The sequence below is a fragment of the Mus musculus genome, chromosome 2 (genome assembly GCF_000001635.26).
Source record: "Mus musculus strain C57BL/6J chromosome 2, GRCm38.p6 C57BL/6J".
NCBI classification, from domain to species: domain Eukaryota; kingdom Metazoa; phylum Chordata; class Mammalia; order Rodentia; family Muridae; genus Mus; species Mus musculus.
The window spans coordinates 3,698,545-3,842,723 of record NC_000068.7 but is presented as its reverse complement, the minus strand read 5'-3'; the positions used below and the strand labels follow the sequence as shown (position 1 = coordinate 3,842,723).

Sequence of the window (144,179 nt, the reverse complement as noted above, 5' to 3'; positions counted from 1 at the left end):
AATTCCTAAGTTCCAGGGAGTCCCGGAACCAGGATGGCGACCGCTGCTCCTGAGGCTGAGGCTGCCTCCCAGGCCAGGCGGACACCTGTTCTCTGGTCTGGACAGTGGCCGGCTGTCTGCAGCCTGCAAAGGGTACTGCCTCAGCGGCTCTGTGCTTCCGCCTGTCCCAGAAGCTGTCCAGTTCTCTGGCGCACCCTCTCACCTGTTCAGACTAATTTCCTAAGTTCTGCTGAGTCCCGGAACCAAGATGGCGACCGCTGCTGCTGAGGCTGAGGCCGCCTCCCAAGCCAGGCGGAGACCTGTCCTCTGGTCCGGACGGTGGCCGGCTGTCTGCGGCCCGCCAAGGGTGCTGCCTCAGCGGCTCTGTGCTTCTGCCTATCCCAGAAGCTGTCCGGTTCTCTGGCGCACCCTCTCACCTGTTCAGACTAATTTCCTAAGTTCTGCTGAGTCCCGCGAACTATTGATTCTTAATAAGCTGTAGGAAACACACAGTTAAGATAGAACTTTTTCAAAAAATTATATTAGGAAAACTGGTGAGAGACCAACCCTCTGTTGAAGATTCTGCAGATTGGAAAAAAAAACTTAATTGTAGAAAGTTAGAATATTGTAGCTGGAGAGCCAAAATTATCTTTAGTCCTTTGGACATCAGACATTATTACCCACTAAACAATCTTATAACCATCAGGTAAAACCTTCAGTACACTTTAACTTGCAGACCACAGCTTTCACCAACCTAAAAGCTGAAATTGTCAGGAGAAAGCACGAGACCTACAGCAAAGAGCACACTGCCTTGCTATAACCTGCCTACCTGATGATGCCCATGCCAATGTATTTGGTCAACAAGTTGACTTATGATTGTCCTTTTTTGTGTAACTAACTCGATGATGGAATGTGCATTTAGGGAGTCTGAATACATGTTCCTATAATCAAGTGGTCATTGTGTTTGGCTTAGGATAAACAATTATTTATTCCCTGTGGGACAAGAGTTATATTTGATGTCAACAGCAACTTGCATGGAGACAGAATTGGAACCTTATTTTATGACATATTGAGTGAAAACGGATTCACAGCTTGAATATGAGATCCTAAAGGTATTGGAAAACCCAGGAAAATGGTTCTTGGCTTTGGTCTTGGCTATGGTTCTTTTGATGTGTCACCAGAGCTCAGAAAACAGAGTACATCAAACTTAGAAGCCTGTGCACAGCAAAGAAAACCACAGCGAGAAAAGGAGAAAAACATGTACAAACTATGCTCTGCTAAAGGGCTGCAGTCCAAGATCCCTGGCTGGGCTTCACACAGCCTCACAGCACAACCCAGATATAGTGTCCTCAGATGGAGACAGATAAGCAAGCCAGAGCTTCACTTCTATAAGAGTTCATCTTACTTACTAACAGATAAGGGAGTAACGCTTCTACTTCACGACCATGGCAGAATTGTGCAATGGAAGTTCAGAAAAAGTAGTGGCTGATACACAGCCTTGCCGAGCAGAGAGTATGAGGTCCCCAAACCAATACGCAGAAGGAATGCTAATGTCACCCTGGGTTAGGAGTTGGGGCACAGATAACATCACTGGGCTCCTACCAGTGAGGAGTCTGGGTGGCTGAGAAGGGAAAGATCCCACCTCTACAACACTCTAACCCCCTCCATTCTCTAGGCTTCTTCATGCTTATGTGATAGTCAAACACACTTTCCCCATAAAAATACTTCTCTAGGCATAGGCTGGTCAGGGTACTTATGAACTCGATTCAGCTATGGCTGCCTGTATTAGGCTGGGTCTGTCAACACATCATCAGGGGTTGGGTGGGTCTCATGAGATCACACCCTCTCTAAGAGATGCTTGGCAGTTAATGGTTGCTGAGGGAGAGGCTGTCATTTTCTTCAATGGTGAAGCCACTAAATAGAAGCTCATGTCCAATAAATAACTTGCTCATAAAAGCAACCCTAGCCAACCTCAGAGACATACACAGGAGGTCATGAGAGGAAGGGGATTTATTGGGGGATGTAAGAGAGGGTAATTGGAGTGAAACTACTAAGATTAGCTATACATGTATGTGAAACTGTCAAAGGATAAATTTTTAAAGATGCCTCGTGTGAGAGACAGTTTCAGTGCTGGTACCCTCCCTAAAGAGACATCCCTGCCATCTGAGACCCAGGATTCTTCCTTCATGGCCCTTTAATAAATCTCAAAAACAAACAGCAGCCTTTGGTTTTAAATCCACAGGTGTTTAACAAAGTGTTCGTTTTAAGCATGTTTTGCACCCACAGTCTCCACACATGGCACAACATGGTCATGTGACAAGTGTTAAATAAAGGCAATTTTTAAAAAGTGGGGGATGGGCATTTAATCAGTCTTCCTGGAATACAGTAGCTAGGGGACTCATGAGCCTTTGATACAGAGCTGGACCCCAAAGGATGGGAATGTATCAGCACAGGCAGTCACTGCTGTTTGGAAAACTGCCGCTCTGGGTCCTAATTTAACCCTGCCTTAGGATTCTGGAAATGTTCCTGTGCTCATATGAAGCACCTGGGCAGTGAAGGGCCTAAGGCTGAGGCCGCCTGGGCCTAAAAGGTGAGCCACCTGATGGAGCCCTGCTGTGAAAAGTCCACTTGAGTCCTCATTGCATAGTTAACTGAGAACCAATTATTTCTCTGTCCAGAGGAGGAAATGTATCCCCCTGAACCAGAGTGTGTTAAAGTGTCCGTGATGTGCCCTTCCATCTCCAGCAAAAGGCCACTGCAAATGCTTAGCCACAACAACTGCCATTTAGATGAAAGTTTACAGAAAGAGGGGGAGGGGCAGAAGGAAGGAAGGGAGGAAAGAAAGAAGGAAATATTTCCATCTCTCTGCTCTTCACCATTAAATATTGAAGGTAATGAATCAAGATAATTCAAAACTGAACCTTGAAGCCAGCTAGTTCAAACCTGTGACCTTAGTACCAGGCATGGGGAAGCCAACTTGCAAATGGGGTTGGGCTGGGCTGCACAGTGAGCTTTTGTCTCAAGAACTCAAAAGAACACAGCTAGCTTAATTTTAATTAAATATCATATTTTAACCAGTTACAAGATAGAAAGCCCTCATCAGACAGACACAGTACTGAGTTTTGGAGGAGATGCTGCCGGCTGAAGGGAGCAGGCTCCTCTGGCTGTGTCACACAGCTCTCTAATGGGGAATCATTGCCTTGATGTGGTTGCAGCCAGCTTGCCTCTGACTGAATTCACATGTATTTAGCCTGCACAGCCTGACCAAGAAGGAGATTCACCCAGGTATTTCCTTCAGTGCCAATATCCCACTGTTAAAGGAAAATAGAGACTTGTGAGTATAGAGTGAGTGGGCTTGTTTTGAAAACAGATTTGAGATATCAAAATTCAGCTTTGACAAAATCATAATACTGAAAGGCAAAAGTAAATGTGAAAACCAGCAAATTGGGATCCCAGTAGAAAGAAATATGGTAAAATAGCGCCGATGCCACTGCCTGCTAGGCAACCCTAATTTACACTTGCCTAGTGTTCTCCAGTTCCAATTGCAACTGCCTCGTACAGCATCCCTTCCACCTGGGCAGCTATAACAGATGGACAGATAGACACACACACACACACACACACACACACACTGGGGGGCAGTGTGAGGGGCGTTTCTGGTTTTGCTGGAGACTCGATTGTGTATGTGAACCTGACTTATGAGAGGATGATTTACTGAGGCAGATACATGAGAGAATGTTTTACTGAGAACAGACACAGTGTTTTTCTGGAAGCTGCTTGGAAAAAGGGCATGTGGTGTTTTGCTGGACTGGGCGCTTGAGAGGACACGTGATATTTGGAAAGAGTATGAGTAGAACCCAACAGACAGTGGGCAATTCTCTTGGATTGGTTCCCCCTTACAACTCTTTGCTGGTCACCGCTGGGCTTCGCTGATACTGGTCTTTGCCGATGACCCTCTTGTACTGGTTGCTTTCTTGGCTGATCTTCAGTTGCTGTGACTTCATAGACAGAAATGCACCAAAGCACTTCTGGTAGTATTTTGGCTGCTTCATTACTTCCTCAGACTCATGCCAATTGGCAGAGCCTTGTGCTTTCTTCTGAATTCAGCTGCTGCTGATTTGTGTTTGGTGTTTTGCTAGTGGACTGGACTGCTAACAACAAAGATTAGAATCGCCCCAAAAACCAATTTCTAAACAGGACCACAACTCCCATTTCCTAATAACCTTTCTTTTCCCCTACCTCTGGTAGGTGGTGGGCTAGAAGGGAGGTTGAAGCATTAAAGAACCATAATTAAAGTAGATTTTTGAAAAATCTAAGCCTATGACAGAGAGAGACAGAGAGAGACAGAGAGAGAGAGAGAGAGAGAGAGAGAGAGAGAGAGAGAGAGATAGTTTCCTGCAGCTCTGGGCTAATATTAGGCACTCATTTTGAATGCCTAAATACATGTAAACAGGTTTCAGAAATTTAAAAATTATTAATCAAGACCAACATTTTAAAGCAGTGATTCTTGTTTTGTTTCGTTTTTATTTTTAATCTAAATAAACTTACTTCTGCTCAGCCTTCTGGGTAAGACTGAAGACAAAACTCAAGTTAACACAAACAGTTCCCTAATGAATGTGTGTATCTTAGATAAAGATGGAACACAAAACAGTCACACTGATGTAAAGTTGAAGAGAAATAAGAGCCTTTGAGAATTTTATGACCATGCTTGACAGGAACTTTTCCAGACCATAAAAGTAATTTCAGAAACCTAAAAAGTTGAGAAACCAATGGATTAAAACTCACAATGGAACTTCACATGGAAATGTTTTACTTATACTTCAAATGAAGTATAACTTATTCTCATTTCTCTTTCTTAAAGCAAACACAACATTTTCCCCCCTGGGGTCTGCATCTTTGGTGATCTTCATTTTCTTGAGAATTGTAAGTTTTTCTGAATGGAAGAAAGTAACTAGAAAGTGGGCTTGGAGAATGTTAGAGGAGTCAAGAATAAATATTCTGAGAATCTCAAGTTTAAATGGTCACAAGGCTGGGGGTGTGGTTTAGTGGAACGAATACATGTTCAAGATCCTGGTTCCATTCCTAACATTACAAAAGAAAAGATAGTCACATGACTTTTAATATGCCTAGTTCCCCACTTCTAAATGCTACTTCAAATATCTGGGGGGGAAACACTAAAAATGCATAAATTAGTGTAACAGGAACATTTTAAAACTTTCACCTCAGGTTTTAGTATGGCTCAGTATGACATTATTGAGTCCTGATTTTATTTAAAATCTGGGTATTTTGCTCATTGGAAATGTTTGCATTCAGACTTTTCAAATATTACATGAAACTATTATTTCTCTTATAAATACACCTGAGGTATTTATGCATCCTTAGCCTGGATCAGAGGCAAATAAGTGCCTCACTCATTGGCACCCTGACTGAGGGCCCTGTCCATGGAACCCACCCACTTAAGTACCAAAAGATGGGGCCAGGCGTGGTGGCACCCGCCTTTAATCCCTGCACTCGGGAGGCAGAGGCAGGCGGATTTCTGAGTTCGAGGCCAGCCTGGTCTACAAAGTGAGTTCCAGGACAGCCAGGGCTATACAGAGAAACCCTGTCTCGAAAAACAAAAAACAAAACAACAACAACAACAACAAAAACACCAAAAGATGGACTCAGACTCAGGTGAGCTCATCTGTAATACCCAAAATGAATTCAAGACCACCCAGTACCTTCCTCCTTAAAAAAGGACTTTCCAAACTATACTATCAGGCAAAGTGCAGATAAGGAAGCTGGCTGACTAAACAAATGTAAAAACATAGTTTTAGCGGTCAAAATGATTAAGCCTGCAGCTAGCAAAATAATATTAGCTGTTCTCAAAGAGACAGCCATAACAAGATTAGCAATTCTCCTGTTTCCCGCCCTTCTGACATGGGTTAAATGTTAACCTGATGCTCTGCTGACATAGATAAGCACCCGCCCTTCAGAATTGCTGTTACCCCTAACTTTTGAGCCTCAGGGTTGACTCCTCTGTCTCCTGCATGAGATACATGTCCGGAGCTCCGTCATTAAACTACCTCGTGTGTATTTGCATCAAGCTGGTCTCTCATGATTCCTTGGGTGTGCGTGCCTTCTCAGGACTTGAGTGGGGGTCTCCCCATTGCGGTCTTTCACATCCACTCTCGCACCTCGGGCATCCCAATAGCTCTACTCTGCAGCCAGATGGAATCCAACTGCCCCCCCTCCCCCCACACCTCAGACATAGAAGGTCTTGGTGAGGAAGACCATAGGTGGGCTGGCTCCAGGTTCTCTCCAGTGACATAAAGCCTCTTTCTGAGAGTATATCAACAATACCCAGTGCTCAGAACTCTACAAGTTCTCCTCTCCCTCATTTCCTTGGGACCTCCCCCCTTCCTTTCATGGATGCCCCCCCCCTCTCCTTTTCAAGTCCTCCCTCTTTTTTTTTCTTTATAGAAATATTTATTAAATAAAATAAAATTTCTATGACAATTACACAATCAAAATTTATAAGTGTAAAAAGCAATTATAAATGTTATCTATTTCTTTTTTTTCCATTTTTTATTAGGTATTTAGCTCATTTACATTTCCAATGCTATACCAAAAGTCCCCCCTACCCACCCACCCCCACTCCCCTACCCACCCACTCCCGCTTTTTGGCCCTGGCGTTACCCTGTACTGGGGCATATAAAGTTTGCGTGTCCAATGGGCCTTTCTTTCCAGTGATGGCCAACTAGGCCATCTTTTGATACATATGCAGCTAGAGTCAAGAGCTCCGGGATACTGGTTAGTTCATTATGTTGTTCCGCCTATAGGGTTGCAGATCCCTTTAGCTCCTTGGGTACTTTCTCTAGCTCCTCCATTGGGAGCCCTGTGATCCATCCATTAGCTGACTGTGAGCATCCACTTCTGTGTTTGCTAGGCCCCGGCATAGTCTCACAAGAGACAGCTACATCTGGGTCCTTTCGATAAAATCTTGCTAGTGTATGCAATGGTGTCAGCATTTGGATGCTGATTATGGGGTGGATCCCTGGATATGGCAGTCTCTACATGGACCATCCTTTCATCTCAGCTCCAAACTTTGTCTCTGTAACTCCTTCCCAGGGTGTTTTGTTCCCACTTCTAAGGAGGGGCATAGTGTCCACACTTCAGTCTTCATTTTTCTTGAGTTTCATGTGTTTAGGAAATTGTATCTTATATCTTGGGTATCCTAGGTTTTGGGCTAATATCCACTTATCAGTGAGTACATATTATGTGAGTTCCTTTGTGAATGTGTTACCTCACTCAGGATGATGCCCTCCAGGTCCATCCATTTGGCTAGGAATTTCATAAATTCATTCTTTTTAATAGCTGAGTAGTACTCCATTGTGTAGATGTACCACATTTTCTGTATCCATTCCTCTGTTGAGGGGCATCTGGGTTCTTTCCAGCTTCTGGCTATTATAAATAAGGCTGCTATGAACATAGTGGAGCATGTGTCCTTCTTACCAGTTGGGGCATCTTCTGGATATATGCCCAGGGTTATTCTTATGGAACACTGTGCTCCCAACAGATCAGCTTTTGCATCTCAATCAGAGTGGCTGTGCCTACTCCAAGAGACCCTCAAGAACTGGTTTATTGTCCTTGCTGTAGGCCTGTGTACTGGAGGCTTTCCATGATGATCTCTGGTCCGGCTGGGTCTGAGGGTTCCAGCAAAGGTGAGAAAGTGTAAGCAGGTATGGCGAGTCGATTCCACCACTTCCGCTGCTCCACCTCTGTCTCTACCGTGCTGTCTCAGTTGTTCTATGTTACCCCGTGCTGAGTCGGGCTGGGCTGGGCCGACAAGAGTCTGACTAGCCAGGGAGAAGTGTGGGGGAGCTTCAGGTGGCATTTCGGGAGAACAGACCTTTTTGCAAGTGTTTTAGCTCTTAGGACAGAAGCTCTCAGAGGATGGAGTAGTTCTCTCAGACCTTCTGGATAGGATTCTTATATACAGTTTTGGGGGTGGGTCAGGGTCTGGCAGCAGGTACTTCTCATTGGCTTAGTCTGAGAGCTAGGGGAAACTTTATTTGCATGTGGGAGGGCTTGGTGCTGCTCCTACGTGACTGATGGCCACAGACCAATCAGCTGTGGGAGGGCTGTAGTTTTGACAGGAGCTAGGGGCCCAAGGGGCGTGGCCAAACACCTGCGGTTTCCCAGGTTTTAAGCCTGAGCTGGATCAGGGACCAGGCTGCATAGGCTCCACACTTGCGTCTTATAAGAGGGGCCAGGGAGGGTCATTTGGAGCCTAGAGGACTACGCGTGTGCTACAAGGGGCATGGCTGGAGAAGTGACCCAAGCCCTTGGAGGAGCCCAGAAGATCGTGAGTTGGATCCCAGACATTGGACGGTTGGAGATTGATTTTTGCTTTGATTATGACTGTGCCCTGATATTTTCCCTCTTGAAGGAAGAAACTGTTTTAGTGGAGCCCACAGTTAAGAGACTTTTAATTGTAAAAAGAGTTTGGATTTTAAAAGAGATGGATATTTTAAAGAGATTGAAAATTTAAGAATATGTAAAGACTGTGGGACTTTTAAAGTTGTTTAGATCTTGGGGATGAATAACCCTACCTGAGGTTCCAGCCACTCTTCTCTGTACCACCAGCCTAGCTACACGGGGTTCTGAACAGCAGGTTCTCGTAGAATCTGGACATCAGTGTTTATAGTGTGTGTGGCAAACTGATGGTGGGGAAGTGCCATGATCTATGTACCCATGAGCTTGTTGACATCCGTGCTACGTGACATTTTTGTCACTGTTAACTAACAGTTTGGGATAACTGTTTGGGGCATTATCCATACCAATAAACTCAGTGGCTTGCCAGTTTGCATCCTGGTGGAAGTAGAAGTTGGCTCTGTCTACTCTAAATCTATTGGCAGTTCTGTCTTCTCAGGCCCTAACAATTGTGACATTTGTGAAACTGTGGCAAAGACATCACCAGTGTGGTTTTCTGGGAAATGTTGTGTGCTGTGCCCGAGGAGGAAAAGCAACCCAGAGACTTGGAGCTCATTATCAGCTCTTTCAGAGAACTTTCTCTTTCCTGTCTGTCTAAGGTCAGACATGGCTGTAGGCATGGGGGATGGAAAACATAGCATATTGCGTGTTATGGGCCTGGAAGCCTCAAACTGGTAAGTCCTGTGCTTTGATAATTCAAGCTGCTGTGTTGCCCTCAGACTTTATGTGGTTGTCCTGGGATGTGACCTGGTATTTATTACTGTTAGAAACCAGGCTAGATAGAGCCCAATCCTACTAGAAACTTCCCTGTCACTTAGACCAGAGCTGACCAAGATGTCCTCATCAAGATGCTATCTCAAGGGGTTATGGAGATGGCTCAGCCAGTGAAGTACCTACCGCAGAGCATGGGAACATGTGTTCCATTCCTGGCAGCCACATCACAAGCCAGACCTTGCAGTACATCTGTAATCCCAGCTCTAAGAAGGAAGAAATAGGAGGATCCTTGGAGTTAGCTGGCCTATAGCCTAACCAAATTCAGTGGAGATCCCATCTCAAAAAATAAGGTAGAAATGTGGGGCATGGTGGTGCACGCCTTAATTCCATCAATGAGAGACAGAGGCAGGTGGGCAGGTGGATCTCTGCAAGTGTGAGGCCAACCTGTTATACATAGTGATAGCCAGGGCTATGTAGAGAGACCCTGTCTCAGATAGATAGATAGATAGATAGATAGATAGATAGATAGATAGATAGATAGATAGATAGATGTAGGTAGGTAGGTAGGTAGGTAGGTAATGTAGAGGGGCTAGCACTTGCCTCTAAGCCTGAAGACCTGAGTTCAATCCCCAGAACCCCCATGGTAGAAGGGGAGAACTGGCTCTGAGTGTTCACTGACCTCCACACAAGTACTGAAACATACCATGCCCCTTTCCAACACACACACACAAATGAGAGAGAGAGAGAGAGAGAGAGAGAGAGAGAGAGAGAGAGAGAGAGAAAGAGAGATTTAAAACCATGTGGCTCTGGTTTTAAATTCAAAAATAGAAGAAGGGACTGGTGGGACAATTGATGCTGGTTAGCTGGAGCTAAGAAATTAGTGGTGATTAAGGAGAGACCAGCATCACTGAGGTAAAATCTTCTGAGAAGTGTTTTCTGAGAATATAAAGAAGTTGTCTTCCAGAGATTGCCAAGGATGTATCTCAGGCTGCAGCTGGACTTGGTAATGTGTAAGAGAGAGAGAGAGAGAGAGAGATTTTGAGGTCTGCCCCCACCCTCCAGAATAGGTATAGTCATTTTGTTCCATGCCTGCCAGCTATTTCATTTTGTTGCTGTAATATGCCTGCCAGTCATTGAATTGACACAGAGAAATGACTTGACTCAAAACAAGATCATGCTGATCATATATCCTGATATGTTCTATATGTTCTGAGGTTTGTTGATCTTGGGAAATTCAACAACTGTAAGCTTCACTTAGGATCAATCAGAATAAAGGTCAGTTGGAACTGTTCTGTCTAGCTAGCCAAAGTAGCTTGAGACAGAGCTGACCACCAGGCAGCACTTCCTGCATCTGTGTATGAGATCATTGTAGTTTTTGCAGTTTTAGCATTTATAAGCTGACAGAAATAGATGTTCAGTGGCACTGTAGCTCATTCTGAGTCTGTCTTAGGGTGTGCATTCAATAAACCATCCCTGTCTGGCTGAGACCCCAACAGAGATGGTATTTCATCAAGTTTGAATTTTAGGGTAGGAAAAAAACCCTTCAAATCCAATATTTAAGTAAATAAACAGTTATTTGAAGAAAAACAGTGAGGTGGATTTTCTCTTAGTGTTGGGCTAATGATGGTGCTTGCCTGTGGTATTATGGTGGTTTGAATATGCTTGGTCCAGGGAATGGCACTATTAGCAAGTATGGCCTTGTTGAAGGAAGTGTGTCACTATGGGGGTAGGCTTTGAGACCCTTCACCTAGCTTCCCATGAAGTAGTCTTCTCCTGTCTGCCTTTGGATTAAGATGTAGAACTTTTGGCTCTTCCAGTCCCACACCTGCCTGGACGCTGCCATTCTTCCCACCTTGATGATAATGAACTAAACCTCTGAACCTGTAAGCCAGTCCCAATTAAATGCTGTCCTTTATAAGAGTTACCATGGTCATGGTGTCTCTTCACAAGAATGGAAACCCTAACTAAGACCAAAGTTGGTACCAGGAACTGGGGTATTGCTCTGATAGGCCTGACTATGTTTTTGTTTGGAGAAATGTGGATTTTGGAACTATGGATTAGGAAAGCAGTAGAATGGTTTAAGTGGAGTTTAAGGGGCCATCCTAGTAGAAGCCATGAAGATAGTGGTGCTGAGGGTAATTTGAACTCTGGAGGCCTGGCTCAAGAGGTTTCAGAAGAGAAGAATTTTCATGTGATCATTCTTGTTACACTTTGGTGAAGACTGTAGTAGCTCCTTTTTGCCCTTGTACTAAAAGTTTGCTTGAGGCTAAGATGAACAGTTTCAAATTACATGCATTGACAAAAGAAGTCTCAAATCAACCAAGTTTAGATTTTATCCTGTGGTTCACTCTTATGAGGAGCATTTTGATAAAATGTAACAAGCTTAGAAAGGAAAACTCCAAAATGTATGGTGCGAGCATTAAAGGGCACCAAAAAATGGAATGGAACTAAATCCTGTGTTCAAGGAGATAAACAGATTAAGGGAGTGGTGCCTTTGGGGCAAGATCCCACCCAGTTAAGCTTATTGCTTATATGTTTGCCCTTGAACAAGGAATAGTTACACCATGTCAGACGTTATTATTACTGGGCTACTGTTTTCACTTGGACTTTTAATCTGGAATGAATGCAATCCAGAAATGGGACACACAAGCTTCTGATCCAAATCTTGAGGAATAGTGGCTATGAAAATCTTAAGTCCTGGTGAGGTGGGACATGCCTATAGTCCCAGCACTCAGAAGACAGAACCATGCAGATCTCTGATTTCAAGGTAACAGAGCAAGTTACAGGGCAGCCAAGTTGAGGCTGTGAAGGAGTTGGAAAACAGAAAGCTTGTGATAATGTAATAAAACAAGGGGCCATGTCCCAGCCCTACCAAGCAGCAGAACTTGGCAGCTTCGGCCATGTGGCTCTGGTTTTAAATTCAAAAATAGAAGGGACTGGTAGGACAATTGATGCTGGTTAGCTGGAGCTAAGAAATTAGTGGTGATTAAGGAGAGACCAGCATCACTGAGGTAAAATCTTCTGAGAAGTGTTTTCTGAGAATACAAAGAAATTGTCTTCCAGAGATTGCCAAGGATGTACCTCAGGCTGCAGCTGGACTTGGTAATATATAAGAATCACACGTGTGGCACTGGTTTTGAAGGCATAAAGGGGTCATGGAGAGCAGCTTAGGCTTGGCACTGTGAGAGGCCAGGGAAGGCCATTGATGAAGGTATAGCCTCAGTTGCAGTTGATGGCCCAGGACTAAAGGGGTCATGCAAAGAAGCTGAGGCTTGGTACCATGAAGAAAGCCTGTAAGAGGCTATTGGTGAAGCTTAGTTGCAATGGAAGACTAGAGCAAATTAGAGATGCCAGTATCATAAAATAATCACCAAGAACAGCAGAAAACATGGAATGGAGTCAACCAGAGTTTAGAGTGCTACAGAGGGCAGAACTGGAGAAGTGACCCAAGCCCTTAGGAGGAGCCCAGAAGGTTATGTGTGGATCCCAGACACTGGAACAAGAATCTGTAAAACTGAAGTTACTTTGGAGACCCCAAGTTGTTAGAGATATCAGAACCATGGGCAATCTGCCAAGGAAAGCTGCTAACAAGGAGGGAATGAAGCTTGTTGCTCCTGAGTGCCAGAACTGCCAACAATAGTCAACAGGATGAAAGGAGTTAGAGATCTGAAGAGTGCTTTGACATCAGACATGGAGACTTGGTGTTTGAAGTTTGCCCAGCTGATTTTTGGTCTTGCTTTGGTCCAGTATTTCCTTGTTATGATGTTTTGAGATGGTAATACATATCCTGTGATGTTGGAGATATGTGACCTGCTTTTTTACTGTTAAGTGATTGGATGAAGAGACTTTGAACTTTGGACTTCTAACATTGTTAAGACTGATATAGACTTTGGGAACTTTTTATGTTGGACTAAATGTACTTTGCATTATGCTATAGATAGGGATGACCCCCATAGACTCATGTGTTTGTATAAGCTGATGGAGGCCAGGGAGTGGAATGTGGTGATTTGAATATGCTTGACCCAGGGAGTGGCACTATTAAAAAATGTGGCCTTCTTGGAGGAAGTGTGTCACCATGGGGAGTGGGCTTTGAGACCCTCTTCCTCATGCCCACGAAACAGTCTTCTCCTGACTGCCTTTGGATCAAGATGTAGAACTTTTGGCTCATCTAGCCCCATGTTTGCCTGGAAGCTCCCATGCTTCCTATTTTGATGATAATGGACTGAACCTCTAAACCTGTAAGCCAGCCTCAGTTAAATGTTGTCCTTTATAAGAGTTACCTTGGTCATGGTGTCTGTTCACAGCAATGGAAACCCTAAGACAGTTATCTTTAGTATATGAGGATTACTAGGGGACTGTGGGCAACTTGTGTACTTGTAACAGGGATGGGGTTTGGACACTCCCTTATCTGTTCCTCACCCTGGGAAGGAAAGAACTCACTGCTCCCAGCTGATAGTTTACCAGGCATGTCTAATCAATGACCCTTGGGCCACATGGATAGCTATTAATGCAGCCCAACACAAAACCATAAATTTACTTAAAACACTGGTGTGTGTGTGTGTGTGTGTGTGTGTGTGTGTGTGTGTGTGTGTGTGTGTTTTACCATGATTGTGTAGTTCTAAAGCATGAAAATTATAACTGTAGATGGATCACAATATCAAAAGGTAGGACGCACCTGTAACTTTGCATTGGTCCATTTTTAATGCTACAATGAGATACATGAAATAGCTAACTTATAAAAAGAAAAGGATCATCACTCATCTTGTGTTGGAAGTCCAGGAAATGTTACACAGACTCAGGCAAGGGCCCCTTGGCAGCTGTATATCAACAGCAGAAGCACATGCCTTCTGTGTGACTTCTGTTCCTTCTCTTCTAAACCTACCAGGACTGAACCATGGGGACTCCACAATTGAAGCAAATATCTTTCCAAAGGCCATACCACCATATACCAGAATTGATTAACACATTTCTTTTTAAATGACAGCTGTGTAAGTCTGGGATAAGATGGAAGACAAATCATATTCTAACCATAGCCCTAGGAGGACTTTTAAGACAACTCTGAGCCCTTTTGAAATCACGTGCAAAATTCTGTGTTTCCAGGGAGAAAAATCCACAGCTCTTATTAAATGATTTGAGAATTTTTTAACCCACTTTCCATGAAAGGTTTTTTAAAAGATTTATAAGCAAGAAGTTGAAAAAGTAAAGAACTGGACCTCAGTAAAACATGAACACTGAAGATGCAAACAAAACTTTAAGGGCTATGAGTGACTAGAGAGTAGGAAGACAACACAGCCAAGACTTGTTCTTAGAGCAAAGATAGTAAAGAAGAAATGAAGTGAATGTAAGAGACACATCCCTGGGGGAGACACTGGGACAATTAGATAAATTTATGGAATGCAGTCTCAAAGAGGCTAAATTGGAAGCAAACTGTTGTTTCAACTATTTCTGTGGTATACCGAGCTGACAGAGTGCTATGGGACATATGGACATGTGTGTCCCAGAGTGAGGGGAGGAATCACTGGCTTCTTGCCTATGAATAGGAAGGGAGAGGTCTCATCATACCAGCACACTACTCAAGAAGCCAAATGCTATGATAAGCTAAAATACTGATTATTTTTAAAACTCTGGATTTATAAGGATACAAAGAGTTTGAAGAAGATTGAGCACTTCCTAGGTGAATGCCAGTGGCCATGTACCTCCCTGGTCAGCTGCTAAGTCTAGAAATAAGCAAACAAGAACCTGGCTGGCCATGGTTAGACACTGTGTGTATATGGAGAAACTCCTGGGGCTTGGGATTGTCACAGAGATTAGACTGGAGTCTATAGAACTTGGGGAAGGCTGGAGCTAACCTCTCTTCTCACTATTCTCTCCCATGATGTGTATATGTGCATTCTCACGTGTATGTGTGCCTGTGTGTGCACATGTATATTACAGCAGCAACATCTACGTATCAGTCTTGGAATCTGACTCATAAACAAACATAGTAACTTCCCAGTGCCTGGGCTCAGAATCTTGCTGCAAGGAGGGGGTCTATAAACCACACAGGTTTTCCTACCATCTCCGATGAGCAAGACTTAAAGTCTCAACTCAGTCCTGGACCCAGCTCAGTTCCTGGGTGGGTTCAAGTGAAGGCTGGAAGTGTAGGGGAAAAGGTAGGCAAACTTGAAGACTGGTGAACAAAAGCAATTAAACGGAAACACAGAGAGAAAATAAAATGGAATGGGAGAGATAGCAGTTTGAGAGACAGATGGGATACCATCCAAGAGTCTGAAGGTATGTGTAGTTCGAATTCCATAAGAGACAGAGCTTGTGGGAACCCCTGGGTTCCATCATAAGCACTACCAAAAAAAAATCTTTTAAATGAAGAAAAAGAAAATTTAAAATTGATGAAAGGCAAGAGCTGCCAGACTCATGATCATATCTAAATAACTCTGAATAAGATAAACACAAAGAAAATTATTCCAAGCCTTTTATATTGCACCTCAGTGGCAAAGTGAAGGAAACATCAAGGGATTGTGTTTGGACTGCTCATTTGAAAGGGATTCAAACAGGAAATGTAGAGCTTATCTTTTTGTTGTTGTTTTTTGTTGATGTTGTTTTGTTTTTTGAGATGGGGTTTCTCTGTATAGCCCTGGCTGTCCTGGAACTCACTCTGTAGACCAGGCTAGCCTCGAACTCAGAAATCCCCCTGCCTCTGCCTCTCGAGTGCTGGGATTAAAGGCATGCACCACCACGCCCGGCTGGGAGCTTATCTTTTTTAAAACATATAGTTAAAGATAATCTTTTTTTTTAAATCTAGTTAAGGCCAGGGGAGACGTTGGGTGTATTTGCAAGCAGCTGGCAAGAAGAGAATGGGAGAAGGGAGAGGGGTGAAGGGTGTGTGTGTGTGTGTATATATATATATATATATATATATATATATATATATATATATGGTTAGGACCTATGGCCAGCGTGTGGAAGACACAGCTGTATGTTCTTCTGGTTCCCAGAGCAGAAGCATGAACTCTGGCCACCTCCCAACCCAACCCTCAGTACTGGGGATTGAACCTATGGCCTCAACCTTGCTAGATAAGTACTCTACCGCTGTGCTAAATACTCTGCCCTTCTATGTTTTTCATTTTGAGGCAACATCTTCTTCATTAAGTTATCCAGGTTGGGGTTTGTAGCCCAGAGGTTCTGGAACCTGGCTATCCCTACACCTCAACCTCCCAAGTACCTAAGATTTACAGGCCTGTACCACCAGCTCTGTCTCTTAACTTTATCAGAGTAAATCAGGAGTTACATGAAGGTATAATGTTTGCCCTTGTATGATTCAGATGTTGATATCTCTATCCCACTACCTGGTTTCAATCCAGACACTGCATTGTAATGCTTATGTTAAAAAATCTTCTGTCTCAACGCCAGGGCCAAGAAGTGGGAGTGGGTGGGTAGGGGAGTCACGGGGAGGGTATAGGGGACTTTTGGGATAGCGTTGGAAATGTAAATGAAGAAAATACCTAATTAAAAAAATCTTCTGTCTCAAGTTTATGTGAACAATACCCACTGTTTGTTTTCTGTCTTGTTAATAAAAGATGGAAAAGCCAATGACTGGCAATAGAGAGAATAGGGTGAGACTTCTGCAAGGCAGAGGAGGAGGCTGAGAAAGAGTGGAAGACATGGGTCACCACAAGAAAGGAGTCCAGAGAGACATCTGGAGAAAATATACCCGAAGCCCAGAGAGCCAAGCCAATACAAAAATGCAAGTATCTTGAGGATTTTGACTGGGAGGTAACCAGATTAGATTAGAGGATTAGATTAGTTATTGTGTTTTTAAATTGTAAATAAACGTTGCTCTCTCTGTGGTGCTATTGGGGAACTAATTAGGGTAAAGAAAAACAGCCACTATATTAATATGCTGCATACATTTATAATAAAATTCATTTTTACAGTTGTAGGGCTGTGGAGATGGCTCAGACGAATAAGCATCAGGGTCCAAATTTAGCTCTTCAGCATCATACAGAAGCCGGTACAGTGTCACATGTCTGTAACCTTAACACTGGGTGAAAGCAGATGCAGAAGGATCCCAGGGCCTTGCTGGATAGCCAGTCCAGTCCAAATGACAGCTCCGGGTTCACTAAAGAGACCTGACTCTCAAAGTTAAGGTGGTAGACACAAGAATGCCTCAGTCCCCAGAATCAATTAACCAGGGTTCACAGGGGCTCATGGAGACTGAAGGGACAATCAGGGAGCCTGGATGAATCTGACCTAGGTCCTCTGCATATATGTGATGGCTGTGCTCTTAAGAGACTCCTAACAGTGGGAATGGGGACTGTCTCTGACTCTTTTGCCTGCTTTTGGGACCCTTTTCCTCCTCCTGGGTTGCCTCATTCAGCCTTGATAGGAGATATGTGCCGTCTTATTGTATCTTGTTATGCTCTGTTTGGTTGATATCCCTGGGAGGCCTGCTCTTTTCTAAGGGGAAAAGGAGAAGTAGATCTAGAGTGGGGAGATGGAGGAGGGAGGGAATGGGAAGAGAGGGGCAGAAACTGCAGTCAGGATGCAATAAAGGAGAGAAGAATAAATAAATAAATTTTTAATAAAATTAAGATAGAAAGCAAAAATTGAAGACACCCACCATCAAAATGTGACCCCTATATACATACAAGGGTTAGTACATTCATATACATGCACATACCCAGATACTTCATCATTCACACACAGAAATAATAAAACTGTTAGAGAGAGAGAGAGAGAACAAATGTAACAGTCATGGGTGGTAGACAAATTCTTCTCTTCCATTTTACTGATTTTCTCCAATAGGTGTTTAATTCTTTACAGTCAGAAAAGGTCCTTAGAAAGCAATATTCACATCATTTTCACAAAAACATAAAATGACAGGAAGTACCTTTTACCTTCCACGAAAGGGAAGTAAATCAGGAAATGGGAAAATACTTTTTCTCTCAAGTCAGTTTTTCCCTTTTAATAAACTGAGTGCATTCAATATAAACTCCCCTCAAGCTCCCCTGCTTGCCTTTCTGTTTTGCTACTTAATGTCATACATTTACACTCAAATTCCCAAGTCCCGCACCCGCTTTTCTTCTCATGTCCTAAGAGAACACAGAAAAGAATTAGTTGTAATATTGGGAATCAGGTCTTTTATTTCCAAATTGCTGTTACTTGTTATAGCTTGATTTGGGGTGGGGGTGGGAGGGGGCTTGGGCTATCTGTCTGTCTGCTTGGGGGTGGGGGTGGGAGGGGGCTTGGGCTATCTGTCTGTCTGCTTGGTAACCTCTGGGAAGGTTAAGAACATTCCTCCCAACCATCTATCAGTCATTCTTGCAGAGGGAGAGCTCAGGGCTTGAAAACATTACTCACTGTAAGCAGTCTCCTGTGTCCTGGATCTGCGTCGTTCAGGAACACCAGCGGTGTGGCGTAAGTCATCCCAGAAGAAGACAAACATCTGTCTGTCCTAAAGCCCTAGAACACTGTCCAGACTTAAATGGAAACAGCCTTCAGTTTCCTTCCATGACAATGTCTCTTCCATCTTTAAAAAGATTTTCCTGATTTATCTCCAGAGAAGACAACTGAAGACCCGGAACACTTTTGCAGGGCTCAGAGTGTTTAAAGTTCCTTGTTTTGTGTTTTAGTTAGTTAGTTTGTTTCAACCTCAACTTCCCTAATCACGTCTTTCAAAGGATGATTCTCTGATGTTAGATATACAAAGCTGATCAAAAAGCAATAGAAATCAAATTATGCCACGTGAGGGTTCTTTCCTCAGAACTCAGTGCCTTTTTTACCTATGCTGCTGCTCCCAACAGACACAGTTGGAAATGAAGACACCAACAGCATCATGTATCTAGATGATGTCTACCAAGCAGAAATCCAGGACCATGGTCCAACATGAACAGTAAAGTATACTCCAAGAACCAGCTCAGGGGAGACGCCGCAGTGCCCTGGTTTCAACACGACTCACTTCTCTGCCTTCCTAGAAGTCATGGGTAACAATGAAGCCCTTTGCAAACAGGCTGCAAATATTTCATTGGGAAGAAAATGCAGGTCCCAGCTTGAGCTTCTCTGGCATTTGCTCAGCTCTTCTGATGAATGGGGGAGAAAGATGCTCTTTGCACTGAGAACTTACTGGTTTTTCAAGAAGGAAACAGACTAAGGGCAGAAGCAGCCAAGTCTGGAAAGCAAAGACTATAGAAAAGGCACATGGGCTCCTTTTTGGGTTAGAGACTGTAAATAGAAGAAGTAGGAAAGCCATTGAATTAAAATAGTCATGTAGGGTACAAGGATCACAAGTTACATGCATGAATGCACACATACATATTCATACATGCACACACAGCATAAGGTTCCACAGACGTAAACTTAGTTTTCCCAGCTTGCCACAGACTGCCAGTCACATTTGAATTAGAGGCAGTTGCCCTGAAAACATATATATTTGGATTGATGGGCAATGATAAGGCCCAAAGATGGCAAGATGTCAAATGTGACCAGGACACTGCATGCTCACAGCAAGACAGTACTGCAAGCAGCAGACTTACACACAAGGACATGTGAGGCATCCCAGAGGCAGAGAACTCTGCACTCAATTGGAGGTCACTTCGGGGGAGGAGCCAGGGGACTGGGGAGCATTAGTAAGACGATAAGGTTTGAGTTATGATTCATATTGTGACCCCATTAGACACAGGGGCCAGTGAAGCTCAGGGAGATGCAGGCTACAAGAGTCTATCTGAGGCTATAATTATTAGCCCATTTGTTTTCCACTGGTGACAGGAATAGAAGCAACAGTAATTGGAAGAGAACTGTGCAAGGACTCAGACAAATCGTGGCCCAGTATATTCCATATTTTATAGGGAACACGCATGGCCAGATGAACTCTGGAACACACTATGGCTCTTTACTTTTGACAGCTTGTGCCAGAAAGCATGTATCACCAAGTTATTCATCACCATTTATACGCAGATCATAAATCTTCCTTCTGCGAAAGGCATGCTTTGGATTTGAAGTGTTTACTCTTCTTGGTTGATGTGCTGAAGAATGGCCTCTTGATGGCACTCCTCGGGGACTCTCTCATTCCCAAGGAACCATTTTACCCACCGCCCTGAGACTTGCTTTCCAAACTGTTGAAAGGACCCAGTTGCAGCTGACCGTGAAAAAGATTGCCACAAGCCCATTTCAGGCACTCCTGAGGCAACTGTGTTGGCTGACCCCCTGCTCAGCTACTTCACCGGCTCACTTATTATATAGAGTTATAAACTGTGCCTAACCCTAAAACAAACATTCTGAAATCACTAGGGGAGTAAAATGACTATTTGTTAAACATTGCTGGAATTTAAGAAATTAGTTTAAGACTTTCAAGCAAAAGCGTGGCTAGCTGCAGAGACAGCCAGCAGTTAAAAGCACTTTCTGCTCTTACAGAGGAACTGAGTCCAATTCCCAGCATCCATCCATATGATGGCTCACCACCACCTATAATGCCAGTTCCAGAGGATTTGATACCCTCTTTTGGCCTCCGTGGGCACCAGGTACTCAGGGGGTGCACAGGTATGCATGCTAAAACATCCATATACATAAGTTTTAAAAACCACAAAGGAGGCTGAAAAGGCAGCCCAGCAGTTAAAAGCACTTTCTGCTCCCAGTGAGGACCAGAAGTTGGTTCCCTCCTGTCCGGAAGCTTACATCGGCCTGGAACTACAGTTCCAGTTTCAATGCCTTCTCCATGCTTCCATAAGCACTTATACATGTGCACACACACACATGTGGGCACACACATACATACACAAAGGAAAATATTCTTTTAAACAAAGGGAGAAAAAACTTAGGTTTCTCGTGTACCAGGTATAAAACCCTTCATGAAAAATGTATCGAGTCTCATTGAATCCACTCCTAAACCCTGCCAAGTGGGCATAGCTACAGTGCCAAGACTTGTTCCTCTGTAGCTAGAAACATCTGGGGTCCTGAGGTAATTTATGGATTGAGGTTTATCAGGCTCTAAGACTTCTCAGGTGACATTGTTGATGAGATGTCAAGTGGACTTCATGGAAATCAGACCATTAACCGCGATAACCATACGGAGATTCTAACCAGGACTTCTCGGGGAAAGAAGCAAATCCCCTCTTACTTCACAATGCCCAGCCACTTGCTCCACTTACTTGGGCCAAAGTTGTCCTTTGCCACATCGCCATGGCTGCTGGTCTGGGCCAGGCAGAGTTAGGATCCATCTCAGGATTCTGCTAAAGTATCCCAACACAGCCCCCACCTCTCAGGCTCCTCCTTCAAACCAACTCTCATCCCCAAAGTAGAGAAAATAACCATTTTCTGTTCCTTCTACAACCTTTCCCATGGTCCCTGTTCTCCGTTCCTATGTCTGTCTGTCTCTCTTTCTCTGTGTGTCTCTCTCTGTCTCTCCCTGTCTCTGTCTCTCTCTGTCTGTCTCTCTCTGTCTGCCTCTCTCTGTCTGTCTCTCTCTGTCTGTCTCTCTGTTTCTCTGTCTCTCTCTGTCTCTGTCTGTCTCTCTGTCTCTGTCTCTGTGTCTCTCTCTCCCTCTCTCTTTCTCTGTCACTCTCTCTCTGTCTGTCTGTCTCTCTCTATCTCTCTGTCTCTGTCTGTCTCTCTCTCTGTCTCTCTGTCTCTCTCTCTTCCTCTCCCTTCTTTGGATTCTCTGAGGCCTCCAGGTTTGCCACAGAATTGCAAATGCTTTCACCTGGTAGACACACCCCTCCATTCCTGGCTCCGCCCATCAAGCTCTTGCCAGGTTTGTACCTGGAACTCCCCACAGCTGTGAAGATCTCCTCATGGAACTTTCACGGAATCTCTTCCTCACATCTTCACTAATTTCCTTGGACTTTTTATTATTATTATTACACGCATCATATTGAGTCCAGGTCCTTGACCCTCCCAAAAGTGGAAGAGCATCCTCACATCCCACTGCCAGGTCCCAGGCCTAGCCTGTAAGGGGCTGTCTAGAAATATCGCCAAACTGACTGAAAAAAAATACAGTAGCTCTGAGCAAGGAAGGGTGTACATGAGTAAAACTTAATATGCATGGCAAGAATTCCAGTGATGGCAGCAAAGTCCAAAACCAGTGAAGAAGGTGGCAGTGAGGCCCTGCCAGAGACCACTCGGTAATCCTAGCAAGTGGAGCAAACACTGGATTCTATGAAATCCATTTACATCAACTGTAACCCAGGGCAATTTTACAAGGCTTCCCTGTGCGTGTGTGTGCACGCACCTGTGCATGTGTGTGCATGTGTGTGTGTGAATGCGCGTGTGCGTGCACGTGTGTGTGTGCACATGTGCGTGTATGTGTGTGTGCATGTGTACAGAAAGTGACACATTGTTTTGCCCTCTGCAGGGTACCATTGAGACAAGTTCCCTCTATTTAGCTTTGGCTGGCCTGGAACAAGCTGAGATGTCAGTTTAGGAGCCCTCTGAGGAGGGCTGGGCACTAGCGCCACGCCCACACACGTCTCCTCCCAGCTTTGTGAGCCAGGTCCATGCTCTCTCCTGCAAGTTGGATGTTGACACTCCCCGATCCCATGTCCACCCCTGCACATGCTCCTTCACACACACATACACGTCTTATATTTCATCTGTGTCAAATCAAACTGATTCTATATCGGCCCCAGAGGAAAGGGTGATTCACAATTACTTCTAAGGCTGAGTTGCAAAAAGTCCTGCTGTAGACTCTCTACCCTGAAAGAAACAACACTCCATACACATGGAGAAAATGTGGAGATGCTAAGACGTGAGGGGGGTGGGGGAGAGAGAGAGAGAGAGAGAGAGAGAGAGAGAGAGAGAAAGTATGCCTGGGAGGCCACAGCTCCCCCACGTCTCTCCTCCTCATGACTAAGGTCCCACATTTTGTGCCCTCTGACCTCAGTCTGTATTGTAAATACATGGTTGTCAGGGTTATATCCGCCCAAAACCTCATTTATTAAACCCCAATCCTCTTGGCCTGGGAATGGTATTATATTTGGAGATTGAATCTTGAGTTCAGTTAAAATAAGGTCAGTAGTCCTAATCCAAACTGGCTGCTGTCTCCACGAGAAGAGATTAAGACTCAGACACACATGCAGCGTGATCATTCACTACAGAGGGAGAAGGGCTGCAGAGAAGCCAAGCCTCAGCCTTCCTACCCATAGGAAGGTAAGAAGATACATTTTGTAATGTATGGCCCCGCCCCATTTGTGATCAAATTGATCACAAAGAAACTTGATCTGTGATGCTTAGGCTACTAAAAGCTGGAAGTAATTTGGTACATAACGGTTTGTAAACAGAGTCCTATCGTCTCCCAAAAATGAAGAAGTAGCAGTAATGTAAAGCCCCCATTCTTCCTGGGCTGCTGGTATTTCATCAGAATCCCATAGAAGGGAGACTGTGGGGGGTGTTGTGACTACCTGCATAAACTCAGAAGCGAGGGAAGCCATGATGAACACCCATTACCTTCAACACCCCGGCCTTCCAGGCTGCTATAAAAATGAAGAAGTTAATTGCCAAGCTATAAAAACGCAATGACTATTAGGTCCCCCCATGTACTATCATCTCTTGGTGTCATGACAACTGAAGAATTGGGAAAAAAACGAATGTGCTTCGCCAGTGCCCAGCTTGCTCACTGCTAAAGGTTAATTGGATTTCATTTTAGAGTCTGTTCATCTCATAGGAGAGTGAATGTGTTCAAGACAAAACAAGGTGTGAGACCACCAGAAAATCCCATTTCCCCTGGGGCCTGAGGCTGCACCCTGCCAGTCCCTGAATTAACAAGAATACTGCTGTCAGGTCATGAATCCTGTCTCCCAAAGCTTCAAGCCATCAGCAATGAGCAGGTGTCCCTGCTCAATCATTTGAAACTGAGATGTGTTTCCTTATAGAGAAAGTTAAGGAAGCATAGAATCAAAGGTGTTTCCTGGGACATCTCACTACTGTGGGTGAGCCCAGAGATGCCAAACCACATGGGAAACCTATTGTGGCTCTGCCACAGACAGCTGTTTTGTTTTTGTTTTGTTTTGTTTTGTTTGTTTGTTTGTTTGTTTTTGTTTTTGTTTTTGTTTTTGTTTTTGTTTTACTAAACCTGGAATGGAGTTCTGGGGTAACAATGTATCCCCATCTGTAAACTATTCCACAACTGCTAGCACTCAGGTGACAAGAAACTTAAGTAGAGCTTTCCCAACATGAGGACCAGTGTTCTCCAACTTCTCTGTACTCTCCCGGCAAAAGGAAGGTAGCTATGACCACCGTTAGTCATGTAGATGGAAAACCCATTTAAGGGCTGTCGAGACAGCTCAGTCAGTAGAGGGCTTGGCACACAAGTACAAGAGCCAAGAGCCTAAGTTGGATTCAAGAGCAGATGTTTAACAAACAAACAAACAAGCAAACAAAAAGCTGTAGTAGCACGTTTAATTATAAACAGTTGAAAAAAGGAGACAGGAGGATACCTGGGGTTCACTGGGTAACCAAGTCTAGCCTACTTGGTGAGCTCCAAGCCTGAGAGCCTAATGCATAAAACAAGATGGATATCCAAGGTTGTTCTCTGCCCACCTCATATAACAAGTACCTGAACACAGTACACAAAGATTTCCAGCCCAGGCATCCAGCTACATGTAGCCTTCCTTCTTTATACAATCAACTCTGGACTGAGTCAGTTAAATGGTGAATGTCAGATTGCACTGATAATTTGCATAATTTTCTGCCTCTCCTAAACTGGGTCCAGCCTCTCCACAGGCAGATGGCTCTCACTGCCAAAGCGTTTTTCGGGCTCAGATTGCCTTTGCAGAATGCAATGGATGCCAAATTCAAAGCCACTGGATTTGGTAGAAATCATTAAGGACGTATCTGGCTGTGTGTGAGAACAGCCATTTTAGTCAGGAGATTCTCAGGAAATTCCTAGGTTTGGAAACACTAGAACCCAAGGAACACTAGACATGGTAACAGACAACAAAGGGACTGGGGACTGAGACCTAAGAAACACTAGGCATAGCTCTTGCACATAGGCCATGAGCCCTGAACTGGTTTTTCTCAGGCTGAACTTAGCACAATGGAGAAAGGAGCTTCCAAGGCCAAGGACTTATCCTCTAGTCCCCAGAGTTTATGATCCCATTTCTAGACTGTAACGTTGTTTTGACTAAATTTTCTGGACCTCCTTCCAGAGTCACCATGAGCCTTGCACAAGTGCTTGCATGCACAGACACACCACACACACACACACACACACACACACACACACACACCACATAAAGCACACATACACACACATGTACCACACACAAGCAGACACACACCACACACACACATACCACACAAGCACACACACACACCACACACACATACACACACCACACACACATACACACACCACACAAGCATACACACCACACCCCCACACACACACACACCACACAAACACATACCACACACACCACACAAATACCACACACACACACACTACTTCTGGTCACTACAGAGTGTCCAATGCTGCTTCCAGCTCCACCACCAGGCCACAAAGGATGCTGAGGTATGTGTGTCTGTAGAAGAAAACAGAAGCCTCTGGGAGACAGACACAGAGAAAGGACCAGGCTCTGTCTAGACTTCACAATGAAGCTAAAATTTCACACAACATTAAAAAGAAAAACATGAGCATCATGGAGACCTCCAAAGAGACTGTCACCCTCGGTGTCCCCTTCTTCACCGGAGGTGACACTACTAAGACGAAGAAGAGAGCTTTCCTTTCCTATGTGATCTTTCCATTTCCTTCCCAGTATTGGTCGCCATTGTCTTCCCGGTTTTAAAAGCAAGCTCTGGCCTTCTCACGAGACTGTCTCCTTAGTTCTTTGCCTGCCAGACACTGGCCCTTGCTGGAAAACAACAGCCCTCATCTAAGCCCTCATTTCTCTGACTTGCTAGCTGCGTGTGAATAATGTCAGCTTCTTCCTGTCTGCCATGAGCCCTTGCCACCTGATCTGTGAAATCCCTCAGTTCACCTCGGCATCGCAGTGACCCTCGGAGGAGCAGTGGGGACTCTGTCACTCTCTTCTATTCCACAGGAATAAAAATTCAGGACCAACCCAGATTGCCTTCCAGATGGGGACGAGATAAAAGGGTTTGAATGCAGTCACATGGCTAAATTAAGAAGCAGATAGAAATAGAACAAAATGAAGCTGGGGCTGAGAGTTGGGGAGCAAATACTTTGTGGGCGAGCCAGAACTCAGTGATGCAGGCCTCTGCTGCCTGAGATCTAATTTGCAATGCCACAAAGAATTCTCTGGTTCAGATTTCCTTTGCTCCTCACTTTCTGTTCCCAGTCAGAAGCCACTGAAGCTGGCTAAGATCCCAGACAGGGCAGGCCTTTAGATCTTAAGAAGAGAGGGACCTCTAGTGTTGAGTTACTTGTCTACTGCTCGCTGTTGCTGTTCACCCCCATATTTACCTCTTACCTTGTGATTATTAGAGTTTCTTTGAAGGCTAGTATTCATTTAAATGTTAAAATTTAAATTTAAATTTAAATTTAAAATGTTAAAAGTGGGTTTTTCTCCCTTCCTGGAAAACTAAGAAAATTGAGAATGGGTAAATATAAGCCAACATACTAGTTTAAAGAAGACTTGAGCAAAATGTCACGTGATTAAAAAGTATTATTAGACACCTATAAGGTGCTCAGTAGTTAAGAGCACTTGCTGCTCTTCCAGAGGACCTGGGTTCAGTTCTCAGCACTCACATCAGGAGGCTCACAACCATCTGTGACTCCAGCTGCAGGGGATCCAACACCCTCTTCTGGACTCTGCCATCATCAGCGATACACGTGGTACACATACACATGTGCAGGCAAATACTCAAATGTAGGAAATAAAAATAATAGATTTTTTAAGCATCCATTAAACCTTTGACCTTAGCATAGGGACTAAAAGCCATTTCAATAAGTCTGGAACATGAAAATATAATCATAATACCAGTTTTTCAGTAGGTTCCGGAAAGCACCGATCCCGCTCTCTGTCAGGCTGAATGTGGGTTTGTGTAGGCCACAGCTAGGAAACATAAACAAAGGAAGGTGTGGCAGTTCCTCCTTCCTGGCGGTGATTCTCGGTTGTTGATTCATCCGAATACTTCGCAAAGTATCTTCTGTGACCAGATCCAATCAGATGCACCTGGTCCAAGGATTCACAGAAGGGGATGGTATCATTGTGGCTCAGAGGTCACTGTTAGCTTTCTGCCACTAGCATAAATATCTGAGATGATCTACTTACAAAGAGGAAAGAAAAGCTCCATTTACAAAGATATATTTAGGTTTGGGGGTCTGCATTGGTTACTATTGCTCTAGGGTCTGTTGCATCTAGTCCTCTCATGGCGGGGAGCGTGTGGTAGGGCAGAGCTATCCACTTATGGTGCAAAGGCAGAAGAAAGGGGAAGGGGCTGAGGTGCCATCTACTGTCCTCTTTGAAGAGGCCTGAGCACCGCCACTGGAGGCAGCTTCTGGTGCACACCTGCAGTCCCAGCACTCAAAGAGAACAGAGACCTGCTGTGTGTTCAAGACCAGCCTGGGCTACCTAGCAAGTATTAAGTGGCTTGAGCTGCACACCAAGACCTCGCCTTAAAAACAGCAAAATCGCTTCCATTAGGCCCTTCCCCCACCCCTAAAAGGTTCTACTTCCACCCCATAGTGCCACACAGGGAGCAACGCCTTCATCATATGGACCCATTATATTCCAGTATAACTGTAAATTATACTAGCTACCAAGAGTAGCAAGAGATAGTTCAAATCCATGAGACCGCCTATGTTTGGAAAATGAAATAATTAATATTCATTGTCAATTAGATCAAATTTAGAATCACCCAGGAGATACACCTCTAGGTATGACTGTGAAGGTTTCCAGAGAGATTCAACTGGTAAACAAGACTTGGGTTGAATATGGGCATCATTATCAAATGGGTATGCATCCTAGATTGTATAAAAAGGAAGAACAGAAGAAAAAAACTAGTAAACAGACCAACAGATTCATCTCCTCTGCTTCCTGGCCATGGGCACAATATAACCACCTGCCTGAAGCCCTTGCCACTACAGCTAAAGTCATTGTCACCTTCGTGCCACCTCACCACGAAGGACTATATCCTTTGTCACACCCTTCCTTAAGTTGCTTTCATCAGATATTTTATCAGAGTAACACAAAATAACTGATGCATGGAAGTAAACCAGCAACACCCATCATGCCTTAAGATGGGGGCAGCCAGAGGACTAGGCTCAGGTTTTAACCACAATGGCCGATCAGATGCATCCGGTTCAAGGATTCACAGAGAGGGGTGTTCTTGGGTTTAATCTTCAGAGGTGAATACTAGTTCTTGGGCTTGAGGGGAAGGGGGGAGAGGAAGATAAAGACTCAGGGCTCAGTGGGAGAGGGAATCCTCTGTTTGCCTCCAACCAGACTCCAGCCTAGTGTTTACCCTGACGAGACCCTGATGAGAACGGGGGGGGGGGGGGGAGCTGAAAACACTGTCCTTGGAAAATGCATGGGGAGATCTGAAGGCCTCTTGTCAGGACCCTAGGGACGGGATCCGAAAGAACCATAGCAAATGCAGTCCTTTACCTACTGATAGTTGGCCATCAGATGTTCTGCTGATGCACGCTGGTCTCATTCACAATGATTTGAAGTCACAATTTGTGGAGGAGTTCTTGTCTTGGATTTTGGAGAATTCCCTCAACTGGAAAAAGATCCGGTATGAATTTTGTTGGTATTACAAACTCTCCTCATTATCACTAGAACCAATGATAATAGTAACACCCAGGAAATTGTAGCTAGCTACTGTTCACTGGGCATTTAGACATTTCATGAGCACATCTATGAGACAGGCTTCTGGGCTTTTATTCTTATTTCTTTCTAATTTTTTAAATCTTTTGACTATATATATATGCACATATATACATATATAATAAAAATATAATGAACTATATTAGCATATATAAAATATACTATATAGTATGCTATTAATATATGTATAATATATAGTATTAGTAGTTTCACACCTCCCATTCCTCCCTCCCTCCCTCCCCCCCTCTCTCTCTCTCTTCATATATATATATATATATATATATATATATATATATATATATATATATATATATAATCAGATGGCATTCATTTCCTCCTACAGAACAGACCTCAAATCCCATCAGGAAACAACTGGCTACTCCCATAACATTTATGCTCCTTTTGCACCAAAGACCACATTTTGCCTGACAGGTTTTATTGTAGTTTCCAGAATTCACTTGAAGCAGTTGTTAGTGACTTTTCTCTCCCTGCACACACAGCACCTTCTGGCTCCCTGAAAGCTAGGCATTAGGAGAAAACTTCCAATCCCAGCTTGATTTTGATCTCCTGTGACCCAAGTAATGTGATGTCTTCACCAATATGGGCTTCCTTTCAAGTTCTGGTGAGCAGTGTCAATAGCCTGGATTTATTTTGGCTTCTCGAGACTTTTTGACTAATAATTCATAGGGCATATTCCACACTTAGCACTGGCACTGAGATTTTTATTTAATAGCTCATGGCTTCTGGGAGCAGCATCCTCCTGCTATGGAGAGTACCTCTATTCAACCTATTTCTTTTAGTTTTTTTATTTTTTACAAGCTTATAAAATAATAGGTTTCTATGGCTTTTACATATACCCTCAGTTACCATTTCTGTCCTTGCTCCTCATCTTCCATACCCTCCCTCTGCTCCCTGCTTAGCTTTATTTACCCCAGAAGCCCTCCACCTTCATGTCTAATGAGTTCTGTAATCCTACTTCCCTCAGAACAATTATTCCCCAATGGTCCCTTTCTGTCTTTACTTGTACTCAAAGTTAAACATACTGCTCTAAAATTTCAAAGCTAGGATTCCCACAAGAGGGAGAACATGTATAATTGTGTTTCTGGGCCTGGTTATCTCACTTGCTGAGTAAAATTCTATTCTCTCTCTCTCTCTCTCTCTCTCTCTCTCTCTGCTTGTGTATGGGGGGGCAGGGGAGTCATTATCCACTAATGGACCTCTAGACCATTTCCGAACTATTGTAAATTGATAGACTACTATGAACCCAGTTCTAGGGAATGAGCTAAAGTTCATGTAGGAGAGCAGCTTGGCTTTTTCCAGAAATGTAAGCCATATTTTTCAGCCTATGCAATCTCCTGTTCCTCTAACCCAAGACTTTTGCTAAAATGATGCCAGTATTAGATACGCAGCCAGAGAAAGATCCGCTGTGTTGACAATACAGTAAATGAAACTTGGAAAGCATCAGTACTAACAGGACGACTCGGTCTGCCTAGAACATCAGGCACAAACCAGAGGATAACAAGAAGGCTGGGCTGAAAATAAAACCGAAGTGTAAAATTCCTGCCATCTTCTTTCATATGGATCACCAGTTATCAACACGTGGGGTTCTGGAGCCAGTGAGATATACTAAAGCTAGGGGAATGTAGACTGCTCCCACAAGAGAAGGGAGTATCGCTTTATATCATTCCCATCATTCCCCTTTGAGCAAACCTTAATCTATACCCATGTTCTACTCCAGCATGGCAGCTGGCATTAGGAAAACCTTAAAATATTCTAACAGGCATTCTGGAATCCAGGACAGACCATGGATCCTTGTCAGTGATAAGGTTCTATATTCTCATGGAAAAAGAAACATGGCAGACGCAAGCAAGATATTTGCTAATCTTCGTCTTGCAAACACCTTCTTTTCATAGCTGGGAGGTCTGCAGAAGGCCATATCTACTCACCTGGTTGCTACTCCTCAGAACAATTTCAGCAGCATTACCAGACATTGCAGCTGGTCTCTACTGGCCCCCGATCAATGGGCTCCCAAAGTCAATGAGAAATGTGATCAGACCCTTGCTCTGCTTCCATATCCTGTTGCAGAAAGAAAACTGGGGCTGAGGTCAGGAAACTGGGTTATTTGATACAGTCCCAAAAAAAAAAAAAAAAAAAAAAAACAACTTCCTTTTCCTTCTTCTATCCCAGTTCTGTGCCCTTCCTTCCTGGCTTTGCGCTTCTGTAGCTAACTCACATCTCCCAGAAGACTTTCTGGACACCTGACACTGGACACCCAAAGGCTAATGCAATAACTCATCCTTGCAGTCACCCAAACTCTGCTTCAGAAAGGTCAGCCTTCAGCACTCAGGTCCTCCTCAATGCCTTCTTTTAAATATTAAACTCTAATATTTATTGGTGGCTAAATTCTATAGCAGAAACTGCTCTCCACACTGGACAGCTCCGTTTTTACTCGAACAGGCAGCAGGAAGCAGTCAACACCTAACTTAAATGATCATTTACTATTGTAAAGCTCTCTGCATCCCTGAGCTTGCTATTAATCACACTGGGAAATAATAGAAAGGCAAAGGAGGATTGCTATTATTAATAAAACATGTCAGCTGAAGGCTGAACCAACCAAACACAGCCACTAGGAACTGCTGTGTTGCCTTATTATCTCTGAATGATTGTCCAGCTGGTAGGTTGGAGCACTGTACTCACAAACAAAAGGTTATCCACAGAGGGACACCCCAGATGCCACAAAAACTGATGGTGTGGTTCATACAGCTGGCTTAGTGACATCTTCTAGATTTGGAATTCACTATTATAAAAGAATGATAAGCTAAACCAAAGATCAATTTATTGCTCTGCAATAAAATAAAAGATATTTTTATTTAGTAATTAAAAACCCACTAAAATATATTCATATAAGGAAGTTATTTTGTGAATTTAGTACCCTGTGAAGTGAAATGGAACTGGTTAAAACTACCCACTTGGCTGGCCCTGATGCTCCGCTACCGAAGGTAAGAAATATAAAGTAAATCAGAACTGCACATTTGGCAAACATTCATAAAGTGCTGTGTGTGCCAGTTCTCTGCTCTAGCTGATGAGGGGAGAGGAGGGAATATACAGAGAAGCTTCCATGACTGCAAAGGTGTCCACTCCACTCACGTAGGTGGACAGCTTGCAAGGTAAGGGTAGCAGTTCTTCACACAGATGTGGGTCAGAGATCCAGGATGCGGTAACCCACGTGGTTATATGTGTGACACAGGAAGTGAAAGTAGAATGGAATTTATAATAACCGCATCCTATCTCTAGCTGCAGCTGGAAGATCACACAAGCCAAGTGGGTAGGATGGAAATGAAGAAGATTCTGTCAATTCCCTGAGTGGCAGCAAACAGATGCCTTGTCCAAGAGGCTGCCCTGGATAAAGAGGGGTGAAGCCATCAAAAGACCCTTTGTTAAGAACCCCTCCACTCGAAGAGATGCACTGCATTTGTGAGGCTGTTCACAGACCAGAGTCCTGAAGAAAACTCCAGCAGCGTTCTCCTGATGCCTCACTGGACCCAGGACCAGCCTGTGTCTCAAGAGCAAGCCGCTATTTGCCACGATACCTTTTATGTAACCAATTCTGTTAAGTTTTCTATTTACATTTCCTGTGCGTTTCCTTTCCTGACGCACACTGGGCTCATTAAATTTTTTTGTTCCTTTCCTATCTGCTTTTTGAAGTCCTATATCCAATTTCTAGTCTACGAAAACTTACGACCTTAAATTTAATTAAACAATAATTGTTTCCAACAACTGTTGCATAATATAACCTCCCTTCTCTAAATCAAATGAAGTAACACGTTAGTGACCACCTAATCTTTATCTTAATCTTAATCTCCCTTGCTTTGGAGATTTGTTAAAACAATATGGCATAGTGCCAAAATTATAATCATTACCGTGAAGGAAGAATTATTTTTACATCATTGAGGGTTTTTCCCCTTAAATAAGCTATATGTTTTACGTAAGTATAGCTTCACAATAAGAATAAATAAAATAGAGTTCACCTTATGCCTCCAGGCCCTGTATTCACACTGACTCCTCCAACATCAACATCCCTACACTTAGTATAACCAACCAATCTATATTAGCTTATCTGTTATTATCTGCAAAGTCTAGACTCTTTTATCCTTTTTGATTTTTGGAGACAAGTCATAATATGTATCTATATTATACCACCGTACCCATTGCAATGCCAAAAAATAAGAACCTTGTGAGAGCAGGTTGAGAATGGAGGAGGTTATCTTGGCTCATCATCTGAGGGGTCCATCATGGCAGTGAAGATGAGGCAGTGGAGGGAAGGTGGCTGCCCACATTGCATCCTCAGTTCGGAGGCAGAGAGAGAAGAATTCTAGAGCTCTATTTGCTTTCTTCAGTCTGTGTCCCCAGTCCCTAGGATGGTGCTACTCACCTTCAGGATGGGTCTTGCCTCCTTGGTTAAACCTCTCTAGAAATGCCTTTACAGATACAAAGATGTGTCTTCTAGGTGATTCCAAACCCAGTCGAGTTGGCAATAAAGAGCTTGATGTTTTCTTAAAATGGATTATCATCTAGCCTAGCCTGTCCTTAAACATCTGACCTTTTGCCATTCCCTCTCCAATGCTGGGATTATAGACACACATCTTCATACCTGACTCATGTGCACCCAAGCATCAGACATTCTACAGGTCTAGGCAAGTGCACACATCCATCATTGTACAGTATAGAGAATAGTTCCACTGCCTGTAAATCCTCTGTGCCCTTCTTGTTCATGCCTTCTTCTCTCCTAGCCCCACCAACAACCTGGCCTTCCAACTATCTCCACTGCTTGGCCTTCTCCAGGGAGTCACATTGGTTCCTCTCATCTGATAACACACATTCAAAACTCCTCTCTGTCTTCTAACATTTGTAACTCATGTAAGTGGTCAATCACATCCCATTGTCTGGAAAAAAGTGTGTCCTATATTCTCACCAAGTGAGAAATGTTGCCAATTGAATTATGACCTCACTTAGTGCATACCTCACAAGATTCTTTTATCAATCTGAAAAAATTTTAGGGATGTCTCTTGCCCTTGTGGGCATCCTAGGCACGTGTTAGCAATCTTTAGCAACTGTAACATAGTAAGAATATAGGACATATTGTTTTCCATTTGAGAGTGTTTCTTTTTTGTGGCATCTAAGAATAGAAGGTTGTTACAGGAAAATAGATATTATGTTCAGTTTGCCAGTGATGAATATTTTTTACTTCTTCATTTCCATTTCAACAATGGATCATTATAGAACCTTCTAGAAGATATTTTAATGACAAATGGAATCCTATAATATAGATGCCAATGTCAATGTTAACCATATTGAGGCCAGGTAGCAATAATATACACAGAGTGTGCCAGGTTAGTGCAGTCTTATACAACAACAATGACCTAAAGACTAGCTGGCCAATATTAACTGTAAGATGCTGGTGACCATAGACTGCATCCCAGCTTTGGAGGTACTAATGTAAAGCATTTTGCTCTCCAGAATCAACATAGCACAATAATTCACTCACTGTCCATTTTTTAGCTCAATAAAGATGCTGGATTTTGTCTGTCTACTGATAAATCAGCAGTAACATTTGTTAAATGGAGGCATCCATGATATAAGATCTGATTTGTTGGAAAGACTGTGACTCACCATTACCTCCATAATATATAGATAGCTTTTCTCTCAACATTCCATGCTATGACATAGTCAAACTCACCTTGGTTTTCTCCTTGACCCTTTAGTTGTCTGGAAGCCTGTTTCCAAGAAGAGGGTAATAGATCATTGGTTATATGTTATCCAAAAATGACTGATGACTTTCTAGGCTTCTGAGGGGTTTTGTATCAAAGTCTGGTAGAATCAAGTATGAATGACCCCAAAGATTCCACCATGGCATTTTCTATCAATCAAGACAATGGAGGATGGATGAGGAAGGAGAGGAGTAGAAAGGGAAGGAAAGAGGGATGGGAGGGCAAGGGGAAAAGAGAGAGATTGGGAAAGAGGAAAGGGAGAAGAATAGGAGAAGGGAGAAATAGGCGAGAAGGGCAGGGGAAGAGAGAAGAGGACAGGAGAAGGACATGGGAAGTTTCATATATGAAAGGAAATTCACTTGCTAATGTAATTGGGTAGCTCGCTGATTGGGGGTGTGGAGCAGCAAAGGTGTGGATTCTAGACATCTGAACATCTCAGAAGACAGGGAAGTTCTCCAGGAACCCAGGAAGAGCTAACTCCGGCAGGAGAAAAACCCCAGGCCTAACCTTCTGTGCTTCTGAGCAGGCATCCTCTGCTGTGTACACTTAATTTTATGGAGACCAATGGTAGGAAAGTCCTATGACTTCCTCTGTCGAGAGATGCCTGTTCTCTCTCATACTCAAGACCCATCATGCAAGGAGCATTTGGTGCCAGGAAGATCTAATGCAGACTCCTGAACCATGTTGGTAGAAAGCATCTCTCTTAGCCACCCACCAAAACTCATCTGTTACCTGCACATTTCATTAAAAGGAAACCCCTAGGGGACAAGATATACATGATAAACTCTTTGACCAGAAGCAGAACAATTCAACTTTTCATTTCAGATACCAACAGCATCTCAGATCTTTAGGATCTTAGCATCATACAGTCAAGTCCGGGGTATTTAGTGCTTGGAATTTTCTTCCCCTTTCAAAATTCTCATAAGAGTATCTGAGTCCATAGATCCTGCGTAAAGTGTGACTGAGACAGATCAGTCGTCAAAGCCTGGACACTAGCCCCAACATTCCTTACATTTAACATGACCTGGTGAGCCACTACTGGGGACTATGCCAGGCGCTGGGGTTACAAAATACACCAGATACCAACAGTGTCTTGGGAGAAACTTAAACAATAAAATAGGTTTCAGAATTAATTTAAATTTACTTAATGTTTTCTTCCTCGTGTGGTATTATTTTTCAAATAAATTTATCCTTTCAACTAAAGAAATGGCAAAAACATTTATGGAGGGGGAGATGGTGGAAATAAGATATCACTGCACAAGCTCTTTCTCCTTCAATTCAATGTCTCATTCTCTCTCCCTCTCCCTCCCTCCCCTCCTCTCCCTCTCCTCTCTCTCTCTCTCTCTCTCTCTCTCTCTCTCTCTCTCTCTCTCTCTCTCTCTCTCTCTCTTGTGTGTGTGTGTGTGTGTGTGTGTGTGTGTGTGTGTGTGAGAGAGAGAGAGAGAGAGAGAGAGAGATTTTTTTACTGGGAGCATCTCAAAGTCCATCCTCAAAGGACAAAGGAGATTTCATGTATCCCTGCTTACATACACATCCCTGGATTTTCTGGGTCCTCAAAGGCAGAAAGATCTTGCAAACATGTAAATTGAACATGAAAGAAGAACTTGAGACTAAATAAATAAATAAATAATAAATCAGAGTAAATAAAACAGGGTGAAGAGGGATGTGTTAAGCCATGGCAAAGAAAAAAAGGCTTGGTTGCTATTCTCTCTTTCCCTTGTGTGTATTTAATAGAAACCTGTTTCTTTCTTTTTTAATTTATTCATGTATGTATGTATGTATGTGTTTGTTTATTTATTTATTACAGTCCATACATTGCCCCCTCCCACAGTTTTTCATCCCATTCCCCCTTTCCTTTGCCTCTGAGAGGGTGCTCCTCCCTTCCCCGCTCCCCTTTCCCCACCCCACCCCGACTGCCAATCCCCTCAAGGGGCCTCAAGCATTCTCTCCAACTGAGGCCAAACAAGGCAGTCCTCTGCTACATGCGTGCTGGGGGGCCTCGGACCAGCCCATATATGTGAAACCTTGATGAACTGTTACACTAGGGGATGGTTCCCTGGGCCACATCCTTAGGGGCCACAGGGAAATCATGATGCAATGCTAAATGTCACAGACTGCACATTTACTGCCAGTATTGCTAGTCATAGTGACTTAAAAATAAGCAAGTTGTAAAGTGAATGTAATCTAAATCCAGCTGCTGCAAGATGCAAGCATCCTGTCTCTCCGTTGTCCCCGGGACAGTATACATGCATTTCCTTCAGTATGCAGGGATGACAGTTGGGTCCCACTAGAAATGTTGGCAGACGAGCAGTGGGAAAGGGAGCTCCATTAGCGAGTGAGGAGAGCGTTCTTTCCAGACTATTCCATTGAGAATACACCTGGCTTACTTCCTTCTTGTGTCTGTATATTAGTGTCTGCTTCGTGGATGACCAAGATTTATAATCGAGATCATGAATCACAGGGTTTCACTGAGAATTCATCACTTGAAATTTATAATATGAAGTATTTCCTTTTACAGAAGAGTGCACAGGTCTTTTGCTATATCATAAATAATAAGCAAAAGCTTAGGAACGCATGACCAAAGCTGAGAAACAGAGCATTGAAGTTACTAAGAAGGTTCCTTATCTCTCCCCATGGTGAATGCTGCATCCAACCCCAAGGACCTGAGCGAGATGACTGCCTCCTAGTTCAAATCACATTATCCTTTGCCAAACTTAAGAGATGATACTTTTATAGCTGTGTATATATCCTCCTGAAAATTGTTTTGTATATAAAATGAAATAGGTTCTTCTATGTTTCTCACTTAGATAAGTGTTTAAATGTTCTTAATACGTCAGTCTTTCTTCATTGACTTGCAATATCACCTAAGTTATATATTCAAGTACAGTATCTAAGAAATATGCCTTTAACAATTTCATATGCATGACTGTTTGGCTCCCGGAGACCAGAAGGGGGCATCAGATCCCCTGGACCTGGAATTACAGACAGTTATGAGCTGTCATGTGGGTGCTGGAAATAGAACCTGGGTCCTGTAGCCATGGTCCTAATCACTGAGCTTTCCCTCCATCCCCTATAAATATCAACTCATTGTTCTATTTTTAAAATTTCTGCATTGATATGGGACAAATATCAATTGTAGTTTATACTGGATACCAATGGCATCTGGTAGGCCTTACTTCCCCCTTAGCTGTCCTTGACCCTACCTGCTGCAATTAAATTAAATTTAGAGTCTGCCTATCGAGCTGTGCAAACTCACAAACCACACTGAGCTTTCTTTGAATACAATGCTGATTTGGAGAGAATAGCTTCTGGCCCACAGTATAGAATATTTCTTCATCTTATTTGAGACTTCTTATTTTCAATAAAATTTTAAAAGCATAAAAATCTCTAGAAGGCTAATGACACTACTTTTTAGTTTTCATTTTTTAAAGTAAATTTTTATAGTAAAATTTTTATAAACATGGAAAAGTAACAACAGAATGCAGGAATCTTCAAGCACTTAGGAAACCTTTTCCTCTTCATAAGGCAAACATATATACTTATCACCACATATTTAATAACGTTCGAATTTATTTGCATTGTAAATATGTAATGTATGTAGCATGATGTTTTGACATGCAAATACACAGTGAAATAATCACTGCCATTCAGTAAATGAACATATGTCACCGTCTGTAGTGACATTTTGTATACATAACTAATAAAAATATCTCAAAATACCCCGCAAATTTCTGTTTATAAAGAAGACTTATTAATTACTGTCTCTACTACGCACATAGATTTTGTTAATTCTACCCAGCGTATTTGTGTACTTTGACTTATTTATCCCAACTTCCCCTCCCAAACATGTCTAGAAACCACCATATTACTCTCTCCAATTATTCAATATTTTAATGCTTTACTTTTTCTTTACCATTCTCACATACGTGTGAGTATGCTGTACATTTGCATACATGTATGTCTGTATATGTGTGGATTTATGTGAAGATGGGTGCATGAGGTTGATATTGGGAGTCAACTCCAGTCAAAGCCAAAGCTCGCCATTATAGCTAGTCTCAGCAGCCAGCTTGCTCTGGAAATCCATCTCCTTCCCAAAGCTGGAACTGTGGTCAAGATGCCACACCCACCTGGCACCTCAGTGGTTTCAGGGGTTCAAACTCCAGCATCACGTACTTTAACCTTTGAGGCATCTCATCACCCATAATATCTGGATGCCTTCTACGTTTTTTATTTTTGGTTGTGAGCTTAGCCATCTCTTGAAGTAATAATAATAACAATTAATAATAATAATAATAATAATAATAATAATAATAATAGCTACAATAGCAAAAAAGTGTTTCATAATTCTACTTTTAAATTATTTTTAAAACAGTGGGGTATTCCTGTGACAACCTGACCATGTTTTGGGGAGGACTGTGGAAGGACTTTGGAACTTTGGGCTAGAAGATCCATTCAGTGTTAAGAGCTCTGTGGGATGTTGTGTAGGAGTTTGGAAGATAATGTTGAGAACAGTGAAGAAAATGGAGGCCTGGCTTGTGAAATTTAAAAGGAAAATGAAAGACTCTTTTCAGGGCCATTGCTGTTTTGATTGGGATGCTTCTGTGGTTCTGGTTAGCTGGGCCTGAAGAATCAGCTGTGGTTAACAAGATACCAGAACTACTAAGTGAAACCTTTGCATTTCTGGGAATATTGATGCTGGTTAGCTGGAGCTAAGAATTTAGCAGTGATTAAGAAGAGACCAGCATCATTGAGGTGACATCTTCTGGGAAGTGTTTTCTGAAAGCACAAAGAGGCTGTGTTCCAGAGATAGCCAAAGTTGTACCTCGTGCAGCAGCAGGACTTGGTAATGTGTAAGGGTCACCCAAGAGGTACTGGTTTTGAAGGCATGAAGGGGTCACGCAGAGCAACTGAGGCTCGGTACTGTGAGAGGCCATGGAAGGTCATTGGTGATGGTGCAGCCTCAATTGCAATTGATGGCCCAAGACTGAAGGGGTCATGCATTGTTTTGGAGATGCCAGTACCATGAGATGACCACCAAGAGCAGCAGCAGTGGAGTACAGGCATCTGGATACTACAGGACAAGGTGGGTGCTACAAAGGGCAGAGCTGGAGAAGTGACCTAAGCCCTTGGAGGAGCCCAGAAGATTGTGAGTTAGAACCCAGACATTGGACAGTTGGAGTTTAATTTTTGCTTTTGATTGTGACTGTGCCCTGATATTTTTCCCTCTTGAAGGAAGAAAATATCTTAGTGGATCCCAAAGTTAAGAGACTTTTAATTGTAAAAAAGACTTTGGATTTTAAAAGATATTGGATATTTTAAAAGGATTTAACTTTTAATATGTAAAGACTGTGGGACTTTTAAAGTTGTTTAGATCTTGGGGATGATTAAGAAACTAAAGGTTGAGGCTTACTAGTGATGTGTTTGTGAGTCAAGTTGACAAGGGGTCAATGGTACTGGCTACTTTTGTGTCAACTTGACATGGGCTGGAGTTATCACAGAGAAAGGAGCTTCAGTTGGGGAAATGCCTCCATGAGATCCAGCTATGGGGCATTTCCTCAATTAGTGATCAAGGAGGGGGGGGTGCCATCTCTGGGCTGGTAGTCTTGGGTTCTATAAGAGAGCAGGCTGAGCAAGCCAAGGGAAGCAAGCCAGTAAGTTACATCCCTCCATGGCCTCTGTATCAGCTCCTGCTTCCTGACCTGCTTGAGTTCCAGTCCTGACTTCCTCTGGTGATCAACAGCAGTATGGAAGTGTAAGCTAAATAAACCCTTTCCTCCCCAACTTGCTTCTTGGTCATGATGCTTGTGCAGGAATAGAAACCCTGACTAAGACAGTGACCTAAAGTCAGTGAAAAAAACAATACTGTGCATAATTAGTACATGACTTCCTAGATCTGTTTCTATGCAGAAGGGTGATTGAGTGCATCTGACTTCTGTCTCTCTGATATCTTACCGTTCAAATACTTTTTCCTGTGCCCTCTCATTTATTCAGCAAGTCCTGACAGTTCAAAGTCTATGTGTGTTTCTAAGACTCTCCCCATGTGCCGAGGGGGTACACATGTCCATGAAGGATCTCTAACATTCATGATGGGGCATGGCAGTAGGGTTGGCTCCCAGGGAAGAGGGCATAAGCACTGTGTGCACGTTAGAAGTAGCAGTGTTAATGGGGTATTTGAGCGGGGTCATAGGCCCAGGAAGGAGTGGAAAGGCCAGAGTGCCAGCTGTGTAGAGAAGGCTACAGATGCAGACAGCTATATGGCAGTTGTGGCAGAGAGGCTCGGGGATGTCTTCTGCAGCTGGGTAGACCTGGATTTGAACTGTTTGACTAAGAGTGTTATGGTCTTCATATGAACAGTTCTCCCAGGAGTCCACATGTTCAAGATTTCTCCCTCAGCTGGCAGGGCTCCTTATGGAGACTGTGGAAACTATGGGAGACCAATTCAAGTTAGAGAAAGTGGGTCACGGAGGGCGTATCTCTGATGGTTCTAACTTGTCCCCAGTTCTTTGTCCCCTCTCTGCTTCCCATCCACCATGAGATAAGTAGTCTCTAGCACAGTGTGGTGGTTTGAATATGCTTGGCCCATGGGAAGTGGCACTTTTAGGAAGAAGTGTATTACTATGGGGATGGACTTTGGGGACTCCTCCTATGCTAAGGCTCTGCCCAATGCAGAAGACAGTCTCTCCTGACTGCTTTCAAATCAAGACTCTCAGCTCCGTCTCCAGCACCACATCTACTTGGATGCTGCCATGCTTCCTGCAATGATGATAATGGATTGAACCTCTGAAACTGTAAGCCAACCCCAATTAAATATTTGCTTTCATAAGACTTGCCTTGGCCATAGTGTCTTTTCATAGCAACAAGACCCAAACTAAGACACACAGGTTCCTGTTGGCATAATGTTCTACCCCACCAGCTGGGAATCGAATAGAGCTGGGAACCCTAATCTGAGACATCTGAAACTGAACCAAAGCCACGCTTTCTCCTTGAAGATGTCCCTTGACGTTATTGTTATAGCTCCACGATTATAACAGGCATAAGGCTCATGTCCTGGGAAGCTATAACAATTATCCAATAAAACACTTAGCACAATGTCTAACCTGTGGTAAAGGTTGTCTACTACCATTTCAGAAACCCAGAAGTAGCTTGGTAGAGCAGACCAGTTTGAATAGGACCAAAGTTTCCATGATAGGCAGACTGGCCTTCAACGTAGTGACAAATTTGAAGTGAGGCCATCATAAGCGGAGATCTGTGTTTCAGGAAATGACTCTCATACAGTAAAAGAAGAGAGACAGCGGATGGGGGCAATCAGTCTCCCGTGAATCACTGCAAGGTATGGGTGTGTGGGGTGCCCCTCCCCATGCACCATCTGTTTCCTCTGCAGACTGACACTCCCCTTCCTCCTAAAAGCTCACTCGCTGGATGAATGAATGAGTAAATGAATGAGTAAAACTCATTCTTCCAAACAGATGGAGGCCATTTTATAGCCTGCCAGGAAAACTGAAGGTCAGGAAGCTCAGACGCTGTCCCCTGCCTCATAGTAAACAGCAGCCCTGAGATTCATACAGTGGACTCTTCTGGAGGCAGAAACTGGATACCACACGGACAGGTTTAAACAACACTTACTATTCATTCAGTAAATACCTCAGCCAGACAAGAGCAGAAAACTAGGGGCCTGGGGTGGTGAGGAGACGAAGACCAGTAAGGAAAATAATAACACCACCAACAAACTAACACACGTGGATTATTATTCTAGCTAAAAAATATTTTAAAAGTTCCACTGGATCCCAGTAGGTGGCAGCATCCGGCATCATTTTAAGGCCATTGCAAACAGGTTCAACCACCTGCGCTGAGGGTCTGTATGGGCTAGGTCCTAGCTAGGAGTCGGTTTTATTACTTTATTTAAGCCTCATTCACAATCACTTATAACGATAGGTATGAGCGTCCTAGGCTAAAGGATCAAACTCAGAGCTGCTGAGTCCTGATGTCAAAAGCCGGCACAGGGAGGGAGACCTAACGCTGCGCTGCGCTGTGTCCCTGGGAGAGCTCGCTTCCTACAAGCTACTTACTCTCATTCACCCCCTGCGCTGACTCCTTCTGGACCAAGTTGCCTGCTGTGTGTGCCTTGCTTCCTGACCCTCCACCTTCAGTGTGACTGGCCCAGTCCTCTGCGCACTGCTGAAAAACAACATTCACTAGACTTCCGGTTGGGCTTCGGTTGAGCATCTATTGTTTAACAGGAAATGAAGGGATGGAGCTGGAACTCAGTCATGGAGTTCTCACCCAACATGTGAGAAGCACAAGTTCAAGTTCCAATATTGCCAAAAAGGAAACTATTTATTGAGCAACTACTCATGCCAGGACTTTCATGAAAAACACCAACTTCCAGCCCCGACAGAATTCACCCCTCAAACATTCTCCTCTTGTTCTAGGTTCCTCTGGCTTCCCAAATGACTTTGCAAGGCATGGCCTGGCTCTGACCTGGCCTTAAAGCTTTCCTTCCTGTGCCAACAGGACTGTCCTGATTGACTGCTCCCACAAAATGAGGAGGGGTCAGCATGTCTCTGCCTTGAACCATGGCTTCGGTGTGCTTTCTCTAAGTGAGGGCACAGTGGAGTGTTAGCCCACAAAATGGTGCTTGAAGTTCTTAAGGCCAATGTGGACAGACTTTCAGAAGAGGAATCTGGAGACAGACATCTGAGTTTAAGATCATACAAGTTACTGCTGGATCTGTAATCTGTTGGTGACATGGGCTCTGCAGTCCTTCATGGCATAGGATTCCGGTGACAGAGCCCTGCCTAGCTTGAACAGCATAGAAACAAAACATAGATAAATACGAGAATGGTAACTACTTATGCTTATTAACCACCTCACACATAACCCGGGGAGGCGAACACTGCTCCGTCTACCCCAGTGAAGTCTGCTTGGCAGGCCGAGAGGCCTGGGAGCACTCACGAGGCAGGGAGTTTCAAGGAAACTCAACCTCCTGGAACCTTGGCATTCTCATAACCCGTGTACTCATACCCTATCCCCGTGTTAGTCTGATGTATGGATCCATGTGCTCTCTTTCAGTATTATCTTATTATAAGTGCCTTTAAAGATTGAATTCTGACATAGGTAAGCCTCCACCAGTGTTCCAACGTCCTAGAAAATCCTTGAAGCCAACGAACTAACGAGCTTGGAATTCAGTAGGAATTCAGTGAAAAGGTTACCTATTCAGTAACATTCAAATTTACTTCTAGTAGAGATTTGAAAGTAGGCATTACAAAGAAGAAGCTAGAATAGCTCAGGGCTGGTCTGCAGAGTGATTACTTAGGACAGTAGCCAGTCTCACCCAAACAAGGGAATACACAATGACCTAGCTAATAGGTGGGTTTACCATGTAAGAGGTAGGGAATCCCACTGAGACTGGAATCTTCACTACAACCAGGTATAACAGGCTACATTTCATATTAGAAGAAAGTTGGTGAATTCTTCTGACAAATGGAGATTCCCTACAAATACTTAAAAGAACAGCCAAGTTACACTCATACAAGAATTTATCAAGGCCTAGGAAATAGGAGGTTTGTGGTATTGCATTAATCATGAGAAGGTCTGCTAGAGCAGAAACCCCTGGTGCTAGCTTTCACAAGGCTCAAAGGAGTAGCACAAAGTGTGACTAGGGTGTGAAATCCTTAGCTGTCATTAGCTGACCCTAGGCAGGGCTGTTTTATCTTTACTGTAAATATTACCTGGTTCCTGTAAGTCCTTTTGGAGTCATTCCAGGTAACTTCAATGTCAGGTAACTTCAATGTACTTTGCCAGCCGTGACATCCTACCCCTTTGTTTTCTGTATTATATAAGACTGGTGTTCACTTTGTGACAATACACTCAGATTCTACACACTCTCTTGTGTCGCTTCTGTTTGTCATTTGCTGACTCCTTGCTCACCTGCAACTAGAGACCTGTTCCACGCAGACAGGAGACCCAAATAAGGGGTTAGTCTGCGGCAGAATACAATCATTATGACCATTTTATAGATGAGGAAACTGAGGCCAGAGAATTCTCCAGTATTACAAAAGCAAAAAGGTGGTAAAACTAATATAAGATTCTCTGAGTCCAGAGAGAGTTCCTAAGCTTATTCTACTGTGCACTCACTCTCCATCCCCAAATTCTAACACCCAAAATGAACTCCATCTGAAACTGTTTATGGGAAACACCAGAGCCTCCTGTTACACATGCGAATACATACATATGCATGTGTGCACACATAAACACATCCATATACATATAGACACACAGGAGAGAGAGAGAGTGAGAGAGAGAGAGACAGAGAGAGACAGAGAGACAGAGAGACAGAGACAGAGAGAGACAGAGAGAGAGAGAGAGAGAGAGAGAGAGAGAGACTTGTCCTGATCCAACATCTGGAGATGACAAGCCAGAGATAAGCTGGTCTTGGATATCAGCTGCTCTTGGCTGCTGCCCTTGGCCCCTGCTCCTGGCTTACTGGATTTTGCTCTCCCACAAAATTCATGCATGTGTGTGGTGAGTTCACATGGGAAGAGGGCAAGACTTTGGTACTTTTCTATGACAGCCAACTTTGAGCTTTCCTCACAATCTCATGGGAAAATCTCAGCTGCCCTTCTGTGCCTGCCTGTCACCCAGGATGACACACGAGGGGCTCTTTCCATGGCAAGGATTCTTTCTCACCTGTGAGAATTTTCTCCATTCGTTCTTATTTTTGATCCCCATGACCATAGTTCCAGAGAGAAGAGCATCAGGGGAGAGGAATGTATTTTAGCCACAGTCGAAGAGGTTTCACTCCACCATGGTGGGGACAACAAGGCAGGCCACCTCATATCAGGGTACACGGGAAACATGATGAGACAGGAAAGGAAAGGCTCAGGGCTCTATGGAGCCCCATGCCTCCAACTAAACTCCACCTCCCAGGGGTCTACTTAAAACTGAATCCGTCAATGAATTAAACTAGTAACTAGATCAGAGCCCTCATGACCTAATTGGCTATCCAGAGGTAGGCTTTATGAGTATCCTGGGTGTCCCTCAATCCAGCTAAACTAACCATCAACTACCCCTTCTCTATCTGTATGCTGGCTGACATGTAATAAGTGCTGAATAAACATTTGTTCACACAAGAGAAGGTATGAACTCAGCCTTGGGAGAGAAGAGGCAGGTTGGGTCTCTATTTCCAAAGATGTCTGCTCCTCAAATCCCTGTTCTCTGTCATGGCTCACCACCACCACCATGTGTCTGCGTTTATGCCTCTTCCCTTCTTTGTCAGCTGAAGGCATACGTGGCAATGCATATCCAAAGCCAGAGCTGTCATGTACAGAGTAAGATGGTAAGAGAAACACGGCCACTCAGCAGAGACAACAACCCTTGACAAACAGGCTACGGTGATCCTGGAAAGAAGCAGGCTCCTGGGGGATGAACGGAAGAGTTTTAATTTGGCTAAAGTGCTTTGCATTAGTACCACCCCAGAGCCTACAGAAAAGAAACTCACTGGAGAATGGTGATTTACGATCAACTTAGGCATCCCTCATTTCACTGTGCAAGAAGAGAAAGATGGGAGGGAAAATCTTTTTAAAATTTACTTTTTAAACCATCCTGAATCAATATGAATCAATAGGTATCAATATGACATTTACAAACAGTGTCATATTAGTGGATTCTTGTCTCCTCTTATCTGCTCCATCTCTCTGCCCCACAACTTGTATCTTCCCTCTCCTTTCTGCTTTTATATCATGCGTATCTCTCTGCCTGTTTAACATTCTTTTTCTTTTTAACCTCCTTTTTGTTTTCCGAAAATTAAAAACAGAATTACACCATGGCTCAGGTACACCACTCCTAGGCAGATACCCAAAGGAACCTGTGTCTGCCTAGAGACATGTTCCTTGCTGCTCTTCTCACAACAGGAAGGAGATGGAAAGAGCCAGGATGTCCATCTACAGGTGAGCAGACATAGAAACATGGTATACACACACAGTGGAATTTTATTCAGCTTTAACGAAAAGCAAAAGTACGAAACCGGAAGGAAAGTGGGGCGATCTGGAAAGTATTACACCAAATGAGGTGACCTAAACTCAGAAAGACAAAATATTCGTGTTCTCTCTCATATGCAGCTCCCACCTGTGTGTGTGTGTGTGTGTGTGTGTGTGTGTGTGTGTGTATGTGTGTGTGTGTGTGTGTGTGTGTGTGTGTGTGTGTGTAAATGTAGGTAAAACCTAAAAAAAATTAGGAATGAGAGAACCTCAGCAAATGGTACTAAGAATGAGGCAAGAGGTATCTTAGCCAAATGATACCCAAGTGGAAGGAAATAGCCGCACTTGAGACAATACAAGTCTTTATTGTACATTAAGCTTCCATGCATAAAAACTCAAATGAAGGGTTGTGGATATGTCTCAGCAAATAAGAGGGCTTGTGGAGCAGGAGAGTCTGAGTTCAAATCCCCAGAGCATACATAAGAAGTTGGGTGTGGCTGCCTGTGCACCTGTTGTTACCCCAGAGCTGTGGGGGACACAGGAGGCCTCCTGGCTTTGCCAGCTGCCAACCAGGCTGTGTTAGTTAGGGTTTTACTGCTGTGAACAGACACCATGACCAAGACAACATTTGTTTGGGGTTGGCTTACAAGTTCAGTCGATTATCATCAAGACAGGAACATGGCAGTATCTCAACGGGCAGGAGGCAGGCAGAGCTGAGAGTTCTACATCTTCATCTGAAGGCTGCTAGCAGAATACTGCCTTCCAGGCACCTAGGATGAGGGTCTTAAAGCCACACCCACAGTGACACACCTACTCCAACAGGACCACACCTTCTAATAGCGCCATTCCCTGGGCGGAGCATATATACACCCTAACACTAGCTCTAGGTTCAGTGAAAAACCCTGCCTTAAGGAAATAAAGCAGAATGTAATAGAGCCATCTGATGTCCTCCTCCCTTGATGCATTCTCTCTCATACACATACACATATACACAGACACACACACACAAACACACACACACGCACGCGCGCATGCATGCATGCATGCATGCATTCCCCCACATGTGTGCACATGGAGCACAAACACCTATACCACACACATACACAAACAAATAAGTAAAATAAAATGTGGAAGAGAAAGAACTGCAGCCAACATTCAGTTGTGTGCTTCTCAGATTTGGCCTTGATCTTTCTTTGTAGTTTCTATTCGGCTGGACTCTGGCACAGTTTATCTCATGGGTTCACCTCTATTTTGCTGGATCCAACTTCTTTAGAGAATAGGGGGACCTCCAGACCCTAAGGCAATGTGAATGAGGTCATGCCCATGCCCGAGGGCCAGCCCACACACCCACAGAAACCCCTCTCCTCTGGTTTAGGTTAGTGCCTCTAAGCATTCAGTAAGAATCAATTAGCAATGCAAAACTGTGTTTCCAGAGCCTATGCATTTACCATTAAAGGCTGTTTGCTCGCAAACATCTCTCTTGCCTGATTTGAATTGTGTGCTCCTAAACTTCAGTCATGCCTTGATTTGACTGGCTTTGAACTGACTGAAAGAATTCCAGCCCAGACATTTCTTCCACTGTGGAAAGATCTCCCCTCACACCCTCTTCAACAGGAAGCCAAGACACCAGAATGGATACCCACTTGCCCTGATGGAAATCTATAACTCTTCAAGAGGAAGGAAGAATATTTTTTCAGTAACAGTTCCATAATGCAAATCCATGTTCTCCATACATTCGTATTCAGTGATCATAGACACAAAGTCACGAAGCTATGAACTACTCCAGCTGGGGTCAGAGAAGGTCACAATAAACAATTCTTTGTTGTATTTATTCAAATAGAAAATAAATCTCAAAATAAAAATTGCTCTTGTGGAGTGGATTTTTTTATTTTACAAACTGTTACATTTGTGTGCATGTTCTATTGTCACCGCCCCATGTCTCTGCCTTCCCTTCTCACCCTTCTTATTAATACCCTTTCTTCCCTTAGATAATAAAAATTGTTAACCAGGCAATGGTAGCGCACGCCTTTAATCCCAGTACTCGGGAGGCAAAGGCAGGAGGATCTCTGAGTTCAAGGCCAGCCTGGTCTACAGAGTGAGTTCTAGGACAGCCAGGGCTACACAGAGAAACCCTGTTTTGAAAAAACCAAAACAACAACAAAAAACCCAAAAACAAAAACAAAAACAAAAACAAAATTATTTTACCCCCAAACCACACGCTCCAAAGAAAAGCATCATGGAATGTTGATCATAAAACACAGTAAACATCCCTTAATAAAATGCAAATGCAAATTCAAGAACACTTATGAGAAATAAAATTATTGATCATAGCCTGCATTTTTAAGTCACTTAGCAAAAAAAAAAAAAGTGCTCTATAGATGCTATTGTTGCTGTGACACAGAGCTATGAGCCCCAGACTCTCTGATTACCCAGAGGTCTGCACAGCCAGACTGACCAAACAGCTGTCTCCCACGATTCAGTCTTTATAAAGCAAAGAAGGGGCTAGAGCGATGGGTTATAGGTTAAGAGCACTAGCTGCTCTTGCGGAGGACCTGGATTTGGTTCCCAGCACCTATATGGTAGCTCACATAATTACTCATAACTCCAGTACCTCTCCCATATTCTATCCTCCGTGAGGACCAGCCATGCACACAGTATACATACCATGACGGTAAAACACTCATACACGTAAAATGAAAAGCTAATACATAATACTATTTATTATTTATTAAATAAATAAATTGTTTATAAAATAGAATGGGGAGGAAAGAAAAGAGGGCAGAGGACACGGGGAGGGGAGGAAACTGCAAGTCTTGAGACCTGGGATAGAAAAGGGAGGCATTCAGTGCACCCTCAGCATCAATAAACCCAAGGGACTATTCAAAGACCTTCGTACTCCCAAGTCAGCATTCAAAATGGCATCGTACTCATGTGTCACCTATGCGTGTCTTCCTATCGCCATCTCCAGTTCTCTAGTAAAAGCTGAGTACATAGTTGTTCCACCATCTGTTTAGGACCAATAAGATTTGTAAAAGTCTGTTCATGTGCAATACAGATGCAGTGTTTCTCCAGATAGCGTCAGTCTGTGGTTGATTAAATCTGCAGTGTCAGATATGGAGGAAAAACCATAGAGAAGGGGCTCTCTCCTTGACCATACATACAAGTATCTGTGAATACGTTTCTTGAGCTTATATAACTTATATCATTAGTGTCATCTGAAAGATAATTGTGAAATTCAAGCAACCAGTTCCTCAACTTTGACCCATACTCTTTTGGACAGAAATATGTAGAAATCCACATGGTTAAAAGATTCTCAGAGTCATTTGATATTATAAAAATGTCAGAAATATGTAGAAATCCACATGGTTAAAAGATTCTCAGAGTCATTTGATATTATAAAAATGTCAGAAATATGTAGAAATCCACATGGTTAAAAGATTCTCAGAGTCATTTGATATTATAAAAATGTCAGATTTACCTACTGGTATAATAGTGGAATGTCCAATATAGGGGCCCCCCCACTGCTTTCTGATTGAATCTGAGGTCTGCTCCGCAGCAGTGAACATAAATATACCTGCTGCTGTAAACCTCATCAAAACCAACGGCTTGGGAAGTCACAGCCCCTGGAGGAGAGTATACTACTGCTATTTGTTTGTTTGTGTTGTTATTGTTTTGGTGTTATGTTTTGTTTTTTTTCTAAATGTAGTAAAATGTAGTCATGCGGCCTCAGAAACATTTATACTATCAACTAGTGCTGCTCTCTGCTTGAGTCAGAGCACTTCATTTTTGCAGCAGGGGATGTTAAATGAAATTAATACCTGGTCATGCTGTCAAGAATATGTGACTGTTGAGTGTTCTGCCCTAAATGAAAGTTACCTCACTTCCTCCAAAGTCCAGGGACAATCATAGCAGCTCGGGAGAGAGATCGTAAGAGCCAAAGGATGGCTAGAAACTATGAAACACTGCCTTCTGGATGCGAGGCTGCTGTAATCATCGACACAACACACAGTGCACGAGCTGCTCTCCCTCCCTCTCTTACCTCCTCCCACTCCCTCTCCCTCTCCCTCTCCTTCTCCCTCTCTCTCTCTCTCACACACACACACATACACAGAGAGAGATGAATTGAGAAGATGGGAGTCATTATCAAGGATGGGAATGATAAAGTGGGCGGGGATGGCAGAGTGAAGAAGATCACAAAGTCATCTATCTACATGTGTATATGTTTCTTGAATGTGTGTGACTACAGAGAAAGTCGGAGAATAGACAATGCTTTCAAGAATCATGAAAGCCAAGGAAACTCCAGAACCTGTCCATGTGCAACTGCTGTGGTTAGTTACTGATGTTCAGCAATGACAGGTTCACTCCTCTCATTGTGTGTGTTTGAGAAAGGGGGTTGGAGAGACAGAGAGAGACAGAGACAGAGACACAGAGAGAGATACAGAGAGATTAGAGATCTCTCCTCTCCTTTTGCAGTAGGTATAGAGGTATAACCACATAATTCACTTTGAATAATGACACCCACCGTCCTCAACTTTCCAGCCCAATTAGCACCCTGCTGTCATGGTAATATAGAATGAGGTGCTACAGCCAGCTCTGAGTGCATGCTGTGTGGATAGCTTCTCAGAGAGTCCCATGAGCCCACGGTGGGCTTTACAGAACAAAATCTAACTTTAGTCTCTTACACTACAGGATCCATCCTCACTGGCACATAGACTTCTGAAATCATACTCTCATTCATTTATTCAACATGTCTTTAGTACATCTAGTATGCACTTGTCATAGAGGTGGGATGTGGCCATGAACAGACACGAAACTGTCTAACCTGAAGTCACACTGTGAGCTTTCTTCACCTAATCTTACTTGCAATTCAACTGTCTTTCCTATTTCATTCCAGTGCTGTGTCATATGTGGCAAATGTCACATTTTGGCTAAAACACCTGCTGATATAGCTTCACAAGTTACCCACATTCAATATGAAAACTCAGCCGACCACTATCAAATGCCAACCTTTCTTTCTAATTGTTTTTCTAAATAATTTTCTTGGGCCTCTTGATTTTTATCACAAATGGCTTTTACAGACCCTTTCAGTAGCAGCACATATAAGAACAGGTGGAGAGTTGGAATTGTGTGGATCATGTGGAGGTACAGCACGAAGCATCCCCTGGAAGAGCACAGTCTTGACCATAAGCATCTGCAGCACGCTTGCATTCTTCCCTCCTAAATCAATGTCATGGCAGGGCATGCATGGCACCAGTGCAGTCATGCATGCACCTTGGAATCACTCCAAACGGGTGTGAGAGCTGCTTCTGCCGGAGATGGAGTGTGTGGACTCTGGAAAGGTCTGACTTTGATTCAACAGATACTTACTGCATGCTTACCAATTGGCAAGCCTGAAGCGTAAAAATTGCAATGAGTAAGAAATGCATTAGAGCTTCATTTGTAATGGATACATAGCTTTGGTCTTTACCCTCAAATCAACAGGATGCCAGTAAATGAGAGACAGACCAAAAAGGATGCCATAATACCAGAAGTTGTCGTGCTGAAATGCTAGTGTTACTGGGGAGGGATGAAAAAATTCAGGATGGATTTAGGGAGCTAAGTGGGCAAAACCATTTGGTTAGCCAGATGTGAGGAGGGGAGGTATGCTAACTCCCAGCTCCTAATCTAGATGAGTGTGGTGGTCTGGATGAGAATGGCCTCCGTAGGCTCATATGCTTGAATACTTAGTACCCAGTTGATAGAGCTGTTTGGGAGGGATTAGTATGGCTTTGTTGGAGGAGGTGTGTCACTGGGAGCAGGCTTTGAGACTCACACCATTCCCAGTGTGCTCTCAGCCTCTGCTCCACCCATGATGGACTCCAGTTCTCTGAAACTATAACCTCACTTAAACCCTTTCTTTTATAAGTTGTCTTGTTTGCAGTATCTTATCACAGCTATGGAAAAGTAACTCAGACAATGAGTGAGCCTGGCCCCATCCCTGAGAACTGGAGAGCGAACAGGGGTGTCATAGGGCCAGGTAGATCTTGGGCTCACTTAATTTTAATGAACTACATTTCTCTCTTCTCTACAGCTGCAGTGACAGCAGCACCCAGTGGGGAACTACAGGATTATTAGATCCTGAATGTCAAACACTGCACCCACTAAGTGGCACACAGAGAATGTAGTGATGGGGGGCATGTTTCCCAGCACCAGCTGTATGAGAAGCTGAGGTGACCTGTTCTCACACCGTGGCCATTGTTTTCACACCACCCTTCATGGTTGTCGTGGTATCGCATCTGTGTGACTCTTTCAATGTGTGTCTCTGGACTTGCCTTGATGTTTCAAAAGGGCAAGGTGCTGGCTCTAATTGAGCTCAATGTTGCAGTCTCAGGCATGGGCATGATATGTTATCCTGTATGCAGGACGGGGTGGGAGCGGGGCCGGGCAGAGGGGTCAGAATAGCCTACCATTTGGTGGCTATTGACTCTGCCATGGCAGAGCACACAATTTCACTGCTAGTAAGCAAATCAATACACACCCTCAGGAAGGTTTGTGGAGATAGCTGACACATATACCATAGGCACATCTAGGATGCAGTACATGGGAAGACGAAATGCTCACTTGCTCTCCTTCTGTCTAATCCAGGTCTTATGTTACTACTAATCCTAAGGGCCTGCTTTTCTTTGTACCTCTCTCCCCACCCAATCCGTGTGTGTGTGTGTGTGTGTGTGTGTGTGTGTGAGAGAGAGAGAGAGAGAGAGAGAGAGAGAGAGAGAGAGGGAGAGAGAGAGAGCCTTGCCTTCAGATATGTAAGTACAGATACACACATTCCATGATGCACATGTGGTCATCAGAGGTCAACCACGAGTGTAAGTCATTGCCTTCTGCTTGACCCAGGGTCTCTTATCTGCCACCATGTAACCCTGGCCCTTGCAACCTCAGGGATTCTCTCATCAGTGTCTTCTGACTCTCCACCTTCCATGTTTCTTTAAGGGTGCTGGGATTAGAGATGTGTCCAATCATGTAGGCTTTTTGGTACATTCTGGAGATTTGAAGTGAGGTTCTTACCCAGCCCCTAAACTTACCCAGTCTTAATTTTTGAAACTAGAGAAAGAGATGGGAAGATAAAGAAAATCCATGTTTTGTTTATATCACCTGAGCTGCTGGCATCCACTGTCACCTTCAGAGAACACCCATCTAGCAATAAAACCATACGATTTAGTGTGTGTGTTCTTGCTGGAATTTTTCCCTGTAGTTACTGTCTTCTGGTCATTCCTGTGACATTGTATTGAACTCTTATTGACTATTATTGCAATGTCTTATGTCTGAACAAAGTTATAAACACACTTCAAACACTGGAGCCAGCAAGCCATCTTGTATCTGTATTTGTTAAGTACAAGCAGTTAAATGGCTGCTTATCTCTGAGAAACACCAAAATCGCTGAGGAAGAAAGCAGAAAATGGGAAGAGAGCTCACGCTGTGACCACTTCTTAAAAATGGCACCGACTCAGCAAAATGCCTTGGCTCACTGGAGTTCTACATAGTGACTTTTTTCCATGCCATGGTCCTAGACTGCTTATCAGTTCCACACCAGCTACCTAGGAACCCCTGACTCTGGTTCCTGGGGTAAGGCACTGCCCTCCTGGGAGCAGCAATTCTTTTTTTTTTTTTTTTAAATCAAAACACTTTCCCTCCTTGCTGGCACCTGGCTGATCCAGATGCAACTGTGTCCTGGAATGATGGGGAAAAGTAAATTACAAAGGGCAGATGACAGCAGATATGCTGTAGTGAGTGGACCTTGGCTATTCAATCAGAATGGCACAGACCTCCATTCTGTTGCTAATTCTATTCAGGCCAGCCTCTGTCACAGCTCCTATGAGGCCTCAGGAAGAAGCAGAAGTCAGCCTTTCCCCAGGCTTAAATCTCAAGCATTTGGCTAGCAGGAGAAATAAAAGTACCAAGGAATCTGACAAAGGCCCTACCCAGGGCCATAGAAGAAAGTAAACAGAAGTTTCAGCATCACCCAAGGTAGGGGATTATCCAGGAAGACCTTGACTGAACAACCCTGGGGCTCTGCCAAGGCCTGAGAGAGTAGCAGTATCTCATTACAGGGCTTCCATTTATTCCATGTTCTCAGACACCTTGACCCCAGCCAATATAAACAATGCCAGCAAGGACCAGAGTAGAACCAACTTACCTTAAATTCCAGTAGCAGAGAAACCACATAAGGGTCAAAACTGTTTCCATGACAAGGCCTATAGCTAGTTACAGTCTTACATACACAAACAAGTTCTCAAGAGCAAAGGAACTAACGTGTTTGCAATTTTACAAATCAGGAATCAGGAATGTGGTAGGTCAGCTCACAGCAGCAGAGGTCCTATGAACCCACAGTGACTGTCTGTGGGTTGCAAAGTCAGGGAACCTAGCAGCTGCTCAGTTTGGAAGCTGAGCCTTAGAACAGGGGAGGTCAAGTCTGCAGCCCCAATCGAGGCTGGAGGCCTGGAACTCTCGGGAAAGTTGCTGGTGAGGGTTTGCAAGCAAAGACTGAAGATTGTAGGATCTGGTACGGGGAGGGGCACAAGGGCAGGAGCTTAAACACACTTGCTAGGGAGGAATCGCTTGCACAAGTGTGCTTTTGCCCCATTAGGTCCTGTCCCATCCCAGTGACATACATATTCACAACAGTGACCCACTATTTCTGGAAATAACCCAGATAGATTTAGAAGTGCTCTTTACCAGTTAGAACCAAGTCTAGCCATCGCAGGGGCCAAGAAAGGATAGTGAAGTTTATTCTGAGCCTGCTTCACTTCACTTTATTGATAAAGCCCAGACTGGTGTTGCACCCCCTCTGACTCCACCTCCTGTGCACACACACTGCACCTATCATCTCTTTATTCATTCACTCCCTCACCTTGGCAATATCAATTGTTAGGTTTTATGATATTGGATTGCTGAAACCATTGTGTTTATTACCTACCAATACATGTCCTGTACATGCCAATAATTTCAAGACATGGTATCTGAATGATAAAGAACATTGAGTTAATACAATACTTCCAGTTAATGTTTATTTCTGCCCTTTTAAGCCCTTGGGATTCACATTTTCTTACTGTGTAACACTTTACAAATAAGGCTGGGTATTGTGGCTTGCACCTGTAATCCCAACTCTGGATGGTGGTGGAGAGATAAGGAAATGGCTCACTACAAGTTCAAAGCTAGCCTAGCCTATGCAGCAAGCTATAGGTGAGCCAGAGCTGTACACCAAGAGCCTGACTCAGGAAACAAACAGCTATAATACAAAGACTACCCCACCCAGGGATCCATCCCATAATCAGCCACCAAACCCAGACACTATTGCATATGCCAGAAAGATTTTGCTGAAGGGACCCTGTTATAGCTGTCTCGTATGAGGCTATGCCAGTGCCTGGCAAATACAGAAGTGGATGCTCACAGTCATCTATAAGATGGAACACAGGGACCCCAATGTAGGAGATAGAGAAAGTACCCAAGAGCTGAAGGGGTCTGCAACCCTATAGGTGGAACAACAATATGAACTAACCAGTACCCCCAGAGCTCGTATCTCTAGAGCTCGTATCTCTAGCTGCATATGTAGCAGAAGATGGCCTAGTCGGCCATCACTGGGATGAGAGGCCCCTCGGTATTGCAAACTTTATATGCCCTAGTACAGGGGAATGCCAGGGCCAAGAAGTGGGAGTGGGTGGGTAGGGGAGCAAGCGGAGGGAGGGTATAGGGAACTTTCGGGATAGCATTTGAAATGTATATAAAGAAAATATCTAATAAAAAAAAAAAGAAAAAAGAACCAATGTATTTGACAGAGGATTCGCATATATGGGCATCTTGCTTGTTCTCCAAAGAATATACAGGTTTTAAAAAAAGTATATGGATATGTTTGTTTTTAGCTGGGTATATAGGAAATACTACTATAAAAAAGGGAGAAATAAAGAAAATTAGAGTACCAAATATAGAGAATATTGCAGAGCCTACATGACAGAAAATTATATCATATCAATATGTTCAAGTTGATACATAGCCAAGTATTCCCAAAATTCCTCACACAGGACTGATTACTCTCCTTGACAAATATAAATAAATATCAAACGGATCCCTCTAAGTTTGCAATCTGAAAGGCATACGTTTCGGCGATGCTAATGGATAAGATCAATGCATCCTAAAGGCAGGACAGTGCTAGCCTTGCGAAATAAAGGCACACACTGTTCCTGAGAAGGGCAGCAAGCGAGCGCCCAGTAAGTAGAAAAGCTGTAAAACTCCCATGACAAAGCAACAACTCAAGGCTTTGCACCAAGGCCTGTGAGTCATGGTTGGATTCAGAAGAACTGTCCAGGCAGGCTCTGTGCAAGCAAAAAGTCAGTCAAAAATGCAGACCTTCCTCCTTCAGTGAGTCTGAGGGGCATCCCTTTCTGTAATCTTGTCTAGACAAATTTTCCTGAGACTTGAGGAGGATGTTAAAGAGGCACGGCCATAGTAGTAGTCAAGTAATTTTTAAAATATAAAAATAATAGAAATAAAGCTTCATATTTTTGCAGGCTTGTTGTGTGTGTGTGTGTGTGTGTGTGTGTGTGTGTGTGTGCAGACACACGTGTGCCTCCCATCTGTGTGAGAGATTACAGGCCTGTGTGTGTGTATGTGCAGACACACATGTGCCTCACATCTGCATGAGAGATTACAGGCTTGTGTGTGTGCAGACACACGTGTGCCTCACATCTGTATGAGAGATTACAGTCCTGTGTGTGTGTACAGACACATGTGTGCCTCACATCTACATGAGAGATTACAGGCTTGTGTGTGTGCAGACACACGTGTGTCTCACATCTGTGTGAGAGATTACAGTCCTGTGTGTGTGTGTACAGACACATGTGTGCCTCACATCTACATGAGAGATTACAGGCTTGTGTGTGTGCAGACACACATGTGCCTCACATCTGTATGAGATTACAGGCTTGTGTGTGTGCAGACACATGTGTGCCTCACATCTACATGAGAGATTACAGGCTTGTGTGTGTGCAGACACACATGTGCCCCACATCTGTATGAGAGATTACAGGCTTGTGTGTGTGCAGACACACATGTGCCTCACACCTGTACGAGAGATTACAGGCTAATGTTGGACGTTGTCTTCACTGCTCATCATTGTATATATTGAGGGAGAGTTTCTCACTTGAAGCCAGAGTTTCCTGATTTAGCTAGTCCCGCTAGCCAGCTTGCTGGGGATCATATCTCTACCTCCAAGGGCTAAGATTACAGGTAACTGTCATGCTTAAGTGGCATTTAAGTGGATGCTGGATATCTCAACTAACTCTACTCCACTGGGCTTTCTCATTAGCCAAAGGCTAAACCTTTAAACTAAGTTTATCTAAGTTATTTCTAAAATGTCTTGGTCACTGTATTCAAGTATGTATTGAATATTGATTTGCAAGTCCCCGAACATCGGCCACACTAAGCCAGCCATTCTGGTTCTGGCTGTTTGGGGCATCTAAGTAATTATATTTACCATACATGTTTATTTGGTTGAGGAAAATAATTCTCAGAGGCGGAAAAATAATGAAAAATGAAAGATGAGAGAAAATACAAGGCAAGCTTGTCAGCCCGTGATAACATTTGGGAAGCTGAAGCAGAGGAGGGCAGGGTGAAGTCAAGACTACAATGGAGAGAAAAGGGGGGGGGGGGATAAAATAAATTTGGTTGTTTTCCTTTGTAATTGACTTAGAAAGCCAGTAGGCAGGACTTATGTGGGAAGGTGGCTGAGGCAGGGCAGGGGAGTGGGCAGACTCACAGGACTGAGGAAATAAGAGGGCAGGGGGAGGGAGGCTGGCTGACAGCCTGTCTGTCACTCTGGAGATGGGGAGTAGACTTTTTTTTTTTTTTTTTTGGTTTTTTGGTTTTTTCGAGACAGGGTTTCTCTGTAGTCTTGGCTGTCCTGGAACTCACTCTGTAGACCAGGCTGGCCTCGAACTCAGAAATCCGCCTGCTTCTGCCTCCCAAGTGCTGGGATTAAAGGCGTGCGCCGCCACCGCCCGGCTCACTCTGGAGATGGGAACTGCAGATACTCAGAGGACACAGGTCAGACAGTGTGCTCCCTGGGTTCACATTCAACACGTGTAAACACAAACACTGTTGTCCTCAACAACACCCGCAGCACTTGGCATGCGCGCACACACACGTGCACACACACACACCTTGATGAAGCCCATAACAATAAAGTTACCTTCAATAACTAAGTAACTTTTATCCTAGATTCCAATTGGGAATTAATACGTTGCTAGAAAGCGTATGAGCAGATGGGGAGATACTGAAAACATCCCTAGTTGACAATCAGATGTGTTTCTCAAGAGAAAAATCAAGCAAAATTGTAACTGTGAGCCTAGTAGCTCCTAAGATTGTTTCATCTTAAAACCTTGGAAATAAAACACCCTTAGTTGTCATGCACACCTAGTAACAGAATTTTAAAACTTATTTTAGATATAGTAGTCTAAAGTCTTAAAACTTCACAGATAACTGTCACCCTGGGAACTTAGTTACTCCAAGGGGGCAGCTCTCATTTGTGGAATCCACCTTCTGTGCTGGTTTTAGAGTCTACAGTGTAACTTAAATTGGCTCTAAGGGACTTTACAGTTCTCCACTCCACTGACTGAGTTATCAAAGGCAATTAAAGCAGACTTTAAGATCAAGATTCCGAAGATCTTAAAAGTTGGGCAAGTGATCAAAATAGAAAGTAAAAGTGTGTTGTGTGGCTATTTTCTTCAGACTGTCTTCCCTCCTGAAAGGGAGTGCTTGTATTTAAAAAAAAAAACAAAAAAGATTTTTATTTATTTCTATTGTATGGATTGAGCTCAGGGCCTTAATGTAAGCTACATAGGTGTTCTGTCTCTAAAAAGAGTATACAGGGCCCTTGCAGGGTTGTCAAATATTTATAATATCTAATACAATGAAAATATTATGCAAGTTAATAAGAGTATTGTCACTGATAAGAAAAGCACCGATGTTCAGTTCATATGCAATGCCTCCTCTTTCCCTTCAGTACCTTTCTGTCCCCAACAGTCCCCTCCTCGCTTTTCACATCCCAGGCATTCTTCTGCCTTGCTCCCACTGCTGCTCTAAGACCCACACACACCATGTAAGACTTAGGAAGTACATGAAACCCAAGCTTCTGATCCAGCTGTAACTAGTGATTGCTGGGATAGGATGCTCTCCCTGTGGCAGATGCAGCTCTCACGAGCCCTTATGTGGGGCGGCCTTTTCGATGATGACTTCTGTTGAATCACCCATACTCCTGTAAGAAGCCCCAACAAACCCTGTGGATGATCGAGCCAGAAATGGGGAGAATCGTTTCTTTGGTATATTCTCATTATCCTATCTGTGAGAAATAGACATTCACTTCTATCTGCCCAGGGAAAGTCACACAGTGAGACCTGTCAAAGAGAGAGATTTGAACCTCCCCAAGAGCAACAGTATAATACAGCCATGTTTATAGAGCATTCCAACTCCCTTGAGGGTAGTGTTCACGCAATGGAGTAAGCAAAAACAGCACAAAAGCAGACTTCCTAAAACTTTTACTATCCAAAAGCACAAAAAAATCTGGACCTTCCAAAAAGGCATCTTCTACTGTCCTCCTGAGCTCCTAAAATTCCAAGTCTTGTGACCTGAAGGACAACAACTGCAACAATGCTGTGTGCTTTCCTGCAAAGGGCGGCAGCACTGAGAGCCACTGATATGTGGGGATGGAATTGTTCGCCATGTAAGTTTTCAGATTCAACAAATGCACAAAGAGAAGACATACCTGCTGTCAGAGAGAACAGCCACCCAAGGGAGGCTTGGAAGCTACAACATTCCCCTCCTGGTCTACATAGCCCTTAAACAAACGAGACAAACATGGCTGCGTGGTCCAAGCATTGGTGATTTTTATTAAGAATAACTTTGGTTCTAAGAATTTCACCCTCGATTCTGTAATACTTTCCATTAAAAAAACAATTATACAAGAGCAAATACAAAAAATATTAAATTATGAAAACAAATCCATTAAGGCTCCCTTTATATATATTATGTACACTCAAATGGGTTTAGATTCTTGGAGTAGAAGAATAAAGTCAACTGGTATAGCTTAGAAAGCAATACTACTTTACTAGCAGGAGACTACAAAACACAGAACTATTTTAAGAAAACTACAGAGTGGAAAAATGGAGCCTTTTCCCCCCTATTAGTGGCTCAAAGCACGACACTGCTCAGTTGGTGACCTGTCCTCAGGCTTTGGACTGAGGCTTTGTGCAGTGTTAAGTGCAAGAAATGAGTGACTGACAGCATTCTCAGTGAGTTCCCAGCAGATTCCTAAAGGCCCCGCTCTGCTCCCCGGATGCTCTGAGACCTAGCAGAAGCCATCACTTCTTGTATGTACAAGTCGTCTTTTGATAGACCCTGCAGCACTAACCACCAAGGATGATGGCCGGTCTGAGTGCAACCAGGAAGCAAACATGTTTGTAGCTAACTTTTCCCCCAGTGTTGTAGAGTAGAACAGCATCAGGCCTTCTATGGGAGCTAGCGATGGCCCTTGAAGATCCTGCCAAGTGGCAGGACATCTCCAGAGCTAGCTTCCAGGTAGATAAAAAGGTCTAATTGCCCCGACTCGTCACCCTACCACCTGATGTCATTATTCTGTATGCATAGAGAAAGACTAAGCAGTGTGCATGGAGAGGCTTATTTCAACAATCAGTGAATGAACTTTTCTTTCTCAAAGGAAAGGAAGATGACAAAGTGGTCACTGAGCCAATCTTCAAGGGCAAACCACCTTATCTTCAGCGTCTCATATTTTATTTAGATAGCACTTGCTGATAGGACCAAGAATCCGCTCTGCTGTACTCAGCTCTCAGGCTTCTTATCTAGCAGTGAATTATCACCCACTTACTTCTTATGCAGACTGGAAGGGAATGTGGGCCTGTAAACTACCAGACTGAAGTGGTCCCAGAGAAAACTAGCATCTAGTGTGCTAAGCAAGGATTCCAAAGCGCTACATCTGCTATTCTATGCATCATGAAAGGAAACAGAAGTCTTCAGTGTAGAAATTACTGGTTAAATCATCTCTATGGAGAAGTACTAAATACAAAAAAGAAAAAAAAAGCCAAAAAAAATCTCATGCCTGTAGTACAAAATATATTTTGCATGAGAACTTTCATATTATTTGTAACTTAGATGTCTCTTTGAACAGCATGCTAGCTAGCAAGAGGGAACTGAGCAGCCTTGCCCAGCACCTCAGCTTTTCCTGAGAGATGCAACACAGTAGTCAGGATCATCCTACCAACAGCATCATGCCAAGAGCGCCAAGATGGTCATCTTCACAGGAAACAAAAGGGAAAGAAACTTGTGACCATCCGCCGGAGATGTTCAAAGCTCAAGTCTAAAATATTCAAAATGTAAAAAGTATCAAGCCTTCCCCTAAAGTCTCTTAGAAACAGATCTCTATTTGCATTCCATACAATCTCTAAAGGCCTCATCACCAGTCCTAATATACACTCCTCTACACTGCTCTCAGGAGAACTCAAAAGAGCTGGTCTCTCTATATGGGACACAGAAGTTGAGTTACACACTCTGGTTTCATCCGAAAAAGAACTGAGAAATTGCTTCAACTGAAAGGAATAGTTGAGCAAGAAATGACAAACTAAAATGGAACAGAAAGGCTATGGTTATCAAGGCGAGAAAGGAATCGACAAGCTGTATATACCTTCTTAGAAGTGAAAAGGCAATATCTGGCATACTGTCATGCCAAGAACCTAAGGGAATTACAGTTAGTTCATGATGGGTGCTGACATGTTCAAATGTCTTATCCTGTTTCTGAACTTCAATGTCAACCAAAGTAATAGGTATAATTAAACATAAACAGTAATAGCCTCCTTTCTTAATTTATAATGTGGTGGTGGTGGGGGGAAATCTGGGTTCTCAGAATGAAATACAAATACTGGATGTAACAGATGAAATACATTTTGATGCAATCAAAACAATCTAACAGATAACCCAAGGAGGGATTCCAAACAATTCTCTTAACAAGGAAGGCTCTGTGTCCCACTAAACTTGGAATGGAAGAAAGGCCGAGTAGTACAACCCTCTTGCGTGTTCCAGTGCCCGCTTCCTGCCTCTTTTCACTCCTTTTGTGGCTTTCTTGGTCTAAACACAGGTCCATGGTATCTTGTGTGCTGGTCGATGTCTTTCATTTGGCGAATGGGAATTGCAACCATCAGAGACAACTCATCTACCACAATGGTAAATCAAACGCAATCCTTTTTTGATAGTCAAAATTCTCAGCTGTCTGGATTCTCTTCCTCAGGACTTTGGCCCAAGAACAGTACTGTAGAGGTGTCTAGACGGGGCTCCTACAGAGATGGTGGGGACACATCAGGTCACACACAGCCTGGGCCTAGGACTCCTGGGCCTGAGCCACCTCTTGGCCTGTTCTCCTGAGATTGCCTTTCACCTTCACAAACTCTGGGGCATTTTCTTGCTCTTCTTGCAATTTCTGCTTCTCAAGTTCAAGCTGAATGAATGTCAAACACAAAAAATTAGTTATGTCCTGGATGGCTTTTCAAAAGACTCTCAACTTTCAAAAAAATATATATGTATATAAACTTTAGGAATTTTAATCTGTGCAGAAGCATGGACCCTTTGTTTGTTGCTATAAACTATACCCAGAGGTGACAACAATTAAAAGAATATCCTGGGTTCACACACAGCTGTTCTGGAGTCTTTCTCAAACAAATTTATTCTAACACTTGGAGTACAGAGATACTTCAACTTTTTTTCGGTGTGTGTTTGTGTGTGTGTGCACATGCACACACACATATGTGCATGCATGCACCACCATGTATGTAAACATCCATGTGAAAGGCTGAAGTTGACCTGGACAATCTTCTTCAATCACTATCTACCATATTCTTTTAAGGCAGGGTCTCTTGGCTTAATTCAGGGTTGGTCAACATGACAAAGTCTATCTAGTTTGTTTACTTCAGGGATCCCTTGTCTATTTCCAAGTCCTGGAATTACAGGCTGGCCACCATGCCACAACCACCCCACATTTACATAGATTCTGGGGATCTGAATCAGGTCCAGCTGTTACCAAATGCTTTAGTCACTGAACCACCTTCCCAGCCCCTCTAGTTTGCTTTGGCCTCTGATGCCTCTTTTAGGTTCCTAATGGAACCTGAGTGTCTGCCTTGAATGGGATGTACACCCTCCACTGCATTCGACTCCTGTCTCTCTCAGGGAGCGCACACACACACACACACACACACACACACCCTCCACTGCATTCGACTCCTGTCTCTCTCAGGGCACACACACACATCTGGCACTGCATTCGACTCCTGTCTCTCTCTGGGTACACACACGCACATCTGGCCTGCTGGAATTCTGCTTGCCTGGCATCCAGCATCCCTGCCTCTCAGAGCAGACCCCTTTTTCAAGCCCTACCTGCTCCAGCTTCTGCTGTCGCTTTAATAGTTCTATTTCCAGGTCGGATTTCTTCTTCTGAGCTTCTTCCTCCTTCTGCTTTATCACTTGGTCTCGTCTTCTCTTCTCCATCACCTTCTGCAGTTCTGGTTTATTCTGAGGGGCAAGACCTCTGGGCAAAGAAAGGATTGAAAAACTGTCATCTCACTGGAAGTATCTCTCAGGAAAAGAAATATAACTGAAGGTATGAGCTGCAGAAGAGATGGAAACGAAATTAGCCAGAGGAGAGTATCTACTGCTAAGCCAAATGGTTCTTCAATAGCACTCAGACACTTACTGCCTGGAAGAGAAGCCAAAGGCATCTTCCAAAGAGTTGAGAGAGTCCATGAATCCAATAAAAGCACATTAAGGCCAGGGCTGTAGGGAAGGCAGGCAGCAGTATGCTTACACAGTGGGTGGGGCAGATCCTCAAAAGAGAGATGAAGATGCCTAGGACAGGAGGCAAATCCACCTGAAGTCACACTGCAGCCGCTAATCTCACGTTCTGAAGACAGTTTAGTGGCACAGCAGTTGAGAAAAATGGCTGAGGAAGTCTCTCTCCTCTCATCTTTCAGACCTGAAGGAGGCTCTCAAACCTTTAGAGATAACATCCAAGGCTAAGCGCGTCCTGAAGGACAAAGGAAGTGGAGTAGGCTTCCTCCTAACTGCAGCCAGCTATCACAGAGCGCCACGAGTGTGCTTAATGAGATACACAAGAGAGCAGACTTCAGGGAAACTCTACATTCCTCAGAGAAAAACTAGGTGGCCATTTCTTCAAATGGAGTGTTTTAGCCAGGGTTTCTATTCCTGCACAAACATCATGACCAAGAAGCAGTTGGGGAGGAAAGGGTTTATTCAGCTTACACTTCCATACTGCTGTTTATCACCAAAGGAAGTCAGGACTGGAACTCAATCAGGTCAGGGAGCAGGAGCTGATGCAGAAGTCATGGAGGGATGTTCCTTACTGGCTTGCTTCTCCTGGCTTGCTCAGCCTGCTCTCTTATAGAACCAAGACTACCAGCCCAGAGATGGAACCACCCACAAGGGGCCTTTCCCCCTTGATCACTAATTGAGAAAATACCCCACAGCTGGATCTCATGGAGGCATTTCCCCAACTGAAGCTCCACTCTCTGTGATAACTGCAGCTGTGTCAGGTTGACACACAAAAACAGCCAGTACATGGGGAAAACCATACGCAAGCAGACGAACCCCGATGAAAGGCTTGGGGCAATCCAACAGTCAGACTCCTGTTAGCATGCTTTCTGGTAGGAATTCTAAATTGCATGCCATTCACCTCTCTTTCCTTTAGGAGCTATCTAGCCCCAGGTTTCTAAGATTCTAGATGGACCTGCCTACCTCTTCCCTGTCTTCCTTATTTACACCATTGATCCATAAACAATATCTATTTGATATTAAAATGTATTAAATACACACTCACGCTATGCATATATGCACAACTGTGCACTCATCGGCTCGTCTACAAGGCACACTTTACTCCACCCTCATCACACCCCCATCCCACCGCTGCCTACCTTGCCTAGGTGATGACTATTGATCTGCTCTGGAGACAATGGTTCCTAAGGATTCTATCAACTCATACTGATTAATCAGCTAGTCACTGCTGAATACACATTAAAGAATGATTTCCAAAAAGCAAAACCTTACAGAACTCATGTGGACTTTAACTATGCCAATTAAAGATCTGATTTCCTTGACTCCTGTGTGCAGTTTTGTGCCTGTTCATTCTTGACAACTGTGAAATGAACCATAAAATCATAAACGTAATCTCCCTTCATTAGAGCTTACATCAGTTTTCTTCTAACCAACATCCTGCTAATAAAAATAGGAAAAAAAGAGATATGTGTGTTATTTTAACAGTGTATCCTTTATTATCATAGGTGGGTTATACTAAATCCTCCTCTTTAAACACAGCCATACAAGTCACTACAAACCCAAACAAGCCCACATTTCATGCTTCTTGGAAAATTATACAAACATACAGATGCACGCGCGCGCGCGTGCGCGCGCGCACACACACACACACACACACACACACTGATTCTGGCATCTTTTCTACCTACTTTTTTAAAAATCACAATGAACTTTCTCTTTCCCTATTTTCAATAGCAGGAAGTTGATTAGAAGAAAACTGATCTAAGTCCTATGAAAGAAGAGAGATTACTTTTATGATTTTATGATTTATTTCACAACTATTAAGAATGAACAGATACACAACTGCACACAGGGTGTCAAGGAAATCAAATCTTTAATCAGCATAGTTACAGCCCATATGAGTTCCTGGTATCATTAACCAGGAGGGTGTGAAGGCACACTGTAATCTCAGCACTCAGAAGGCTAAAGCAGGAAGCTAGCCTGGGCTACATAGTAAAATGCCATCTCAAAACCCAAAAGCATCACTAAGGAATAATGAATTAAGGCTTTCTCAGTTTTATGAATACATAAGGTCTCAATATAAAACTGCAGACAATTACATTTTAAGATTAAGAATTTAGTTATATGAATAATTTAAGTTCAGATATCTCCCATAGTTCACCGGCAAAAGTAACTTCAACTAGTAATAACATTTTCTGGGTTATACCAGTGCAGCCGTACAGTGGTGGGTCCTTACAAGCCCTGATGCCTACATTACTAAGTCTCTCCAACCCCTTCATGACTGTCCAGGGATCAATCCTAAGAGCTGAGCTAAGTATGTGTAGATGTCTGTGTGTGCATGTGAGTACAGGCGCCTAAGGAGGACAGACGTAAGGTCTGCAGCTGGAGTTACAGATAGCTGTGACCTGCCTGATAAGGACCAGGATCCAAGCTTGGGTCCTTGCAAGAGCAGCACATGCTCTTAACTCTCACATCTCCAGCCAGAGTGTAGCCAGTTTCTAAAATTAGGGCTAGGGTTTTAGGCCACATATTTTATATATGAAATATATCAATACTCATAAAATTAAAAGTTGAATGCCTAACCCAAGCTCTCCCCTTTAAACAGACTGCAGAAGCACCAGTTATACTGTAGTCTTGTGGTAGGTGTTGTAGTTTGAATTTATATATCTTAAATTCAAACTACATGTAATACTAATTAAATGTAGTTGAATATATATTATCTTAATTTAAATTTAATAAGGGAGATTACAAGCCTTCTAAAATCATTTTATTACATATATTTGGGTTTGTGTATGTGCACACACACGCGCGCGTGTGTGTGTGTGTGTGTGTGTGGTGTGTGGTCACTGACACACAACATGCATATGGAGGCCAAAGGACAACTTGCTAGAGTCACCTTTCTCCTTTTACTATGTGACTGTAAGGACTAAGCGCAGCCTTCACCCGCCGAGCCTTTTCCTGGCCCTGTGAGGCACTTTTAGGGCAGTTCTCCACCCTGAGTACAGCCTTTGTGCCAGCCCTGGGGACTCCCTACCCAGGAGTTCTCTGTGCCATCACTGGGTTTGGCCCCAGTACAAGCAAGTGTGTGGTTGGACTGCTGCTTGCTGCCCTGAACACAAGTCTATGCATCTTTTGTAAATGCTTAGCTTATGTCTGCATTGTGCTGGGGAAATGGTGGGGTTGGGGGTCTCCAAACTGAGGGGCAGCTTTGTGGAGGTTCCCATTCTTCCGACCAGCCAGTCTGCTCTTAGCCTCTATTCCTTTCTAAAGAGAATAGTGGGGGAAGGGCTACTCAGTTAATCTCTAAGAAGCATGTTAACTGAAAAGTTTTAAAGAAATTTGTGAAAAGGAAGAATAAAGCAAAAGTCAATCCTAATTCTACTGAGCATACATTTTTCTAGATTATAGGTAACAAACTATTCTGCTAAAATATTACTAGTAGCTTGGATCTTATTGATGCTAAACAGGTCTTAGAGCAACAGAAGCTGTCTCCCATTTCCAAAGAATGAAGCAGCCTTGTATTTCTGTCTGGTTTTGCTCATTCCTTCTTTGCCTACTTGAACACACAGTGTGTTTGCACATGTGTGTGTGTGTGTGTGAGTGTGTGTGTGTGTGTGCGTGTATGTGTGTGAGTGTGTGTGAGTGTGTGAGTGTGTGTGTGTGTGTGTGTGAGTGTGTGTGTGTGTGAGTATGTGTGTGTGAGTGTGTGTGAGTGTGTGTGTGTGTGTGTGTGTGTGTGTGTGTGTGTGTGTGTGTGTGTGTGTATAAGCCAGAGGTTGACTGAGTGTCTTCCTTGGTCACTGTCCATCTCTGTTGAGGCAGCATTTCACTTCAGGGAACTGCTTCTCAGTTCAGCTGGCCCAATGCCAGCTTGTTCCACAGCCCCTGCCTCTGCTTTTCAAGTTCTGAGATTATACAGGTGGGCCATCATATTTGCCTGGCATTTAGATAGGTTATGTGAGTCTAAACTCTGGTTCTCACCCACAGATCCACCTCCCCAGGCCCACAGGTGACTCTTCAGGCAGCCCTAGCTCACTGTTCCCAAAGGCTGACATTAGCTCAGGCATTGCAGTGTGGAAAGGTTGTGCACTTTGAGTTCCCTGGTTCCGTGTTGAATTCGAACTGCCCTAAGATCCTGGCCAAGCTGCCTCTGTCGGATGGAGTGACTGCTGTGTAGTGCATAAGTACCTGAGTTTGAATCCCCTTGAATCCACAATCAACACCAAACAATCCTGGTCTCCGGAGCAAGCACCTGAGATTCCCCAGTACTGAGAGATGGAGACAGATGGTACTGGAGGCTTGCTGGCCTGCCAGAAAGCCCTAGCTTCAGTCAGACATCTTGTCTAAAATGGAGTAAGGCGGAAACTGACTGAGGAGAGACCACCTCATGTCTCCACATGCCTTAACACACACACTGCATACAACAGGCATTAAACACGTAAGCAAGCAGCAGTAGGCCCAAGTCCCAGAACCCAGAGTAATTTGGGGTAGAGACAGGATTGACTGCACAAGAAGACAGGGAATATTTTGCATCCCTTTAAAAATTTAACAGAAAGACAATAACATTTAAAATATTACAGAAAAGAAACTAATAAAGACACAAGGAAGAATATTGTTGTTTATTATTTTCTAATAGTTATAGAAACGTCTCTCTGCAGCTAGAAAACACTAGCACAGGCAGGGCTCAAATCTGATTCCTACACTTCCCAAAATGTCAGAGACTTAAAATTAAGAAATAGTCTTTCTCTTCTGCATAGGAAGAGTCACTCTCTTCTACCCCGAACTCAGCCTCTTCTACCCAAGTTTTACAATATGCACATATGGGCTCAGCAAGTGAAGGCACTTGCTGCCAAGCTCTGCTTGTAGTTCAATCCCCAGGCCTCACGTGGTGGAAGGAGAGAACGGATTCCTCCAAGTTGTCCTCCACAGGCCTGAGCACAGGCACAGACAAAAGAAATGCAAGTGCTCCTTAAAATGAGCACGCATTTGAAAGGAGACAGTGTCAGACCCTGCCAGTGTACCTAGGAGCTTGGTGCAGAGACAACAGCTCCCCCATGCTTGGTAAAAGGATGCCTTCAACATGGCAAACAAGCAATTGCAGCCTTTGTAAACCCAAAAGGAAACCTGGCCACCCCAAAGCTTCCTGGAGGAAGGAAACACCACCCAGAAACCACGCACCTTTTCTGATTCATAAGAAGCTCTCTGTGGAGGTCTTGGTGATTTCGGGAGCTTTTGACAGGGTTGATAAGCTTCTGGGGCCTAATTAGCTCAGGATTGTCATCTTCTATGTAGTCTGGCTCAGCCATGATGTTTCTTGGAATGAGACAGGAGTCTTTGGGGTCAATATTCTCAAGGGGGCCGTCTGAAACACAAAGAGAAGGCACATTCATTTGCAGCCTATTCTGTCAACACTTCTTTCACTGATGGTCAAGGTCCCAAGAGCTATGTCTGGTCTGTCATACCAGGACACGCCATCCTCCGGTGTCTACCTCAGGGATGCCACTGATTAATCCTCCAAGGACTAGAAAGCAATGGGGCAAGGTAAGAGTCTTCTGACCTGACTCCAGTCAGTGCCAATCACACCCTGAGTTCAAGTCACAAAGGATACCTCCTGCCACCACATCTCAAAAGCAAGCTCACAAGAAACACTTGGGTACTAGCTTTTTCCTCAACCTCAGCAAATGAGTCCACATTACCACCGTAAAGCCTGAGCCTGCAGAGAGACAAAACTTCCAGCAGTCAACGTGGAAAACGGGCGGTCTGTTTCCTCTTCCGGCTGACCATCTATTCTCAGGGCTAGAACTGAGAGCAGAGGAAGGGAAGGTAGGTGACCTTGCTTGAGCAAGACCCCTTTGGGCAGAGTGGCAGTGGGGGTGGCTAAAGAGAACATGTCTTTGAACTACAGCAGAGCAATGTGCTGACAGAGCTGGGCGATCACTTAACCCCTCTGGCCTCAGACTTCCTCTCCAAAGAAAGAAAGTCTCCTTTCTTGGACACCTGTAACTAACTAGGGCTGTGGACATGTAGTGAACGCCTGTGAATGCGAGTACCATTTCATGACAGAAGAAAAATCCCTCTGGAGACTGAAGCAAGAGGACCAGGGCTGACCCCATGGCAGAAGACAGGCAAAGGTTGGTGCCAGTAATTGCCATGATTACCATGCGTACCAAGATCATTCTTAGTGCTGACCCCATCCATCCCTGCTCCCTGTGCTCAGAACAAAGCAGATGAAGATGCCATGATAATTAACAGGAGATTCCTACTTGCCTGTCCTGGTTCAGAGACTTTGATTTTCAAACTCAAAATCAGATAAGGGCCTGACTATACCAGAGTACTGCAACCTTGCTTTCTCTGTAAGTCCACAATTCCGATTGCTAACTACGGCTACCTCCTCACTTAGTAGGCGATACAGTGGGTCAGAGAGCAGGGGACTGTGTGGGAGGAAGAGTCACACCTGAAACATTCATGCCTAGCACTGCACTGCCACCTCCCTGGTATTGACACCACAAGATAAACCGGGATACGGGGTGACTGTAGGTTTCTGTCCATTCTCTGCAAGGGGGAGGACCACCTCTGCCCCAGTTCTAATCCCAGCCACTTCAGATAAGTAGAAGATGTTGAATTACTATTGACGGCATGAAACCTGCCTTCAGAAGAATGAGAAGAGTTTCTCTGTGCACAAGCTCTTAGTCCAATGCTAGCTCCTACCTTTAACTTCTGCCCACGGAGGCCACCCAGCAGACAGTTATGGGGAGGAGTGGGGCTACGTGGATGTTGAGGGAAGAGAGAGAGCAGGGCATCTATCCACAGACTCCAGAGTAGACACCGGAGAGAAGCAACCATGTCAGCATGAAGCCCTGAACTGTCACTAACAGTTCATCAAAGCCAAATCTAGGCAAACTGACAGCCAACAACTATCAATCAGTGCCTTGGGAACGGCACGTGCAGATGCAGGGTCCCAACTGATTCCAGCAACAACCATAGGAATAAAAGACTCAGACTCTACACCAACACTCAGAGAAACAAGATTATACCATGCTGGTACTTATACTGCTAGTGCCATAGTGCTAAAACCAAATTGCCGTCCACTAATCCCCAAACCCAGGTTTGCCAAACTGCAATGCCCACCTTTTTCTTTTTTACATCAAGTGTTGTAAAAAAAATTTTTTAATTAACATGAAAATAAAGCTACTAAATGTCTAAAGACCAAGTCAATTAAAATATAAAAGCAGCTATAACTGCATCATAATTAAATATTTGAGGCAACACTGTATAATATGAAGGCTCAGAGCTACCAAATGAGGAAAACATAACAGAGAACCCACACATTCCCAAAACACTGTGGACATTTTAACTGAGAACTCCTGCAGCCTTAATCAGAGAGAGAAATACAAACCTTGCACATAGTGAGTAAGGGAGCCCATCACAGCCAGCCTGACTTCAGCTCCACTGCTCCCTGGCTAAAGGGGCTGTGCTGTCTGCTTGAAATCTCAAATGCACAAGGCACCGCTCTACAGCCTAACCTGTCTAAAAGAGCCCAGAGCAGATTCACTCTGGTTAATCAGTAGACAAAGTATGCTGCCTGCTTCCATAAAAGGACCTGCTTCTCTATCCTAAGCCATGACATCTTTTCAGAGCAGGAGGGACTCCAAAGGTCAAAGTTTCAGGGAGGAGGCAGGCAGGGAAAGAATGGGGTAGCTGTCAGCAACAGGGGAGAGGAGCCGTAGGCCAGGATGCTGGGGCACAAGTGGGTGATTTCTCTTTTAGAGTTTCTAGGACCTCTCCCCCACAGTAACAGTCGGTGAGAAGCACCCAAGTGGGGGTCTCCTACCAGACAAGACCCTGGGCAGGACCCAGGGTGAACCTGCATGAGTTCTGATCTAAGCACAGGGCCAGCACTGTCTTCATTTTCTCTGTCTTGGAGTCAGAGGGTGGGCACAAGAGCCCCGCAGCCCAAGTCCCATGCGCAGGCTCAGAGTCTTCTGCAGGCCAAGCAGAAGGTGTGTGCAATACAGCTCCTCCAGACTACAGCAAAGGGGTCTGGAAAGGGAAGTAGTGTCTCCCTGTGTCCTGGATGGCTTTACCACAGAGCGGCTGGGACAGGAGCTGGGAGCTACATAGGGGCACTTCTCCTTGGCTTTTCACTCTGCACCCACAACAAAAGCAAAGAAGTAGCCATCTCTGTGACGTTCTTACCTGATGCTCTTTCCTGTCAGCCATCCTGTCCGTGGTTACTGAAGCCTGACAACAGAATTCTGATCATGTGGGGACGTGTCCTCACAAAGCCCACGCTCTGACTGAACTGGCATAAATACTATGTACCGCACCTTCCCTCTCCTTGGCCCTTCCTCCACCTGCAGGCCCTCGCCATTGCTGCTGCTCCTAGCAGGCATGATGCTCCTTTCTAATCCACCTTACACCAAGCCGAATCAGATACAGATACGTGGCCAAGTCTTTCAGGAAGATTTTCCTAACATCCTGACTGTAATTAAACTCTGGCCTCCGACAACTACGGAATCACCTCCTCTCTTTAGTCTGCACTGAAATCTACACGAAACATTCCATCCCTTTATTGCAAAGACTGGTTTCCTCCTCTTCTTCAGCCACCTAGGATTCTATGGAGGTTCTATGGAGAGTATTTAAAAGAAGTAACCAAGTCAGGGGTTAGCGGTTAGCTGCCAGAAGAGGGCGCTCCTGAGCCACATGACTTCCTTGGCCTTTGGAAATACGCTCAGGGAGGCAAGGTGGGGTTCTTCACTGAGCATTAAGCAACCAAGAAGGCTGAGAATAAAGATGTGATAGAAAAGTCTAGGAGTAAGGGGGGGAGTCTAGAAGTAAGTATCCTTACATGAGGGATTTCTTCTTGACATTAACACAAGATATTCTCATCATATTGATGTTACTGACCAAGTAACTGGACCATAAAGTAAGTTTTTTTTTTTTTTTTTTATGGAGTTGTTTGCATTTATTTACTTTCTTCCTTTAAACATGGAATATGCTCAATTGTGTACAGACTTCTTCATGCCCTCACAAAAGGAATCTACAATGTGGATTCTCTCTTCTCTTATCGGCTGTACAATTTCATCTTAAATAAACGTAACAATTTATGTATGATTTTTCATGAAAAGAAATATAATTACATATTTAAAAAACAATACCCCAACTCAGTGTATTGCTTTATTGATAATACAGCTACTTTAGACTTAATAGTCAGTTCTTCACATCCTAATACATTTATAAAAGTAACTATGGTTCAGTCCCTGACTACAGAATGTGAAGTGACCAAGCCCTGACCGCTTCAAAGAGCCCTTTAATCATCTTTGACTCTTCCTTTGAAACATGAAAATGAAAGGATATTAAGTATATTTTATCCAATGTGAAAGTAATAGGTCTCTAGGAAATTATTTTGCTGTCTTACAGAGTCTTATTGAGATCAAAAACAGCATCATGGCTGCCATGGAACAAGTATCAGATTTATACATTTTAAATCTGTTTGTTTGTTTGTTTGTGTTTTGAGAGTCTTGCAATCTAGCCATGTCTGGCTTAGAACTTTCTATGTAGATCTGGCTGGCTTTAAGCTTACAATGACCCTTCTTCCTCTACCTCTTTAAAGTGATCAAATAGACAACTTTATTTTATTTTTTAACATAGTCAGTATTCTAGAAATTTCCACATATTTTAGAGGAAAGCTATCTAGACTAGCACAATGATTTAGACCAGATAAAAATATAAAGTATACAACTGACTATTACCAACTCTCAGTGGCAGGAAGTACAACCAAGAATAGAATCTCAACAATGAAACAATAAAAAAGCTTAAACTTCTAAAGTTACATTTAGTTGATGAAAAATAAGTTATCTGTAATTGATTAGAAATTGGCACAATTCTGTTACATAAGACTGCAATAATTTATCACTGTGTTTAGTATGTCTTTCTCTCTGGAAATATTGGCAGTCACACTCTTAAGCCCCCTCTAGGTTTTATTTTTATGGCACATTAGTGGTGGGCTCGTGTGTAACCTGAGACGTGGATTGATTTCCCTTTACATGAAAACATCTGCTTAGGTGAAGCTCCTTAATTCGCCCTCAGTCAATTATAAATTATTAAGTTAATCTTATTTGAAATGAGAATATGAAATACCTCAGCAGCCAATATTTATTGACTAATGTGAAACCTTTATATATTTCTTTGCTGTCTTGGAGAAAAGAAAACAGATAAATTATTTCTGATCTATCAGGGAACAAATGCAATCCAAATCACCTTAAACTTTAGACCAGTATTTGAATTTTAAGTAAGTGATGATTTGCATATGAAATAATGGTTTAACGATCTTTCATAAAGTAAGTTTTTTATGTATGTTGCTGCTGCTGCTGTTTGGTTTTTATCAAGTATCAGTCAAGGGAAGAAAAATCAGTGCTGGCTTAATTAAAGAAAGACAACTGAGTGGTTAGACAAGCCGTAACTTCCATGACTTCAGTTCCCCAGCTGTCTTTGAAAATGAATGAAATAATGTGGCAGCAATGTGCTATTACCCAGGATATGAGTGAGTACTTGAGTAGGCGGTGTTGCTAGCCAAGCTATAGCCGACACCATTACATATTTTATCTAGAGATATCTATCTTCTTTGGGTCATATTTTCTTCTAATCATGAATTCAAATGAATAATACAGTTTCCTCATTAGTAACAGTAAGTAAGTACATGTGGATGCATAGTGTGTTGTATATGAGTGTGTGTGTGTGTGTGTGTGTGTCTGTGTGTGTGTGTGTGTGTGTGTGTGTGTGTGTGTGTGTGTGTGTGTGAGATTTAGGTGTGGAGGGCAGAGGATAAATCCAACAGTCATTCCTCAGGGGCTTTTACCTTGTTTTTTGATACAGGGCCTCTCGTGAGCTCACAGAACTCCACACTGCCACCACCACCACCATCACCACCATCACCACCACCACCACCACCACCACCACCACCACCACCACCACCACCGCCGCGCCGCCAGTGCCGCCGCCCCATCTCTGCCTCCCCAGTGCTGTAGTTGCCTGTGCACTCCAACGTGCCCAACGCTTTCTATGGACGCTGGGATCATACTCGGTCCTCACGCTTAACAATAAGCATCTTTAACTATTAAGTGCTCTCCCCAGCCCAGCATCCCACAGTTCTACCAGCAAAGCTACAAACACAGACCCTTATGGCAGAGTTAAAAAGGCCTGCCTACCACATTACCGAGGTAATACACTGCATTCTAATGGCCACAGACAGTGCTTTTCTGAGTTAGATAATGATTCCCAATGTAAACCTTCCCCACCAAGCCAAGAGAACACACACTTATTGTGGCTGAGCTGCACCATCAGGCTATTATTCTTGGTCCATCTTTGCACATCTGTACATAAAACAAACAAAATGCAAAAAAACTAACCTTTCGTGGTTGAAAATCAGAATTTAGAGATTATGCCAATTTTCATTTGCCCCAATTTTTTTTTTAAATCCAATTCTATCTGGAAGCATCAGGACGTGGCAATGTATATACCAGATGCATGCGTACACATACAGCAGAATTCAGTCAGTCCCAAATAACTGAACTTTTGAACTGCAACAACTACTCCCAGAATGCTAAAAGTATTTCAAGACATTCTTTCCGAGAACCTATTCCCCAAACTGGCTCCAGAAGACTGGCAAACGCTAGGAGCTGAGATCCCCAAAACACTTAAGACAGTAGCTGGCAAACTTAGGCGTGGATCAGCCTGAAAACTGGAAGGGGCTTCTTGGATCCATAGCAATCTCCTCCCTCTGCCCCTGGATTCCCAGACAGACAGGAAAATGAGTTAGTGCAAGTCTCTCTCTCCAGCGGAACTGGCCTCATCTGCCAGTGTTTAGGACAGCCTGGCCTTGAGGTGAACCTACAAACTCACTCTACCACAAGGAGCCATCGTCTGATACCCAAAAGCATTTGACAAATACTTGAAGGACCCTTTGTGGACACAAATCTGCTAGGAGAAAGGCTGGGAAAAGGCGCTCCTCTGGGATTATCTGCATAAACACAGCAGTGTTACTTTTTCATATTCTGCCAAGCTCTATGACGGTTAGAGGGGACCCTAGGATTCCCAAGTGGCCCATTTAAAATAGTGATATAATCTCAACTGATCTGCTCCCAATATGTTGCTGTCCAAACACCACATAATGACGTTCTTGGGAAAATGTCCAAACTCACTTTCTCATCAGTTTTTTTTTCAGCTCCCCTCCCCCACCAATGTATTTTTAAACAAGGAGCATACTTTATATTTAGAAGATGGCGAAAGATGAAGGCACAATGAAGGGGAATCAAAAATACCCAATAGTCAGAGCACATACCAATAGCCATGATAAACTGGACCAGTGTCAGGGCCAATCAGGTGCCAGTAGTACAAAAGAACCATCTGGGTGTCTAATTTAAGTAAATAGCAGTCAAACAACCCCTTGTTCGATATCATGTTACCTTAGGCATGGATGGTGAAGGGAAGACATAAGGTGGGAGGAGGGCAATTCTACAGTATGGTGTTCCATGTGCTAATAATACCAGTTTGGTTACACAGATCATCACATGGCACTTTCTTGTGGATACCTTCTCTGTAGGCATAATAAACACACCTCAGTGAACACAGTTTATATAACACTGCTGTTGAGACTATCAACTAAGAATCACTTTGTTGTTACAATGCTATTAGAATTTGGCCTCACATCTCATTAGAAATGTAGGCATAGTAATCCTACATCTAAACTTAACAGAATAAAATGGATGCATGTTAATACTATACTGCATCTTGGAACATTTTTATTCTGTCTGCTTTATATACTTTCCATAAGGTTCCACTGGCTATTATATAAAGCATGCATTACATGTCCATCCATGTATGCACACAATGAGAAGGAGCTGGCCTGAGGACCAGTGACCCTAGATAGGCCCTTGCTTAGGTCATTCAACAGTTATGTGGTTTTGTTTAATTAAATGGCTTACTCTGCATCTCAACTTTCTTAACTGGAAATCAGAGCCAACAATCCAATAGCTGTGGCATGTTCTAAGCATGAGAAGTCCTGTGGGACCCACCTGAGGCCAGCAGTGCCCATCCGTGCCCCAACATACCAGCTCAACATCTACCTCTCCGTTAATGAAGGTGCCAGGAAAATGGATGATGACTGCATCCTACAAGTCTGACAGGATGAGTTAATATGGATGAACCAAGTCAATGGCTCTGTTCATTTTTTTTTCCAGTCTTGACACAGAAGGGTGAAAGAGAAGGGACAGAAAGTGAAAAAGTAGAGAAAGAAAATCCCCGAGAGGCCAGGCCCTGAGTGGATCCCATCCTGCCAAGGCCTAGAAACCCTCAAGAACTTCCCCAATCTCCTTGATTCAGTCCGATCTCTTCAACTGAGTGGCCTCCTCTCTCATTGGGCTTTTTGGTAATCTGCTCTGCATAAATATATGTCCTGAACATAGGCCAGTGACATAAATGTCAGAGGTCTTATAGAAAAGCAGGTACACCCAGTCCACATTTGCAATGCATTTACTCCCCCACATATCTCGTGGAACATGAATTAACCACCAGTTGATGGAACTCCAAAAGGATGGAAACAGAAATGAGGGGAGCTCCTCACAGACGCATTGCTTGTATAATGCTCCATGAAACCCTATGCAAAGGCGCAGGCAGATAAGCAATGAGCTGACAGCCACTATGATAGTTTACAAGTCTACATTCCATGTTGCTGACATCAGACAGAACGTTCACTAGGCCTGTGTGTGTAAGATCGAGTTTTGGTGTTACTGTGAATTTATACTGCCAATTAACCACAAGCTGTTCATGTCTGTACCGTGGCTACAGGAAGGAGAATGGTGTGTCCGGGTAGCACCCTAGATTGCACTGTGGCTTCATCAGAAGAGTGTGATGCTGCCAATCAGCAAGCAAAAGTTTGGGCTGCTTTCCAAGAATGCTAGTGGGTAATACAACTAACTGTATTCCCTCTACCTTCTAGCCATTCAACAGCCAGCACTGCCAAAAACACACCGTGTCTAAAGTTGGCCAATTATGAGGAAAGCCAGAGTAAAGGACAATTATTGAATAAGCCCATTTAGAAAGGAAGGTGAATATTCAGACAACTTTAGAAACAAATCTGAAGACAAGGCAAATAAAAAGACACCAGTGCCAGGCTGGGATATGGCTCAGAGGCAGGGAGCTTGCCTACAGAAGCCAGGGCAGGATCACAGAATAAATACACATACATACACACACACATACATACATGCATACATAAAAACTCTCCACATGGCAGGCTATGAGAGACAATGTTTAGGTGTCTCAGATCCTTTAAGGGCAGAGTTTAGAATGCCATGATAAGCTATATTATTAATATTATTTAATTCTTTAAGGTGTGTATAATAGTGGGAGAAAGCTTCTTTGGCCCTGGCAATCAGAAGCACATCTATGCAAGGCCACCAGACAGCTAGCCCACTCGAAGACGTGGAAACAGCGCAGTGTGATGAAGATAGAAGCCAGAGCCCAATACCTGCTTAGTATCATCCGAGGTCCTAACAACAGATTGGGTTATCAAACCCAGGAATCAATTAGGGATTAGGCCAGCAAATGACTGAGTCTGAGGACTCTTGAGAAAATATCACAAAGGGAAAAGCCTTAGCAAACATCCTGCACTGGCTGGTTTTGTGTGTCAACTTGACACAAACTAGAGTCATCAGAGAGGAAGAAGCCTCAGTCGAGGACATGCCTCCATGAGATCCAGCTGTAAGGCATTTTCTCAATTAGTGGAAAATGGGGGAGGGGTCAGCCCATTGTGGGTGGTGCCATCCCTGAGCCAGTGGTCCTGTGCTCTATAAGAAAGCAGGCTATGGGAAGCAAGCCAATAATCAGCTCCCCGCTTCTGCATCAGTTCTAGCCTCCAGGTTCCTACCCTGTTCTGAGTTCCTGTCCAGACTCCCTTCACCAGTAAATGCCAGTATGGAAATGTAACCCCAATAAACCCTTTTCTCCCCAACTAGCTTGTTGGTCATGGTGTTTCATCACAGCAACAGAAACCCTAAGACACACCCTCCTCCTCAATCGTCCTCTGAGGGCAGGTTGTGACTCTTTGCTAATCAGAGGCTCTTTCAGATAAAAGGTCCTGTACTCATGGCCCTCAAGGTCCATGCATGAGAAGTATGGTCCACAGGCAGCCAAGACAGGAAATGCATCACTAAAAACAGCAATGTGGTTCTTCCGCTGCTCAGTAACACTGCACAAGTTCCAGCTCCCATCCCTATCCTATCAAGAAACGTTCTCAGGACTAATTGGCTTCTGGCTTCCCTACAGTTAACAGTCTCCTTAGCCTCTTCTCCAAGTTGAAGCTGTTGCCCATCTGCTGCATTAGAAAGCCAGTCTTTGGGGTCTGCACCAAAGCTTATTGCTTCTTAGCCCTCAGTGACAAGGGTGTCCAAGAACAGGTCCAGAGCCTTACACCCTAACCCCCCACAATTGCATCTGAAAACAATGCAAACTCTCCCTTCACATTGCCATATGAGCCATTTCTACAGTAAGCCTAAGGGCCGTCGCCATCTTTTCTAGCTTGGGCTCTAACATGCTGACTGTGGGCTTCTGCACCCACCTCGGGACCAGTGTACAGCCACACCTCACCTCATTCTTTATTTACAGCAGTACTGGACACTACACAGACTGAGGGGCCACAGGCCAGCAGACCTCGCCCTACTAGCTGCCACTGCAGCAGCAATCACCCACACAAACCCAGGCTAATGCACATGTCCACTGTGCCACCTTTCATGCCAGCCTCCGATTGGCAGAAGCCATCCTGTGTCCTTCTAACCTCCTTATTGCACACCCATCTTGGGTGGCGTCCTCTCAAAGCCTCCATGAAGAACCAATCCATCCTGGATTCTTGTCCATCAATGTATTTGAAACCCATCCTCTTCCACCGCCAGGAGCCTCATTCCCTCTTCACTTCTCATCCCAAGTAGTAATTGCCAACCTGCTCCTCTCTGGGCTCCATTTCTCCTGACCATCCTTCCTTGTCTTAGACAAACCAATGTGCTACTAATCTAATCAGATCAAAGTCCCAGAAGCAAAGCATCTCTATCCATCACCCGAGGAGATGGTGCACAGCTGCCTGGCCTCCTTCCCATGTTTCCATAATCAGGTCGTCAGGCAGACTTCTAATATCAGGATCCAGCTCTCCCACAGCAGCCTTACACACACATGCGCACACGCGTGCGAGCACACACACACACACACACACACACACACACACCCATCTCTTATGGTTTTCCTCCCACATATAATTCCATCCTCCAGAACAATGAAAACTCCATACATCTTTCAAAGACCTAGCTTGTTTGTAAACAACATAGTATTCCTAAATGGGATAGCTCCCTCTTATCTCAACTGAAGTGGAAGATTCAACCCAGCGCTCTCCTGCTCCCAAGGACTTAACACTTAGTCCTCTGCCCTAGAAGCTAACTTTCCATACCATCTGTCTTAGTCAGGGTTTCTATTCCTGCACAAACATCATGACCAAGAAGCAAGTTGGGAAGGAAAGGGTTTGTTCAGCTTACACTTCCATGCTGCTGTTCATCACCAAAGGAAGTCAGGAACTCAAACAGGTCAGGGAGCAGGAGCTGATGCAGAGGCCATGGAGGGATGTTCTTTACTGGTTTGCTTCCCCTGGCTTGCTCAGCCTGTTCTCTTATAGAACCCAAGACTACCAGCCCAGGGATGGCCCCACCCACAAGGGGCCTTTCCCCCTTGATCACTAATTGAGAAAATGCCTTACAGCTGGATCTCATGGAGGCATTTCCTCAACTGAAGCTCCTTTCTCTGTGGTAACTCCAGCTGTGTCAAGTTGACACAAAACTAGCCAGTACACCATCTCTGGTGTGTCTCTGCAAAGACAGATTCTAACAGCACAGCAGAAAGACCTCTGGCCACCACCTCTTCCCACCTCAAGCACAATGCCTCTTGCCTAAGCCACATGAAGCAGAAGCAGTCACACCATGACACCATCTATTAGAAATCTGGGGCTGTCAATTACTTGTGCCCTTGGTTGAGTCCCATGAGACCTGCTGTGCCTCAAGTCTTACTCCATTCACATTGCTTTGCTTGCCACAGCCCACCCACCCCCTGCACTGGGTATCACACTAAGGGTCACCCAACAATGTACTAACTGGAGGATGCACATACTGAGGGATCAAAATACACTGGAGTCACTAACCTCACTAGGTTCTTTCTTCTCTGACTCTGCCACTGTCATTTCTTTCTGTCCCCATGGGATACAGTAAATACTTCTGTCAGGATCCTAAAATTCTAACTTTTGTCATCCCTCCTCTTAAGCCAGCAGAGGAGAGACCTGACTCTTCCAAATTCCTTGTCCTGAGAAATACCACATGTTGTTCCGCTGAATGTGACTAGGAGCTATTCATGCCAAGCCTAGACGGTGGGCCTTGGGTTTACAAAAGAAGCCGTGAAACAAGGAGGGCAGGCAGGCCAGCACACGCTCTGAGCAAAGTCCTTCTCTAACCTGCTCTCAAGTGCTTGGCACAAGTTCTAGACAAGTTCTATTTGCTAGAGATCTGTACAGGGAACCTGTGTTCATTTTCCCAAGTAACTGCTCTGCTTCCTCTTAAGATGGCTCAGTGGAAGTCCATACACAGGACTGGGCTGGAGAACGGATCAGCAGAAAAGGCATGTGTGCCAGCCCCGAGGACTTCAGTTCAGTTCCCAAATTTAACATGAGGAAAGGACAGAAACAACTTCCTCATACTGTCTTCTGACTGCCAAAGGTTTGCTGTGACATCCATTAGTATGTGCAAGCCATCACCAAGGTTTTAGCCACCAACAGATAACACAGATTTGTGTCAGGTGCAAAATAAATACTAGAATAATAAGTTCATATAAATGTTCCCCTGAAATAATTAGTAGCTAGTTAATATGCAACACATGAATCTAAATAAACCTCCAAGCAACTGAAAGGCTGCCTAATTGATGATCCTGTTAATAATTGATTGCCCAATACTCACTGGCCTTAAAAATTGCTTCAGACTGATACATAATACCTATCATGTCTGAGAGTGGCCAGTATGCACTTTAGATGGAAGAGTGTCCCTTTCTCCTGCATAAAGTGTTTTGAAGAAGTCTGAGGTTCAAGGGCCCTGGGTTCCACTGGTACAGCACTCTGGTCTAAGAGTGTCACCCAGTGGTAAAAGGCACAAGGTGTGCTCAGAGCCACTGGCACTCTCCTAAAGAAAGCACTGGCCATTATTCCGTCACTACAAGGAAAAAGAAAAAAAATTATTTTGAATTACAATACAGTAACTAGCAGATAATTTCTAAAACATAAAGAGGAGAGAGCCATTCTCTGTCCAAGACTACTCAGAAGCATCAGTGAGCCACACAGGAAGAAGAGCCACCCCTGTGAGCAGCAGCACTGCAGGCAGACCTGAGCCCACAACCCCAGGCCGAAGAAGTGACTAGAGTGAAGCTGGCTCTCAGCTCTGCTGTCTGTACCAGATGTGCCCGCTACAGTTCTGCCATCTTAGTGTGAGAGCTGAGGACTCTCAGCATCCAACTCCACTCCAAGGTAGGCTCTTTGATTCCACAAATTAAGAGAAGACCAAGGAAGAAAAGGAGGAGGAAGAAAGAAACAGGACCTGGGAGGTGGCTCAGCAAGTAAGATAAGCCAAATAAGCTCAGCCGACGACCTGCACTTGATGCCCAGGACCCACAGTGGAAGGAGAGAACTCATCCTGAGAGCTGTTACCTGACCTCCAAAGAGCTCCACAGCATGTGCATACACACACAGACACCCTCCAACACAAAGACAGGCACGCACGTAATAACAAATACATTTTTTAAAGGAGCAACATAAACTTCACTTGTTTACATGGTGAAGCTCAACTGAAAATAATCAGTTTCCTGGGGCTATAACTCAATGGTAAGGCCCCTGTTTGGCATGTATGGGTCCTTGGGTTTGATCTCCATCATTGCTAAACAAACAAATGAATAATGAAAATGTACTTATCTGTACAAAGGAAAAGCTAAGCCAGATGACCTGGAGGTCCTTTGAGAGTTAAACATTTTGATGAAAGAGGAGTTGAACTTACCCATTGACTCAACCAGCCTGGCATAGTGTTGAGGGCTGCAGAGCATCTGACATCCAATAGAGAGCGCTCCCCTCAGATTCCACAGAGGCCCCAGGAGGACCTCCACTCTGCCCCTTAGGACCCCCTCCTACACACCCACACTGAGTAGGCCTTCTGAGCGGGTTTTCAGTTTTCCTCACCTATCTATCCTCCCTCTATGTCTGTCTACCAGAGTCAAGCAGTGAGTCCCAGGGCTAGAGAGGGCCAAAGAGAACAAAGAACTTACACTTCATTCAATCCAAACACCAATTCCTTTGTGGTAGAGTGATGGCTCGGCAGTTTACAACAGTTACTGCTCTTCCAGAGGACCCATGCTCAGTTACCAACATCCACAATGAATGGCTCACAACCACCTGTATGTAACCCATGTTCCAGGGTGATCTGACGCCCTCTTCTGGCCTCTATGGGTACTGTACTCAATGTACACACATGCATCTAGACATACACTCACACGCATAACTAAGGGATAAGTCACGCAGAACAAGATCCCACGAACACCATCATCTCATTCCTCAGCTTTCCACTGAGGCAAAAGAGAGGCCGTGACCATGTGGCAGCAGCACATTACCATCTGTGGCAAGAAGAGCTCATCAGGGCCTACCCTGCTTTTCACAGTCGCCTATATGTTATAGTATATATACGATATTGTATATATCACAGCATCATGGCTTTCCTTCAAATTTGAACCATAAAAGCTGCTCTGAAAAAAAAAAAGTACAGACCAGCCTGTGCACTGCTCCCCGCCTGTGCACTGCTCCCTGACTCTCCTTGACTTGTGTTTACCTTCTCTAAAAATGCATGCTATTCTTGCCCCTGTCACCTAAGCCCAGACACATTAAAACAAACAAACAAACCTTTTCCCTCCTCATTCCCTGTATTTAGAGTTTACTCTTAATAATCTATTTTTGAGAAGGTATATTTTACAACTCCATTTCTGAAGAGTTGTTGGCAATATATAGCAAAAGGCATTAACATTCTTAAACTGGGTAATTCCAGCTCTAGAGAAAAGACAGATGTTGACAGAAGCATCCAGATAAGAATGTTGACCTCAGGAGGCTGGAGAGATGGCTTAGATGTTAAGAGCGCATTCTGCTCTTGCAGAGGACCCGAGAAGGAGAAAATGAAAATACTCACATTATAGCTCATAACTGCCTTCAACTCCAGCTCCAGGGGATCTGATGCCCTCAGATGTACAGACACCACCACCCCCTACACACACACATCCCTATGTGTATCACAGGAATAAAATCTTAAAAATAAACAAGACCATTGATTCCAGCATGACCTCAAATATTGAAATAGCAGAAATGGTATTTAAATATCTAAGAATGGAATATAATTCAGCATAAAATTAGATATCACTAGAAAACATAATGAAGGGGACAATATTCATGATTAATTAAGTGGAGGAAAAACCACCCAGCTAGCCTGAACTTTGTTTTGGGTTCATCTGTGTGCAGGAAAGCTCAGCACAGAGACCTGCAGTCACCTAAGCCCCAGAGCAGCAGCCGAAGCCACACAGGAGACTGTCCAACACAATCTGAATCACAATTTCCGCATCTTCGTCCTGTGTGCTGTGCGCCTCACAACCCCTGAGGGATCATAAATGTAATGCTGTGCACATGGGGAAACTGAGGCCCAGTGCAGCTGGAGATTTAGCCCGACAAGCTATCGAGTAAGCGTTCTACAACCACACACCCTGCACTAATCGTGTCTCTCTGTACCTGGCGTTCGGGAGCCTGCCTGTGCTTTGCCCTAACTGAGGAGCACAAGGCACCCTCTCCTCCTTCCTCGTGTGTCAGTCCTTCCTTAGGAAGCTACTAACATTCCCTAGTGCCAGCATCTCCACTGTCACATGCCTAGACGGGTACCCCATCAGCACATTTGAGGACTGCACATAGATTTATTAGTAAGTGCCCGTTATTATATCCCAGCCCACATCATTAACAATTAAATACCAAATGCACAGGTAAGTTATCTCTGCTACCTGCTATGGTGCAGTGGCTGGCCAGGAACCACTGTCCACAAGCCTCAAAGGCTACCATATTTAACGTTATGCAAATTTTAACTAATTTACTTTGATTGTTCTGGTTTCTGCATGATTCTTTCATCTGAACATTAATGCAGTGCTTAAATATTTATGCCATGCCAATTTATATTCACAGAAGTCAAGGTGGGAGGGAAAACGAATCAGAAGTCATCCCACTGCCTCAAACTCCTGATGGAGGACGGAGGCAGACTGGGGCCCTGTCACTCCTGAGTGGAAGGAAATTACAGACCAGAAGAAATTTCCTGCTGGACTCGATTTCAAAGCCTCAAACACTCCTGCTTTTAAGAACTGAATACTAATGCAGAGAATTCATGACTGGGCTCAGCTCATCAAAGTGATTCAAACAAGAGGCTCAACATTCAAAGGACCTAATGGCTGAACCTTTGCAGAGAGACCTGGACCACTTCCCTGTTGTCACAGAAGAGGAAACTGAGGCCGACAGAGTGGAAGCCCAAGGTCAGCCCTGAGCTCACATTTTACCTCACCACACCACCTCACTCACTCCCGGTTGCTCTCCCAATTTTTCCAAATCTATTTTCTCCTGATTTGGAGTTATTCTGGCACCGTAACTAACACCAGCACTATCATGGTCAATAATTAGATGGTATGTTTGGTAATCTATTTAAATGAGATGCACACTTTGATAACAGCATGGCAGCTTTGTGTGCTTCCAGAAGAACCCAATTTCAAGACTGCAGGAAGTCAGCAGTCATCTTCCCCCCTTTCCCCTGGAGACTGAGTAACTACGGTGTTCAGTCAGTGATCTCTCAGAGAAAGCCATCTCTACTTTACATCTGATCCCCCTGACACCTGCCTTTTCAAAAGCATCAGCAACTGCATTTGTGGGGGAAGAGAGAGTCAGTCTCACTGACACCCAGAGAAGCGAGAAACCGCATCAGTGACGCTCGACCCCAGTATATCTCCAGGACCTGAGGAAGGTACAAAGTGGGACACAAGCCACACTTCCATCCCCTCCCTGAATAAACTCAGTCTCTACTTCCTCCATAAATCCTGAAGATGCTCTTACCATCAAACCCAGCCTCGACCCCAAGAGCCCAGGTCCCAAGTGGCTCCTTCAGGCCACACAGCACAGCAGAAGGCCAGACCTTCCCCTCCAGGACAACCCAGGTCCTTCTGGCTAGGCTGGCCCTGCTAATGAAAGCTCAGTGAGACCACTCCTCCAGAAGTTCCTACGTGTCACTGGGAGCTTCCACTGATGGTGTGGCACATACTTCCAGCTCAGGAAGTTATGAGTAAAAAGGTACAAGAGAAAGCCTTAAAGAAAGACCCGGAACCTAATCCCAAACTTGCCACCTTTGCCACCTGTGTCCTTCCTGGTAAAACAATAGTCACTCATTCTACCACATTCCAGGTTTCCGTGTCAGAAAAGTCTGCATTGCAACCACAGTGTGAATCCTACAGAACGATGCTTCATACTCAACAGTTCAAAGGTTCACTTTTCATAATTATCAAGAAGAAATTTGCAAGCCAGAAACAATGGTTGCAATTATGTGTTTTTCTGGACATCTTAAAATGTTTCCTAGTAAGAGAATGTACAACAACTAGACCTGATTTCTGTTTCTACAGTGTGGAGACTGGGATATATCTTTGTCTGCATCTTTGGAGGACGCCTGTCTCTAACTAAACCCTCGGGAACAGTTATTTACACAGCTCAGATACAGCTAATTAAAGTCTGTTTTCCCACTTACCTCTCTTCAGGCTACCTCATGGGTTTTTCTGTGAACAACAAGTTGCCACTTAGTTATGAAGGACATCAAAGGCAAGGTAGGAAGAAAACAACAGAGCCAGCCTGAGGCCAGAACGGGAGAGCTTGCCCAAGCATTTACTCATCTTCATGTTTCTCTCCTAAACACGGGCTGGGAGGCAGACCCTGACGCCCTGCGGTGAGTAAAACAGGGCCCTGAGTGTCCAGGAGCTGAGAGAAACACACCAAGGAAATCTGAAGTGAGACAACGGTATGGGTTCTATGAGTGAGAATACAGAGAGGCTTAGAGACAAGGTCTTAGAGACAACCTCCTGGTTTCTGTCAGCTCCAGGAAGATGAAGTTCTCCCTTCTAGAGTCTACTGTGAGATACTCTTGGGTTCCAATAACATGCCTACAAGGAGCTGAAGCTGACACTAAAATGGCATAGAGTTCATAGGCGTCCTGAGTTCTCTGCAATGTCCAACCCTGCCTCTACCACCCTCTGTAGACACAGTGGGAAGGGGAGGGAAGACAGGAAAAGCCCCACACTGGCTCTTCACCTGCAGGGAGGGACTTTCCGAAGCCCTTAGGCTTTGCTTGTTTTCTCAGTGTCCAGAACAGTGTGAACAACCTAGCTACAAAGCAAGTCGGGGGCTTGCGGACCCAGCATAGCGTCTGTGAGAAGGGAGCAGCAATGACTCTCAGTTGAAAATTAACCCAGCCTCATCCATGTACAGTTATGAATTATGTTCCCCCAAAATTCAAAGGAGCTAAGTCTATAATCCACCCTCAAAGGGAGAGCTTCTTAAGTTGAGTTCTTTGAAAGGTACGTGGATTTAAAGGAAACCACGAGACTTATGACAGGATTAGTGTCCTTATAAGGAACAAAGAGCTGTAGGGATGGCTCAGTGGTCAAGCCACAGCGAGACCCCACACAGCTTGTGTCTGAATCTCAGCCTTCTGGAACTGAAGAGGAGAAAGACATGCTGAACAAGCCACCCAGTCTGTCACAGTTCACGCTGGTGGCTGAACAAACCAACTCATACTAAGTTCACCTGTCTTCGTGGACATAGCAGCCTCCTGGCCAAGGAGCCCCTGGGCCTCAGCTCCAAAGCTGAAAGGGAAAATGAGAAACAATATATGGCTTCTAAGTATTTAGAGCCCACAGCATCTCCATAGCAAAAGCTGTAATCAGTAAGGATGGGAAGGTTTCAATAGAAGCCTCCTGGGCCTCAGCTTCACTGTGTGGAAACACCCGTTTATAGGAAGGAGGTTTGGCAGGTGTCCAGATGTAAGCACATTTGTAGTCAATGTGGGCACAGGAACACCGCAGGGGTGTCAACTCCTTCAACTCTTTCTCAGAATGAACCCCACACATTATTTCACTCCCTCTGCAGGCCTGTCTTCCTAAGACACCAGGCCTTTCCACTTTCCCATTTCCCACAGGCTGCCCTGAGGAGCCACAAGACAAACAAAGACAAGAGCACCTCAGCGCCCAGAAACTACTGCCTTGCTATAAACAGTGGCCTGGGTAACCTGCCCCCTACACACCCAATCCTGAAGCTGATTCAACTTAAGAAGCTGATTCAACTTAAGCCCCGGGCTGGCTATCCAGCCACAGGCTGGCACAGGGAACTCTGCAAATCAGACCGAGGAAAACAGCAACTGCCTTCCTAGCAAACAAGGAACACAGGCAGTGAGGAGCTAGAATAAGCTGGCTACACCTCAGGTGCCATGATGTCTGCAAGGCATAATGACCTTTATCCTTAGGGGAATCGGAAGGATGCTCACTGCCTACAAAACACTCCAGCACTGGGGTTCTGGCTCAGTGGTAGAATCTTGCCTAGAATATGCAAGTATCCAAATTCTATCCCCAAAACTGAATAAAAAAAAAATTTCAAAATTCAGAATGAGAGACAGCTCAGTGAGTACCCATACTTGCATGGAAACCTAACAACCTGAGTTCACATCCCCAGAACCCAAATACTTCCCACAACAAGGCCACATCTATTCTGTGGGGGTTTAAAAGTCCTGTTCCTGCCCCCCTCTGCCCCCAGCCTACAGATGAGGATGTAGAACTCTCAGCTACTTCTGCCTGTGTGCTGGCATGCTCTTTACCATGGTGATAACAGACTAACTTCTGAAGCTGTAGAGCAAGCCCATGATTCGATTCTTCGTTCCTAGGTGTTGCCTCAGTCACGGCCTTTTCAGAGCCACAGAACAGTACCTAAGACAACTCCCCGTGGTGCTCCACCCTCCCACACCGTATGTGAAAACACCAACCTCCCACCACTGAGGCTGTGGCCCACCCTGATTACTGGGTATTAGGGCTCTGGCCCCAGGAACCAACACATCCCCATCTACTTGCTCACTCCAGCAACCCATGGCACAGCTGTCAACCTATGACTGTCGGACAGTACTGCAGCCAAACACCAACTTCAACTACGTGCAACATGTCTTCCTTAAACAAACCTTCTTAACAGCTACAGTGAGCAAGTAAAGAGTGGGAGCTGTACCCCATGCCCTTCCTAATGCAATGAAAATCCATCACCCTCCCAGCAGCCAACCGAGTCCCACACGTTTCCATGTCCTTTGCTGCCACAGGGTTCATTACCCAGTAACTCAGCACCCAGAGACTTGCCCTCAGCTCCGACTTCTCTCACAGTTGGTGTCGCAAGAGGCAGGGCTTACTTTTAAAGGAACCTGTCTTTAAATATACAAACATAGGGACGACTGGTGACTAAGTAAATAAGAAGGACACAGACAAATGACACGTCTGCACAGTCACAACACCAGCTTCACCCTTACTACAGTTGGCTATAAAGGAACTTGTGAATTGCTTCCGGATGAACAATTATAAAATAATTCTCTAACAAAGGGCGCATGTATCATGACTTCCCTTGTGGGGGAAAAAAAAAACTAATGTGAAAAAAAATGATTCTACCTTCTTAAAGAGATCAAATGCTGAAAGTAAAATGTAGAAAAAATATAAGGGAAAAGAATGAGCAATTCTTTTAAAAGTTTTTTTTTTTTTCAAGACAAATAAAGGAACAAAACCTGGAACTAAATTCTGGTTTGCAATCTTATAAGTATCATACTGAATAAGATTCCAAGTATATGAGAAAACCTCATTTTATAGTTAGAAAATACTTAAACACAGAATGCATGTAACCTGTTAGGAAGAAAGTCCATCAGGGCTGGTGCCCCGCTTGCCTAGCTGCATAAGGCCAGGGGTTCTATCCTCAGCACCACAAAGGAAAAAAGAAGAAAAGGGGAGGGGATCATGAACTGAAGGCCAGCCTGAGCCTTATAGCAAGACTCCGTGGGAAGGAAGGAAAGAAGGGAGGGAGGTAGGGAGGGAAGGATCCTAATTTCATCTATGAATGTTCAGTATTGAAGTAATAATCCGTTTCACCCTCTGACTTATCAGTTCAACAGCAGCTCTCATTTCTACCTTCACTTACCACCACAGTCTCCAAAGTCCCCACGTTTCAAAGCCTTCACGGTAGAAGGGATACTAGTTTCTCTTATTTGACCTCACAGAATTAGTCTGCCTTCCCTTACTGTCCACTGTGTGTGTGTGTGCGTGTGTGTGTGTGTGTGCGTGACACACACTCACCTTCTAAGACATCTGCTTTTGGGGACACATAGCTTGATTCTATCATGAAGGATCCGGAACTATTATATTTAGTGTAGAACAAAGAAAATACACTTAAATTTGGAAATTACAGTCTGAGTGGTCACCTCCTCCGTGCGTCATGCTTCATGTGACAATGGGATCAGCTGAATGTGGCTCACAATGACTTGAAAGATCTTAGTGGGAGACAGTGAAGGAAGGAGGACACAGTAAAACAACACCATCGTAACCACCAGCTTCTTTTTTTTTTTGAGACAGGGTTTCTCTATGTAGTCCTGGCTGTCCTGGAAAAGACCAGGCTGGCCTCCAACTCAGAAATTCTTAAATTCTAAAGAACGCTCCCTCTGAGCCTACTCAGTTAGCTGTGGAAAAGAGCTAAGAAAGACATAGTAACCAGCACTTCCCCTGTGCATAATTAAATTCACCCTGAAATACTTGGGTAAAACCTACACTATCCCAGATCAGTGACTTTCAAATGTTTCTGTGTATAAGCCACTATACACAGTGACATGGACAGACCCTACAATTAGATGAAGTTAAGGTTCCAAAGGACCCGTCTCATGATTCTCCTACCTGCTGCGCATTCTGACATGCCCATCGCTTCAGCTTCTAAAAGCTCACTGTGACCTCCCAAACTGACTCCAAGACTGAGGACCCACCTGAAGCTCAGAAGATCCTGTCTCACTTACCTAAACATGAATGGTAGAGCCAGGCTCAGGGGCAAATGGCTGCACTGACAGCCAAGAAAGTGGAAGTAAGGGGATCCAGAATGTAAGGTGTGACTTCACTGCATAGGCACATTGCACATGTACACACAGACACCAACACACACACACACTTAAACTAATAAGTAAATAAATATTTTTAAAAAAGAAATTTGCATGTGTTGAGTCACTATATTTTAAGAACTCTGAAAAGTTACTTTTGAACATTTGATTTATTGTAGCTGTTTTGTTATTTATAAGTAAATTTCTGACACTGCTTTTGGAAAACATCTTAATAAATGGAAGCAAAACAACAAAATTCTCTCGGCCAGTCTGCTTTCCATCTTCCATCAGGGAGAGAGGAGACCTATATCACTATGAACAAATATAATTCTCCCGATAATCTTTAACCCCCTCCCTGATGTACACACAGATAAAGGCATCTGTGACTGCTCTGTGAGAGGGGGTTGTTTAACGGTTGCATAGTGGAGCTGATGGCTGCGAGATCAGAATCGCTAAAGTCAAGCATTTGCGGTTCGGAAGAGATGATGCTCTGCAAACAGCAGCTCTGCTGGAAGTTTCCATGCGCCTTTAAAAGTACAACGAGTTGCTAAAAGAATCCTGCCCCGCATTTCTGTTTTCTTTTCATAAGACAGGCTCTCATGTAGTCCAAATGGGCCTCTCCAACTCACTCTGTAGGCCAAGCTGCCCTGAAACTCAAGGTAATCTAGTCCCAGCTTCCCCAGTGCTGAGATGACAGGTGAGGCTCCCCCCCCGCCCCCCCCCTCAGTACGAAGATCTGTTTAATACCAAAACAATACTTCTATCTGTGTAACTGTGGTGTGTGTGTGTGTGCGCGTGCGTTGCTGGGAATGGAACCCAAAGTGTTCAGTATGCTAGGCAAAAGCACAACTTGAGCAACATTTCCAGGCTACTCACTTATAGAAACTCAAAAAAAAAAAAAAAAAAAAAAAAAAAGTTCCACTAAGACAGTCAGCAAAGGGCAAAGGGGTTCCCCAGGCTCAGGTGTCAGAAAGAAAACATCAGGACCCAGGTCCTGCCACGTGGACAGTTGCAGAGAAACAGATGGTAGGAGACAAAGTGTTTCCTTGCTGACAAAAAGAAATGTAACATAGTAACAGCAAAAGAGAGAACTTAATAAATGGGCCCGGGTGTACCTCAGGGGTATAGCTCTTGCCCACAAAGCACCTGGGTTTGATGCCTAACACCACACACCGAAACCAGCTTAAGAAGTCTCAGCATCCGAGCAAGTCAAGCCAGCCGCACCACAGATCAGCTAAGCATACAGCTAAACAATGAGTAAACACTGCCGAGCACAGTGGGAGCTGGACAGACAGACAGACAGGGCTTTGGCAGTACTGAGGCTGAGCTGCCCTCTGAGAAGCAGAGCCATCAAGCCCAAGTCCCTGCAGTGAACAGAGCAGCACTCCAGCCCAGGCTCATCTCCAAACCCTCGTGCTGGCCTACCGCCCTTGGAGCTCTCCTTACCGTCACCCTTCAGCCTTGTTGCGCGGACTGCCATCTCTGGCCTGTCCTCTGGGCTTTGTCACCACACACAGGCTTGTTGTGTCTACCCAGAGAAGCCGGCTTTGCCTGTTCTGGAATCAGCAGTTGACTTCTTCTCTATCTTTTCTCCTTCTACCCTCCCACTGCCCCACCCCTCAAGCATACCTCCCCCACGAATTCCTTCCACTGGCCTTGAGAAATAGGGCCTATTCCATCAGGTACAAGTCATATAATACTTAGCACTGGTATATTTACTAAAGGAAGGGAGGTGGGTTATCTAACATTTGTCAAACAGTCAAAGTTGTCAGGCTGAATTCAAAGCCAAGACAATGGCAGCAGAAAGCCATAAAGTCTGGGACACCAACCAGGTATGGGAGTGCCCTGGCAAAACCACTGGCCCTTGGCATACTTACATAACAATGCCTTTGGCACAGTCAGCAAGAGGGCAGGGAGGAGGTGAAGGCGAATTTTGCTGGTGTGAAATGGACTGGGCCAGTTGTGGCTTGGGGAATCTGGCAGAAATTAATAGGGGTAAGGCCTCAACTATGCCGGGAATTCTGCCCCGGGCAGTCCAGTCTCAGTGTGGTGTAGGACTGCGTGAACTTGGGTTTGGGAAAGAGGAAAAACCAGGAGAGTTGCTAATAAGTTCCGACAGGGCTTTTCCAAACAGGGTTACATTTTCTCTTTCCTGGCTACACCATTAGTCAAGTCTTCAATCCTTTACCAAGAAAGTGGGTATAGAGAGACACTTGACTATTAACTGGAAGCAGGCTAAGTGTATACACTAGATTAAACTAAGTGGATGAAAGACATCTTCCTGTGGGAAACAACTGTAAACATTAGACCTTTAAAATGCTATCCTTGGTTGCAAAAGACAGAGAAATCACCCTTGAACTGACCAGGAAACTCCCTGTCCTGTGGGCTAGCTCTCACAGTGCTGGCCGCTGCTATGTGGGCTGCAGGGTAGAAGGCATCAGAGGTGTTCCCCAGTCCTGGACCCTCCATGCTACAAGTGCCCACTGGTCAACTGAAGCAAGACTCTATGGGGCTACAAACACCCTCTTCACTGAATCTGAGGCCTGCACCACAGGAGGAAATCCATGCACGGTAAAGTACATATGGTCAAAACCATAGCTACGGAAGGTTCCAGGTCCAAGGTGAGAAGCTAGTGATGTTGTTTTGCTAAATATCTACAATATCTAAAATGCTAAATATGCAGGACGGTCCTGTAGGTATTTATGTTTATATGCATAGATGTATGATGCTCTCAACCGTGGTCAGGGAAACTTATTATGGTAAGCAGTCACTCGTGTAAAACCAATAAATTTAAATTTTAAATGTTATCATAGCTACAGTGTGTGTGTGTGTGTGTGTGTGTGTGTGTGTGTGTGTGTGTGTGTGTGCACGCTCGCACGCGCAGATCATCACCAACCATAAAGCTCCCTGGTTTATCTTTTACATATATCATTAACTATTTTTTAAAGTCCATCTCAAGTATTAAGAAATCTCTACTTATCTCAAAATAGGGAGGATGATAACCCAGAGTACTCATCTTCATTTGGAAAAATGCACCTGTAGCCTATATTTAAGTGTTCAGAAAACAGGACACAGTTATTATAAATCTACTTAATAAGATGAAGAAATGTTTGCTTTTAACTTGAAGTAAATATTACTATGACACAAGACACAGTCAGCTAAATCTAACAAAACTCAATTTACTGATGTAAGTACTAACACATATGAATTTGGACTCATCCCCTCAGAGATATCAGAGTAACTATAAAATAAACAGGGTATCTGAGACTAGTGTTTGTAATATAAAATTTAAGCATTTTAATCTTTGCTTTTGTGAGACTAACTTTTTTTTTGGCTTTATCTCACCTCATTTTTAGCTTTTACTATAAATTATATTTGTATTCTATTAGAAAGAAATGAATTTAGTTTTGCTCCTAAACTGTTCATTGCAAAGATAGAAAAAATTCACCTTAATGACTTGGAAGAATTGTCCATTAGTGTTTCTCATTACATCTGCTCCAGAGCCATTTCTCTTACATTAACTCAGATTCACGACCTCATCCAAGAGCACAGGCCCAAGGGTAAGAAACATCAGCACAAAGTAGCTGTCACCCCTCGGATCCTGTACCCTGAGAAAGTAACCTACCCTTACATACAAACACGCGTGCGCGCGCGCACACACACACACACACACACACACACACACACACACACACACACAGAGTGCACACATGCAGGTACACAATTGCATTGCTACACCAGGCAGTTCAATTAGGCTATATGTGACATCTTTCAGAGACACAGACTTTCCCCTCTCCAGAAAGGAGAATCAAGAGAAGTCTGGTTTTTCTCATCTATCACGCAAATATGCCTGTGATCCACAGGAATCCAAAGAAAGGCTTATGCCTGCAGTGCAGCTCCACACCAGTACTGGGCTCCTCAGAACCTAGAAAGGACCAGGAATATACAGAAAGCATAGAATATTTCTATGTGACATAAAATATTTCATTCTTTTCTCAAAATTCTGTCACACACACACACACACACACACACACACACACACACACTCACACACACACACACACACACACACACACACACACTCACACACTTTACCTAACAACGCTTAACTTAAGTGTTTATCTAAAGGGTTCTCTCCTTCCTGGTGTTCGAACCAAGCACTTCAATGGCCACTGATTTGGTTGTGAATCTGCAACTGATAAGGTTTCCCAAGTGGTTCCTTCCAAGGGATGCACAAAAGACTTAGAATTACAAGTGCTGATACTGCGTTCCGGAATTGATCCTGGCCAGGCCAGGCCTCAGGGGTTGAAAATGGAAACATACCAGTCAGCATCCAGCCTGTCAGCATCAACCCAGATCTCACTGTCGTCCTCTGCCAAAGCCCTGACGCAGTGCGAGCCCTGCTCTGGACACTAGAGTGTGTGACCGCTTTCGATCCACACATGACTGAAGCCTATGCTGTACTCCCGCTATTGCTCCTCTCACAGGAGACTCACACGGGGAAACATCCAGGCCATGCTTGGCTTCAGTAGCAGCCATGCCTGTGCTGAAAACAGTACAGCCTCCAGTGTAACTGCAGGGTGAGAACACACACACCTCTGCACTGTTACCTCCCAAGACACTCAGCGTTGATAGCTCTGTGCAAACAGCCAACAACACAAGGGAACAGTCACACTTTCTGTAGCAGGAATTGGCTTTCTCCCAATAGTGTGCCAGGGCTCTGCCCAGTGGGTCCTCTGAGCAGGACCTGCCACTCCCTGCCCTCCCTGTCCACCCTGCCCATCCTGCTCCCCACACTTCACTGTTTCACCATGGCCCTGCCCCTCGGCCAACTTGAGAACTCTACCAAACTCCGCTTGTACACCTAGCACCCCTAACCTGGAATGGAGCCTCTCCCATCGTGACACCTGTTATCTGACAGTGACATGAGAACACAGGCCACCTCTAACTTATACATGGATGTATCTCCAAATATACAGAAAGCAAATGTGTGGTCATCATGTGTTTGTGTGCGTACGTGCATGCGTGCGTGCGTGCGTGCATGTGTGCCATGTTCGGGTCAGAGGAGAATCTCCTATGTTGGTCCTAGCCGCCATTCACCTTGTGTGATCTTTCACCTTGTTTGAGGCAGGGTCTCACTAGCTTGACTGACAATTTAGGTCTCCCATCTCCCTCCGTGTGCGAGCACCGGGATTGCAAGCATGTGTGCTACAGTGTCCAGCTTTTCCATGGGTTCTGGGGAGACAAACTCAGGTCCTCGTGCCCGTGTGGTTAGCGCCTTACCCACCCACCAAATCATCCCCACAGCACTCTATTGTCACTGTTAACAGGATGAAGTGTCTCAGTAAACTTGCTATGGAAAAAGGCACAATCTGTGAGCCCGTTCATCCATCCTGTTCTGGTGGACAGTGATATAGAAGGAGTTTTCACGGGTCTTAGAAAACATTAATTTCTAGTCTCTATTTATTCCTATGAAATACCCACCTTGGCCGGGCCTGTTCACTACTGCAAAGCTGTGCTTAAAATAGGTTTGTTATCAGTTCTTTGAAACTTGTAACAGTAATTCCATGAGTGACATGGCTTGGTCTACAAGTGGCTCGCTGAAGCACTACTCTATTACCAGGGAACTTTTGAGTGCTTACAGCATTGTAGGCATTGTTTGCAACACTTGGATCTCATCTCTAAAAATCCCTGGGAGTTCTATGCAGCAAGTATTTGTGTCCTTACTGATGGAGGAGTAGGAGGAGTAGCAGAAATCAGGAGATTAGCAACCTACCCAAAGTCAAGAAGCTTGGAATTCCAAAAGGGCAAAGTTCACATTTAAGCTCCCTCCACTTGAGTCCCCTCCCAGTTCCCAAAGCTTTCCTCCCTTGATCTGCAGCATCCTCTCATATCCCTGAAATCCCTGAGCTATGCACCTCTACACTGTGGAATTCAGAACAAAACCCATAATTACTCACCTCCCTTAGCTAAACACAGTCAGTCACCCTTCCAAAACTCCAACACCTCTCTCTAGCTCTGACAGAATTGAAATGTTTCACCCTGAGATATGAAAGGGAATGTTCTGGCCTTGCTACAAATGCTAAAACCTGTAACTAACAAAAGACTGCTTGCTTTTAGTAAACATGTAATTTAAATTTCTAAGAAGCCAGAAAATGAACAAAGTTGGATAGAAATTTCCAGAAGTAGATGGGGATATTGTTAGAGGCCAGCTAGCTAGCGAACTCCTGAGCCTGATTTTCCTGTGATTCTGCCTCTGTTTCTGAGAGTGTAAAGTGGATCCTGACTGCCTCTGCTGCAGGCAGGGAACATGGCAAAGGTGGAGGTCAGGTGGGAAGGACGCTGAGCAGGCGTCTGGTACATCTATCCTGTGGAGCAGACCATCGGGGCTGGGCTGCTGCCCTTTCCAAAATGCATCAGCACCCTGATAATCCACCCTGCTGAGTAGAATCACATAGTGTTCGAGGAACTCAGATTCTCCTTCTCAGAAGCTAAACAGAAAGGGTGGGCAATTACTTCATGAAAAAAGCCATAGAAAATGGTCAGTTTCTCAGTTGTAAAGGTTCAACAGAGCTGTACTCTTAGAGGCCATGCTGACTGTATTGCCATGCAAACCAGTTAGCATAAGGACATTAAAAGTGAATCAATCACCGTGGCCATAACTACTACAGGGTATGCGCTACAACATCACCATGTAAACAGGGCAGGCTCATGGAGACTTCAATACCACTGCCATCGGGCCTGGGGATGCAGGCCTCTAATCCCAGCTACTCAGGAGGCTGAGCAGATCAGGATCACAAGGTCACAGCTTGCCTGGGTTTCTAGTATGTTGAGGATAGCCTGGGTAATGCATGAGATTTTGTCTGGAAAGGAAAGCACTGGGGTCGGGGTGGAGCAAAGTTTAGTGGTAGAGTACCTGTCTAGCACGTTCAATACCTTAGGTTCATCCCTGGTTGAACTAAATGCAGCTATGGATTTAGTGTTTTGCAGTCTTCAGAAAACTGAGTCCATAGTTTGGCCTATCCAAGCTCATTTCACCAGGCAGGCTGGGCAGTACACAACACATTCATTCAATCAATAGGATGTCCTCAGTGCCCCTAAATGTCCCACAGCCTCTGACTGGGTGACTGGACGGCTCAATCCTAATGTTGGCCCCATGAGCAATGGGAAAGACAGTAGTCAGAAGGAAAGCTCTGCTGACGTCTGTAAACAGGCTGTGGCCGGTCCTGGCAGGACGGCTTTACAGAGGACCTGGGCACACAAAGGGGCAAAACCAGTGTGACTGACAGGGAGGTCACTTGGTTAGTGACAGGAAATGTGGCTGAGTAAGGAGAGGAGCCACTGACATAAGTTCTAGAGTCCTAGACAGTTCACCTGTGATGCGGTCAGTAACAGACACCTGTGGTGACAGATCCTTCAGAAGGACAAGGCATGATGGGAACTGTTCTAGAGGCATGTAGGGAAAGTGACCAGGATCTAGGTTAGTGGTGGGGAGGGGAGCGTGCATCTTCCGTGGTCTCAGCATCACAGGCAGGCAAGGGTAAAGGTCCATTCAGTTGTGGTTATGGTAATACAATAACAACCCTCCTTCCGATCCGCAAAGTCTGAAAATCCTTTCAGGCCAGGTCTACTTCATAAGACAGCTCCAAACTCAAGAAGGAGCTGAAAGTAAAGAGCAGCCTCAGCTTCTGAGGAGACAGCACGAGGCGTTCTTAGAGTACATTGCTATTCTCCAGAACCTGTGCTAAAGTGGGTGGACGGTAAATTAGCCTGTTTCCAAGGATAATGATTAGTAAGGATACGGTCAAGTATAGCATTTATGATTGTTTTAAGTAGAGGTTCAAATGGTCTTTTCATAGAAAACATTATTAGAATATAAATTACGTCGTGCAGTTTTCCATCACCGAGCCATGCCTTCCATAGTGGCCAAAAAGCCACCAACACATCCTGGGAGACACGTCAGCAAAGCGCAGCAGCACACAAGCGTTGCCCACGTGATGATGCACTCTCGGCTTTAACATGACAGGTGTCAGATGCAAAGCTGCTTTGTTCTTGCTCTGTGGAAGCTGTGTGGAGTCTTCCAGCATCTTAGTAATCACTAATTATAGCATAAAGGTGTAAATCAAGGAGAGGAAAACATGAAAAACCTCTGCATTTTCAGGAGCGTGACTGCCATCAGATCTGGATTCCTGCCAGCATAGGACAATAGCCTAGGATCTGCACTCCTTTGGGACAATGCTGCCTCAGCCACACAGCTGCCAACTACTGCCAAACCCAGTAGTAAGCAGAGAGTGAGCCCTCATGTTGTTGAAACCACTTCAATTTCCAGCCATAAAACTGTAAAGTGGGGCTGGAGAGGTGGCTCAGCAGTTAAGACCACTGACTGCTCTTCCAGAGGGCCTGAGTTCAATTCCCAGCAAGCACATGGTGGCTCACAACCATCTGTAATGGGGTCCATGCACTCTTCTGGTGTGTCTGAAGACAGCTACAGTGTACTCACATACATAAAAATAAATAAGTCTTCAAAAAACAAAACTGTGAAGTAACACACTTGTCACTGCAAATGACCCAGGCACTAACCCGTGGAGTGGCTGCCAGCTCGTGTCAGGTCATTTCCCAGGCATAAAGGAATGTCCTCATCACCCCAGGACAGACAGACATCCTCTGCCGTGCTCACCCCAGGACAGACAGACATCCTCTGCCGTGCTCAACCCAGGACAGACATCCTCTGCTGTGCTCACCCCAGGACAGACAGACACCCTCTGCCGTGCTCAGCCCCGGACAGACAGACACCCTCTGCCGTGCTCACCCCAGGACAGACAGACACCTTCTGCCGTGCTCTCAGGCAAGGAAACAGTTCCACATGCACCAGAACAGAGCCGAGCAAAGGCAATGCTGTTCCAGCGTGCTAAGCTCACCTCACATCACTTCTTACATCGGAAACGCTCGCTGCCACTACCAAAATAAAAGGAAAGCTAGACTCTCAGGGCAGCCATAGGAAGGCCACACTCACCTGTTCAGTAGAAAAGTTGAGGGCGGGGGGGAAGAGTATTTCAGTCCCAATTGGAATCAGAGTGTTTTCCTTATAATGTAACCCATAGATAAGGGAATAATAGGCTTATTGGGCATGTGTGCTACACACCACATACACACACACACACACACACACACACACACACACACACACACACACACTCAACCAAGAACATTTAACTTTGCTCTGACTTTAAAAATGATAAATCATATAAAATTGGAAAACACAGAAGGGTATATAAAACAGACATCAGCATGTTATTAAACACATTCATATTTTGACAAATGAGGATATAAAAATAGGCTAGTGGTGTGATTTGTAGGAATTAAGAGGGACTGTTCTTCAACTATGAACAGAAAGTATGCAAATTGAGGGTGGGGTCCAGCAGCAGGCAGAAGTATCTAAGGTCAGCAGGAAGAACCGGCAATATCAGCATTTACCTGTCTGACTTGTGTGTGGTGGGAGGATTACTGACTAGAGAATGAAATGGGAATGAGATGTGAGAGCGAAACTCCAGAATTCATGTGACGGTGTGACTAGGAGGAGGAGGGGGTGGTGACCAGGTTTGAAAATGAATTAATAAATTAACGGGGGGGGGGGGGGAAGCATAGAAAACATTCAAAGTCACTGTGCAGAGCGTGGGCCAAGGAGGAAAGGGTTCCATTTCCAGGCTGCCCTGAGGCCCTCCGAAGCGGGGGTGGGGGGGTGGGGGGGTGGGGAGGGGATGGGGGATGGGGGGGTGGGGGGGTGGAGGAGTGGGGGGGGTGGGGGGATTTCTCAGTTACAGAGTGACTTTCTCTGGCTGGGCTCAGCCATCTACGGACAGGAGCAGGTGGTGAGGATGAGGATGGAAGGGATGCCAGGGTGTCCATTGGGGGGCATTCGATACAGCAGAGCCAACGCATGGGAGAGAGCAGCAGCAGAGGACAGCAGGAGGCTTATGAGGGAGTCCAGCACAGCCTGGACTCACCCTTCCTAAAGGGAGCCCAGAAAATTCCATCCAACAGTGAGATCTCAGAAGTTTGGACCAGAAGCAGTTGTTACTAACAAGACCTAGAGCAGTGATCCCTGGAGCGGCATCCTAGAGAGAAGGGTGTCCCACTCATCTTGATGTGAGTTCTGAAAGTCACATGTCCTGTGCAAGTAAGTCTTCAGGTCACAGACTCACTATACCAGAGCCACCCCAGTCACAACCAAACTGGGGCTTCTGTCCCCAGTTCATGCTGACTGAGGACCAGGGCTAACAAGACATATGGCTAAGGTCAGCCTCTAGGGAGCCAGAGACAGAAGACTGACTACAGGGCAGGGTCTCCATTTCCTGTTTTCAGACCAAAGGCCTCTAGGTGTGAGAGACACGGTATTCTCTCCTAGGCTGCAGGCTGCCAAAAAGCAGAGCGTACAGAGGTGGGGTAAGAGCTGGCTGACCACAGGACAGGAACAGAAGTGGGCATGGAGCAAGAACAGAGAAAGCATGAACACAGAATAGAAGAGCACACAGGACAAGCCAAGACAGTGACGTAGAAAGGCACTCAGAACAAGGACCTGACACCTTGAAGGAACACTCTGCCACTGGAAACCAAGAAGAGCGACAAATACAGGTCTCAGAAGGCAGAAACTCTACAACACAAGACCAGAACAAATGAAGCAAACCAAACTGTCCCCAAGCCAAGAGCAGCTACTATCCTTGGAGACCCAGAGCATACATGCACCATCCCCATCACTACAAGAAAAGTTCAGTCAGATGCGCAAACCTCATCTCTATTGGAAAGTAAATAGCCTCATTGTCAGTTAATTGAAACCTAGTTACAAAAGCAAACATTTGTTCTTGATGAAGCAGCTCCCTCACTCTGTGACAATACGCCTTGTAGCTAAAAGTCAGACCTCCTCACAGTCCTGGATGGATGCCACCCTCAGCCAACATTCACACTGCTTCACCATCTGGCACATGCTGAATCAATCACTCCTGACTACCTATAAACACTCTGCCCAACTACAGAAGGCTCTTCAGATCTGCCTTGCAATATCACCCTGACATTATAAAGTGCACAGGCTCCGGGGCAAATCAGAAATGCATGCCTTATGGTGTGCTCATGACATCACAGCTCACTTAAAAATGTAGATCTTCCTGTGGATCCAATCACAAGGAGAAGACTAGACTTGAGCTATATCTCCTACCAACCCAACACTAGGACAGTCACCACGCATGCCCAAGGATGCTGCTCGCTCTCACAGTGCACTGTGGGATTCAGAGTTCCATTAGAGACCCTAGAAACTGCAAACAATGCTGCCTGGCTCCTGTGTGATTCTCTCCTATTCCTCCCAAGTTTATCACTGGACATGTGGGGTTTTAAAGAGCAACTGCGCCAATGATCTGTGCCTCCTTCTGTACGTCAGCCTCCTCCACACAGCACGCACTGCACAGCTGCCAATGTGAAAGGTGTTACAAAACCTGCAAGACATGGCTAGCAAATTTCAGTTTCAGTGTGCTTGTTAAAAATAATAATAAAGTAGAAAAACAAAACAAAATTTAAAAACCCAGTTCACTGAGAACAGAATTCAATCACATTCACTCAACTCCCCTGCCAACCCACACAATTGAATTATAACCCTTCCCCCAAAAGTCTTTTATCTGGTATATAACAAATGGCTGGGTAAAATTTCCTTAGGCATCCTAATGTAAGTACTCCTGACTGACTCTGTAAGAATGAACCACTTGTTATAAACGCATGGTACATAAAACTTACTCAGTATCTCAAAAGCAAGCCATGGTTTTTGTTGCTTTTGCTATCTGCCCATTCTGAGGAGAACCCACAGACTAGTGTTGGGTTGGTAGGAGATGTGTGTGTGCGTGCGTGCGTGCGTGCGTGCGCTCGGGGGATAGTAGTTGGCATGACGACAAAGGCCTTACTCTTTGCAGTAAATCAAATTAACAGACTGTGATATAGTGATTCAAAACTGACCAACACGGGAGATAGAAGGAAAAACATAAGGACCACAAATAAATCACTTATTAAACCCACAGGAAAAGCCGTATGTAACTATATCCGTAAATTTACATGAAACAAAAGAAATAGATTATGTGATACTTTAATAATATTACATCATATATTTCCCCAATGTATCTTTACTTTTAACACAAGTCACCTATGGTCCTTTAAATTCTGCAAGAAGAAAAGAAATTGCTTTCTAATTTGTGCATATCTGGTCACAACCAGCCGGTAGCAGGAAGTCTGCGTCCAGATCCATTTTATCCCAGAGATCAGACTAGTCTACATTACTCTGCACCCCATCTGTGCACAGCAGGAAAGGAAATATGACATCCTATACTCACAATGCAGCTTCCTGGTGGCCTTTCATGAAAACAGATTTTGTTGGCCTTTGCCGTAAGCTGTTCATAAAAGTAAATTATCCAAAAGAATCAATAAAGAATTGGACACAGCCTCTTTCATGGAACACAGCTTCTTTCATAGAACGAGGTAGGAGCCAGAGCTTCTAGATTTTCTATATTGGGTGTTTATATCACCCTGTACTAAGCCTCACTACAAAGCATAAAAACTCAGAAAAAAATTGTTGTGTGGCACCTGAGACACCAGGCAAACAGCAGCCACAGGAGCAGGTCACACAGATGCACACTTCCCAGTCAATCCCTGATGGTAAGGAAGCATTTTACCCCGGGACTCCAGCCATGAGTGCTGGCATGTACCTGTAATCCCAGTGCACAGGAGGCAAAGGCAGCAAGATCCATTCCCAACCCCCCTCGAAAACAACAGGTCCTAACCCAGACCCACATCTATGTGTCATAATATACTAGTGGTTATGTCACCCATTTTCTCCTGCATTTGTGTCTTAAAGTAGATTGCTAACACACCTTGCAAAAATATCCAGCTCCAGGTAAATGGACAAGCAAAATGAGCTATCTGCATACAATGGGAAATCATTCACCCAGAAAAAGAAAACATCTGACCCGTGCTATGACCTGGACGAAACTTCAGAACAACAGACTCGGTGCAGTAAGATGAAAAACAAATATTGTACCACTGCACTAATGCAAAGCCCTTCATGTGGTCACATTTATAAAGAAGACAGAACAGTGGTAGCCAGGGATGGAGGAGAAGAAGAGGACCCCAGCTCTGCTCCTAGCAGCCATACTGGGGGTGGCGGGAGGCTCACAACCATCTATAACTCTGGAAGATATGGCATCCTCTTGTGGCTCCAGGGGCACCACACATGACAAATACTCACACAGACACATGCACATATAAACATAAATAAAAAATCAAATGTTTAAAACTATATAACTTTTTAGAAAGTATTTTCTTTCCGAAATGTATGCTGCCTACTGTGTTTGCCCTTCAGCTCACAGTATGGCAGCGGCATGATTTCTGCTTGAACCCAGATATAGAGTCCTTTAAACTCGGGCTATAACCTGTGCTTATCAAAGCACACATCCACACTGACCCTGCTGGGTAAAAAGGAACTTGCTTTTCAAGAAAAGAAAATGTATACTGGTAATCCACAGCCTTCTATTCACATAACACTCCGGAAGAAAATGAGCCACTTTGTCTCCTAAACATCTTTGGACAGTTAAGATTTCTGTGACCACAGCAGGTCAGGAAGTACAGTTAATTAAAACCATTTTTTTTTGAAAGAGGTACACTCATTTAAGAATGGCTCCTAGTCAAAATTCTTCCCAACTGGATAGTCCTAAAGCTGACATCTATGCTAAAATTGAATAAAGTAAGGAGCAGTCACAGAGTAAAATGATAAAGTCTCCATTTCTAAATCTAAAGCTTTTGTTAATGTGAAGCATCCCCCCCAGCTTCCCTCAAGACACTCCAGAGGGTAACCGGCTTGTCCCATGTCATACAGATACTGCCCCACTCAGGAGTTTAACGCAGTCCACGAACTCAGTCTCATCTTTGCGCATCTGTCTTCACTTTGCCAAAGCTTTCCTAGTAATTTCTTCAATGTTAAAAATACAGTGAAGAAAATTCCAGAATAAGCAAGCTGCTTCCCTGCCATCGCTACACATTTCCTTTGATGATTCTGAAATAATAATGGTTTATAAATATGACAAGTCTTCACTGGGGCGCGGAACCCGTCTCAGAGTTGCTGAGAGATGAGGAGCTTGCCAGGCTGTTCGCTTTCTAGCCCTGTTTATAAAATAAACCACAGCAGCCCGCAGGACTTATTTTCCATTCAGGAAGCCATTCAGAAGGCAAGAAAGCTACGAACTATACTTTCTTGTAGAAGAAAAAAGTCATTTTGGGAATTCCTGTTACAAAATGAAATTTTAACTATTGGGATTGGAGAGATGGCTCATCCGTTAAGAGGGCTTGCTGCTATCCCAGAGGATCAGAGCTCAGTTCCTAGCACACATATGTGAGGAAGGCTCATAACTGCCTATAAATCCAGCCCAAGGAGATATGATACCCTCTTCCTGTCTCTGTAGCACCCGCACTCAGGCACACACACACTTGCTCTCTCACTCACCTCTCAGTAAAGACAACTATGACTATTGTAGAAGAGATTAAAATGAGGAGAACTGGGCAGGAAAGGATATCTGTGTATCCTGCCTCATAAATCACTGCTGAGGGCTGACGGTAACAGAATCCAAACTGTCCAGAGTGTGCTCAGTGATTTCATCTGCACTCACGTAATCATCTCTCGGCCAGACTCCCCAAAAAAGACACAACATTTTCATTTAAACTCAAGCAAAACCTAAGAACGCGACCCCATGTTTTCTCGTAAGGCTACTACTGTTTGAGTCTGAAATGGTCTGCACCAGCTCACATGCTCGGACATTCGCTCCCCAAATGGAAAGACTATCTGGATACGTTATGAAGCCTTTAAATTTGAGGAATAGCTGTGGAAAGTAGGTCACCAAATATGGACCTTGTGATTGTGACTCTCAAAGCAAGGGCACCATCACACCCTCATCTCCCAGGGCACCGTATCTCCCACCACTCCAGAGCAAGCTGCAATCCCTCTGAAGCTGCGAGCCAAAAGCACCTGTCCTCTTGCAACTGCTTCCTGTCAGGTAGTCTATCTCAGAAACAAGAAAAGTAACTCATCCAAAGACAGAGTCAGAATTACAGTGGAAATAAAGTTATTGTCTATTCATTTCCATGGCCTCTCATAAGAATGCACCCCCAACACAAGCATCGGGAAGATGTCTATGGTGTAGCAAGCATTAAACTCAAAGGAACAAGTAAACTAATTTTTGTAAATTCTTTCCTTAATTTTCAGCTAAAATAGTTACCCACTGGCACAACTTTAAGGACCAATTAAAGTGCAGCTCTCTCCTAAGTAGTTTATGCACACTGACATTTGTAAATGGCCACAGCATCTGGTGGGGTTCCAGAAACAGAAGGTACTACACCACCAAGGAGAAAATCTCAAGTCCTAGAAACAGCAAAATCGGAGAATCATAATAGTACTCAGAAGGCAGGTTTCTAACCGCACTGAAATATTAAATATTTAACTTCAAAGGGGAAAGTAACTAAGAATCTCACGATTGGAATAAATCGGGTAAAAGCCATGAGAGCTGAACGGATTACTGGCCAGCATCTACTACCACATTCAACCTGACAACCATAAAACTGCTATCCAGAGCAAAGCCAAACAAACACAAAGCCTACCTGTGCAAACACAGGCGTTCTGTATTCCAGACCCTCTCTCTGATGTAAAACACACAGCAGCAACATAATTTTAAATTCAAGTTGAGCTAATCCCAGTACTTGGGAGACTGAAACAGGAGGATCAAATGTTTCAGGTTAACATACATACATACATACATACATACATCATTACCTTAATTACATGCTTATATTACAAATGCTAATTATTCCCGCCCCCCCAAAAAACCTGTTTGCACAAGAGGGTTTGTATAGCTTCTGGGAACCTGCCCCCAGTTGGTTCTGAATGGTAAATAAAGATGCCAGCAGCCAATAGCTGGAGAGGACAGACAGAGGCAGGATTTTACGGACCAGGAGAAGAGGAAGGAGATCTACCACACCTTAGGAGAGAGGAGACACAGAGGCTGCCATGGGGTATAGAAGCCAGGAGAGCACCCCAGACTCTGCTTTAAGAAAACGTGGCCCAGAAGGCTGACAAATTGGAGTTAAGAGCAGCCAAGATGGAAGACAGAAACTAGTAAGTAGTAACTCGGGATTATCTGAGGGAGGTAGAGTCTAGCAGCACGGAGGCTAGGCAGTTAAGCAGCTATTGTTCTGCTTAGGGCATGTTAAAATGTAAAGGCTGTGTGTGTGTGTGTGTGTGTGTGTGTGTGTGTGTGTGTGTGTGTGTGTCTGTGTGTGTGTGTGTGTGTGTGTGTGTGTGTGTGTGTGTGTGTGTTTTGTTCCAGAACATCAACCACTGAGGTGGGAAGCAACCCTGCATTGGGTTTATTAACTAATTATTAATTCAATACCTTATAGCAAAACATTAAGGAGTAGGGATATAACTCAGCATGGGCAAGGCTCTGGGTCAGGTGGTCTCACTCCAAAAGAAATTTGGCTGCAGGGCTTGAGAGATGGCTCAGTTCAGTGTGAATCCTTAGCATACATATAAAGCTGAGGCTAGGAGGTCATTAGGAATGGGCTCTGACGGCTATGCCCACCTGCAGTTCTGCCCTATTCTGTTTATGTCTGTCCCAGTGATCCACCGACAAGATGGCAGAGAATCCTCTGAAACCTAAAACCAGCTAGCCTGGAATACACATTAGAGACAATGGGAGCCTGTCTTCAACAAGTAACCCCAAGGTTGTTCCCTGACCTCCACATGGGCACTGTGCTGCACATTTGCCCACATAAACACATGTGCACACACAGACATACACACATTTTATATACCATCTACACCGAAAGAAAGGAAGAGAGAAAGAGAGAGAGAAAGAGAGAGAGAAAGAGAGAGAGAAAGAGAGAAAGAGAGAGAGAAAGAGAGAGAGAAAGAGAGAGAGAAAGAGAGAGAGAAAGAGAGAGAGAAAGAGAGAGAGAAAGAGAGAGAGAAAGAGAGAGAGAGAGAGAGAGAGAGAGAGAGAGAGAAAGAGAGAAAGAGAGAGAGAAAGAGAGAAAGAGAGAAAGAGAGAAAGAGAGAAAGAGAGAAAGAGAGAAAGAGAGAAAGAGAGAAAGAGAGAAAGGAAGGAAGGAAGGAAGGAAGGAAGAAAGAAAGAAAGAAAGAAAGAAAGAAAGAAAGAAAGAAAGAAAGAAAGGAAGAGAGAGAGAAGGGAAGGAGGGAGGAGGGAGGGAGGGAAGGAGGGAGGGAGGGGGGAGGGGAGGGAGGAAGGAAGGAAGGAAGGAAGGAAGGAAGGAAAAGAAAGAAAGAAAGAAAGAAAGAAAGAAAGAAAGAAAGAAAGAAAGAAAGAAAGGAAGAAAGAAAGAGAGAGACAGAAGGACCATCCTCAGTGTCCCATGTAAGAACATAAAATTATTTTAAATGTTTTGCCATTTTTTCAAGAAAACTAATGGCACTATAAATGTTGAGTTGTACATATAAATTAAGTTAGCTATACAAGTACATAAATAAAGTAGAATTAGAAAGTCAAAGGATCCAATACACAAAGTGGGTCAGGAATAATGTAATTTCCAGGTCTGAAAGTTAACTGAATTACCTGCTTCCTGGTGTCCAGAACCAAAAAGTTACATATTTTTCATTTGCAAGAAAAAAAAATAGCATCCAATTTTTCTCTAGGGAAAGGAAAAAAACTCCTAGCACACGGGTGTAGAAGCCATTTCCCACATGGCTTAGCTAAAGAACAAAGAGCAACAGTGCAGACAATATCCTTCATTCATCCACACACAAATGCAAGTACAATGAACACATGGCTACTTTCCTAATTTCTATTTTTAAAAAAGCTGTTAAAGGCCAAAGGCATAGATTATGCCTGGCTTTCAATTCACTTCTCCCAGAATCTTAACTTCAGACCAAGATGGATCTCAAAATAACGTATTCTGCAGAATCTCCCCAAATATCCTTTCCGTCTGCAAACTCACTGAGACAGAGGAGTATTCAGCCATCCTCAGGGATGAAGAGCTAGAGAGCCCATGTCCTGCTACTTTAGCTAGCCTGAGAGGAGGTTCCCCAGGCTGAAGGACACCTTAGGCTCCAGTAAATTAAGGACAAACACACCACATGCCTGTGTGCACAGAGCAAGCTCGTACAAGATGGAAGGGCCAGCAATAACAAGCACACACACACTGTCTACAATGTACCTGATAAGCTTTGAGGACGGGAAACAAAGCAGGTGAAGAGGGACCAAGGCCTCTGCAGGCCTTTCCAGAGAGGTAGCTAGGGAACAGGAAAGGCCTAGGCAAGTACAAGAAGGGACATTAGTGGAAACCAGGCCAAGGACAGAGCAGCAGCAAGACCAGACTTGGACTCACCCTTATACGTGGAGACCTCAGGTCTAGCCTCAGACCACTAGAAACCAACTCTTCTAGAAAATGTCTAGAGACATCCCTTTTGATGCAGCCTTATACAGACACCTAGACGTGCCTGGGACGCCTACTTCCTGCATCCCTGAAGGTTTCCACACCAGCCAAGTGTTTTAAAATGATGTCCATTTGGTATAAGACATACTGTAAGGTTCCATACTGTTTACAATTGCAGCAGATGTCTGTCCAGGTTGGCCATTTCAATTCTAGCTTAGTGCTGGCGGATCCTTTGTGACTCTTCTGGTTGTGGGACACTAGAATAAACCTCTGTCCTCGAAATTAATAACACTGTTATTATCCTGTGAATATTGAATCTGGATGTGGAGGGGTGGGTCGATTGGACACACCACTCAGCTTCAAAGTGCCTTAGCTGTGCTGTCCCCATAAATGCATGTAACGTTTCCAGAAGGCTCACTCGGACATGACTAGAAAGTAAACACGCGGGCAAGCCTATGTTCAAGAACAGAGCTTTGTGGTACATGCTCTCAGTGCCAAGCACCTGCAATGTTGCCAGCTGTCTTACTGAGTGCTTTCTCTACACGGGCACATGGGGCAAGTGACTGCACTGCTGTGAACCCACTCAAGGGCACCATTCCTATTCTACTCGCAAGGAAACAAACTCAGGCAGATAGATACTTTACTTGCCTGGTGAACTGCAGACACAGAAGGTGGACCCAAACAGTGGAATTCCATCCTCTCACACCGTGTCTTAACTTAAAGCACTGGAAAGAGAAAAGAAGTGAGGATAGACCCCTTGGCTAACGAGAGCTGGGGTCTCACTAAGATCCAGATATATGCACCCCAGACTGCAGGGCGTCTACCTGTTACTAATAAGGGGCATGCAGTGCAGAACCACGGGACAGACCGCAGAGCTCTGACAACAGGATACGGGTGCACCTTCTGAGCACACACTACCGACTCCCCAGCTGCCCTTCTGGGTTTTAGTGTGTTTTAAGGGTTTTGTTTTTGTCTTGCTTTGTTTTTTAAAAAGGGACACACCACTCCACCCAAATCATCAAGATAGGGTGGGTGGAGACGGGAGACTCACTTGCAGTTATCAAGCAGATGGAGGAAAAAGGAAAAGTTCAGCTAGAAGCAGCTACAGAGGGAAGGAAAAGAAACCCAAGTCCATCTCTTGCTAAGAAGACCTTCTGAATTTCAGCCCTGTGGGACACTTTTAGGAGCCAAGCTTGGATGCTATGGTTGAGATGCCATTCAAAGAGCACGATGAGGCTTTCTCCCTGAGGCCTGCTGGTGTCACGGCCCTTAGGGAAACGGACTCAGGATGCGTGAAACAAAAATGATAGAAACACAAAAGGAGACACCGCCTTATAAAGGAATTCCCAGCTACTCCTGCAGATCTCAGCTTCCGACAAGCACCAGCTGAGGGGAGTGAGCTAGACAGGGCGTTCTGAAGCGCACTCAGCCCCCGTGGAGATAACCCCACATCCGCCTGAGTACAGCCACATCAGTGTCAGGAGCCCAACTTCAGGAAGCAGGAAAGCCCTACAGGGGACTCAAAGATTGGAACAACAGATTCCTGTTTCTAGCCAGACCTGGAAAACCTCAATGCATAATCAAGTGAGCACAGGAACAACCCCACGGTGGGAAAGGCATGTCCCATGGGAACGCTTTCCCATCCCACAGCGTTCAGGACCCAGGGTCTTCCATCCCCTTGCACCACAAACAAAGACACCTCGGGCATGGTAATAATCTACATATGGTAGCCTTCAAATAAAACGGCTCAAATAAAAACCTCACTCTTGAAGCACCACAAGTACCATAAGCCTGGGGCACTTTCTGCCTGAAGAAGCAACTCTGAGGACCCCAGACTCCTCCCGCTGACCTCACTCCCTCACCCCTACCTTCCCAGAAGTCAAGGAAAATAAGGCTTCCCAAACCAATTCTCACCAGGCTGGAAAGTAAAAGAACTCAGCGTCCTCTCCTTCTTCTTCTGCATTCCCCTGCCTCCTTTTCTATACAGTCCTAGCCAGCTATGTCTTAAGGGGTTTACTAAGCTCCTAGGAGCTCCCAGAAAAGACCACTGTCTCCTAAGAGAATCCAGAAGAGCTACAATAACAGATATCATGGCAATATGCTGGACTCAAGTTTCCATATTAGCTGAGCAAACAGACAGTCATCTAAAACAAACCCAGAGAAGAGAGCTCAGGGAACCACAAGGCACAGTGTCTTTTAGAATTCAAACAGTAAATATGCAAAGAGAACAACCAGGTCTCTCCAATGACGGTCAACACACCACAGAAGCCCCTGTGGGACAAATCTTCACTCACACACGCAATGAGTATCTCTCTGCAACCATGTGCATGCACGCTGGGTGTCTGTATTTAACAACTACATTCACATCACTGCTTTAAGAGTGCACAAAGACGCTGTTACTAACAATACCTGGACTAATCACTCAAGCCTGGACAAATACTGACCCTGTGCTAGTTTCTTTCCTGCTCTCCGCCTGCCACTAACACGGGACCCTGGATCTCACTTGCTTGAGCATAGTGCTACTCTCAACCAGCAAACACTTCTCAAGTAGCAGGCCTGTGAGAAACAGCAAACACCCTAGACAAGGTCACCTCTCAGCTTCAGTGCTCTCCTGGCTTTGGGTGACCAGTTCTGGTTGGTTATGTGCTAGATTCCTGACCTCTACCAACACTGTTCCTTCTCCCATTCCCACTCCCAACCCTTCACCTCCACATCCATCCTGGACCCCTGAAGACCTCCCTTCTCTGCAGAACACCTCCTTGTATCTCAGAACCAACCTTGCCACCTTCCCTTGGAGTGTAAACCACTGATCGCTTTGGTTACACCACAGATCGTCTCTTGTGTCACTCCTAAATCTATCCTTTTGAACCCTAAGCCAAAATGCCATAGTATTTGGAAGTGGGACATTGTGAAGGAAATGCAGAGTCGAGCCCTTGTGATGAATTCACACCCTTGGAGAAGGGATGAAGAAAAGTGTTTTACTTTTCCTCTCTGCCATGTCAGGATATAGCAAGAAGTATCCATAAACCTGAATGCAGGCCCTTCCTAACTCTGACCCTGACAGTGCCTTCATCCTGGCATTCTCTGCCTCTAAATAAGAAGGGAATGATGGTCACTTAAGACACTCAACATCTAGCAGCCCAAACTAACAGCCACCCACACTTTTATGCCGAGAGGTGTCCCCTCCATTCTTCAATTAGCTTTTATGCTGGAGAGATTTATGTCACACAAGCTAACATCATCTAAGAGGAGAGAACCTCAACTAAGAACATGAGATCAGGCTGTGGGCCAGCCTGCTGTGGGCCAGTTTCTTTTTTCTTTTTCTTTCTTTCTTTCTTTCTTTCTTTCTTTTTTTTTTTTTTTTTTTTTTTTTGGTTTTTCATGGCAGGGTTTTTCTGTGTAGCCCTGGCTGTTAGGGAACTCACTCTGTAGACCAGGCTGGCCTTGAACTCAGAATTCCGCCTGCCTCTGCCTCCCAAGTGCTGGGATTAAAGGCATATGCCACCACTGCCTGGCAGGACATTTTCTTGATTCATGGTTGAAGGCTCAGCTCCCTGTGGGTGGTCCTGGGTTATTGGGGGAGGAGAAAAGCTGAGCAGGCCATGGGAGCAAGGCAGTAGGCAGCATCAGTCCATGGCCTCTGCATTAGCTCCTGCCTCCAGGTTCCTGTCCTGGCTTCATTTGATGATGAACAGCAAGCTGGAAGGATAGGCCCAACAAACCCTTTCCTCCTCAGTTGGTTTTTGGTCATGTGCTTCATCACAGCAACAGAAACCCTAGCAAAGATGATCCCAAAGCTCCAGCCTGAGCCCTCTGCCCCTCTTATCTCTATTCTACCACTGCTTAAAGCACAAGAGCCCAAATCTGAGACAAATTCTCTTGAGTACCAATGAGATCAAAAGTCTCATGCCATTGGACAGCCACGTCAACAGTCATGTACGAAGTCACATCATGACACCATCCTGGGGAAATACACAAGGAGGGTGCTACTGGCACCTACACATAGACATGGTGCCTACACTTTACCTGCCAGCTCATTGAGGGGCAGAAAGCAAAGATGAGAACTCCTGAGTTCATGAGGGAAAAGGGCATCTCACATAACACCCAGTTCTAGGCAACATCAAGTTCTTACTCTCTCTTGTGCGCTGTTAGAACCAATAAGTGATGTCACAAGCCTGCAAGACTAGGGCTACGGTGATGTTTGAGATGTCTCAGTCACCCACCATGAGAACAACTCATGTTTTATTCTCATGTTTATCTACAAAAACACATTTCTCTTATATTTATTTACAAAAACCTCACAAATATATTCAACCACAGGGTGTCTCTCGGCCCTAAAAGTCAAAATGGAGAAACAGCAAAGAAAGTTCTCAACCGTGTAAACAAATGCCGAGGCTTTTGTATATAATATGAGAAACTATTTCTAATACCTAATATGTTTTAGACTTTCTACAAGATAAACAGGAACCTGATTCTTCCACACAGAATTTCAAACTTCATCATTTCTTCCTCGCAATAAAACCATCACCAGCTCAGTAACTAGTGACTTCCGTTTCCTGTTCCTGTTTGTATTCTCTGTGGTGGCAAGCACATGGGCTAGGTATGATAAGGCAAGACCATGTGTGACAGCCAACAATGCTGTTGTAAGTTAGAGGTCAAGGACGAGAGTCCTTTAGGTCCTGTGTGACTCCACAGCTTCAGCACGTTTTATAAAGTAAGAGCTAGGGAGAGATGAAGCATGAGGACACTGAGAAGCCAGGTGGCCATGCATATCCCTGTATCCAGCCAGGTGGCCATGCATATCCCTGTATCCAGCCAGGTGGCCATGCATATCCCTGTATCCCAGGCACTCTGGGGTTCAGTGGAAGGAGAGGCAAGTGTGTTGCTGGGGCTCACTCACTATCAGGCTAGCTCAGGCTCAGTAAGAGACTATGTCAAGGGCATACGAATACATTAGGGAGTTTCAGAATCCTCCTCTGGTCTCCACACCCATATACAGACACTATAGTCTCCCTCCAGCCCTCTCTCCCTCCCTCCCTTTTCTACACACACACACACATACACACACACACACACACACACACACACACACACACACACAGAGTTGTAAGTTCTCTAAAGCACCATCTCATATTGAATCCAATGCTAATTGTTGAAAACTCCTCCCTGGGCTATTACTGCAGTGACACACTTCAGAGACACAGTTGGGGTATGAATTTATAGAGAAGTATCAAATGAATCACCCACACATAAAAAACAATTTATCTCCATTTAAAAAGCCATGTTGATCCACATGACGTGAGCAAAAGCGCACAGACCAAGTGTCTGACAATTACTCTGAAGGACTATAAATAGGCTGTTTTTGAAATTAGTCAGCTATGCATGCTGTTCTTCTCAAAGCACATGCGTGCAACATGTTCCAGACAGTACACAGGCTGCGTAGTTTCTAGCAGAAACGGACTGGAGTGAAAAACAACAGTGTTGCTAGAGTCACAGATCTCAGCCATTAACTGTGAAACAGGAAGTGCACAAAGAATTGTAATTTAGGGGCACTGAAAGCAAACAAGCGTTCTCTGGGCACATCTAAGGAGTGCTGCTGCAAAGCCAAGCGTGTTTCTATTTTACCACAAACTGTATGAATCATGGATCAGAGAACAAACCGTATCCGAGTGGATGCTGTTCTCCATCTGATCCTGGAGCGCTCTGGTAACACGGTTAACTAGTCTAATGAACAGCTCTGGGGCAAGCTCTCTGAGCTTCCTGTGCTGCACAGGGAAGGGGTGACTGCAGCCTTCGCTGCCTCAAGGAACTAAGGCTAACCTCAGGAAGTCGGCACCAGACACCTTTTCTCTCCCTCCCTCTCACCAGAGTGGGTGACTTAGGGCCTGAATTCCTCCCCACCTACCATCCACACACTTCCCCAGAGGTACCTTCAGAAAGCCTCAGGTCTAGAACTGCCCAGTGTAGGGAAAAGAAAGGGATGAGCAATTCCCTGGTGGCTCCCAAGTCAATTTCCTGGTGACTGTTCAAGTATTTAAAGACTATGTAGTGATTTTATGAAATAGAAATGATCAAAGGAACGATTTGTTTCTTTTTTTTTCTTTTGCATGTGAGTTGGCTCAAGATACTTATTAAAACATACTATCCGTCCAAATATACCTAGACATTTTCTAGGAAACTTGAAGCAGCTAGCAGCCCAAAGCTCATGCAATGCCTTTTTAAAAGCTGGGAGAAATTACCAATTAAAAAAAAAATTCATACAGCTCTTCAGGGTACACAGAAGGCCCTGGAAAGAATGTTTTGGGGCAATAAAATACTGTATTCCTTCAACAAAAACAACAAAAAAAAAAAGACATTAAAATAGTAAGAGAGGAAGAGAGGCAGGACCACTGTTGTTAGTATGATCAAGTATTTGTGAGCTGGTGATTATGGAATGTTTCTGCTTTAGTGAAGACACGTTAGTTATAGTCCTATATCATTTAGTATTCACATAAACATTAGGTATTAGGGTGTTTTTCTACTGTGAGTTTAGACTCCAAGCAACCACCACTAGTTGTGCAGTCTCGGGAAGGCTCCCTAAACATCTAAGCATTAGATTGCCCACCATTGCCCAACCCCCTCAAAAATGGATTAAATCAGATGGCCTCCTGCTTTCTGTGGCTTTTGTTAGCATCACTTTACAATGTCAAAATCTTCTATCATTCCAGGTTTCATCTTTTTTCAATACCTTATGGTCAGAGCCAAGATTTACTTGACACCAACTGCACAGTCAAAAGCATGGTCTTTACTTAAGGCACTGTGGGAGGAATGCCCAACTCTTAGAACCGTTGTGATGATGATCCTTGTCATAATGTGGTTTCCAGAAGCACGCTATGGTATACCAAGAGAATGATCATCCACACAGGAGGAACCAATATATTTCCATGCCCATCAAATGCTGAGGGTATCCCCAGATCTGACTGTAGTGGCAGCGTGTAGCTTGCTTGGAGAGTGAGCCAATTTCAGTTGCTGTGACACTGTCCTTTAAAAGGAGTACTCTCTACTCTGGAAACATGGCAGTGGTCCATCTTTCCAAACCACGTAAGACTCAAGCTGAAAACTGCCATTTCTCCTATGTTTTGGAAGAAGTCATCTTTATCATTCATTCATTCTCTCTCTGTATGTATGTATGTATGTATGTATGTATGTATGTATGTATATGTGTGAGTGAGTGCCTACATGGTTCTGTGTGCACTCAGGTATATGAGAAGGCCAGAGGCTGATGTCAGGTGTCTTTCATAATCACCATCTACCTTACTTATATTTAGAGTGAGCCTGGAGCTCATCAAATCAGCTAGACTGGCTGGCCAGTGAGCACCCATTATCTTCCTTTTCCTGTTTCCCCTGCACTGGGATTCCAGACATGCAGGGCACTCTGGGATTTTGTATGGGTTCTGGGTCTCACATTCAGGTTCGCATGTACTTCACCAGCTGAGCCATCTCTCAAGCCCATCATTCTCCCCTTTTGAAAATAATTTTATTTATGTATATCATGTGTGTGCAGGCATGCTCTATGTGTATATGTGCCTTGTGTGCTGGTATCCATAGAAGCCAGAAGGAATTAGATCCTCTGGAGCTGTGACTCACCCAACATAGGTTGTGAGAACTAAACTTAATCCTTTGAAGGGAGGTAAGCCACTGAGCTTTCTCTCTAGCACCACTCCTTTGTAAGTTTATTAATGCCTTGCCTTTCCTAAAAAGTCTGGTTATACATGTTCATAAACATCAAAAAAGCTCAACTGACTACTGAAGAAAATAATGGGCAATGGACTATACCACCACATGGTACTGTACCTTGTAATCCTATGCTGTAAGACCCTATGCTATATGCTATAAGAGCATAAACACACAGAAGTTAATATTACTATAAAACTTACCTGACACAATAAGATTTATAAATAGCAATTAACTTTGATGGTAGGAAATACATTGCATGCAGTAAATGGGAAAGTCTAGCCATTCTGTTTTTCTCTATTAAGTCCCCACTGTCCTTAAGTCACTCCAACAATTGGTTTGCTGGACACTCTGGCCATTGCAGGTCTCATCCCACACTTGCTAACTTGCTCATTAAACAATCTCCAATGAAATACTTAACTCAAGCAACCATCATCAATAGACGCTAACAACGTTAGGAGAAAGGTCAATGGGGGAAATTCACAATGAAGGATCAAGCTGTCAACACAGAAACCGAATGGCCATTGTTCACATTGCTGTGAGTGACAGCAGACATCGCCTTGGGATGATGCAACATGAAGCAGATGTCACTACCAACAACTTAGCCCTTTCTAAAGAGCTGGGGTGCTAAGAGCAAGAACCCAGGAGAGCAGCGGTGCTAAGTTCCAGTTTACAGACCACAAGAACTTGTAGAACAAGTTCTCAAAACACACTGCAGCCCAGTCAAGGAAGTGGGCCTTTCTACTAGACAACAACCAACAGCACGAGGAAGAAGGTGCTGAGGAAGAACGGCCCTGTGGATTATCGAGCCTTAAGAGGTGGAACCACTACATGTATACATTTTAAAGATCTGGCTTCAAAGAAACTAGGTATAATAAGGCTACAGCACATTATTAAGAAATGAGGCCAATATTAAAAACGACAGTGACAAATTCAATAGACTTCTGGGCTTCCCCACATCTTGCCTGAGTTTTCGGTTGACATCACTTTCAGTCACCCCTCAGGCAAAGGGGCAAAGGGCCTGGCCTAGCAACAGAAATAAGCAAGGATGGTGTGTTCTACTCAGCTCACAAGGGGAAGCCTCTGAGGTCAGAAAAATCAGGGGGATCCTGGGGATAACCCCAAGAAAAAACTTACAGATCTTCCCACCCAGGTACTTTTGCAAATAAGTTTATAGCAGCCCAGGGTTTTAACTGAAACTTGTAGAAAAAAAGTCAGTGTTCTAACAGGGAGGTCGAAGCAGAAGTGAGCAAGATGCTGGGAGTTGAGAGATAGGGAGACAGTGATGCTGAAAAGCTACTGAGATTTTTGCCTCTTGAACAATGTTCCATTCTAGCATCTCTGCCTCTGGGAGCTTGGAGAGGGAGAGGCTCAAGGAGGGTTGAGGGGGATCAAGTGGGGTCCAGAGGGGTGGGATTTGATTTTTGTCAGGGTCTAGCATCATACCTACTAATCTCTTAAGAAAAAAAAAAAAGCAGACTCTGCAGTTAAAATAAGTCAAAGGAAAACTTTTTAAATTCAAATTGTTATTGTTTTTTCTTCTTAAAACTAGATATTCTAAAAAGAAATGTAGGGTTTTAGTTGTGGCTGTGAACTAGTAAGCTGGATTATACAACAAAATCCTAAAAGATGGAAGATATACTACCATTGAGAAGCTAGTGTAACCATGCTGCAATTCCATTTTAGAAACTTAGAACAATGTGGAGCTAGCGAAGAGTGTCTTAGCAGAGACCAAGGGTGGAATCTGGGTGTAAAGTCTGTCCTTATTCCAAACATCTCATGGCTGTTAAAAAGCCACAGCTCATCAGTGCTTACCCAAGCTAAACACACGTGACCAACTCCGAGCTACTGCTGTGAATGAGTTGTTGAAAATGTCTTCCACAACTCCAGAATACTTGTAATACATAAGGAATCCTTCTTCGATACAGGATATGAAATCTTCTAATAGGAATGTCACATAGATAGAAAAAAACTTGTTCAAATATGTACTTGGCACAAAGAATATCTAATGCAATTATATAATCATCTTTAAAAATGTATGATGCCTAATTAAATTCCATCCAGTAACAGTAAATTCATAAATAGCCTCAGGGTACTTCATACAAAAATGTATTTCTGGTAAGCATCATATTTAAAACATAACTCAAGCACGCAGCGCTGCCTAATGGCATAATTATGTGCTTTTAATCTGGTGCCACTCTGATGTTATGCCTAAGAAAACTGCCCCATAGAAGGATCGCTTTAAGATGCCATCATCTCCATGGGGCAAAGCCAAACTGAAAATCCACAACAAACACTTTTCTTAAAGTTACAAATTAAGATTTATCTGCAAGCCTATGTTCTCAGCCCTCTCTGAAGCTGAGCTGTGCAAGCTTTAAATACGCAGTCAGTAGAGTCCAGCAGGATGGGATGGGAAGAGCCAAAGCCTGGACCTTACCTCAGCCTCTCGCCCTGGACAGGCTCTTTAGTCCCTCAGCACTTCAGGCCCCTCCCTGATCAAGCACCAACCACAGACGCACCCTCATGGAATCACTTAGAAGAACACGAAAGATAACAATGTTTACAGAGCCGTGCATCGGTGAGTACTATTTTTATTAATGTCATCTTAAGGTACATCCTAAGGATGCTTTTCCCATCAGCAGAGTACATCCTTCTAAGAAAGGCCAAGAATGCCCCTTAAAAGCATATGACTTATAAAACATATAAAACAATGAGTGGGTCTCAAAAAACACTAACTAGCTGAACAAAGTCAACCCAATGGTATACTGTATGACTCCGTTTGTCCAAAATTTCTGAAATGGAAAACTCTGTGGAGACAGAAAGTGAGCCCTGGTTGCCGAAAGCTGAGAATGGGAATGGGAGCTGACTGTGGAATCTAAAACTGAATCAGGATGGTGGCTGCCAAGCCTACAAATTATGAAAAAATATGGAACTATACATTGATAATGGGTACATTCAATGAAATGTAAATCCAATTTCAACCAAGGTGTGCTGTGAAAAAGACATATATTCACATGAAACCACACCCATCTGCCATCCTCGTTCAGAGGCAGACAGTGGAGCCAACGTGAGATGAAAAGGCGGAGGGTCTCAGGTGTGTCCCATCTCCACTTCCCAGCCTCTCCCAGCACAGCCTCTCACCTTCTCTGCTCCTTGGTTTCCCCATCTCTGATACAAGAGTAAAGCAGTACTAATCTCAGAGAGCACAGTGTATTATAGAGACAATTCTCAGCCATTCGTTCTCATCCAGAAAATGACATCATCGTTTGCCTGGTGTCTGGGACCATGTGTCACTCATGATTCTTCTGCTAGCCAATATCAACTCCAAATAATTAGCAAGTCATTGTGGCCCTATCTTCAAAATATACGATCCAGCTACTGGAGCATCTACTTCTACCAACCTTCCTATGCCTGTGCCGGATGCTCAGGCACCACGACTCACTCCAGAGCCACAGACAGGCAAGGCCTGACTCTTCCAGCCCCTTCACAGGACCCTCCCATGGGGTCTGTATCAGCAAGTTTCCTCACCAGAGGGCCTCATCTGGAAGCCTTGCTCCTGACCACCCACCTGGCTCCATCCACATTAGCCTTCTTGTGGTTCCTTCTATAGCAAGCACCCATGGATCTTAGCCCCTTTGCTCTACTCAGAGAGACTGGAGTGGGTTGCACAGACTTGTTGCATTTGTTCAAAACTCAAATAGGACCCTCACCCAATTAAAAGCATCACTTCCTCTCCAGCAGGTTGCAGCCCTGAGCTGGGCTTGTTTCCCTGGCAGCACAATGAAAGAGCTACCTGGTCTGTGTATTCATTTACTGTCTATCAACACTAGCATGCTAACTCCAAAGAAGTCTGTTCTAGCCCCAGATCCTAGGGACTGCCATATGGACTAGAACACATCAGCATTCCTAAATACTGAATGAACAAGGTTCACTCTACTACACAGGACACGATCAAAACCTTTGAGTTGGTAGTAACTATGTTGCTATCACTGTATTTCACAGATAAGAATATAGGATCCCTAACGGCCCATGTCAAACTTTAGTGTATAACATTTCAGGTTCCATGAACACAGAGTAGCTGAACTGGTCACCACAGCAGGACCTATAGGAAATGTATTGTGTTCTCCTTATCTGTCCAGGCCCTGTCTCCTTACACCATCTCCTAAGGCGTAGCCCATGCTCTGAGACACTCCCCACCCAGGGCATGCTCTTCTGCAGCCACTGACCCGCATAGGATGCATCGTTAGTTATAAAGGACATGGGGGTAACATAGGCAGAGAGATAGAATGAACTCAGCTAACAAAGGAGAAAGCTCAACAGCCTGTCTCAAACCATGCACTAACTCCCAGGAAGCTGGGCTGTAGTCTAGGCTTCTCTCTTTCAGGCATGCTATACTGCTCTGTGCAACCACTGAAGAAGAGAGAAGAAGAAAGAGTGTGGAGGAGAGTGGACAGGACAGAGGAAAGGAGGAGGGAGGGAGAGACTGCGGATGAACTTTGGTCACACTTGTGCCCACAGTGATACCTATTTCAAATGACATCAATTATTGTAGGGGAGGCACATTATGCATCTACATAGAGATGTCCACGATGGCATTCTTAACTTTGTCCAGGACATAGGAATTTTCATCTCTCTACCTTGGAAACTCATAAATAACCTGTACTCGCTGAAGACTATGGGATTTTATCCGGTGAGTATGCAAGTCTTTAAGTCTCATTAGCATATATCAGGCAGCTTAGAGACCTGACTTTTCCCTTCCCTCTCAAGAGTGCACACCTTAGGAACATTGGTGTCAGGCTTCCACGGCCTTCACTCTTATTTTTTTTTCTTTTTTTTTTTAATTAGGTATTTTCTTTATTTACATTTCAAATGTTATCTCCTTTCCTGGTTTCCCCTCCGAAAACCCCCTATCCCTTCTCCCCTCCCCCTGCTCACCAACCCACCCACTTCCACTTCCTGGCCCTGGCATTTCCCCATACTGGGGCATAGAACCTTCACAGGACAAAGGGCCTCTCCTCCCATAGATGACTGACTAGGCCATCTTCTGCTACATATACAGCTAGAGCCAAGAGTCTCATCATGTGTTTTCTTTGGTTGGTGGTTTAGTCCCAGGGAGCTCTGGAGATAGTGGTTAGTTCATATTGTTGTTCCTCTTTTGGGGCTGCAAACCCCTTCAGCTCCTTGGGTCCTTTCTCTAGCTCCTTCATTGGGGACCCTGTGCTCTGTCCAATGGATGGCTGTGAGCATCCATTCTGTATTTGTCAGGCACTGACAGAGCCTCTCGGGAGACAGCTCTATCAGTCTTCTGTCAGCAAGCTCTTGTTGGCATCCGCAGTAGAACCCAGATGTCCCTCAACAGAGGAATGGATACAGAAAATGTAGTACATTTACACAATGGAGTACTACGTAGCTATTAAAAACAATGAATTTATGAAATTCTTAGGCAAATGGATGGGTCTGGAGGATATTATCCTGAGTGAGGTAACCCAATCACAAAGAACACATGATATGCACTCACTGATAAGTGGATATTAGCCCAGAAGTTCGGAATACCAAAGATACAATTTGCAAACCACATGAAACTCAAGAAGGAAGACCAAAGTGTGGATACTTGGATCCTTCTTAGAAGGGGGAACAAAATACCCATGGAAGGAGTTACAGAGACAAAGTTCAGAGCTGAGACTGAAGGAAGGACCATCCAGAGACTGCCCAACCTGGGGATCCGTCCCATAAACAATAGCCTTCACTCTTACAGACCTCATTATGACACTTCAGGAAGGAGGCCAAAACCTGAGTGCAAGAAGAGAAGACAACATGGACATCCTAACATCACAGCCAGGTAATCTTTAAAATGCTCCAGCGAACATGACAAGAAGAAAAGCAAGGTGAAGAGAGGGATGGAGCCCTGCCCTCTTCAAGCATCCCTATGGCGCCCATGGCATGCTGCCTTACTAAAACGCTCAGTTACAAGGCTGCGCGCAATGCCGACTCTGCTCCGAAGCCCTTAATTGGGTTTTTTCACTACTGAAGTTCTTGACAGACTTGGAGAAGAGCCCTCTTTAGCTAAATGGCTGGGGAACCATAACTAACTCTGCAGATTGTCCTTCCTTTCTGCTCACAGCTTTGCTGCGCTGCTTCGACGGGGTCCATTCACTCTGTTTTTTGCTGTGTTCTGGGTGTCACAGCCACGAGATCACCCCTAAGGCCAATAGCATAGAGGCTTCCTGTTCTCTTCTAGAAGTCTTGTGGGAACACCTATCTATCTACCAACAGGTTGCAGGTTTTGGATCAATATAGTATACACTTACAATAGAATGCTACTCAGCCTACAGTATGCTACAACCTTAATCTTGAAGGTGTCATACTGAGGGAAGGAAGCCCATTGCACAGGAGCCAGGGGTGCACAGTCACATTTCTATGAAGTATCCAAGAGTCAAGCTCACAGACTCAAAGGGAAGAATGACAGCTGAAAGAGGCTGAGGAGAGAAGAAAAGGGGACTTCCAGTCAACAGCCGTAAAGTTTCAGTCAAGCTATCACTTTTAGAGAGTAGCTGCTCAGAACCAAGCCTGTGGTTAGCAGTAACACACACGACCCAGGTACTCTCCTTTGTCTGCCTCCCTGAACCTAGATTACAATCATCCCCTGCCCAGGGGCTCTGTACATGGGTGCTGGCAAGCCGTTCTCAGGTTCTCATGTTTGTGAAGGAAATGCTTTACCAACTGAGCCATCTCTCAGCGCCCTATCATGACAAACTTTTAAGTGCACTTTTACAAGGCCACAGACACTGACAGGAAAGCATCAACAACTTGGTGATTGGCCAAGTCTCAGGGACCATGCCTTGGAATGCCACTGCCTCAGGATGGTCTTTACCTACCGCATCATAGGAGGTCAGTATTACCAAGTTCACATTAGCCTCACAAATTAGAAAAGTTCACAGGGGCTATGTGACTTACTTAGAGGTCATCAAACTGTAAGCTGTATTCTCTCCTGTTAGAGAGAAGTCTTAATAACTCATTCTTAGGAAGCTTACAGAGGCCCCGCAAATTCCCTAACTAAAGCTTTCTGTGTCTCATGACCAGCAAAGGCTTAATCAACAGCAGCCCAAGGAGGGGGGCTGAGGAGGGCCTCCTTAACCCCTGCAGCAAGCTCTATTGCTGCTCCATGCCTGTGGAGTGTGGAGTGAGTATTACTGTCATCAATGCCAGTGCACATGTCCTTTGTGATCTCACATAAGTCACACATACACACACACACACACCACTACATACGGCAGGCCAACCACAGGCCCAGCTGTACAGCTGCTCGTCGCCTGATACTCCACTTTGAGTGACATCTTTGCTAGAACTGTCCGGCATTCCTCTGCTTTAAATGCAGCCCTATCCCCTCTTCCTTCCTGTATTCCAGCTGAGTTTGGGAACACTCTCAAGCCAGTATCTATTTTCCCACAAGCTCCTCTAGCTGTCTCTTCATCTGTAATAGAATTTCCAGAAATGGAGGGAAACACAGCTGTAGTCTGCTGATCTCTGTGTGACACCAACACTCATTTCTCAGAATCTCTAAGTCAGGACACCACATCACTACAACAATTGACTCCCTGATGGCCCTACTGACCCCTTCAGTGGGGACAATGAAGCTGCACTAGAAACTGTCCCAATATCCCAGCCAAATTCTAGACAAAACACAGCAGTCTACCTCATCAGTTAGTTCAACTATGCCCAGCTAGCCCTGGGCAACTCATGTTCCCAGGGTATCCCAAGTATCTGCCTTACAGGATTAGGAACGTATTCCCCATGTTTCCCTGTGGTTTCTCTCATTCTTCCTAAAGGAGCTTAAATCAAACAGTGCTAATTCCTATTCACAGCTCTGAAAGTCTCAGCTATTAAATAACGTGGGGGTCACTTTGTACAATTCTTAAAATATCATCCTCACATACTCTGCCACAAGGACCAAGTTCATCTTGTTAACTACAACAAACTCAGTGTCTGGCCTCCTCCAGCAACCTCAGAAACAGCCCCCATTGATTTACCATTTCCAAAGGTAACCCAAGTCAGTTTCCCAAATAAATGTATTCTTTCAGGGGTGAGGCACCGATGGATAAAAGCATTCATCCCTTTAAGTGCACTCAGTAAGTACTCACTGTGAGGAAAAGTTCAGATGGAAAAGGCCCAGCACTTCTCCACAGAAAGGAAAAGAGAAAATAAGAGATTGCTTTAAACAGGAAAAGCAAGAAGAGGAAAAGATTAGACCGGGGAAGACACAAGGCTATGAGTAGTTCCCGTGGGACCAGCTATACATAGATCTTCACTCTACAGTAGCTTTCCCAGTATGGAACCAGTGAACCCCAAAGCTGGCCAGTTTCTCTCCCCAGTACTTCTAGACTCACCAAGGTATATATGGACTTCCACAAACATCTTAAAATCCAGATCTCACTGAACCAAACTCCCAAGTCTGAGTTCTCAAACCACTCCTGCACAGCGTGTTCCAGAGGGAAGGGGCTTTTAGACATCAATAACCCCAACTAAGCCACAGTATTCAGTCTGTGTCCCCCCTTTCAGTGGAAGAAAAAGTTTTCTATCCCTCAGTCTCACAGAAGAAAAAAACAAAACTGAAAAATGAAAAATCCTTCTTCCTTTGCTTGCAGCATTTTAAACAAAACTCGGAGCAATTAGTCAATTAGTAAGAGCACCTGCCTTCCTTCTGGGCAAGAACTCGATTGCTCTGGGTGTGTCTCTAGAGTACAAGTCTTTTATGTACTTCAGGAGCGGGCTCTCCAGCAACAGCTCTAGCCCTACATGGGACTCCTAAAGTCTGAGCTGAGGCCCAAGCTGCCTGTACTGCTCACACAGCCCAAAGCCCTCAGAGGGGTAGGAAATGAGACTGGGCACACGGCTGTTTCCTCCTGGACCTTCCATCCCACTCGATGCTGTTAGGAAGTACATGACTAGAAAAGCAACAGAAATCACTACGGAGGGCAAAATATTCTGCCCACCACCTAGGGGACAACCCTGCAACTACTCCAAGTGTGCATGCATATTAAGGAACCCAAAGCAGATGAAAAACTGCAAATGGGACCTGACAGCACACTGTCCCAACCTCCTCCTATGGTGTCTCCTGCTTCAGAAATGACTGCAGAATACTTCATCATCTCTTGAGCACCCTGCCTCTAAAGGGCTGTCTCAAAGGCTTCTTTCTGCTTTGCATACTAAAGAACTCAAAGACCAAAATTTTTACAAGGGGAAAATATAAGTAATGACAAAGATGTCCACCGGCCAAGTACGTAGCTGAATGGCCTTTTAGACACTCGAAACTCTTCACTGTAATGAAAACATATTTTACTTTCTCAACACAAACTTTCTGAGATGTGCATGAGGCACATGGAAAACACGGCTAGTCTTTCTACAGGCAGCTCTTTCCATCCTGGATTTCTCAGGATTCTCAGAACTTTTCACAGTAAAAACATTTATTTACCTTTTAAACGGTCCCAAGCTACTCCTGATATATATCTATCTATATCCATATATGGATATATGTGTGTGTATACAGATATAGATTTAGATATACCCATACAAATATATATATACATGATAAAGTCTTTTGTGTTATCTCCAGTGAAGTGCAAAGCACATTACTTTCCCTTCATCTTCCCGCCTCTCCCTTCTGAATAAATAGTTACTGGCAAAGCTCTGAGAAAATATATTCCAAAACAAGTTGTTAGTATAATCCTCTGTGAAAGCAGTAAAAGGAACATTGCAAAGTTATCATTATTAAATGTCATGCTTTAGACAAGTATAAAGGTTAGGAATTAACAATGTGTTCATTTAGACTCTCTCTCTCTCTCTCTCTCTCTCTCTCACACACACACATACACACACACACACACACAAACTTCCCTGCCACCTATAAAGCAAATACACCTTCATCCTCAGGGTATGTGTGGGTGGTGGCCACATGAGTGACCTATCTTCTGGTTTTTAATTTATCACAAATATATATGATTATTAATTCAAAGTTGTAAAGCCTGAAACTCCAAACACTAAGGAACCGTCCCTAGACAGGCATCTCTGACAGGATTTAGAGCAACTTTAACATGTCCAAATGCTAGTGAGGTAGCATGCCTAGAGAAAGTGTACCTGTTAGCAGGGAGGCTCAAATTCAGAAAGTCAAGCCAAACAGGGCTCCTTCTGTTCCCCTGTTGGCGCCTCCAGTATCACCCCCCATTCTGACTAAGTAACCTCACTTAGCAGTCCTGGACAAAAATCTGAGAAGGGATTGGGATGGCTGGTGTGTGCACTTCATCCTCTCAACAGGAACTCTCTACATTTCAAAGAGAGCTGGGGACGCTTCACTTCCAGCACACATGTCAAAACTTGGCTCTTATACACCAGATTACCTCCCAGTCATCCAGAAATGTTTCAGGAGGCAATCACTGAGTCCCCCAAAAATGTGGGGACTTCTGCGCTGACATCACCCAAACCCCCTGGCTTGACCGGACTCCAAGAGGCACAGCAGAGTCCAACATAGAAAAGTTACTTGCAGACAGGAAACAGTGTCACTACCACCTTTCAAAGCAGCACGACCCCGCCTTTGTCTGCCGGGTAGGAGCCGGCTTCGGGACGCTGACCCTGTCCTGCTGCCGGGACAGGCAAGGCGGGCATCTGGCCCGGGGCGCGCAGCCACTGCAGCCTGGGTCTTAAGGTCTGGGTCTGCAGGGCCGAGGATGCAACAATGAACCAACCAAGCAGCAGCCTGGATTCCCCCCTCTCCAGGGGGCCCCTCCGCCCCGGCGCCCCTCGATCCGGGCCGCCGCCCGGGCCCTGCACCCTAGACCTCCCCAAGCAGCGCAGGGCCACCAGGCTCCCCGCTGCTCGCCTACGCCCGAGGGACCGCATACCCCAGCCCGCCCTGCAGGCCAACGACAGGGTCCCCCAGGCCGGGGTCAGACACCCGTCGCTTTCTCCCGGCGGGCGGCCGCCTTGCAAGCCCCTCGTCTTTGTGTGAGAAGTAAGTGTGGGGCCAGCCTACCTCGCACAAAGGCGCGCTGCTCCCTGGCGCGCTCCGCTGCTGGCGTTGGTACCCGGCACCTTAGCCACCGAGGTGGCGAGAGGGCGGTTCCGACGGCGGTTGCAACGCCGGAGTAAGAAGCCCGTCCGGCTCGGGGCGGCTCTCGCACCCGGCGGCCTCGCGCGTCAGAATTAAGTGGCGGGGCGGGCCGGGGACGGGGCGGGGCCGCTGAGTCATCACTAAGTCACGCCCAACTCCTAGGCCACGCCCCCGAACGGCCGACCACGCCCCCCGAGCTTTCAGCCTTGCTTTGCCCTAGTGGACTCAGATGAGAGCTCTGGATCCTTGGTCATGTGGCAGGGGCCTCTGTTGTGCGGGTTTACTTTCCTTTGCTTGGGTGCCCAGGAAAGGACCAGGAAGGTGGAAGGAAAAGTTGTCACCTGTCTAATGGAAGGTGTCAGCTGCAAGTTCACGGGGCCCACAATTTAAAATTCATTATGCATCTGCTTTTGAGTTTATTTCTCATCTTTCTGTCTCTCCTTTGTATATGTGTTTCTCTCTGTCTGTCCCTCTCATGCTCTGTCTCTCTGTTTGTCCTTCTCTTGCTCTCTCTGTTTCTCTTTCTGTTTGTCCTTTCTGTCTCTCTGTGTCTTATGTCTTTATGTATCTGTAGCTCTCTTACTGTGTGTCTATGTCTCTATGTTACTGTGTATCTCTTATTGTATCTCTGTGTTCTCTCTCCTTTTTGTTCTCCCCCACCCCTTTCTCTTCGGTCTGTTGAAACCCTGCCAAATATTTTTTTTGGAAGAAAATCAAAAAAGGAGTTTGTTATAATTACATAAAGTCACAGTCAACTGAAGGCTCAGAACCCACTGACCTGGGCTTTCCTCTCCACCCTCACCAAAGGGCAGATGGAGAATTTAGATCAAGGAAGGACTGATCTGATCTTTAAAAAAAAAAAATCTAATTTCATTCTCTAGCTCTCCTGAATTGTTTCCCTGCCCTACCCAAAATTCCAAGGGTGCCATTTACATGAATCACGAGTTCAGCCATTTACATGAATCACGAGTTCAAAAGCAGGCCCTGTCTCAGGGTGAGAACAAGGCCAGCAGGTTGATGGATTCCATACCAAAGCCTTTTCATTTTCTTGGCAACAGATGACTAAGGATTTATTTATTAGGAAACTTTTCTGACTCAAAGAGCTTAGGTCATATTTGCACAGGGGGAAAAATGCTGTCAGTGGATTTCAATGAGCAAATTACCTATTCCAAATGTTTCAGTCTTACAGAGTCCTCTTAGCCAGCTCCTGGGCATCCTCCCAATCCAGGAGCAATAGACACACTCACCCCAGGATTCACATTACTTCACATTAGTCTAAAATACAGCACGTAATAGTGATAACTTTGCAATATTCCTTTGCCGCTTTCTCATAGAGGTAAGCCAACAATAATTTCCTCAGAGCCTTCCCAGTCCCAGGGGCTCTCTGCTGTGCTTCACTCGCAGTCTTCTGCCATTCACCCCCATGCATGGAGTTTCCTCTCCCCCTGATGGCTCCCTAGTCTCCAAGCAGAGGGATCCTGCCTAGACTCCTACCCCTACCCACACTGACATCAACTCCTAAGTTCTGAATAGGATGAGCAGCTATCCCCTCCCCATCTCCGGTAGTGCCCACCACACTTGCCTCTGGGCTCTGTGACCACAGTATGGTAATGGTGTTCTAACTGGTCCTAGCCACCATTGTGTCAGGGTCCCAGCTGCTTTCTGGGTGAACTTTTAAATCAAAACTGATCCACCACTGCTGTTGCTGCAGCAGGTGCTGCTGCTGCTGCTGCTACAATATCTATTGTTTTAGCTATTTTTCCTGCCATTTTGACAAAACACCTGATAGAAACAGGGGAAGGAGGGTTTACTTGGGCTCACAGTTTCACAAGCTTGTGTCCTTCCCGGTGGCTGGTGTATCCAATGGTGACTTTACAAATGAGTGTCCAGAAGCAGACAAGAATAAGAGTAGAATAAGCTGCCAGTTATCATTTTCAAAAGCCCACTGCTAGCAATCTACACCCTGAAAATACCGTAGCCCCCCAAGCACCACCACTGGCTTAGAACACACACTGAAAGCATGAACCTCTTAGGAGCATTATAGATCCAATGTCTAATGTGTAACAGGTTCCCAATTCCTGCTACAAGGTGAAGTTCAAGCTGCTTAGTGCAGTCCTCCAAAGGAAAGTACCCTTCCCTGAAACCACCTTGACCATGGTCCCATGCTCTTCCTACACCCCTAAGCACCTGGGGCTCTGCTCAGCCACTGTGCTGCTGCTCTGTGACCACTGACAGTGGGATTCTGCCTCTGCCTGGAATACTTCTAACCACTCCCAGCATCCAAAAGTCTCGCTGAGTCTAAGGCTCCTCTGAAAAGCCTTCCCTGACCTGCTCTAACTGAATGGGTTCATTCTTCCCATCTGACCTGAGCACAGCATTGTAATTATCACATCACTGTTAATATGCACTCCCTGAGAGCATTTTGCGCCTGACATATAAGCTTATCTATACATCCTTGGGCTTAATTTAGCATGTGCCATATAAGAAGTGCTAGGGCCTAGATTGTATTCTCTCCTTGATATACAAATTGAAATCCTGACTACCCCTATCCCAATGGAGCAGTTTGCCAATAGTCCCTAGATAGAAGTAATTTCAGTAAATGGGATCATAAGTTTATTATTAGTGACTCTCCCTGTTGCTGAAGCAGGATACCTGGAAGGAGCAATTTCAGGAAGAATGTATTCATTTTTGACACATAGTTCAAGGGGACATAAATACCTCTATAGGAAAGGCATGTAACAGGGGTGTGAGGTGGCTGTTCACACTGTGCCAACCATCCAGAAGCAGAGAGAGATGAACGCTGGTACTCAGCTCTTCCTCCCTTTAATGTGGTCCTAGACCACAGCCTACGGAACAGCATCAGCCACATTTCAGGTGGGGCTTCTCGCTCAATTAACCTAACCTTTATAACATCCTCACAGATATACCTCAAGGCTTGTCTCTGGTGACTCTAGACCCTGTAAACCTTACAGCCACTATTAACCATCAAGACAATCTTATAGGAAGGAAAGTGACAAGCTCCCTTCTCCTCCCAATCTCTCTCTCTCTCTCTCTCTCTCTCTCTCTCTCTCTCTCTCTCTCTCGTTCTCTCTCTCTCTGACACACACACACACACACACACACACACACACACACACACACACATAAACGGATACCCGGACAAATGGACACACAGACACAAGGACACAAAGAGAAGACAGCCATTCAGAAACCAGAGGCCTTACCAGAAAACGATCTTTCTGGCTTCGTGACTCTTACATTCCAACCCCCACAACTGCATCAAAATAAAGTAAAGGGCCTTATATTCATATACCTCTCAGTCTGTGGTATTCTTGTGTGGCTGCCTGATCAAATGACCTAAGAAGCATTCTTTGGACTCTCACTTTGGTAAGACGCTATCCTACCAGTGCACCTGACTTGTCCCTCCAAAACAAACTGGACCAGCGTCCATGATGCCAAGCCATTGGGTAGACTGCCTGAACATGATAAGTGAACCTTCCCTGCCCTCTCAGAGAAATGGAAACATATGGTTTGTTTGGCCATCTGAGATAAAAAATGCCTTCAAAGCCTGCCCTGTGGTATTGGGTACCACATCTTCTTTAACCCCAAAACAAATAAGAATGAGAGAAAATATTTACTTTGATTTCTTTTTTAAATTCAATTGACAGTAGACAACAGCCTTGTATGAAATCCACTTTAGGAAGCCAAATGCCTCACAACCCTGGGGGAACCACAGGGTTCTGATCCAGGTAAGCTCAAGTAAACTAATTTAATTTGGTTATCCCTAGAGCCATTGTGGGCAGACCATGGAAATAGGGCTTTAAAGTTAGAATCATTTATGTTCACAGCTTCACAACATCCATCACAGTGCCGGCATCACAGTTAGTGGTGATCAGTGCTTGTTGCCCAGGTGAACCTGGAACTTCTGAGAACAGCTGGACATCCTAGAGTACCCACTCCATGGGGGGCCTTGGTAGACTGGCTATCACCAGATGAAGCACAAAAGGAAAACTCCTCTACAGGGTGTTCTGAGTCACCTAACCCACCATGATGACAGATCCTCTCATCTTCCATTACTGGAAAACGTATGTAGTCACCTGCAACTTAGCACTCATCCATAAGGTCACTTGTGAACTTGGCATTAGTCTTGTGCACTTACTGTGATATGAGGGAGGAACCTCAAATTGATTCCCCAAAGAAAACTAAAGAAAGATAAAAATAAGCATTTGGGCATTTGGGGGCATAAAGTAAAGCAAAATCAATTTGGATTAAGACATGCTGGGTTTTGTCCTTTTTTTTTTTGTCATTTTCATTATGCATCATCATGCAGCCCATACTTTGTATCCTAACCATCATGTGAGGGGGCTCTGAAGAAAGAAGCATAATTGTGCCCTAAAAGAAGTTAATCCTTGCATATGTAGAAATCTTTACTATGTCTCATGTGAGTTAATAATTCACTCAAAAAAAAAAAAAACCAAATACAATTTTCATTTTGAAATCCTATGTGGAAGCCATGACTTTTACCCATATCATATTTTCTAATGTCTACATTCATTACTTAATGCATTGTAACAATTATGTCAAACCTTGGGTCTTAACATAAAGATGAGTAATTTGCTCACAGTGCTGTGACAACGTAGACACGGCTCAGCTGTGATGTCTCCATCCTGTTCCGTGTAGCCTCTGTTTGGCTCTGTCATTGGAGGGCATCCAGGGATTGGTTTGCCCTGAGTAGCCTTGAATGCCAGAAGCTGGCTAACACTGTCAGCTTGGTCACTAACCCTGTTCACTAGGTCCTCAGCATGATCATCTAACTCATCACTAGTGGCAGAGTCTTTCTTCCCATACTACTTTGGAATATACATTGCAATCCCAAGCTCTTCTCTAGCTATAGATGCCTTTGTGTAGTAATCGGATGGAGGCAATACTCAACTGAGGACCAATCTTCCCAAATGACTCTAGTTTATGTCAACTTGACAAAAACTAATCAATAGGACAATCGAGGGGAATAGTCTCCAGAGATGTATGCTAATTAATAAACAGCCCAAAATCATTGTACATTAAACCCACAAGATAGGTTTGGTAGGTCTGATAATTTATTGTTGGTCTTATGTCCTAAACTGATAGACCAACAAAAATATTAAATTTCTATATATTTGTCTCTTCTTTAATAACAATGAGAAAGGAGCTAAAGAAGAAAGGCTTTAGACAAGACATAAGATTGATTGGGTTGTAAGCCAGTAGGTATCTAAAGTTCATTCTATAGCATATTAAATACCAACATTGTGGGGCTGGAGAGATGGCTCCGTGGATAAGAATGCTGACTGCTCTTCTGAAGGTCCTGAGTTCAAATCCCAGGAACCACATGGCGGCTAGCAATCATCCGTAATGAGATCTGACATCCTCTTCTGGTGCATCTGAAGACAGCTACAGTGTACTTAGATATAATAATAATTTTTTTTTAAAAATACCAAAATTGTAAAGCAAAGTACTGGAGACTAAGTGGTTTAGAATACCACTCATATATCCCTCAGCTCAGATCCACCCTAACTAGTTTCTCTGAAAAAAAAAAAATCACAAAGAAAATTCAAGATATTGACAGGGTTTGTGGTCACTCTCCCAGTCATGGAGCCTAAGGTCTTCTTCTAAGCTCATTTGGATCGACGGCAGAATTTTCTGCCTGTGCTTGCAGCACTAAAGTTCGTGGGGGTTTTGCCGGTTGTCAATCAGAGCCATTCAAAGCTCCTCAGATCTTCCCACATGCTTCAGTGCATGGCCCTTTCCACCAGTAATCTAGTAGTGACTTGCCAAATTCTGCAGCATTTCTAATCAATGGCTTCCATTTTAGCCTCTAGTGAAAGGTCAGATCATCTCCGTGTCTTACAACCAATCAATATGAGGCCTTCCCTGAAACTTCAAAATTCCATCACAAGATGAAATGGTTTGAAAATGATTTGAGCTGTATCTTCCCAAAAAGCTAATGTGTTGGAAGTGTGGCAGTGGGAGACTGAGGACCACTAAGAGATGGAGCCTCATGGGAGGTCAGTAAGTCATTGGGAGCCTGCCTTCAGAAGAGATTCTGTGAGGTCAGCCTCTCTGACTTCCTGTTTCAAGATGTGATCTCTTCCTCCCACACATAGCCCAGGTTTTGATGACATTTAGTTAGCATCAGCTCTGACAGAAATCAAACTGAGCCCAATTGATCCTGCACTTTTAGCTGATAAACCCCTGAAGTAAATGAAACTTGTTTGTTTGTTTTTTCATAAAATTATCCTGTTTTAGATATTCCATTATGGTAATGCAAAACTGACTAATACACGACAGGGCATAGTTTATGGTAGAAGAAATTGAGAAAGATATGGGTGCTTTATAGGTCAGCAATTTTTGAGGATACTTTAGAATTCCATCCATACAATTATGCACATGGGTAGACTGGTACAGAGGCAGAAAGACAGTCTCCATAGAATTTCTAGAACTTGGATCAGCAAGTTGGGTCGGTTGGTAAAGGTGTTTAATGCCAAGCCCAACAACCTGAGTTTTATCCTTAGAACCCAAATGGTGGAAAGGAAGAAAGAAGCGCCTCCTACATGTCGCCATTTGACCGCCACAGGCACAGAAAATAAATAACATCAAGTGTTCTGCTTTAAGTAAAGACCTTAAAGAAAGGAGCCCTGGGGATGTATCCTGCAAAGAGTTCAGCAGTTACTCAGGTAGACCAGAAATCCAAGGACTCAGAATGCTTGTGATGGTGATAATTGGTTAGACATATTTCTATTCAGTCACCCAGACTCCACAGTTGGACATGTAGTAGTGTTCACTGAGCCCTGGTGACCTCAATACAGAAAAATGGGAAAAGAAAAACAAAGTTAAGAATATGTCACCCCAATTTTATCACTTAAATAGCAGAGTGACGTGAATACAGTATGTTCTGCTTATTTTGATTGCCTGTTTGACACAGTTATTATATAACCGTAACCCAATAGTCTATCACCCTGGGACTTCATTTATAGAACTCACTTGTGGAATATTTTGGGAAAAGTTCTGTGGCTTTTTATGCAAAGACAGTGGACCCATGCCTTCTAAAAGGGGGGGGGGGATTTTCTAGGTTAGATTAATTGAGGTGGGAGGATCCATTCTAGATGTGGGTGTTACCATTCTATGGCTGAGGAAGAAGAAGTAAACCAGCCAAACAGTGACACTGATTGCTCTCTGATTCCTGACTATGGATGCAGGAGCTGCCCCAAGCTCCTGCTGCATGCTTTCCCCATCACCATGGATGGTTTGATCTGACTGTGAGACAAAATAAGCCCTTCCTTATTTGAATTGTTTTTGTCGGATGCTTTGTCACAACAAGAAAACAAGTAACTAATTCAGAAGGGATGAAATGGCATATATGAGTTATCTTATATCCTATACACCAAATGAGCACTTATGAGCAAAGGAATACAAATATTCCATTAAATATGCTAGTAGTATATTAACAAAATATGCTCATGGTTAATGATAATAAAAATAAATATTCTCCCAGTAGAACTCACCCACTACAGAGCACTTCACAAACTTCTTGCCTGAGCTACATCCCATAAACTGACTGAAAATGCCATGGTTTTTAGAGAGCTGAAGAACTAATTTCAAAAAATTTACTCTACGTATTTCTTAAAACATTTTATTTCCTTTTTAAAAGACATATGTTCTATACTGTTTGGAGTTTTAAAAGCAAGGGTCTCTGTATAATCCTGGTTCTGATTTGTAGCTATCACAAAGAATCAAGAGAAACAGCTGTTAGCCATATAAACAATTGCCAAATGGTGCAAAGATCTGAGTTTCACATCTTTTTCTTTACATGAATCTAAAACCAGAAAAGAAGGGTTTCTTGAGGTCTTCCTGTGTGTTTAAAATGAATAATCTCTGAAAGAAAGAAAGAAAGAAAGAAAGAAAGAAAGAAAGAAAGAAAGAAAGAAAGAAAGAAAGAAAGAAAGAAAGAAAAGAGAGAGAGAGAGAGAGAGAGAGAGAGAAAGGAAGGAAGGAAGGAAGAAAGGTGGGGGTGGTGCTCAATGGCTTATCCTGTAAAAACATTAAGAGAGCTAACAGTAGAGATTAACAGATAATTCAACTGTTTCTCCATCTGAACAGTGACGTTCATCCCTCTGTAATTCTTGTTTCACAGGACTAGCTCAGAGGACGTTCATACCACAGTCGACTGAGGAGTTTCTATGATCTGTTCCAGTTTGTTTTTTCTTCCTCTTGACATTTGTTGTAAAAACATTTCCATAGGCAGGAATATCCCTCAGAATGTCTGGATAGCTAATAACTAGTTCATTGCCATCTTTCTTCATCTACCTTGGGTTTGTATAATCAAGCAAGTCCATGGAGTGAGGAAATGGAAGCTAGACCAGGACTAGGGAGATGAGTTCAGGCAGGAACTCTGGGCCCAGCCATTAGGAGTGCTTGCTCACTCAGTTCCCAGCACTCATGTTGCATGCTCACGGCTGCCTGTAACTCCAGCTCCAGGAGGTCGAACTCCCTCTCCTAGTTTCCAACAGCACGTACACACACAGAATTCACACACATACACGTGAATATAAATAAATAAACAAACCTACAGAGATTTGTTTTTTCTGGTTTCAGCTCTGCCACCAGGTGACTGGCACTTAACTCACTGTGTCCTTCATTCGCCTCTGGACCCAATAAGTGACTCTTCATATGAACAAAACGTTCCACAGTAGTAGTTTTGCCAACAGACTTGGTTGGGGAGCAAAACTGTTTGATCTACTTGAAGTTTACTAGCAAAGTCCAAACTTCAGAGAATGTGAAATCTTGCCAGAGAAGGTTTTCTTATTAACTCTGCTTAGAGAAGCATGTCTCCCACATTTAAACTGCTAATGATTACTGGACTTTTAAAGTCCTTTCCCACTGATAACATTCTCCTGTTTGCTCTAACCAACTATAATATGAAACAGAGCTCTAGCTAATGTCTGCATTCACTGGATCGTGCTTGGAGGAACACAAATTAGAAGGAACGATAAGGGCCAGAGTCTAATCCAGGGTCACTCATGCAGGTTCATCCCAGACATTTGCCACCAGTGCTCAGGACATGCTGCCTTGTCCTCAGCTTGCAGCCTGTCCCAGGACCTTCCTCTTCTAAACAAACAGCTGAAAGTGATTGCAGCCACAGGGATGCACACACCTGCTTTACTCAGCTCGAGTTTCCTCACAAGTGGAGAAGCCATTTGTTATCAACACCATTCATACACAAGTTCATGTAAGGAAGAAACAGTAAGCTATTATAGGCAGTGTCTCTTTCTGTAAGAGATCTAGAGACTTGATACATTTCTGTCCAAAATAATGAGAGACAGAGAAGCAGAGACAAAACAAATCTACATACAGAGAACAAGCTTTTAAAAAGAAACAGAAATGAAAAGGAAGGAAACAGCTACAGATACTCAAAGCCAGGAAAAAGCACACAGAAAAACTACGACTCACTTGGTCTTGACATGAAGGAGAGAAAGAGCTTGGCTGCACATGTCCAGGGTGAAACAGGAAACCTGGAGATGTCTATAAACTTTCAATAAATGAGTCAGCAATTAGAGTTCACTCACAGAACCAGAAGAATGTAGCGCTGTGAAAAACAACTTCTGCTATTGTGGTTGGTGTTTGGTTTGGTTGTCTGGTTGCTTGGTTGTTGTTGGTTGGTTGTTGTTGTTGTTGTTGTTGTTGTTGTTGAGACAGGGTTTCTCTTCATAGCCCTGGTTGTCCTGGAACTTGTTCAATAGACCAGGCTGGCCTGCAACTCACAAAGATCTGCCTGCCTCTGCCTCCCAAGTGCTGGATAACTTGTGTTTCACTAAGATTTGTTTATTCTCAACTTGCTGGGAGATCCTTTAAGAGATGGCTTACCAGTGGGACTTCCCTTCTTGCCCTAGAACCCGTTTATTAGGTATACCCCAGATAGTCTCTTTGCCACACAAACTTCAAGACAAAACTTTCCTATCACAGGCCAGCATCTACTTAGGCAACCATGCCAAGCTACTGTTTTCCCTACACAGACTCATTGTTGCTCTCTCTCTCACTATGAAAGTGCCTGGGAGACAGTGCACCCCTCATGGAGTGAATATCCACTCCACCTGCCTTCCTTCCGGCCGCTTCTGGAATATGTACAGTATATTATACACAATTCCTCAAGCCATCCTGCAAGGCAGCCACATGAGCTAGGCTACTCAAGGAAGCACAAGCCATCCTGCAAGGCAGCCACACGAGCTAGGCTACTCAAGGAAGCACAAGCCATCCTGCAAGGCAGCCACACGAGCTAGGCTACTCAAGGAAGCACAAGCCATCCTGCAAGGCAGCCACACGAGCTAGGCTACTCAAGGAAGCATTGCTTCTTCAGTTAATCTGAAGTTAACTAAGACCACTGGCTTTTCTTCCATTAAAATCAAAGTACTGTGTGAGGCTCAGTGGGTAAAAGCCCTTGCTATTCTAGTCTGGCAACACGAGTTTCCTCTCCAGAACCCAGCTATAAGTTGGACACACTAGTGCATATCTGTAATCTCAGAACTCCTGCAGAGGGAGGGGTCACGTGACAGGAGAACTGGCTGGAGACAAATGGTTAGCTAGACTGGATGGAGTATCTGCATAGCAGCAAAGAGACCCAGCCTTAAAACAAGGAAAGAGAAAACCAACTCCAAAAATCTTGTCCTCTGACCTCATGCTCACGGACACACATCAAGTTACACGCACACGCACATGATCAATCAACAGTTAATGTTTAATGATTTCAAAGTTCCTTCTTTAAGAAAGGACTCTTCTGCCAGAGGGGGGCTCAGTGCTAGACAGCTTGACTTTTATTTGAGTCTCCAGGATTGATGCGCAGCACTACCCAAAACAGATGAAGCTGGTTTCTTCTTTAACCGTTGTCCTAAAAGGCAATGTTAATGGTCCCATACTGTCTTTTTAAGTGACTCTGTGTGGAAGGGACTAAGCTGGATTTGGGAAGAGAAGTATGTCAATTTGAAAGTGTAGTGATAAGCCTGTCAAAGCAGCTAGGCAAGTAAAGGCACTTGTCCCATAATTTGGCCACCTGAGTCCCATCCACTTAACACACAGAGAGGTGGAAGGAGAGAACTGAGTCTGTCAAGTTATCCTCTGCTCTTCACATGTGGCCTGTGGCATGTATTCCCTCCCATACAAATCATGCAGACACATACACGATAACAGCAACACAGAAAAAAGTCCAGTGTCTGCCCTCATGAAGCTAATAAATGTAGTATACATTCCATCATTTGTTTGTTTGTTTGAAGCAGGGTTTCTCTATGTAATAGCCCTGGTTGTCCAGGACTCACTTTGTAGACCAGGCTAGCCTTTAACCTACAGAGAGCCACCTGCCTCTGCATCCTGAGTGCTGGGATTAAAGGTATGTGTCACTACACCTTACTCCTATACTGTAATTTTCTCTTACTTTTATTTTTTAACAGTCCCATCGTTGTTCCCCCTCCCATTCCTACAGTCCTTGCCACTGTCACCAAGAGAATGTCCTCTCCCCTCTCCCAACAGACATCCCAACTCCCAGGGGCCTCAAGTCTCTTGCGAGTTAGGTGACAGTTAGGTGCATCTTTTCCCACTGAGGCCAGGCACTCCTCAGCTGTACCTGTGTCAGGGCCTCAGGCTAGCTCATATATGCTGCCTGGTTGGTGGCTCAGTTATACTCATGACTTTTGCCTTACTTAGCTTGCAAATTTTGAAAGTAGATGAGATTAATGTTTAAGTTTTCTCAACAATCAGAAATCCATATTAGAAGCTAGACATATACTTATTGAATAGACCTAACACACCATAGATGGATATAGCAAACTTAGTGATCAAGGCTGGATCAAGGTGTGTGTTTAGGAGGTAGAAAGCCCTGGGTTCAGACCTTGGCACCAAAAATTAAACAAAAAAGTCAATATGATCGAAGAATTTAAGGTATCACTGGGGCCTGGGGAGATGCCTTCGTGGTAAAGAGCACATACTGCTTTGCAGGAAAACCAAGTTCAGTTCTCAGCACCCACGTCAGATGGTACACAACCATCTGTAACTCCAGGAGCATGTGGTACCTTTGACCTCTGTGGGAATTTATACTCACATGAATAGAGACACAGGGAGACATATAAAATATACATAATTTTAAATAAAAACAATTTTTTTTAAAAAAAAGTACAATTATAAGTTGAGTAGGGTAACTCACACCTATAATCCCAGCACTTGGAAGGTAGAGGAAGACCAAGAGTTCAAGGTCATCCTTGCATTTATAGCAATTCAAGGCCAGCTTAGACCAAGGAAAAAATAGATAGCACTATAGTATAAAACTTAACGTGGTAGTTTATTCTTTCAAACTTTTGTAGTAATATATAATAGAGTCTAATATAGGCTATTTTCCTGCTGCATTGAATAAAAGTACTGAAAATGTAGTTTACTTTATTTTGCTTCTTAAATGTTATTTACTTTTATACTTTCTCAGAATTTTCAAAACGACATTGGTTTATTTAATTGCAGGAACTAGCCCCTGTGCCATGACACAAATGTAAAGGTCAGAGGACATCCTGTGGGAATCAGCAGCCTCATTCCATGTGGGTCCTGGGGATGGAACTCAGGTTACCAGGCCTGACAGCAGTCAACGCTGCCTGCTAATCCATCTTGTCAGCCTGCACGATTTTTAAATTATGGTTATGATCTGCTGTGGATGGGAGGACTGAGCACTTCACTGGGAACTTGATAAAGCTGGACTTGGTGTTCACCACACACTTAACAGCCCTGCTGTTCTCTGGGTAGGTTTTATAAATAAAAGGAAGAACTGGATCCACTCCACGGAGCTGCTGGAGGCATCTATGTCCAAACCACTAACAGCAAATGAAAATGAAAGGGTGTTGCTCTAACTGAATTTTCAACTATTCTCAGTGCCTCCCCCATGACATGCAATAAACCCAAGGGACTGTTAATGATGCAGGCAATTAATATGCATGAGCTGGAGCTCCACCAAGAAGCTGATAGGAGGTATTGTCCCTCTGCCTAGGTGTAGGCCTGGTATTACAAAGTGGAGAGACCCAGTTGGCATATTCCTGGCAAGTTCCATGCAGACTTCTTTCTTGACTTACTGGAAAACACAAATTTTCACTGAATAAAAAGAAGATGTAATGACAGATACCCTTGGGTCCCTTATAAAAAGCAGTAAAAATAATGGGTGAGTAAACGTTTAAAAATAAGGGAGCAGATGGGTGGGAAAGACAGGGAGAGGATGAGAAGAAACAGGCAGGACAGGACAGGACAATAAGAGAAGAAAAACAGGCAGGAAGTGTTAACCACAGGCATGTTTGGAGTAGGAGGGAAGACAAGGAAATGAAGAGGCAGGAAAGGAAAAGGAAATGGCCTGGAAGAAAGTCAGGGTATTTTAAGGCTCTATGTATGTGAAGGTCATGGACTTGTTAAACTGTGAATTAAAGACTAAGGAAGCGAACTTTCCGTTGAGGAATTGTTGTGCACCAAGATAACAGTATTCACAAAGAGTGCAGTTGCTGTACACTTGAAGCTGGGACATTTAAATCCTTGGAGAACAACCCTGAAGCTACAAATATGGGAGAGTCCAGGCCTTGTGCTTGAGAGACCAAGCCACATAGGGGAACGATGTGTAAGTGGACAAAAGTCAAAACCCCCTGATATTCCTAGATAGCACACAGATGCATAGATTCATGCACTTTCAGATGCTGTGAAAGTAGAAGCAAAAATTGTCCAGGGGAACAAAAGGGACTAGTGGGAGGGGGAGGGGAGATGTGAAGGGCCACAAGGTGTGAGGAGGAATATGATGTCTAATTATATGAACTTTCATGCAACCTTTAGTCATCTCAATATACACAGAGAGGGTGAGATCAATTACATCGTTCTACCTTCATTTCTGGTGGTGTGGCAAATACCCTGACCAGAAGCAACTTTGGGGGGAAAAAGGAAAAAAGTATTTGGCTTATGATTCCAAGTCCTTGTCCATCACTGAGGGAAGTTGAGGCAGGTGCACACAGGTGGGCCTGTTTGTGAGACCAAGCCACAAAGGGGAACGATGTGTAAGTGGACAAAAGTCAAAACCCAGACATATCACCTGCAACCAAGGAACTCAGCCAAAGCAATGCAGTAGCATCATGGAAGATGCTGCTTACTGCCTGGCAGGAAGACTTGCATTCAGCAAGCTTTCCTAGGCAGTTCAGGACCATCTACCTAGGGACTGGTGCCACCAAACCTGCAGTGGGTTGGGCCCTCTTACGTCATTTAACAAAGTCAAGACAATCCTCTACAGACATACCCACAGGCCAGTCGGATGTAGTCAATTCCTCAACTGAATTGCTTATACTAGTTAGTCCTAGCTAACAGTTAAAGCTAACCTAGGCAAGCATCAACTGAATAGGACAGTGTAAAAGTGTTCATGTTTTCTTTTTTCATTTGAAAGAATGTATTAAATTTCCACAACCTACCACTTCTTAGGATTGAGGAAGCGTGGAAATAATGGAAATATTTGAATATGAAAGTGGAACTGTGAGTTAAGACAAACTGAAGAAAACCAAGCTTGAACTGTCCTGTGAGTGAAGGCAGGACACAGCCTGTCCAGGAAAGGGCGATGGGAGGAGAAGAAACAAATAGGGAAGGATCAACACACAAAATCAATAAATGCAATCTACCATATACATAGACTAAAAGCCAGAACCACATGATCATCTCAGTAGATGTAGAAAGGGCCTGTGACAAAATTCATTTTCCATGTCTTTGTTTATAACACACCAAGTTTAGTTAGTGTTACATGCATGAGCATGTATGTATGGTTATTACTGGGCATGTGGCAGCTTAGCAGTGACTACTCACTGAAGGAAAATGACAATAGCTAATGTTTTCTTAAGGTATAATTCAACCCACTTTAAAAATATAACTGTACGCAGCAAAAATTTATGTGTAATGAACTGTTATATGAATGTTGACAAATTCAGGCAGTTATGTAACAATAG

At 44.2% G+C, this 144,179-nt stretch overlaps 1 protein-coding gene and 1 long non-coding RNA gene across 6 annotated transcripts; both read right to left on the bottom strand.

Moving 5' to 3' along the window:
* Nucleotides 1–17,770: 17,770 nt before the first annotated feature.
* Nucleotides 17,771–34,879, bottom strand: Gm36031. The gene is made up of 5 exons (XR_373951.3): nt 34,684–34,879; nt 30,893–31,022; nt 28,725–28,839; nt 27,096–27,290; nt 17,771–19,386 (listed from the first exon to the last, which is right to left on the bottom strand). It is a non-coding gene; the product is annotated as a predicted gene, 36031 (long non-coding RNA).
* Nucleotides 34,880–60,581: 25,702 nt separating this feature from the next.
* Fam107b (family with sequence similarity 107, member B) lies at nt 60,582–137,912 on the bottom strand. Of its 5 annotated transcripts, XM_011238984.3 has the most exons (5): nt 129,088–129,288; nt 88,538–88,596; nt 69,745–69,928; nt 64,156–64,306; nt 60,582–63,223 (listed from the first exon to the last, which is right to left on the bottom strand). In XM_011238984.3, the coding sequence occupies exons 2-5, from the start codon at nt 88,551–88,553 to the stop codon at nt 63,107–63,109; spliced, it is 468 nt and encodes a 155-aa protein (XP_011237286.1). In that variant the 5' UTR covers nt 88,554–88,596; nt 129,088–129,288; the 3' UTR covers nt 60,582–63,106. The 5 variants fall into 5 exon arrangements, with proteins under 5 accessions (XP_011237286.1, XP_006497581.1, XP_006497582.1 ...); XM_006497518.1 differs by lacking the exons at nt 88,538–88,596; nt 129,088–129,288 and adding an exon at nt 137,769–137,912; XM_006497519.3 differs by lacking the exons at nt 88,538–88,596; nt 129,088–129,288 and adding an exon at nt 93,333–93,470.
* Between the last annotated feature and the right edge of the window lie 6,267 nt (nt 137,913–144,179).

Excerpts from the sequence above, each read along its gene's own strand:
- Fam107b (XM_006497518.1), bottom strand. The coding sequence starts at position 137,868 with ATGAAGAGTCACTTATTGGGTCCAGAGGCGAATGAAGGACACAGTGAG. Across the intron at positions 69,929-137,768 it reads ACCAGAAAAAACAAATCTCT|ACGGCCCCCTTGAGAATATT; the intron begins GTAGGTTTGTTT and ends TTTGTGTTTCAG. Across the intron at positions 64,307-69,744 it reads CTTCTTATGAATCAGAAAAG|AGGTCTTGCCCCTCAGAATA; the intron begins GTGCGTGGTTTC and ends TTCTTTGCCCAG.